Source organism: Pseudophryne corroboree, chromosome 9, assembly GCF_028390025.1.
Source record: "Pseudophryne corroboree isolate aPseCor3 chromosome 9, aPseCor3.hap2, whole genome shotgun sequence".
Taxonomy (NCBI): Eukaryota; Metazoa; Chordata; class Amphibia; order Anura; family Myobatrachidae; genus Pseudophryne; species Pseudophryne corroboree.
Window position 1 is genome coordinate 130,118,468 of NC_086452.1, and position 144,179 is coordinate 130,262,646.

Below are 144,179 nucleotides of genomic sequence, written 5' to 3' on the forward strand. Positions count from 1 at the left end.
GTTACAATGCCAGGAAGAGGTCCATACGTTTTCAAAGTTCACGGACAAACATATCATCGCACTTCACACCTACAGCCTATAAATAATGAACCACCACAGTTTGCTCAGCTGTACGTTCTTGACAGCACACAAGCGGCCACCATTCGTGAAGATAATGCGGCCAACTCTGAGTGTCGTCGAGAAATAATGGACAAAATCGACCGATTCTTTCGTCAGCACAATCGACTTGCACATAGCTATCAGCTTATTTGCGAAGTTGAAAGACGAGAAGTTCACCTGGCAGCTCAAAAAGGAGAACAAGTTCCACAAATTAGCATGGCGCTAAGACGTGATCGACAATCAGATCAACGACAATACAACAAACCAACCTCCAATGAAGTCGCAATGGTCTTCGTGAATGAAGATGGTGAGCCACCGTTCCAACGAGACATCAGAATCTACCCCAAAAATCCACATGATCCAAAACAGACATTTATCAATATTCACATTCTAAGCCCAAACATGGATCCAATGACATATGCACTTCTTTTCCCATATGGCGAAGCTGGCTGGCAAAGCAATTGGCAATGTGATTCTTACAATGAAGCCAAGCTAAATCGCGTTCGCAACTATGTGACCATGTTGCAGTACAAGGCCGCCTTAACAGCCATTCGAGATGATTTCAGTCCCATCATGGCCGCAGGCAAGTTGACTCAACAGTGGTTAGTGGATTCATATCTTCAAGTCGAGGCTAATAGATTAAACTACATTCGCCAAAATCAGCAACGCCTACGAGCAGAACAGTATCAGGGACTTGCTGATCACGTCGCAAACATGGCAGTTAATTTGAACATGCCAGCTGGTGTGTCCGTTATTCTACCTTCAAGCTTCGAAGGATCACCAAGACAGATGCGCGAACGTTGCTGTGATGCAATGTCAATATTTGCTAAGTGGGGAGCGCCAGATGTTTTCATTACATTCACCGCTAATCCAACTTGGCCTGAAATCATTGAGAACTTAAGGCCTGGCGAACAAAATTCTGATCGACCAGATTTAGTTGCACGCGTTTTAAAAATAAAGCTTAATTCTCTGATGGATGATCTCACCAAACATGGCTTATTTGGTCAGGCCAAAGCTTTTGTCTATACCATAGAGTTCCAGAAAAGAGGACTACCACATGCTCACATACTGGTCTCACTGCGAACAGAAGACAAGTTTACCACTGTCGAACAAATCAATAAATTGGTGTCAGCCGAAGTTCCAACAGAAGATAACCCTCGGTTGCGCAACATCATCACACGATGTATGATGCATGGTCCATGCGGCGCTAACAATCCACACGCACCCTGCGTGCAAGACGGAAAATGTACTAAGCAATTTCCTAAACCATTTAATGAAGAAACCATTCTAAACATTAATGCATATCATGTGTACCGTCGTCGCCCTCAAGAACAAGTACACGTTAGAGGCGTACTTCTGTCCAACCAAAATGTCATCCCATACAATCCATACTTGGCACTGAAATACAACGCTCACATAAACGTGGAAGTCTGCACATCACTTGCAGCTATTAAGTACAGCTACAAGTACATTTTCAAAGGCTTTGATTGCGCAAACGTTGCCATCACAACAAACGAACAGCCAGAGCTACGCTACAACGAAATCTCACAATTCATTGACTGCCGGTATGTCAGCCCACCAGAGGCAATTTGGCGTTTAAGAGAATCGCTAATGCACGATCATTCACACGCCGTAATAAGACCTCCTGTACATCTACCTAACCAGCAGACCATCATCTTTGAACAAGGAAATTAAAACGAAGCACTCCTTGCAGCACAAACTGGTCGCACTAAACTAGAATCATGGTTTGACCTCAACTCTAATAATCCACAAGCACAACAATGGCTGTACTCTGAAATACCACAACACTACGTTTATACGCATGGCAATTGGCAGGAACGACAGCGAGGGGGTGAAAACATTGTGGCACGCCTGTATACCGTCAGTCTCAAAAATGAAGAACGCTTCTACCTACGGATTTTGCTTCTACATGTTCACGGTGCCATCAGTTTCCAGTCATTGAGAACTGTAAATGGTGTCCTGTATGACACCTTTAAAGCAGCGGCTTTCGCTCATGGACTTCTTGAATCAGATGATGAATGGGATCACTGTCTAACAGATGCAGCCACTTACCTTATGGGCAAACAGTTACGCGAAATGTTTGCATACATCTGTTGCTTTTGTCAGCCAGCTGAACCACTTACATTATGGGAAAATCACGTAACCAATTTAACTCTCGACTTTATGCAACACAATCCAGAACACATTGCACAAAATAAATCCCTCCACGAAGTTAACACAATTCTAAAACAACATGGTTTATCCTGTGCAGTGCTTGGCTTACCAATTCCAACAGGAAATGCCCCAAAAGAAGACCAATATAATCACAATGAAGAGGCACAACATGCTAATAAACGCATTTCAATGCTTAATGAACGCCAGTTATATGCTTTCAACAGGATTGTCATGCCAGTGGATAATAAAAATGTGCCAAGCCAATGCTTTTATCTTGACGGACCCGGTGGATCCGGAAAAACATTCCTGTACACCACACTCATTGCGTACATCCGAGGACAATCAAAAATAGTACTCCCATTTGCAACAACCGGAATTGCTGCCACATTGCTAAAAGGAGGACGCACTGTTCACAGCGGATTTAAGCTTCCTGTGCCACTACTTGATACATCTGTTTCTTCCATGAGACTCACGTCACCAGAGGCAGAAGTATTACGCCAAGCTGCCCTCATCATTATTGATGAGATTACAATGCTTCCAAAACATGGACTTCGATGCATCGACAAGCTACTTCATGAGGTCATGAACATAGACACACCATTTGGAAACAAGACTGTCGTAGTAGGAGGTGATTTTAGACAAACACTTCCAGTTGTCACAAGAGGAACACAAACTGATATTCTCGAATGCTGAATCAAGGCAAGTCCACTGTGGAAAAATTTCACTCATCTCACTCTTACTACCAACATGCGTAGTGAAGGAAAAGACCAACACAACGAATGGCTTTTACAAGTTGTAATGGGCAACGTGCCAACAATTTCAGACATCTCCAAAAATAACATCATTCAAATTCCCTAAATATGGTCACCATGGACGATCTTATTACAACTATTTTTAACAATGTCCAACACATGTCAGTGGATGACCTTTCAACACGAGTCATTGTTGCGCCCACAAACGCACACACACTCGATATGAACCGCAAAATTATAGCACTAATGGCTGGAAATCCAACTATTTAGTACAGCGCAGACTCTGTTGTCAGCGAAGATCCCAACGACACTTTAAACTTCCCCCTTGAATTTCTTCACGACCAAACACCATCAGGAATGCCTCCACATGTCCTGCTCTTAAAAAAAGGCGTCATTATCATGCTTCTCCGCAACCCTTATCCAAAAAAGGGCTTGTGTAACGGTACACAATTAATTGTAGAAGACCTGGCACGTCACTTCATAAAGAGCAGAATTATATCAGAGTGCAACCAAGGCGACATTGTGTTTATTCCCCGAATTGATTTTGCTCCAAATGATACCACATTGCCATTTATCCTGCGATGTAGACAGTTTCCAGTTATTCCAGCGTACGCAATAACAATCAACAAATCCCAGGGACAAACTTTCGATCACGTTGGAATTCATCTGCCAACATCGGTGTTCTCACATGGCCAACTTTACATTGCTTTATCTAGATCACGAAAAAAAGATCAAGTCAAAGTGTGCATTACACCAAACGAACACCAAGGGCAGCTGCTTTGTGACGAACGACACTTCACTAGAAATGTTGTTTTCAAAGAAGTGTTTGATATGTAAAAAATTTAGTTTCTTGCTTTGACCCAAAATAAAGTGTAACCAAACATGGATTTTCTTCCGAAATTCTGTTCGCATAACATATTATTAACACACTATTTCATTCATCCTCCCCTGCATCCGCTCTTTACGCTGTCACAAAGGCCTACGCCCTCTTAACCATCGCACACCCTTTTCAGCTAAAATATGTAACCACTAACAACATTAGGCTTAAAGGTAATACTCCATACCGTACAAATATTTGCCAGCTAAAGGACGTACAGAGGTTGCAGGGGTGTAGCGAAGAGCGGTGTGAAGAGCGCCCGTAGGGCGCGATGAATCACCTAGTATATATATATATATATATATATGTGTCAGTATCACTGGACTGGATTTATATGCCAGTATCACTGTAATTATATGGCAGGACCACTGGATTTATATGGCAGTATTACTGTAATTATACGGCAGGGTCACTGGGGTTATACGGTAGGATCACTGGACTGGATTTATACGCCAGTACCACTGTAATTATACGGCAGGATCACTGGATTTATATGGCAGTACCACTGTAATTATATGGCAGGATCTCTGGACTTATATGGCAGTATCACTGGACTGGATTATATGCCAGTACCACTGTAATTATATGGCAAGATCACTGGATTTATACGGCAGGATCACTGGATTTATATGGCAGGATCACTAAAATTTTACGTCAGGATCACTGGATTTATACGGCAGTAATGTTAGACATATAAGGCTTTATCAACGGACATACACAGCAGAATCACTGGACTGGAATATACTCCAGTACCACTTGCATTATACGGCAATATCACTAGAATTATACCCCAATATCACTGGAATTATATGCCAGTATCACTGGAATTATACGACAGTGTCACAGTAATTATACAGCAATATCACTGGAATTATACGGCAATATCACTGGAATTATACGCCAGTATCACGGGAATTATATGCCAGTATCACAGGAATTATATGGCAATATCACTGGAATTATATGGCAATATCACAGGAATTATACACCAGTATCCCGAGAATTATACGGCAATATCACTGTAATTATACGCCAGTATCACAGGAATTATATGGAAATAGCACTGTAATTATACGGCAATATCACAGGAATTATACGCCAGGCTAAAAATCGGCACTTCTGCGCATGCATATGGTGCGCAGTGCGCATGCGCAACGTACTTTCACAAAAGCTGATGCAGATTTACACAAGCTCTAGCAACGCTTTTCAGTCGCACTGCTGGCCGCAGAGTGATTGACAGGAAGTGGGTGTTTCTGGGTGGTAACTGACCGTTTTTGGGGAGTGTGTGAAAAAACGCAGGCGTGCCAGATAAAAACGCATGAGTGGCTGGAGAAACTTAGGCATGGCTGGCCGAACGCAGGGTGTGTTTGTGACGTCAAAACAGGAACTAAAACAGACTGAAGTGATCACTAGCTAGGAGTAAGTCATGAGCTACTCTGAAACTGCACAATTTTTTTTTGTAGCAGCGCTGCGGTCCTTTCGTTCGCACTTCTGCTAAGCTAAGATACACTCCCTGAGGGCGGCGGCTTAGCGTTTGCACTGTTGCTAAAAGCAGCTAGCGAGTGATCAACTTGGAATGAGGGCCAATATGTGGTACAGGAGAACGTACCTCTACACCACACAGAGCAAACCCTGTGAAAATGATTTGGATTAAATATTAATAACCCCTTTATTTGAAGTAAATAATATACAATACAGGACAGCACCACTGAACTTATATGGCAGCACCACTGACTGGATTTATACGGCAGTACCACTGGAATTATATGGCAGTATCACTGGGATTTTACGGCAGTACTACAGGACTTATACGGCAGTACCACTGGACTGGATTTATACTAGAGATGTGCAGCTGCAGTGTCAGACAGGAGGGCAGATATATATAAAAAAGGCCCCAAACAACACATCACGCAAAGATGTAAAAGAGGTGCAATGAGGTAGCTGTATGACTGAGCTAAGTGAGACAAACAATTGGCCCATCTAGGAGTGGCATTGCAGTGTCAGACAGGAGGGCACTTTTAAAAACTACCCAAACAGCACATAATGCCAAAAAGTAAAAGAGTTCAATGAGAAAGCTGTATGAACAAGCTAAGTGACACACGTGTGCGGCACAAACAACTGTCCCATCTAGGGTTGCCACTGCAGTCCCTCTGCAATATTGGCGGATACCGGATGCATTTCTAACACCAGCATATTGTTTTGGCCTCAGTAATCCACTTTGCAACAGGGTATATATATATATATATATATATATATATATATGTCAGTATCACTGGACTGGACTTATATGACAGTACCACTGTAATTATATGGCAGGACCACTGGATTTATATGGCAGTATTACTGTAATTATACGGCAGGGTCACTGGAGTTATACGGTAGGATCACTGGACTGGATTTATAATCCAGTACCACTGTAATTATACGGCACGATCACTGGATTTATATGGCAGTACCACTGTAATTATATGGCAGGATCTCTGGACTTATATGGCAGTATCACTGGACTGGATTATATGCCAGTACCACTGTAATTATATGGCAGGATCACTGGATTTATACGGCAGGATCACTGGATTTATATGGCAGGATCACTAAAATTTTACGGCAGGATCACTGGATTTATACGGCAGTAATGTTAGACATATAAGGCTTTATCAACAGACATATACAGCAGAATCACTGGACTGGAATATACTCCAGTACCACTTGCATTATACAGCAATATCACTTGAATTATACCCCAGTTTCACTGGAATTATATGCCAGTATCACTGGAATTATACGACAGTATCACAGTAATTATACAGCAATATCACTGGAATTATACGGCAATATCACTGGAATTATACGCCAGTATCACGGGAATTATATGCCAGTATCACAGGAATTATACGGCAATATCACTGGAATTATATGGCAATATCACAGGAATTATACACCAGTTTCCCGAGAATTATATGGCAATATCACTGTAATTATATGCCAGTATCACAGGAATTGTATGGAACTAGCACTGTAATTATACGGCAATATCACAGGAATTATACGCCAGGCTAAAAATCGGCACTTCTGCGAGTGCATATGGTGCGCAGTGCGCACGCGCGGCGTACTTTCACAAAAGCTGATGCAGATGTACACAAGCTCTAGCAACGCTTTTCAATCGCACTGCTGGCCGCAGAGTGATTGACAGGAAGTGGGTGTTTCTGGGTGGTAACTGACCGTTTTTGGGGAGTGTGTGAAAAAACGCAGGCGTGCCAGATAAAAACGCATGAGTGGCTGGAGAAACTTAGGCATGGCTGGCCGAACGCAGGGTGTGTTTGTGACGTCAAAACAGGAACTAAAACAGACTGAAGTGATCACTAGCTAGGAGTAAGTCATGAGCTACTCTGAAACTGCACCATTTTTTTTTGTAGCAGCGCTGCGGTCCTTTCGTTCGCACTTCTGCTAAGCTAAGATACACTCCCTGAGGGCGGCGGCTTAGCGTTTGCACTGCTGCTAAAAGCAGCTAGCGAGTGATCAACTTGGAATGAGGGCCAATATGTGGTACAGGAGAACGTACCTCTACACCACACAGAGCAAACCCTGTGAAAATGATTTGGATTAAATATTAATAACCCCTTTATTTGAAGTAAATAATATACAATACAGGACAGCACCACTGAACTTATATGGCAGCACCACTGACTGGACTTATACGGCAGTACCACTGGAATTATATGGCAGTATCACTGGAATTATACGGCAGTACTACAGGACTTATACGGCAGTACCACTGGACTGGATTTATACTAGAGATGTGCAGCTGCAGTGTCAGAAAGGAGTGCAGATATATATAAAAAAGGCCCCAAACAACACATCACGCAAAGATGTAAAAGAGGTGCAATGAGGTAGCTGTATGACTGAGCTAAGTGAGACAAACAATTGGCCCATCTAGGAGTGGCATTGCAGTGTCAGACAGGAGGGCACTTTTAAAAACTACCCAAACAGCACATAATGCCAAAAAGTAAAAGAGTTCAATGATATAGCTGTATGAATAAGCTAAGTGACACACATGTGCGGCACAAACACCTGTCCCATCTAGGGTTGCCACTGCAGTCCCACTGCAATATTGGCGGATACCGGATGCATGTCTAACACCAGCATGATTGTTTTGGCCTCAGTAATCCGCTTTGCAACAGGGTGTATATATATATATATATATCAGTATCACTGGACTGGACTTATATGCCAGCACCACTGTAATTATATGGCAGGACCACTGGATTTATATGGCAGTATTACTGTAATTATACGGCAGGGTCACTGGAGTTATACGGTAGGATCACTGGACTGGATTTATACGCCAGTACCACTGTAATTATATGGCAGGATCACTGGATTTATATGGCAGTACCACTGTAATTATATGGCAGAATCTCTGGACTTATATGGCAGGATCACTGGATTTATATGGCAGGATCACTAAAATTTTACGGCAGGATCACTGGATTTATACGGCAGTAATGTTAGACATATAAGGCTTTATCAATGGACATATACAGCAGAATCACTGGACTGGAATATACTCCAGTACCACTGGCATTATACGGCAATATCACTAGAATTATACCCCAGTATCACTGGAATTATTGCCAGTATCACTGGAATTATACGACAGTATCACAGTAATTATACAGCAATATCACTGGAATTATACGGCAATATCACTGGAATTATACGCCAATATCACGGGAATTATATGCAAGTATCACAGGAATTATATGGCAATATCACTGGAATTATATGGCAATATCACAGGAATTATACACCAGTATCCCGAGAATTATACGGCAATATCACTGTAATTATACGCCAGTATCACAGGAATTGTATGGAAATAGCACTGTAATTATACGGCAATATCACAGGAATTATACGCCAGTATCATGAGAATTATACGGCAATATAACAGGAATTATACGCCAGTATCATGGGAATTATACAGCAGTATCACAGGAATTATACGGCAATATCACTGTAATAATACGGCAATATCACAGGAATTATATGCCAGTATCGCGGGAATTATATGGCAATATCACTGAAATTATACGCCAATATCACAGGAAGTATACGCCAGCATCCCGAGAATTATATGGCAATGTCACAGGAATTATATGTCATTATCACGGGAATTATACAGCAATATCACAGGAATTATACGCCAGTATCCCCAGAATTATATGGCAATATCACTGTAATTATATGGCAATATCAAAGGAATTATACGCCAGTATCCCAAGAATTATACGGCAATATCACTGGAATTATACACTAGTATCACGGGAATTATAGGGCAATATCACAGGAATTATACGGCAAAATCACTGTAATTATAAGGCAATATCACAGGCATTATACACTAGTATCACGGGAATTATACGCCAGTATCACTGGAATTATATGGTAATATTACTGTAATTATACGGCAATATCACAGGAATTATACGCCAGTATGCCGAGAATTATACGGCAATATCACTGTAACTTTACGCCAGCATCACAGGAATTATATGGCATTATCACTGGATATATACGGCAATATCACAGGAATTATATGGCAGTATCTTGAGAATTATACGTCAATATCACTGTAATTATACAACGGTATCACGGGAATTATACGCCAGTATCACAGGAATTATACGGCAATATCACAGGAATTATATGGCAATATCACAGGAATTATACAGCAGTATCACAGGAATTATACACCAGTATCCCGAGAATTATATGGCAATATCACTGTAATTATATGGCAATATCACAGGAATTATACGCCAGTATCCCAATAATTATACGGCAATATCACTGGAATTATACGCTAGTATCACGGGAATTATAGGGCAATATCACAGGAATTATACGGCAATATCGCTGTAATTATAAGGCAATTTCACAGGCATTATACGCCAGTATTACGGGAATTATACGCCAGCATCACTGTAATTATATGGTAATATCACTGTAATTATACGGCAATATCACAGGAATTATACGCCAGTATCCCGAGAATTATACGACAATATCACTGTAACTATACGCCAGCATCACAGGAATTATATGGCAATATCACTGGATATATACGGCAATATCACAGGAATTATATGGCAGTATCCTGAGAATTATACGTCAATATCACTGTAATTATACAACAGTTTCACGGGAATTATACAGTAATATCAATGGAAGTATACGGCAATATCACTGGAATTATACGCCAGTATCATGGGAATTATACGCCAGTATCACAGGAATTATACGCCAATATCACAGGAATTATATGGCAATATCACTATAATTATACAGCAGTATCACAGGAATTATACACCAGTATCCCGAGAATTATATGGCAATAGCACTGTAATTATATGCCAGCATCACAGGAATTATATGGCAATATCACTGGATATATACGGCAATATCACAGGAATTTTATGGCAGTATCCTAAGAATTATACGTCAATATCACTGTAATTATACAACAGTATCACGGGAATTATACAGTAATATCAATGGAATTATACGGCAATATCACTGGAATTATACACCAGTATCACGGGAATTATACGCCAGTATCACAGGAATATACGCCAATATTACAGGAATTATATGGAAATATCACTGGAATTATATGGCAATATCACAGGAATTATACACCAGTATCCCGAGAATTATATGGCAATATCACTGTAATTATACGCCAGTATCACAGGAATTATATGGCAATATCACTGTAATTATAAGGCAATATCACAGAAATTATACGCCAGTATACCAAGAACTATACGGCAATATCACAGGAATTATACGCCAGTATCACAGGAATTATACGGCATTATCACTTTAATTATACGGCAATTTCACAGGAATTATAACTCAGTATCACGGGATTTATACAGCAATATCACAGGAATTATACGACAGTATCCTGAGAATTATATGGCAATAGCACTGTAATTATATGCCAGTATCACGGGAATTATATGGCAATATCTATGTAATTATACGGCAATATCACAGAAATTATATGCCAGTATCCCGAGAATTATATGGCAAAATATCACGGGAATTATGCAGCAATATCAAAGGAATTATACGGCAATATCACTGGAATTATACGGCAATATCACAGGAATTATATGCCAGTATCCCAAGAATTTTACGGCAATATCACTGTAATTATACGGCAATATCACAGAAATTATACGCCAGTATCCCGAGAATTATACGACAAAATTTCACAGGAATTATACGCCAGTATCACGGAAATGATATGGCAATATCATTGTAATTATACGTAATATCACTATAATTATACGGCAATATCACAGGAATTATACGTCAGTATCCCAAGAATTATACGGCAATATCACTGTAATTATACTCCAGTATCATGGGACTTATATGGCAATATCACTGTAATTATACGCCAGTATCATGGGACTTATATGGCAATTATACGTAATATCACTGTAATTATACGCCAATGCTACAGAAATTATATGCCAGTGTCCCGAGAATTATACGGCAATATCACTATAATTATACGCCAGTATCACTGTAATTATATGGTAATATCACTGTAATTATACGGCAATATCACAGGAATTATACACCAGTATCCCGAGAATTATATGACAATATCACTGTAATTATACGCCAGCATCATGGGAATTATATGGCAATATCACTGGAATTATACACCAGCATCATGGGAATTATATGGCAATATCACTGGAATTATACGGCAATATCACAGGAATTATACAGCAGTATCCTGAGAATGATACGGCAATATCACTGTAATTAAACAACAGTATATTGGGAATTCTACGACAATATCATGGGAATTATACAGCAATATCACTGGTATTATATGCCAGTATCACTGGATATATGGCAGCAGAAAACACCACCACTGTGACTGGTCACTGGACAGATGCTGTACAAGAGAGACACTACCCTTGGTCTGATGCAAAACAACACAGCAAAACTGCTAGGAATTTATACAGCAACACTGGGGACATATAGCAGCAGAGGACATCACCACTTTGACTAGTCACTGGACTGATGCTGCACAAGAGAGACACTACCCCTGGTCTGATGCAAGACAACACAGCAAAACTGCAAGGGACTTATACAGCAGCCGCCAGCAGCACTGGGGACATAGCAGCAGAGGATACCAACACTGTGACTGGCTGGACTGATGCAGCATAAGACAGTGACTACACTGGACTGAGCAGCACAAGACAGCATTAGAATTGCCACCACACTTTCCCGCCCACACAGACACTGAGGACGGAGACACGTCCTCTCACTAGTGAAAATGTCTGCAAAGTGCAACTCCTTATATGAAATACAAATCCCGCGAGAATCCGACAGCGGAATGATGACGTTTTGCCTCGTTCTGGTTTCTGAGTCAGGCTAGAAAACCTGAACCGGACTCGGATCCGGGCCTGTGATGTGAAGTCCAGTAGGTTTCGGTTCTCTGAGACCCGAATCCGCTCATCTCTAATTTATACGGCAGTATCACTGAATTTATACGCCAGTACCACTGACATTATACAGCAGTATCACTGGAATTATATGGCAGAATCACTGGAATTATATGGCAGTACCACTGGATTTATACAGCAGTATCACTGGATTTATATGCCAATACCACTGGAATTATACGGCAGTATCACCGAAATTATATGGCAGCATCAATGGAATTATACGGCAGTACGAATGGATTTATACGGCAGTACCACTGGACTGGATTTATACTGCAGTATCACTGGACTTATACACCAGTACCACTGGAATTACATAGCAGTATAACTGGAATTATACGGCAGTACCACTGGATTTATACGGCAGTATCACTGGACTGGATTTATACACCAGTACCACTGGAATTATATGGCAGTATCACTGGAATTATACGGCAATACCACTGGACATATACGGCAGTATCACTGGACTGGATTTATACGACAGTACCACAGGAATTATACGTCAGTATCACTGGAATTATACGGCAGAATCACTGGAATTATACGGCAGTACCACTGGACTTATACAGCAGTATCACTGGATTTATACAGCAGTATCACTGGACTTATACGGCATGACCACTGGACATATATGGCAGTATCACTGGAATTATATGACAGTACCACTTGACATATACGGTAGTATCACTGGACTGGATTTATAAGCCAGTACCGCTGGAATTATACGCCAGTACCACTTAAATTATACGCCAGTATCACTGGAATTATACAGCAATACCACTGGAATTATATGGCAGTACCACTGGACATATATACGGCATTATCACTGGACTGTATTTATACACTAGTACCGCTGTAATTATACGGCAGTACCACTGGACATATATACGGCAGTATCACTGGACGTTTACCGCAATTTCACTAGACTGGATTTATACGCCAGTACCGCTGGAATTATACAGCAGTACCACTGGAATTATATGGCAGTACCACTGGACATATATGGCAGTATCACTGGATTTATACAGCAGTACTGCTGGACATATGTACAGCAGTATCACTGGACAAATACGGCAGTATCGCTTGACATATACAGCAGCACAGGGACACCACCGATGGCCTGATACAGGATAACACAGCACCACTGCAATTGACTGGACTTATACAGTAGCACTGGACATATGGCAGCAGAGAACACCACCATTGTAACTGGACTGATGCAGCACAAGACACTACCACTGTACTGATGCAGGACAACACAACACTACTGCAATGGACTGGACATATGACAGTAGAGAACACCACCACTATGACTGGACTGATGCAGGACAATACACCACCACTGAACTGATGCAACACAACACAGCACCACTGGACTGTACTTATACAGCAGCACTGGACATATGGCAGCAGAGGACACCACCACTGTTACTGGAATGATGCAGCACAAGACACTACCACTGAACTGATGCAGCACAACACAGCACCACTGGACTGTACTTATACAGCAGCACTGGACATATGGCAGCAGAGGACACCACCACTGTTACTGGAATGATGCAGCACAAGACACTACCACTGAACTGATGCAGGACACTGAGGATGGAGACACGTCCTCTCTCTACACTCGCCAATGCCAGAGGGAAAATGGCGGCAATGTGCAGCACCTTATATGGTATCCAAACCCCGCAAGAATCCGACAGGGGGATGATTCATTCTGGTTTCCGCGTCAGGCGGGGAAACCCGAGCTTGACTCCGATCCGGGCTTGAGTAGTGAAGTTCGGGGGGGGGGGGTGTTTGGTTCTCAGGGAACCGAACCCGCTCTTCTCTAAAAAAAAACTATATGGTTTATGACAAGAAAAATTTTATTTTCTTTATGTGACTATTCCATACTATATCGTATCAAATGAAAGGGCATTTTAAATGCAGTTGTTTTAAAATTTTGGAAGAAATACCCTAAACCCACTAAATACCTGTATACTCCTCAGGTGTCACAGAGGGACTAGTTTGTCAGTTTCTCTACTATACATTATTATACACTGCTCAAAAAAATAAAGGGAACACTAAAATAACACATCCTAGATCTGAATGAATGAAATATTCTTATTAAATACTTTGTTCTTTACATAGTTGAATGTGCTGACAACAAAATCACACAAAAATTATCAATGGAAATCAAATTTATTAACCCATGGAGGTCTGGATTTGGAGTCACACTCAAAATTAAAGTGGAAAACCACACTACAGGCTGATCCAACTTTGATGTAATGTCCTTAAAACAAGTCAAAATGAGGCTCAGTAGTGTGTGTGGCCTCCACGTGCCTATATGACCTCCCTACAACCCACACAAGTGGCTCAGGTAGTGCAGCTCATCCAGGATGGCACATCAATGCGAGCTGTGGCAGAAGGTTTGCTGTGTCTTTCAGCATAGTGTCCAGAGCATGGAGGCGCTACCAGGAGACAGGCCAGTACATCAGGAGATGTGGAGGAGGCCGTAGGAGGGCAACAACCCAGCAGCAGGACTGCTACCTCCGCCTTTGTGCAAGGAGGAACAGGAGGAGCACTGCCAGAGCCCTGCAAAATGACCTCCAGCAAGCCACAAATGCGCATGTGTCTACTCAAATGATCAGAAACAGACTCCATGAGGGTGGTATGAGGGCCCGACGTCCACAGGTGGGGGTTGTGCTTACAGCCCAACACCGTGCAGGACGTTTGGCATTTGCCAGAAAACACCAAGATTGGCAAATTTGCCACTGGTGCCCTGTGCTCTTCACAGATGAAAGCAGGTTCTCACTGTGCACATGTGACAGACGTGACAGTCTGGAGACGCCAAGGAGAACGTTCTGCTGCCTGCAACATCCTCCAGCATGACCGGTTTGGCAGTGTGTCAGTAATGGTGTGGAGTTGCATTTCTTTGGGGGGCCACACAGCCCTCCATGTGCTCGCCAGAGGTAGCCTGACTGCCATTAGGTACCGAGATGAGATCCTCAGACCCCTTGTGAGACCATATGCTGGTGCGGTTGGCACTGGGTTCCTCCTAATGCAAGACAATGCTAGCCCTCATGTGGCTGGAGTGTGTCAGCAGTTCCTGCAAGACGAAGGCATTGATGCTATGGACTGGCCCGCCCGTTCCCCAGACCTGAATCCAATTGAGCACATCTGGGACATCATGTCTCGCTCCATCCACCAATGCCACGTTGCACCATAGACTGTCCAGGAGTTGGCGGATGCTTTAGTCCAGGTCTGGGAGATGATCCCTCAGGAGACCATCCGCCACCTCGTCAGGAGCATGCCCATTGTAGGGAGGTCATACAGGCACGTGGAGGCCACACACACTACTGAGCCTCATTTTGACTTGTTTTAAGGACATTACATCAAAGTTGGATCAGCCTGTAGTGTGGTTTTCCACTTTAATTTTGAGTGTGACTCCAAATCCAGACCTCCATGGGTTAATAAATTTGATTGCCATTGATAATTTTTGTGTGATTTTGTTGTCAGCACATTCAACTATGTAAAGAACAAAGTATTTAATACGAATATTTTATTCATTCAGATCTAGGATGTGTTATTTTAGTGTTCCCTTTATTTTTTTGAGCAGTGTAAATAGCATATGTAGTACAGTGACATGTATAGACTGCATTGAGCTATACATTGTACATCGTATCTCAATAAGCTAACATTTAATAATGTTTAGGACATCATTTAGTGTCATTTGTGGCACAAATATATAGGTGTATAATTAAGATTGGGAAAAAATCTTCCTACACTTTTATCTTAAGCTGCTTAAGATACTTATATTGCACTGCATATGTATCATGATTTGTTAGAAGCATTCATTTCTATACATTTAGAACAGGTCAGCATGTGCTTCATCATATTTTCTGCATTGTAAATGTAAAACCCTATTGGGCATATTTAACAATAACAGGATTTTTTTCCCCATTAAATAACATATCTTATTACCACATATTAGCACATTCTTTGCAGTTGACTATTTGCTTGTGACTTATATTTCTGCTTTACTTGACAATGATGAAGCACTTTGCATGTAACTAGGGGGGTGAATCCGAGTTGATCGCACGTAGCAACTTTTTGCTGCTCGTGCAATCAACTTGACGCCGCCTATGTGGGAGTGTATTTTAGCATAGCGGGGCTTCGATCGCTTGTGCAGTGCTGCTATGCTAAAAAAGTTTCATGGAAAACAAGACCAGGGTATTAGTTACTTACCCTGTGCGATGGATCCAGCGACAAAGGTCCCGAAATTGATGTCAGACATCCGCCCTCCAAACTCCTGGATCCGCCTGCGTTCAACTCACCACGCCTGGAAAACGGTCAGTTGATGCCCCGGAATGCCTCCCGCCTGTCAGTCTTCTTGCGATCGCCACTTCAATCACTTTTCCCGCTGGCGGCGTCCCTGCCCAATGACGAGCGTGTGCAATGTGTCCGCCGCGCATGTGCATTTCCGACCCGTTCGCACCGCAGCAAAGAACCGCTGCATGCGAACGGGTCGGAATGACCCCCTTGGATGCTGTCAATGACTATTATGTAACATCTCATTGAATTTCTGTCCAGTAGTATAACTCAGGACACTTTGCATACAGTGCTACAGTCATTTCTTGTTAAAATTGAACTCAAAGAAATTGTGTAGGCCAGTGATTCCTAAACTTCTTTGAATCACTGCGCCCTAGAGTATCAAAATTTTTGTTATTATACCCATAGGACAAAGTTTCTTTTTGGGAAATTTAAGAAAAATAAAAATAAATAAGTAAATTGTGTTTATATGTCATACTTACTGTAGGTTTAATTATGTGGTGAGGGACAAGATTTACTTTTGTTTGTCCACATATTTATGACTGGCAAATGCCAGCACTGGTTTTGCCTATTACATTGACTATAAATAATTTGAATTGGTTCTCTATTACCAACCCGAGGCACCCATGCAAGTGTCCCGAGGAACCCCAGGGGCACACAGTTTGAGAACCACTGGTGTAGGCATCATTTACATTAGCAGACCTTTATAGCACAACTGGTTACTAACAAATATATTTTTTTCTTTATTTACTGCAGCTGACTAAACCCATTAGAGTGTCCTCTGTTTGCATCTTTGTCTGTTTTAATACAGGCTGAGTATCCCTTATCCAAAATGCTTGGGACCAGAAGTATTTTGGATACCGGATTTTTCCGTATTTTGGAATAATTGCATACAATAATGAGTTATCCTGGTGATGGGACCCAAGTCTAAGCACAGAATGAAAATAACCCAACCTTCCTGGCACTGTGATTAATCAGATAAAGTGCCGCAATTCTCAGGGGTAATTGGTCAAGCCCCTTATAATGAAATCCAAAAAAAAGAAATATGTTTTTTTTACAAAAACAATGAAAATGTGCTCCCTTAATCTGATATGATTTTTAATATTTTTATAAAACCACATACATCACATTGATACCGGCCAGTATCTTAAATCTAAAAAACAACAATTACTATACACATATACAGTGCCAGGTGTGTGTATATATATATATATATATATATATATAGTAGAGAAAGACCACCTTTCTGTCAAAGTGACAGTTGCCACATCCCCTTTCTCCTGGGTAACGCCCCCTTTAATATTAAATGATAGTGTTTGATATCGCTTTTATATAAAATTGAATATAAAATTTATAGAGTTCGATATTAAACTGTATTAAAAGATAATGGCTTGAAAAGAGTGTCACGTAACAACAGTCGCAGAATGTCATGCAACGCAGCGCGTCAAATCAAGCGGATGAAAGCTGCATATTACACAGTGTTAAAACCAGGTATTTTTAGCGGCATTGATAAATATTATGCGTCGGTTAAAAATAAATTTAAAAGATCCAACATCAGAAAGTGGTTACAAGAACAAGACGCATACACGTTGCACAAACCGGCAAGAAAAAACTATAAAAGGAACATGATTTGTGTATTGGGTGTAAACCAACAGTGGCAATGCGATTTGGTTTCGCTGATAGATCTGTCAAAATACAACGATGGTGTTAAATACATATTAACAGTCATCGAAATATTCAGTAAGAGGGTGTGGGCTGAAAGTCTGACCGCTAAGAACGCCGCAACAGTCGCTAATGCTTTTGAAAAAATATTCCAGCGGGATGCTGTGCAGATGAAGCTACAAACCGATAATGGTAAAGAGTTTCTAAACAGAAACCTAAAAAAGGTGTTAGAAAAATACGGTATAAAGCATTTCACAACCAATAACGATGTGAAAGCGGCTGTTATAGAGCGCTTTAATAGGACTTTAAAAACACGCATGTGGCGCTATTTCACGGCAAAGAATACCTACAGATATATAGACGTTTTACAAGACTTCATACGCAGCTATAATAACACATACCAGAGAACGATTAAGTGCGCTCCAAACGATATGAATGACTCTAACGCATTGAGTGTATTCAAAACAACCTACGATGATTACTTTAGAAGTAAGAAAGCCCCCGTTTGTTTAGGAATCAGTGACCACATCCGTATTTCTAAATATAAGGACATATTTCAGAAAGGTTACGAACAGAGTTTTTCTGAGGAGATATTTGTTGTACATAGTGTGAACACTAAAGGGCTTAAGCCGCTTTATAAGTTGACAGATCTGTACGGTGAAGTTATAACAGGTAGTTTTTACCCCGAAGAGCTTCAAAGCATACCAAAAAACTATAACATGGTTTACAAAGTGGAAAAGATTTTAAAAAATAAGATGGTCAGAGGCCGAAAATACGCGGTAGTCAAGTGGCGCGGGTACCGCGCAAAATTCAACAGTTGGGTCGCGGCATCGCTATCATCACTATCTAAACAAGACGAGCGATGGATGACAAGTCGTTCTACATAACCTTACCCAGCAACGCCTCGACGGTTACTTTCCCGCAAAATAAGACGACAAAGTTGGCTAAACCGATAGACATAAATGGCAAATGGAAAGTAGCACTTACTGAGATACAATATCCGCACACGTGGAATACATTGGATTTACAAGATTGTAGACTGCAATTATCATGGGATGGAACGGCGGATCAGCCGGTGGCGGGAGTCACGAGTTTGTGCATTAAACCGTGTTTTTATGAAACAATCGAAGCGTTACTGAATGTAATCAACGCTGAAATTGTACAACTGAAACTGGACATTGGATTAAGACTAACGTACGATCCGTTTGCATGCGTTGTAACATGCGACAGTAAGCTGTTGTATCAAATCCACGCCGGTTCTTAGCTGACATGGATACTGGGTTTACAGCCTAAAACTAAGATTTCTAAACCATGCGCCGACATCAAAGGCGGCCAATATACGATGTACGTGTACACAGACATTATCGAACACCAACGGGTCGGGGATAGTTATGTACCGCTACTTTGCACTGTTGAAATGAAGGGTTATAACAATGAGGTGGTCACAATATGATTTGAGAAGCCCGATTATGTACCATTGTGCAAAACACATTTTGACACGATAGCCATAGAGATAAAGAACGACCAGAACGAGAACATGGCATTTAAGTTTGGGAAAGCGATCGTGAAGCTACACTTCAGACGCCGCAAAACTGAATTTTATTAACTAAGCAGAATGGTCGCTGTTAAAAATTATGGCGATCCGGGCCTCTACGCGCAATATTATAAATCTCAAGCCGGTAATGGATTACCAGGTTTTCACGGCAGCGCGTACATGTACGGCTGCGGTTTAGGCTGTATTTTTCGAAGTCTTTTCAGAAAAGCTGTTCCTCTTTTCCGGAGAGGTTTAGAGTTAGCTAAACCGCATATGAAGACCGCGGCACGTAATATAGCGAAATATGTTATCGGGCAAGCCACAACGAACGTGGTGAATAAGATACACGAGGCGAACCAAGCAAAGCAAGACGGTTCAGGACTTATATATGCAAGAAAAGGCGTGTCTAGAAGAAAACGGAAGCGTATGATAACGCTTCCGCCTTGGGACATATCCTATTTAAATAAAAAACAGAGACGACGCAACTCAAAGAAGAAGAGAAAGCCGAAGCGCTCCGTTGGTGATATTTTTTAAACATGTCTTTCATACACCACGAGTCCGTTGAATGTGCAAAAACAGAGCTGGATCTTTTTGACGTGCCCCCGACACAAACTAGCATAGAGAAAAGTCTATACGTCGAAGTTCAACCTTTAGCGGCATTATCTGACACAGCTCTGCTTGAATTTTATATAGCAGCCAGCGGTGAACACTACTACGATCTGAACAACACGCTGTTATACGTGACGTGCAAGATCGTACGAACCGATAACACACCGATACCGCAAGGTGCGCGGGTCGCACTTATTAATTACTCAATAGCAACTTTATTCAACTAAGTGGATGTAACTTTGGGCGACAGGCTCATATCACAATCCAACAATCTTTACGCATATCGCGCGTACATTGAGACTATATTGAATTACAGCTCGGATGCATTGTCAACAAAACACACAACAGGATTATTTTACAAAGATTTGGCTTGTGAATTTAACAACATGGCGCTGGACAGTCCGAATACGGGGTTCAAAAAATGAGCAGGAGCAACAGAGCAGAGTCGCACGGTTGAATTGTTAGGACCGCTTCACTGCAACCTTTTCCATCAACATAAACTAATTTTAAACGCCGTTGATCTGAAGATTAAACTAACCAGAAACAAAGACGCATTCTGCTTAATGTCGTCTGAAGCGGATGCCTTTAAAATACAGATCACAGCGGCGTCCCTGTTCGTGAAAAGAGTGCAGGTCTCACCGGCCGTGCGGATTGGGCACGCACAGGCCCTGCTAAACGGTAACGCGAAATACGCGATTGACCGCGTTGGGATGAAAATCTACAGCGTACCAACAGGCAGTAGAGTATTTAATCTAGAAAATCTATTTTTAGGTCAAGTGCCGAAAACAGTTATAGCCTGTTTTGTGGATAACGAATCATTTTCAGGAATCCATAACCAGAATCCCCTTTGCTTTGAACATAAAAATGTAAGTTTTGCGTCCCTTTATCTGGATGGAACACCGCACCCCACCAAACCATTTCAACCCGACTTTGAACGCGGTAATGCTGTAATAGAGTATATGTCACTCATACAGATCACAAATAAACAGATATCTGACAATGGTATACTGATTGACCGCGAAGAGTACCTCAGAGGCTACACGCTATTTGCTTTTGACCTTTCACCAGAACAGGAGTGTGGAGAACACCTTTCCCTGATAAGAACAGGCAATCTACGTGCCGAATTCCGCTTTGCAGAAGCGTTGGACCGGACAGTCAATGTGATAATATATGCTCTATTTGATAACATCATCGAGATTAATCAAATGCGCGATGTGCTGTACGATTATCTATAAATGAAATAAACTAACACTACACTGCTGAAAAAATGAACACATTACAGATAAACTATATTCTGTACGCTGTGCAAAGCACACGGCATATTTTTAAAGGAACGTATCCGTGCAATATGTTACCGGTCGGTAAACTGGCGCAATACCCCGCGCGTTTGTAATCAATACGCATAGCAGCGGGCAGCTGGGTGAGCACTGGTTGGCCGCTTATTTTAATGAACAGCGTGAATGTTACTTTTTTGATTCTTACGGGTTAGCCCCTGACAGCCTCTATTCCCAAAAGCAATAATACATTTTTTAACCTTGAATTCAAAAAGTGTTTATCAGCAAAATAAGCAGTAGCAAAATTTTAACAGCACCGTTTGCGATCAATATTGCGTATACTTTATATTTTACATGTGTAGAAATACAAATATGTGGATGTACTGGCCCGTTTTAGTGATGACACAAAACGTAATGATTGTTTTGTTTTAAATTTTGTAAGACGGCTCCCAAGAAGTCATTGTCTGAGTCATTATGCAGATAGATATATACAGAATTGTGTAACTTGTAACCAACGTTGTGTGTGAAGCGTTTTATGTACAACGCTGCATAACTATGGCACGTTGTACATAAAACGTTTCACACACAATGTTGTGTGTGAAGCGTGTTACGTATAACGCTGTATTGTTTGTGTAACTTGTAATCAACATTCTGTTTTATGTACAATGTATCATATCTATGATGTTTTTCTAATAAACAACGTTGTTTATTAAACTTTATATCGCGTGCTTGAAATTTCTTCCGTTTACAGCAATAGAAACAAAGAACAAAATGTTGTTTTATAAATCATAAGCATATTTTATTGATATATATAACACGGTAAAGACACATTTAAAACATTACATAAAATATTATTGACATAAGTTAAACATTGTAGCGCAAAATGCCAACACAAAATACAGTGTATAAAAAATAGTATAAATTAGTTATATGTTATAGTTTCAGCCACTGTGAATCCTGAAATAGATTTACGGATCTTTTCCTAGGCAGTAAGTACCCGTGCGGCGTTGTTAACCCTGGGGGACTTAAAACATTTATTCGACCTTTGTTAAGGGTTTGTAGCGACATGAGCGATGTCACAGCGCCATCAGAGTCCTCCTGCTTCAAAGCTTTTAAGCGTTCTAAGCAAATTCTATTTGCCGCATTGCCTATGACGGTTGAGGGAATATTTAATTCAGACATAGCTCGCATAAATTCAGGCCAGCCGTTCGGTATATTATGGCTCGACACACCGTGGCTTTGCGTGATGCTTCTTATTAAATCTAACATGTTGGAACCTGGCACAGCGATGCCTTTGTACAGAAACTCCCCTTTACTGTTCCAGTCTGTGATGTGTCTAGAGCGTGTCATTTTACTCAATAGTATTTCACAGTTTTTTTTATACCGAGCATTAACACCGCTCAAAAGCTCATGATAAACAGCATCGGGCGCAACAGGTTGTGTCGTGTTATTTGATTCATCAACATATTTTGCAACGGGGGATAAAATAGCTACAGTTAACATTTCACTATCAGCCTTTTTACTCAACACCAGATATCTCTGCAACAACGTTGTATATCGCTTTGCTTTTTCATATTCTGATAAATCATTATTCTGTAGTATTTTCACGATCTCTACATCTAGACCGTGCGTTGCTGTTTTATGTATGTCATCGCTGTTCGGTTTGTTATGTAAACGGTCTATCTGATTCTGAGGCACCAGATACATTTTCTCAGCGTACTCCATCAGCGATTAGACAATAGTCCTGTAATTAGCGGTATAGCAAAATCAAGCAGCGAACTGATAAAACCAACCGACTGTTTAACCAACCTCTTCTTTTTTCCAATGGCACATTTCTTATTAGAAAGTGATTTTATAAGCTCTCGCTTCTTTTTAAGGTAGTTCAACTGTCGTTGAGACAGCGGTATTTTACCTTTAAGCGTGTTGAGCGCTATCTCACAAATAGCCGTGACTAAATCGTTTGAAGCGTTGGATAAAATAGCGTTTCTTTGGGTTGGTGTTGCTTTAATTAACGTTTTTATAAGCGCCCAATTACGTCTTATCCGTCCCGACATGTTCACCGTTGTTAGAATGAAAACGAATGACTAAAGATTGTACGGTTATAGCTGTATAGAACCGCGCTTCTTAATGACAAAAGTGACAGGTGTGTCTGGTGGGAATAAGCCGCTTCCTAAACGATAATCGTCAAGAGCGTTGTTTCTTAAATCAACCAGTAAATACCCATAAGGGGCCTCCGTCGTTTATTCATAGGATTCGAGAAAAAAACAATGTTTCGATGGGTACATTTGTCTAGCCAGAATGCCCACCTGCATTTTATCCCTGGGGTTTTTGAACAGGACCATATATTTTGTGTTTAAATGTATAGTCCTGCTCTTTTTACCTTGACAAAATATGTTTTGGACAAGGTACAGGATACTGAGATTACGATAGTGTACATACTTTGTGAAAGCTTTCTCAACCTCAGAATTATTACTAGCTGCATCCATCAGATCATCAATCACTGTTAAATTAATCTTATCATGGGAAAAAAGTTGATCATCGCTAAAAGACTCTGGTAAAACCTCTATAAAACGCGTACCGGGGTAATCACACAGAAGTTGGTCGTATATAGGCTGCCAACAGGTGTAAAACCAAACAACATTATCAGGTACATGAGTCATATGTGTTGCAGCGTGCTGCAACAGCGTTTTCACAAAATAACTTTTACCCGAATTGGACGGACCCGCTAAAATACATGAGAAAGGGTGCTGAAATCTGGTGTCCATCTTAATAGCCGAATGGCAGTGTTGTGAAGTTGTCCGTAAGAGACCGTTTAGTATAAACACACCTTTGCGTCTTCTGCAAAGTACGCGTCTCTATCTGCCAGCACTTTTTCACACGTACTATACCGGGTTGACGGATCACAACCTTTTTCTGGTCGTCGCCTTCGGGGTTTAAAGGATAATCTAAGATCAGTTCTTTCAGGCTGTCAAAGTTAACGTGCTGTGCATTATCAACATTGAGCGTTATACCTTTAACTTTTAAACAGGTCTTTCCGTTGTTTAGTCGATAGCCATATGACTTGGGACCGGCTGAGACAAATTCTGTTATATGGGTGCCTGTGGGTAGTTCGCTGGTCAACTCGCCTAAATAATCACCCAATGGCAGGCTCCAGTCACCGGGTCTACTGACAAAAATTACAGAATCTGTGTCGTGATAAAGACATCTATCTTGTAATCTATCCAGTAGTTTGTACAGTTCAACACGTGCATAAGCAGTTGTAAAGATGGCTATAGTTACATTTGAAATTGCACCCCTGGTGTAATGGTCTTTGGCTTACTTCCAATTTACCATAACGGTATCATCGTCAACAAAGTCCAAAGCGGACACATCATAGTACGGTAAGAACGCGTATTCAAAAAGTTTGTTGGGATCGGTCACTAGACACGTATTGGGCATGTTGCTACGTTGGCCAAATTTACCCCATAAGAAATTTAAAAACAATTTTGAAATTTGTCTTTTGGCGGGGTTGATTGCTATGTGATCGGGGTGTAAAGACACGCCTTCATATTTTTGATAGGCGTCTATATACTCTTGGCATTTCACGGCGTCTGTACACCATTCGGGATAACCAGAGGCCTCTTGTTTATCCCTGAGGTGCGTTTTAATGTAACCTGAAAACAATTTGTCAGATCTCTCATCAAAATGCCACAACTCATAGATTTTACACACCATGTACCCCATTTCTACAGCCAAGTTTAGTTCCACGGTACACCATGTACCGAAAAGTGCACGTTTTTCTGAATCATGAATGCACGGCTCAGTCTGTCCAGACTCGGCGCATGTGCGACATAATGGAAACATTAACTTGCCGCCCATTTTAACCGGCAGAACAGGAAAGTATAGACCCTGAGGCGGGTAAACTTTAACCCTGGCAAAACTGAAATACTTTGTGACATCACCAAAATCCTTATAAATGATGCGTGGGTGCTGTATAGGATACGTTTTGGTTTTGTTAACAAAAGGGTACAGGCTGGTAAAGTCAAAATAGTGATTTTTTTCATCACAACCTGTTTTGTGTTACAGCTTTATGGCGTTCTTGCGTCCGCCATAAAGAGCATCACGTGGCTCCAAGGGTTCGGGTAATTCTTTACCCTTCAGAAAAGCCTGTAGATCCGCATCAGACTCTAGCATAGACTTCCATTCACAACCCCAGATCTCACGTATCATCGTTTAAGGTAGTGCAACTTTACCTGCGTCTTGTGGTGCAATTGACCGTAGGTCGTTTTAGTCAGTTTGTTTTTATCATCGGCGTTGTAACAAGCACCACAGCCGTGATAAAAACAACCTTGGAATTCAAAAGCAGTGGGTGTGCTGTTAATCACGGCGTAACCATCCAGGCTGTATTTACCAACTTTCTTCTCGCCCCCTTGTAAAGCGTGTCTTATACTCACACCTTCTTGGTGCTCTATGTACATTAACCACTGTATGGCTGGCGTTGAGTAACGCTTCTGAGTCTTGTGATAGTTATCACCCGGTACAAGGGCCAGTGTCTTTTCCTGTAAAAATTTACAACGGTACATGGACATGCAGATGGATGCCAACGTGACTAATTGAAAAGCCTCGATGTGACGTTTAACCACAACCTTTTTTTTCCCCTTTGTTATTAGAAACTCCTGTTCTGTCATGGCTATAACAGCCGTTCTGAAAGCATCACAAGCTTTTTGTAATATTTTCACATCGTCTTTACAATATTGTACGAGCTCTTTTTGAAAGTTAAACGGTTTGTGTACACACTGTTTATACCAAGCTGTAAACTCAGATAATTCATCAGGCATCATGTATTGTGGACCAAAATACTCTATTGACGGCATAGACCCTATGTCATTTTGGTTATCGCCTTTGGTAACTTGCTAAGCCGCATGGGTAAAAAATTTAAAGAGTCAATAAATCTTATCTTTAAATCTTTTACCGTGATGCACATTATGTTGCCGCCTCTAGATAATAATTCCATCTTTAATTTCTCCTTAATCAGCTGGCGCAGCACAAAATACGCATCATAACGACCTGCATTATGGGCTATGAATGTGTAATGCGCAAATTTTGGTTTAATGAACGTCTTAACAAAGTCTTTGATACACGCAACACCCTTGAACTCCCAGTCTTTCTCCTCCGTTAATGTTAGAGCATAACAGTAGTTTGGTATGTGCACACCCGTGTCCTGCATACACTCAAAATCATAAAAGATGTATTTCTTTGTGGGCTCTTCCGGCTTGATGTTTTGTATATAGCACAAATGGTTCGAAAACCCATCAACGAACACCTTACAGATGGGACACTTTAGGCCTCGGCAGTTATGATCTGTTCGCCGGTAGAGACAACACCTGTCACAATATACATGTTCAAGACAGGATATTTTGTGATCAAGAGCTAAAGCTTTGTGTAGCTCTAAACATTCGTTTGATCGACAAAATACCCTACACACCGAACACCTTAACGCAGTCACACTGTCGTCAATACAATCCGGCCTGTGACAAGCCTTACAAAAGAAAAGACAATCGTGATTATTTCTATGATGATAAGCGCTATGACAACGGATGCAAAAATATCGGGCACCAAGAAACGCTTTGATATCGAGTATCCCATAAAAGTGACAATCGTGATATAGCACAAACAGCGTGTCTTTGTAACCGCTGTCTGTACAGTAATATTTCCAATCCCCTTGATTGTAATAGAGGAGATTGATCATGACATATAAGTAATTTTCAAAAAATGCAACATCGCTAAAGCTGACCACTTTATCAAGCGGCAGATTCAAAGCTTTATGTAGTTGGATCGCTTTCTCCTGTATTACATGGTCATTGGCATTGTTACCTTTATCCAGAAGTTTACAGACTCTAGCGGCCAAACACAGGTTATTACCGATATTTCTGAAATCATACAGGTATCTTTTACGCTTGTTAATGATTAAACTATAGGGTTAGCGGTGTAAACTTCTACCTGTCAACCCCCCTCCCGAACTGTTCATAAAAATACTGATCACAAACCTTAAACCTGTGGATAATAAGAATTCAACGTTACTTTGAAGCGCGTTTGTAATCTGGTTAAAAAAACTGGCAGCGTCTAATGTTTCTTGCGGCTTACGATGCGAATAGATGGCGTTGTGTAACCCACCCCCCTCCAATCTAAGCTGAACGCGGTCGGCAGGATCCACGCCCGCAAGGACGCCATCGAGCATGGCCTGTATAGCAGTATGAACGGCTCGAACTCCCTCTAAAATGATGTAACCCTGTCCAAATTAACAAACCGATAGTGGTTGTGGTACTCAACGGCTCTGAAATTCGGTCGTTGTCGTTCATAACTGTTAATTGCTTCTAAGTATACATGTTGCCGACCTTCGTCATTACCGGGTGACTCAACACCGCGTGCCTCATTATATATGGGGCTTGCAATGCGCTCAATATTGTCAGGCTGTGATTCGTCAATCTGTAATGCTTGGGGTGGCGATTGATCTAAATCTACATGCCTCGCGCTCTGCTCCTCGCCTTCCACATGTTCCCTGTGCCGCTTGCGCTTTCTCAATCTGGTTAATGTTGTTACAGCCTGTTTCACCTTTGCACGTCGGAATAACTGTGAGATCTTGTATGTTACACAAGGTTTAATTTGTGTTTTTTTTTTACAGGCATTTAGATTTAAAACATGTTTCAAACCATTGCCTAACATGCCTAGTCACGGCTCAGTTTCATTTATTTCTGCAAAATTATGTATGTTGGCTTTAATTAATTCAGTTGTCTTAAATGACCGATCTATGTATTTTGACATGACATTCATATACGTCTCAACAACTTCTTTAACTATGTCTTGTTTACATTTACCACCGTGGCTCAGACCTTTAATGTGTTTTAACAAATATCCGGCTTTTACGCCCATGTTCTCAATATCTTCCCGTTTCTTACCCAACAACGCGTAAAATTGTATTTCAGCGTCTTGGCCTAATTGTTCTGTATTTTTACTTCCATCAACTATGTCGGGCGCTACCCCGTGCACCAGTGCATGCGCATCTGCCGATGCGTGTACCACGGCGGCCGTTGTAAAAATATTGGGCATTGATGTTACCCAATCAACTGTTGTAGTATTACCAGGAATTCCTGCAACGGCTGATAATACTTCATCAGAACTATTCTGCGGTTCTTGTGTCGTTGACTCTACACAGGGTGTAATAAGTTCTTGCCCATTTATGTCATCAATATCTGATATCACAGGATTACCAGCTATGTGTCTTGTTTCTGTTTCAGAGCAATCCTGTGTATCAGGAATAGCGATTACATCGGATTTCAACAATTGCTTAACACTACTTCTTGAGTCAACATTTGATAACACACCAATGCCTTCTATGTGTCTTGTTTCTGTTTCAGAGCAGCCCTGTGTATCAGGAATTTTGATTACAGCTGATTGTGACAATTGCTTAACATTACTTCTTGAGAGATGCGATGCCCTCTTAACCTTTACAGTCTTTGTATTACCAGTGACATCCTGGTCTGCAGTGTTAAATGATGTGTGTTTTGATGTTACAGCACCATCGTTACTTACGCTTGATACAGTTTGTAACGCGATCCTTCTCCGTTGCGGCGTATCATTTTCGGAATACGACAATTTTCTTTTAAGTTCGGCAAATGCTGAATTATGACTTCTCTCATTTGTTCTTGGTCGAGCCGGCCTTCGTTTGTTCGGGTTGATACAGTCGTTATGCACCCCCATAACCGATGACCTAGCATGCTCCTTTAGGCTGTTATGTACAATCGACGGCGTTGCAAATTGATGGTTCTCCGTTTCAGCGGCTGTTGTGCGTTTTGTTGTTTTCCTGCTTGTACTAGGCCTGTGTATTTGCGCGACTGTATCATGACCTACTGGTATCGAAGGATCATATCGTCTTGCTATAGCATCATCTGTAATACATAGATTATAAAATAAATATAAACATTGATGCACGTAAATCAGCATTTAAATCACTGCATAACAATATACCATATAACATTGTTTGATTACACACCTGCTGTTGCGAATTGATGGTTCTCCGTTTCATCGGCGGTTGTGTGTTTTGTTGTTTTCCCGATTGTACTAGACCTGTGTATTTGCGCGACTGTATCATGACCTACTGGTATCGTAGGATCATATTATCTTGCTACAGCATCATCTGTAATACATAGATTATAAAATAAATATAAACATCGATGCACGTAAATCAGCATTTAAATCACTGCATAACAATATACCATATAACAGTGTTTGATTACACACCTGCTTTATATTCGAATGTTTGAGCCCAGCACCCTGTCGAGTGGGGAAAAAACAGTCGCTCACCAACAGCATTGCCGGTCTGTATAGCTGTGTTGTGACAATATTCAGGTTTGTTCAATATGTCTCGCAGAATACTGTCAGCCGTCGCATCATCCATTTTTGTGGAATCTTTAGCCGGTGAAAAAATGAAAAATAATTATTACATACGGTATAAAATTAGAATAACATGAAAAAGAGTTGTATTATTGAGAATATAAAGCGTGTACAGGTGACAACAAATCAGCACAACGGTACAAGGTTTATTTTTAATTCTTTAGCCGGTGGAAAAATAGAATAAAAAAAATAAAAATAAAATAATTACAGGCATTTAACATCATTTAATTTTAATTTATTTTAAAATATAAATATTTTTAATTATTATTATTATTATTATTATTATTATTATTATTATTATAATAATAAGCTATTACATGTTACTCACAGGCAGGAGCCAATTCCACAATGTTAGTGAAATCTGGTATGATGCTGAAATCTGAACCAAACGGACTTCCTCAAACATCATCGAAATTCTCTGTGTTTGTGGTATCTGTCATTTAATTGTGAGAAATAAAAAATGTAATTAATTACTTATCAACGTTGTATCCAGACTGTTGTACGTTCATACTATTTAAACTTTTAAAAATAAGTAAAAATTAACAAATTGTAGACATTGGCTTTAATTTCGTACTATTTAAACTTTTAAAAATAAATAAATACATGTCAATGGTATTTATAGACTTAGCTTTCCATGGTTCATTTGATAACTTGGAAAATCATCATCTTCGGATCCGGATGTGCACATGTCGTTATCTTTGTTCTGCATTGTCTGTCACTGAACCAATAATGAAAATGAGATACGATTAATATCAGTGTTCTTTTAAACGATGCACACATTAAATGTGTTTGCTTCAAAATATAACGTTTGTATAATATGAGACAGCCTATAACATCTGTCTTCAAACGATTTACATGAAATAATACAGCGCTGGTGCATTCCCAAAATGTGCCGCTAGATGGCACTATTACCACATATTTAAACATCCTTCAGTAAGTCACAATTATATCTAATTCACAGCCATATTTGTAAAATAAAAAATATAACGTTTGTATAATATGAGACAGCATATTGCATCTGCACTGCCTCTCTGCAACACAATCATTAGAGCCATAATAATAATAATAATAATAATAATTTTACATCCTCACAGCCCAAGCATTAGATCCATAATATATATATATATATATATATATATATATATTGAAATGCATTTTCAAAATGCTCCACTAGATGGCACTATTACCACATATTTAATCTGCATCCCTGCAACACAATCATTAGGGCCATAATGATAATAATGATAATAGTAATAATAATTTTAACCCCTCACAGCCCAAGCATTAGATCCATGTTGATAATAATAATAATAATAATAATAATAATAATAATTGTACCTCCTCACAGTCCAAGCATTAGATCCATAATGATAATAATAATATTAATAATAATAATAATAATAGTAATAATAATTACAAGGCATTGCACACACCACACCCCAGTTAGCGTAATAATAATGATAATATCCATAATGATAATAATAATAATTTTAAATCCTCACAGCCCAAGCATTAGATCCATAATAAATATATATATATATATATCCAAAGTTTTGCCCCGGCACTCCTCCTATTACCTTGCTGAGGTGCACTTCCTTGTGGACATGCTGGTCCACCCACATGCAATAGGAAAAAAGAGGTGGCACTCACAGTCTTGTAAATGATGAAAAACGATCTCCACGCCGTGGAGACTTTATTGAAACAAACAGGTGACGTTTCGGGGACGTATCCCCTTCCTCAGCAAATCTGCCTCCCTGCAACACAATCATTAGAGCCATAATGATAATAATAATAATAATAATAATAATTTTACCTCCTCACAGCCCAAGCATTAGATCCATAATAATAATAATAATAATAATAATAATAATAATAATAATAATAATTACCTCCTCACAGCCCAAGCATTAGATCCATAATAATAATAATAATAATAATAATAATTTTACCTCCTCACAGCCCAAGCATTAGATCCATAATGATAATAATAATAATAATAATAACACTTACCATGATGCCTTGCGTGTGTATAGCAATGTAACTTCAGTTGAAATTCCTTCTCAGAGCTGTGTCCCACTTCAGAGCTGTGTCCCATTCTGATAGTAATGGATGTGAGCCAAATGGCCCCCACCAACCTGTGGTATGCCGTCCCACATTTCCAAGATGCTGGGGCGGGGTTTTTAAATATATAAACTTTGGGTGTATAATTTAGTAAGTGTGATAATTCTTTTCAGTTACAATGAAAATATAATCTGTTAGCGGATTTTTAAACGTTGTACTCAGCACTTCAAAAATATACCAAATATTTATAATTTACACAGCTGTACTATGTGCAATTGCAGCACCCCAACTTCTTATGTCATGTATTCCCAACATTCATGTTGCTGATTCTATTTAAACTATTGTGCTTTTAAATAAAAAAAAAATATATATATATATATATATATATATATATATATATACTTAAACAAAGAAAAGGGATAAGGTGGTTTTAAGCGACCAGCGGTGTCTAATGCTAATCGGAGACTTACAATTTAAAAGAAAATATTTTTATTAAATCTAGTGTGCACCAATAAAAACAAATAAAATAGTAGCCTTATTACAAGGAGTCAGAAATGGTACTGAAAACTGCATATAAAATAATAAGACAATAATGATAAAAAATGGGAAAATATAAAATCAATAATACAAACTCAGAAAAGACAAGAGAAAAAAACGTCCTAAAATTACAAGATTGGACATAAGATCAGCATAAAAAGTATATAAATATGGTTCTTAGCTGATAAAGGGGGGGGTTGGTCATCATGGACCGGGAGGCATACGTCACAGAAGCAAATAGACTTTTGGGGGATAGAACCTCATACACCCCACTCCCGGGAGACCCAAAAGATGGCTTTGTGGAGGAATTAAGAACCATACTTTTGAAAGCATTCAGATGCGAGATCTTAACCAAAGAAGAGTATCAGTACCTGCTCAACTCCAACCCCACCACCCCTATATTTTATTTTCTACCAAAGGTACATAAATCCATGACGAATCCCCCAGGGAGACCCATCGTGGCCGGGATAGATTCTTTGACATCACATCTGTCCGAGTACGTGGATGTATTTCTAAGGAAACATGTGGTAAACCTGCCAGCATACTTAAAAGACACAACATCTGTTCTCAACCTGATGGATTCATTCGAATGGAAAGACACCTATCGGTGGATCACCATAGATGTCCAATCGCTCTACACCTGCATAGAACACGACAAGGGTGTAGAGGCCTGTAATGGATTTCTGAAGAAAGATGCCGAAATCACAGAGGAGCACAGAATCTTTTTATGTGAACTGATGAATTTTATTCTAAAAAGAAATTATTTTAAATTTTTAGATACCTACTTTTTACAAATCTGTGGAACCGCCATGGGGACTATCTTTGCACCGAGTTTTGCTAACCTTTTTATGGGGAATTGGGAAAATGAGTAAATTTTTAAGGACCACCCATTCCAACAAAATATTGCATTTTATAAACGCTACATAGATGACATTTTACTTGTGTGGGATGGTGATGAAGTGAGTTTTAAAGAATTTTTTACTTATTTATCCAACAACTCCATGAATCTACAACTCACTACGAATATTAGCACGGAGAAGATAGAATTCCTCGATCTGGTTTTAACACACACAGGCAATGAAGTGATTACAAAGAACTACGTTAAGGAAGTGGATATGAACAGCTATGTACATTACCGAAGCAATCACAGTCAACAATGGAAGAATAATATCCCCTTTTCACAGTTCAACAGGATTGCACGGAACTGTAAGGACACTGAAGACCGAGATCAGCAACTATAGGTATATACAGAAAGATTCAGGGAAAAAGGCTATCCGAACCATCTTCTGGAAGAAGCAAATCTGAAGGCCAAGAATTTGGAGAGTGAACAACTCCTGAAATATAAAACTAAGGAGAAACGAGATGACACGGTACGGTTTATTACCACATACAGCAGACATGAAAAGATTATTAAGAAAACCCTTAAGAAACACTGGAACATCCTCCTTATGGATCCTATCTTAAAAGACTACCTCCCCAAGGATCCCTTAGTGGTGTTTAGGAAGTCACAAAACCTCAAAGATCTGGTGGCACCTAGCATGCTGAGGAACCCGGAAGTACGATCAAACATGCCCAAATGCACTGGATGTTATAAATGTGGTCGCTGCAACGTATGCCGGTACGTACATCCTACCAGGAAAACCTTCAAAAACACTGATGGATCAAAAGAGCATAAAATCAAACAGTTCATCAACTGTAATACGGTGTCAGTGATCTACATGCTTGAGTGTTCATGTGGGATGAAGTACATAGGGAAAACGAAAAGACCCTTAAAAATCAGTATACAGGAACATATAAGAAACATTAAAAACAAAGTGCTAACACATGCGGTACCAAAACACTTTCATGCCTACCACGACTTGAATCCTGACGAACTAACCTTCAAGGGTATTGAACTGGTCTCTTTGGGCGAAAGAGGCGGGGACCTATCCAACCTTTTATCTAAACGTGAAATGTTCTGGATCTTCGAACTCAACACCATGCACCCAGATGGCTTCAATGAAGGCTATGAAATAGCCCCCTTCCTGTAACGTAAGCTGACCGCGCTAATTCTTCCAATCTGGGCACCTTGTTCTTTACCTTACCTTTTGCTATTTCCACCTTAGTCACTTTTTCTACCTTGCCGCTACTGTGATACCTCCAAAAAAATCATGCCGATGCTACAGCCATACCACACTGGGGATGCCCAACTCCGTTCGATCTTGGAAGCCAAGCAGTGTCGGGCCCAACTAGTACATAGATGGGGAACCATCATGGAAGACTGGGTGCTGTAACTTCTCTTGAACAAAGGCTAAGAGGTTATCACACTAACTTATCCACCCTGTATCACCCTTCTATGGGAACTTCGGTGCTTTTAAGTTTGAAAAAAGTTTCTCTAAAAAAATTTTTTTAAGGATCCACACATACCTGCACCCTGCTCGTTATGATGTGTGACTGCCACTATATCATTTTCCACATGGGAGTGAACTCTGGATACTCACCTCATGTCATATAGTATACTAATACTAGCACCATTGAACCTGAATAAATTATGGATATAATCAATGCCCTCCTGCTAAATACCAGCCAGACATCTAATTATACTGGCTGTTACAATTAAGTCTTTATTTGAGATTAGAATTAACAGTAGAAACGAATATGAATATGAACACCCGTTTTAAAACATGTTTTCTTCTTTTTTTCGTCTTTATACTCATTTCCATTATGAAAATCCCATCCAAAATGGCCGCCGTGACTACATGATTGTCTAACTAAATGTGTGGAGGAATGCACTCCAATAAAATGGCCGCCGCAATGGCACACACGCTCCCAGCCACTATCACTAGATGGGAGAACGGGCGCATGCGCACTAGAAGCCGGACAAGAACCCGCACTCGGCGCATGCGCAATGAAGAATGCCGGACGCCGGAAGCGGGGCGGAAATGACGTCACCCGCGATCCGGACAGGAAGTCCGGGACTTTAAACTACAGGAATGTTTTTTATGAGTTTAAATGCACAGAATAAAGTGATCTACAAAGCGGTTTTACCCAGAATTGAGACACTATGATACAGGAACATTGCCTCTGTGTTTTGAATGTTTGAACAGTATAATAGGTTTGACACCAGTTAATTGACAGGAAGTGATGTAGTTATCACTTCCTTACTAATACAGGTATATATAGATGAGCTGTCCCAGTTGTCTGCCACCCTTGATGAAGTCCAGATAGGACGAAACGCGTTGGGTGCTATGATACATATCCTCTCTAAAAGCTAAGAACCATATTTATATACTTTTTATGCTGATCTTATGTCCAATCTTGTAATTTTAGGACGTTTTTTTCTCTTGTCTTTTCTGAGTTTGTATTATTGATTTTATATTTTCCCATTTTTTATCATTATTGTCTTATTATTTTATATGCAGTTTTCAGTACCATTTCTGACTCCTTGTAATAAGGCTACTATTTTATTTGTTTTTATTGGTGCACACTAGATTTAATAAAAATATTTTCTTTTAAATTGTAAGTCTCCGATTAGCATTAGACACCACTGGTCGCTTAAAACCACCTTATCCCTTTTCTTTGTTTACACTATACATGAAGCACCTTACCAATGCTTCTTTCTTTAAGGTGGAGCTGACGCCCGACTAATATAAAGGGAGTGTCTAGAAAAAGGAGACTTTTTTGTTTATTTATTAATATCCTGGACTATATTCTAGTATAATCTGGTATCGCGGTTAAGCGCCGATAAGCTTCCCCCCATCTATATATATATACTTGACACGATTTATTACTTGGTGAGCGCGGCGCCTGGCGGCCGGGTCTAGCGGGTTGTGGATGCACCACTCTGTCAAGTGTGTGCCTGTAAATTAATCTATTGATTGTAGTGTTTCATACCTAGTAGGAGATCTATGCAGGTCACACACGGCACTTCCGGTCACTTCCGGTCCGGGACGCTTAAATAGCAGTCCCAGTGCTGTGAGTTGTGATGCAGCACAGGGACGAATTGCACCTCTCTCCACTATTGTAAGTGAAGTTTTAACTTCTTACATCTAATAGTTTGATGCTTGTGGGCTGCATTCAGATGCTTATCTATTTATTATTTTTTGCTATTGTTATCTATACAGTTCACTTTGTCCCACCGTGGCCCTGTAGCTGCACCTTAATAGCAGCGTCTGTGTGATCAGGTATGTCTAGAGTGACTTATATATGATCGTTGGTGGGTGATCTATGTGAATTGCCTTTATGACTTATTGTGCGACTTGGTTTATAGAGACGTGTCAAGTATTGGTTATATATATGACCTTCAGTCTTGGGTGTCCAGACCTGCTATCCCCATGTGTCTGTTTACATGATGATGAACTGATCCTAGGTGAGCCTTCAACACTCTATGGTGTATGGGTGGTGACTGTATTGGTGGAGGTGGTGCGTTCACCCAGAATAGTGGTTCCCGTCACTTATATCCCTGTCTGGTGATGGGTTGAGTTGGGATTGTTGCATTAATATTAAGATCTAGCTTGATGTCACATGGCCTGGGAGGCTCAGTCCCTTAATATATGTATTTGTCTTTGTTTTTCATTTTAGACACACACCATTAATTATTTGATGAATGATGTCTACCTAAATGTGTTACTGGTCTTGAGAAAGGTTCGTTAAACGGACCGAAATGTCGACCAACAAGGCTTTTTGACCACTTTAATAAAAGTCTTTTTATGGACGCACTATATTCATTTCAGCGAGAGTGCACCTTCCACCTAGTGGAAACACTGTTATATATATATATATATATATATATATATATCTTTTTTATTTAAAAGCACTGCTTAAAATTAAGATGTCATTTTGAGTCAATACATAGACCTGTAGGTAGTGCTAATGTTCTTTTGCAGAGATTAACACATTGTGTACATTAATTTTTGAAATTGTGCTGTCATGGGTAGTCCGTAGATCTAAGGCTTTTGAAATTGTGCTGTCATCATTAATCATGCAAGGTCATTAAAATCAATATGCTTTTTAAATCAGTGCCATGTGTGATGACTCCGTGCATCTAAGAAAATGGACACGGTCATTAGTCATTATGCTTTTTTTTTTTTTTTTATAAATTTCTTTATTAGACAGCCAAAGAGTCACAACATAATTTGCCAGGAATCAGTTTACAAGAATATTCAGCAGTGACAAATGCTCAAATTCAATAATGAACAGAATGCAGAAGATAGAAGGCTGTACGACTTTTTTTGTTTTTTTAGTAAGAAAGGAAGAAAGGTAGAAACATATCACATAGAGTAATACATACTCAGGTGTCTAGCAGCAATTGTAGGGGGAATGGGACACCTAGGTGTCCCATTATCCCCAACATCAAGCAACATACATAATATATAAACTAAATATCACAGCTGCTAGAGAGGAGGAGAGACAGAAAAGAAAAGTAATAGAGATATAGAGATAGAAAGTAGAGAAAAAGAAATAATACAGAGATACTATAGATAGGTGATGTACAATGCCGGGGGGGGGGGGGGGGAGTTGATCAAATATACATTTCGGATGGGGTGAGTAAATCGTGGTTTTGGGGTGAACCTTTTAGCGTGCAGTTCCATAATTTTGGAGAGTCGATTTTATAATTGGGGTCTACCCAGTAACCCTACCCTTCAAATTACAGAGAATCAAATAATAGTTCCCGCTATCCGGCTAGTCCAGTACCACGTTGTGTCACGGAATACCCTCCAAATACATTCGCGTCTAGCTGGGGGTAAATTCTCTATATAAATTCCCCATTTTTTCTGGAAGAGTATAACTCCATTTTCAATTTGGAAAGTGGCCATTCGTCTCTCACAAAATAGTACGTCTAATAAAGCGGATTCCCATTCTCCCACCGATGGGGCAGTTTTATATATCCAATGCCGCAGTATCACTTGTTTTGCCACGGTGACCATCACAGTCAGCAAAGGGATCACAGGGGTGAGGTCAAATCGCGACAGCCAGGGTGAGAAGTCAGCGAACAACAACGGGCCCACTAGTCCAGGAAGAGTTAATTTGAGTAGTCGGGATAAATATTGGAGAATCTTATACCAGAAGCGTTTAATTTTCCCACATAACCATAGATTATGTGCGAGGGATGCTCCGCTTACTCCACATTTAGGGCAGGTGCCCGATTCACCAGGACGGAAGTGTTGTCTTTGGGAGGGGGATATATACATCCTGTTTACAATCCTCAAATGTATTTCTTGTAATGTAGCGGATTTTAGAGCTTTTAGAACCACGTTTGTGTTTTTAGAAACCCCGCCCATCTCAGGAGCTTCTGGGAGTTCCCGTCTCCAAGAATCAGTAAGAGGGGACCAGGAGGGGGCTGACACCTCAATCAGGTCGTTGTAAAGATAGCGAATTTTAAATGGATTTTGTCTGCAAAACGTGAGAGTGTCGAGAATTGTTCGGGTAGAGGCCATTCTGCCTAATGGGTCACTAAGAGAGTTAATATAATGGCGCGCTTGGAGAAACATGAAAAAGTTGGAGTGGGGTAAAGAAAATTTGTCGCGTAGTTGTATGAAGGAAAGCATCTGTCCACCAGGATCAAATACATCCCTAATAGTGTTTATCCCCTTACATTTCCATGTGTAAAAATTACGATTTTCTAAAGAAGAGGGGAAATTGGGGTTACCCCATAAGGGTATGTATGGTGACTCAAAAGGGTCAGTATGAAATAGCTTATGGGTGGAGGTCCAGGCCCTATACGTATCCCAAAATAAAATATTAGTCTTAACTTCCTGGGGTAGTCTAGACCGCGGTGTGTGAAGCAGTGCTGCAGGAGAGTAAGGGGAAAACAGTGCCTCTTCCAGTTCCAGGTTCGTGAATAGATCTGACCGAAGGAGCCAATCTGAGGCAAACTTAAATAGTGCTGATCTAGCAAACATCGTCACATTGGGCATACTCAGTCCTCCTTTTCGTTTGTTAACATAAGTTCGGGCTTTGGGCATGCGAGGTCTTGAGTTTTTCCAGATAAATTTTGAAAATATGTGCGAGCAGAATAGGGAGTCTTGTTTAGTGATCGTGATGGGGAGTATTTGAAGCAAATAAGCCAGTTTTGGGAAAATAACAGCCTTTATCACCACTATCCTGCCCAACAGAGAAAGCTTGAGATCTTTCCAGGAGTCTAAGCGTGTTTTAATTTGTTGTATAATGGGTGTATAATTAAATTGATATAGCCGGGAGAGTTCTGAGGGAATATAAATACCTAAGTATTTTAGTTTGGTAGGAGTCAATGTGAACTGGGAAGAGAAGTCTGTATAGAGAAGAGGGTCCTGTATGTTAGTCAGAGGGAGTAGTTCAGATTTATGGGTATTTATCCGGTAACCAGCAAAGGTACTAAAACAGTGTATAGTGTCAAAAATAGCAGGTATCGAAATACGGGGGTTAGAAACAAATAAGATCATATCATCTGCAAATAGTCCAAGTTTAACTTCCCTCTTTCCCACTGATATCCCCGAGAAGGCCGGTAATTGTCTCAGTACTATGGCCAGGGGCTCCAAAGCTGCCGCAAAGAGCAAAGGGGATAAGGGGCAGCCCTGTCTGGTCCCCCTATGAATCGTTAAGGGTTGAGATAGGTATCGGTTAGTGAAAACTTGTGTAGATGCATTATGGTATATGGTGTGTAAAATGTCTACAAATCGGTCAGAAAATCCAAAACGTCGGAGCGTCTCAAACAGGTGGTCCCACGTTACCAAATCAAATGCCTTTTCAGCATCCAATGACAATAGGAAAGCGGGATCACCTGTCTCCACTCCCCTCAGGGACTGCAGAACTGTTAGGACTTTACGGATATTGGTCACCGAGTGTCTGCCTGAGATAAAACCGGTTTGATCACTGTGGATTATTCCAGGCAGGATAAATTTTAGTCGGTCTGCTAACAGTTTAGTAAACAATTTGTAGTCCACATTAAGTAGGGAGATAGGGCGGTAAGAAGACGGGAGGAGTGGGTCTTTGCCGGGTTTAGGTATAACCCGGATCAGGGCCGAGTTAAAATAATGTGGGATAGTAAGGTTGGAGAAAATAGAATTAAAGAAGGCTGTCAGAGGGTCCACTATTTTAGGGGAGAGCAATTTAAAGAATTCCCCAGATAAGCCATCAGGGCCTGGGGTCTTCAGCAGTTTAAGGGCTTTAATAGCCTCCGTCACTTCAGTGACAGTAACAGGGGCCGTAAGGGAGTCTGATTGATCTGGGGAAATCTGAGGTAACTGTAATGTTTCCCAGAAGGAGGTTTTGGTAGTTTGGTCGACATTGTCGTGAGAGTAGAGATCACTAAAAAAGGAATGGAAGATGTCAGCGATTGCTTTCCCATCGGATTGCACAGCTGAGGTCGAATCCCTCAAAGCTGTCACATGTTGGGGTCCCTTATCGGATTTAAGTAAATTTGAAAGCATTCGGCTCGGCTTATCTCCATATTGAAAAAATTTATATTTACCTGCAATAAGGAATCTATTATCCATATGTGTCAGAGTATGATCAAATTGGGTCTTAGCGTCTCTATATTTCTACTTGTTGGCTAACGTAGGTGAGGATTTAAAATTTTGAAATGAGGAAGTGAGTATAGATTGTGCTGCTCTATATGCGGCGTCTTGGTCCCGTCTATATTTCGCCATGAATGCAATTATATCTCCTCGTAAAACAGCTTTAGCAGTCTGCCAAAACAAGGCAGGGTCAGTCGAATGGTCAGAGTTGTTAAGAGCATAAGAGTCCCAGGAAGTCAGCAACATAGTTTTAAAGTCCGGAGAAGCCGCCATCTTGGCAGGGAATTTCCAATGTGAATTGTTACCCAACGTGAGTCTACCTTGAAGGACAAGCGATATAGGGGCATGGTCTGAGATAGTTATGGGGTTAATAGCTGCCTCAATGATCCTGGGGGACAGATCAGTGGAAACAAGAAAATAATCAATACGTGAGATGGAGTTATGGGTAGAAGAGTAGTAAGTATAGTCTAATTCTACAGGGTTATGGAGACGCCATATATCAACTAATCCCAGCTGTGCAGACATGTAATCCAGGTTAATCTTGGGTAGCCGGGCCCTCTAAGCCGGGGCACCCTTCCTGTCCAAAACCAAAGAGGACACCATATTCATATCCCCTCCAACAATGAGAGAGGTATGCGAATATGGGCGGAGAACATTCGTTACTTCCAGATAAAATGATTTATCATAGACAGCCGGGGCATAGATATTGCACAAGGTTAATCTGGTGCCCTCTAAGGTGATGTCTAAGACAATGTATCTGCCTAGAGGGTCAATAATCTGATGATGTATGTCAAACTCCACCCCCTTACGGATGAGGATAACGACCCCCCTCGCCTTAGAAGAGAATGAAGAAGACGCTACCACCTCTTGTTTAAGCATGGTTAGTTTAGCATGTTCAGGAGGGGTCAAGTGCGTCTCTTGGAGCATAGAGACGTCAGCGTTTATCTTATTTAAATAGGTAAGGATACGTCTCCGCTTGATAGGAGAATTAATACCTCTAACAATCCACGATATTATATTAAGTTGTGACATTTATAACATCAGTAGGGGAATAGAGTAGGATAGTAAGAGATCTTGTGAAGAGAAACATCCTCATGTAAATAATCCAGAGTACCATAAACATAAACAATCCCCACCCCATCCGGCCAAGCATCTGCAGGTAAAAAGTAACGGAAAGGAGAGTGAAAGAAGTCGGAAAGAAGAGAGAAAGGTAAAGACAAAGGTTAAGACAAAGACAACATATGAGAGTGTCTACATCAGCATACATCAGTATAGACTTTCAGCGTGAACCCGCTGCAATGTAGAACAATAAAAATAACAAATTAACCAACAGGCAATATGAAGGTATTAAACTTAAGTAAACGTCCTAATGACCCTTATATACAGAAAATGAAGTGTTTTCTAAACGGTCATGGTAGGAGTTAAACCTAATTCACCTCGCAATAGAGGAGAATTATGAACTATATCAACCAGTATAAGAACATGGATTAAGTCCCGGTATCAGGTTTCAATCATTATCATCAGCTCTGCTTGGGGAGGATGGATGTGAGGCCAAGGGCGACCGCGTGGGTCCTCCAAGCTCCATTACAAAGCCCTTAGCCAAGTCTACTGAAGTGAAATCTTTCGGGCCTTGTGGGGTGAAAATGCGCAGCCGCGCAGGATAGAGAAGGGCAAATCGAATACCGCTTTTCACCAGTTGAGAGCATATTGGAGACATTTCCCTTCTAGCTCTAGAGACTTCCGCGGAATAGTCTTGGAAGAGGAACAGCCATTGCCCATCCCCTTGGAGTGGGCCTTTGCTTCGAGCCGCAGACCATATCAGTTCTTTATGTCTGAAATTTAAGCATTTAAAGATGACCGGGCGGGGTCTAGATTGGTTGGAGTCACGTGGGGGGCCCAGTCTATGAGCTCGTTCAATTTCCATCGAGGAGAGTTCATCGGGAATACCCAGGAGGTCTGGCAAGTCGGAGAGGAGAAATTTCAGAAGCTCAGAGCCCTTCAGTGATTCTTTAAGGCCCACAATTCTCAGGTTGTTACGTGGCGAACGATTTTCCAGGTCGTCCATCTTCATCATCATATGTTGGCGTGCAGTTGTTAAAGATACGACTTGTTCTTTAAGATCCTCTATTTCCTTAAAGTTAACTCCAATTCTATTCTCGTTCACCGAGATTCTGTGGGTCATAGATCCGAGTTCTGATTTCAGGTCTGATACTGCGGTCATAAATTTATCTGCCTGAGCTTGCAATAAAGGTTCCACCGTTTCTTTAATCGCTTTCACTATTTCCGAATAGGAAGGTGGAGCGGGGGGAGCCTTTGGGGCCATGGTAGGTGGTGCTTCAACTGCGATGTCTAGGCAGACAGGATGGGAGGACAGTGGCGGAGAGGTGATGCTTGGTTCCCCGCGTTTACTACCACTCCTATATCTTTGGGGTTTTGGTGTAGAAGAATTTAAGAATTTGTCCATAATAAGAACTAGGAACTCATGAGGGTCGGACTGATGATATGACTTGCCGTTGGTTAGAAAAATAGGGTTATGTCTACATCACAGCTGCGGGTGGCGTGAATTCACATAGGGCTGTGAAATGTATCCATTTATGGAAAGCTGAATTCACCAAGTTGTCAGAGAGATGCAATTGTGTTTACCAGGTATTAAATTGTTATCGCCACTGTATATGGGAGAGCAGCGAAATTTAGAGAGCGTGGTAAATAATATCGCTAGTGTAGTATTTCAATTATAACGGCAATCCGGCCCGAGGCATCACCGTATAAACACGCCAGCTGAGAATTAATTAGTAGGTATGAAGATAATCTCACTCACCTCCCACACGTGGCGACGGGGAGGGGGGGAATAGTTGTTGTAATTCACTTTGTGGTAATGGACTGGAGAATTGGCATTAGTTTTAAGGATCAATCGCAGTGGAAATGAGAGTAACCAGCTTCACTGTGACATCATCCAGGAGATAGTAATCGTAAGGTACAAATATAAGCAGTAGAGTACGGGGGGAGGTATGGTTTGAAAGGACTGTGGTGTTGTTGATTGTATGTGGGAATAATATGGAAGAATACTTATCACCCCCAGTCTCATATATAGGTATAGCACCTATAGTTCCCCTCACCTTCACAGTCCCCTTCTGCCTCTCTCTGCCTCAGAGATTATTACTTCCAGGGGGAGAGGGGTGCAGGGAAGGCGCCTCCGCCGCTTGATGAGAACAGCTGCAGGGTGAGGGAGATCTGTGCCGCCGCAGCACCGGAAGTGCGGGTCCGCGGCTTCTCTCCGTCCTCGAGCGCCGGGTCCCGAATCTCGCCTCCCTGGGGTCCAGTATTGATATAGGTGGGGTCCCAGAGACTTCGTAGTAGGCTGCAGGGCTGACCAGGGGTTTTGTAGTGGCCGTGGGTAGCTTTGGCGTCAGCGCGCCTCCCGGAGCTTCTCGGCGGGTCAGTAGTGGAAATTTAGCCCGCGGCTCCGGCATCCGGTGCAGGCCACAACCCGCAGAGACCGTAAAAACGATCTCCCGGCTCCGTGACCAGGCACGCAGGCACCCCGAGCCACGAGGTGGGTTATAAGGGTAGTGTGGGGATAATATTTTCAGCAGCAGACGGTGTTTTTTATATAATGAGTAGGAGCTCTGAATCCCTGCTTCCAGCCTTCTCTCCAGTCAGGCCACGCCCCGTCATTATGCTTTTAAACCTGTACCATGTGTGACATAGTGTGATTTTTAAATAGTACCATATGAGCCATGCATGAAGTTTCAATTGCTGGAATGTGTGAACTATAACACTGTGTAATGTTTTGTTAACAAAAGTGTACAGACTGGTAAAGTCAAAATATAAATTTTTTCATCACAAGCTGATTTGTGATACAGCTTTATGGCGTATTCTGCGACTGGTGTTACGTGACACTTTTTTCAAAGCCATTATCTTTGAATACGGTTTAATATTGAACTCTATAAATTTTATATAAAAGCGATATCAAACACTATCATTTAATATTAAAGGGGGCGTTCCCCAGGAGAAAGGGGGTGTGGCAACTGTCACTTTGACAGAAAGGTGGTCTTTCTCTACTATATATATATATATTGAATTAATAAAAAATTTTCCTTAAGGAATAAAATCTGTTTAAATGAACAATGTTGAGGCAGTCCGTATATTTTTTTATTCCACTAAGCAATTCATGCATTAATGTGCACATATGGCAGTCCGTGCCCTCTCACATCTGTGAGTTTCCCATTCACATGTAATGACGTTTTTGCAGCTTTATAGTACTATTGGGCAAATAGCAGTTTTTGTTTCACTGCACCGTGTATCCAGTACACTATTATAGCTACCTTGTAGCAATGTCTCTTTGCCCGTCTTTCCTTTGGGCAATCCTCCGTTCCCCTCATGGCTAGTGCTTTTAATTTTAGCATTACCTGAAGTCCCGTGGGTACTTGGAGATAAATGCTCACCAGTTACGCCTTAGCACTGGGGTTTTCCGATGCTCTCACCGGCCGGCCGGTATACATGTGCTGTGTAACAAGCTGTGCCCCGTGTAGGAAGATCCTAACAGCTGCGCTCCGTGTACAGAGATCCTGACAGACGTGTTTCTCTGCCTACTTGCTTACGTCAGTGTACAATGATCTCACTCCTCTCTCCTTCCTGTAAATACACTCTCGTATATGGCCCGCGTGTGTATTGCATTAAGCCGCAATTACATATTAGCCTTTAATATCGGTCGTATTTTCCTATTATTTCCACCTCCTTTTTTCCTTGATTTTAGATATATATATATATATATATATATATATATATAAAACACAGTAAATAATAGTTATTAATATTATAATACAGATTATACAGCTAATCATATTCATTTACACTAGAGATGAGCGGGTTCGGTTCCTCGGAAACCGAACCCCCCCGAACTTCACCCATTTTACACGGGTCCGAGGCATACTCGGATTCTCCTGTATGGCTCGGTTAACCCGAGCGCGCCCGAACGTCATCATCCCGCTGTCGGATTCTCGCGAGATTCGGATTCTATATAAGGAGCCGCGCGTTGCCGCCATTTTTCACTCGTGCATTGTAAATGATAGTGAGAGGACGTGGCTGGCGTCCTCTCACTTTGTTTCAGGGGGCTGCATATATTTATTCTGGGGACCAGCAGTATTATAGGAGGAGTACAGTGCAGAGTTTTGCTGACCAGTGACCACCAGTATTATACGTTCTCTGCCTGAAAAATGCTCCATATCTGTGCTCAGTGTGCTGCATATATCTGTGCTCACACTGCTTTATTGTGGGGACTGGGGACCAGCAGTATTATATAGGAGGAGTACAGTGCAGAGTTTTGCTGACCAGTGACCACCAGTATTATACGTTCTCTGGCTGAAAAACGCTCCATATCTGTGCTGCATTGTAGTATATAGTAGGAGTACAGTGCATAATTTTGCTGACCACCAGTATATAATATATAGGAGTACGGTACAGAAGGCCACTGGTCTACCTACCTCTGTGTCGTCAAGTATACTATCCATCCATACCTGTGGTGCATTTCAGTTTTGAACAGTTTGCTGACCACCAGTATATAATATATAGCAGTATGGTACAGTAGGCCACTGCTCTACCTACCTCTGTGTCGTCAAGTATACTATCCATCCATACCTGTGGTGCATTTCAGTTTTGCACAGTTTGCTGACCACCAGTATATAATATATAGCAGTACGCTACAGTAGGCCACTGCTCTACCTACCTCTGTGTCGTCAAGTATACTATCCATCCATACCTGTGGTGCATTACAGTTGTGCGCAGTATATATAGTAGTAGGCCATTGCTATTGATACTGCCATATAATGCCACACATTTAAAAATGGAGAACAAAAATGTGGAGGGTAAAATAGGGAAAGATCAAGATTCACTTTCACCTCGTGCTGAAGCTGCTGCCACTAGTCATGGCCGAGACGATGAAATGCCATCAACGTCGTCTGCCAAGGCCGATGCCCAATGTCATAGTAGAGAGCATGTAAAATCCAAAAAATCCAAAAAATCAAAATAAAAAGCGTCTGAGGAGAAGCGTAAACTTGCCAATATGACATTTACGACACGGAGTGGCAAGGAACGGCTGAGGCCCTGGCCTATGTTCATGGCTAGTGGTTCAGCTTCACATGAGAATGGAAGCACTCATCCTCTCGCTAGAAAAATGAAAAGACTTAAGCTGGCAAAAGCACAGCAAAGAACTGTGCGTTCTTCTAAATCACAAATCCCCAAGGAGAGTCCAATTGTGTCGGCTGCGATGCCTGACCTTCCCAACACTGGACGGGAAGAGGTGGCACCTTCCACCATTTGCACGCCTCCTGCAAGTGCTGGAAGGAGCACCCGCAGTCCAGTTCCTGATAGTCAAATTGAAGATGTCACTGTTGAAGTACACAAGGATGAGGATATGGGTGTTGTTGGCGCTGAGGGGGAAATTGACAAGGAGGATTCTGATGGTGAGGTGGTTTGTTTAAGTTAGGCACCCGGGGAGACACCTGTTGTCCGTGGGACGAATATGGACATTGACATGCCTGGTCAAATGACAAAAAAAATCAGCTCTTCGGTGTGGAATTATTTTAACACAAATGCGGACAACAAGGTGTCAAGCCATGTGTTGCCTTTGTCAAGTTGTAATAAGTAGGGGTAAGGACGTTAACCACCTCGGAACATCCTCCCTTATACGTCACCTGCATCGCATTCATCATAAGTAAGTGACAAGTTCAAAAACTTTGGATGACAGCGGAAGCAGTCCACTGACAACTAAATCCCTTCCTCTTGTAACCAAGCTCCTGCAAACCACACCACCAACTCCCTCAGTGTCAATTTCCTCCTTACACAGGAAAGCCAATAGTCCTGCAGGCCATGTCACTGTCAAGTCTGACGAGTCCTCTCCTGCCTGAGATTCCTCCGATGCATCCTTGAGTGTAATGCCTCCTGCTGCTGGCGCTGCTGTTGTTGCTGCTGGGAGTCGATCGTCATCCCAGAGGGGAAGTCGGAAGACCACTTGTACTACTTCCAGTAAGCAATTGACTGTCCAGCAGTCCTTTGCGAGGAAGATGAAATATCACAGCAGTCATTATGCTGCAAAGCGGATAACACAGGCCTTGGCAGCCTGGGTGGTGAGAAACGTGTTTCCGTTATCCACCGTTAATTCACAGGCAACTACAGACTTGATTGACATACTGTGTCCCCGGTACCAAATACCATCTAGGTTCTATTTCTCTAGGCAGGCGATACCGAAAATGTATACAGACCTCAGAAAAAGAGTCACCAGTGTCCTAAAAAATGCAGTTGTACCCAATGTCCACTTAACCACGGACATGTGGACAAGTGGAGCAGGGCAGACTCAGGACTATATGACTGTGAGAGCCCACTGGGTAGATGTATTGCCTACCGCAGCAAGAACAGCAGCGGCGGCACCAGTAGCAGCATCTCGCAAACGCCAACTCGTTCCTAGGCAGGCTACGCTTTGTATCATCGCTTTCCAGAAGAGGCACACAGCTGACAACCTCTTACGCAAACTGAGGAACATCATTGCAGAATGGCTTACCCCAAATGGACTCTCCTGGGGATTTGTGACATCGGACAACGCCAGCAATATTGTGCGTGCATTACATCTGGGCAAATTCCAGCACGTCCCATGTTTTGCACATACATTGAATTTGGTGGTGCAGAATTATTTAAAAAATGACAGGGGCGTGCAAGAGATGCTGTCGGTGGCCCGAATAATTGCGGGCCACTTTTGGCATTCAGCCACCGCGTGCCGAAGACTGGAGCACCAGCATACAGTCCTGAACCTGCCCTGCCATCATCTGAAGCAAGAGGTGGTAATGAGGTGGAATTCAACCCTCTATATGCTTCAGAGGATGGAGCAGCAGCAAAAGGCCATTCAAGCCTATACATCTGCCTACGATATAGGCAAAGGAGGGGGAATGCACCTGACTCAAGCGCAGTGGAGAATGATTTCAACATTGTGTAAGGTTCTGCAACCCTTTGAACTTGCCACACGTGAAGTCAGTTCAGACACTGCCAGCCTGAGTAAGGTCATTCCCCTCATCAGGCTTTTGCAGAAGAAGCTGGAGACATTGAAGGAGTATCTAAAACAGAGCGATTCCGCTTGGCATGTGGGACTTGTGGATGGAGCCCTTATTTCGCTTAACCAGGATTCACGGGTGGTCAATATGTTGAAATCAGAGCACTACATTTTGGCCACCGTGCTCGATCCTAGATTTAAAACCTACGTTGTATCTCTCTTTCCGGCAGACACAAGTCTGCAGAGGTTCAAAGACCTGCTGGTGAGAAAATTGTCAAGTCAAGCGGAACGTGACCCGTCAACAGCTCCTCCTTCACATTCTTCCGCAACTGGGGGTGCGAGGAAAAGGCTAAGAATTCCGAGTCCACCCGCTGTCGGTGATGCAGGGCAGTCTGGAGCGAGTGCTGACATCTGGTCAGGACTGAAGGACCTGCCAACGATTACTGACATGTCGTCTTCTGTCACTGCATATGATTCTTTCACCATTGAAAGAATGGTGGAGGATTATATGAGTGACCGCATCCCCGCATCCAAGTAGGCATGTCAGACAGTCCGTACGTATACTGGCAGGAAAAAGAGGCAATCTGGAGGCCCTTGCAGAAACTGGCTTTCTTTTACCTAAGTTGCCCACCCTCCAGTGTGTACTCCGAAAGAGTGTTTAGTGCAGACGCTCACCTTGTCAGCAATCGGCGTACGAGGTTACTTCCAGAAAATGTGGAGAAGATGATGTTCATCAAAATGAATTATAATCAATTCCTCCGTGGAGACATTCACCAGCAATTGCCTCCAGAAAGTACACAGGGACCTGAGATGGTGGATTCCAGTGGGGACGAATTAATAATCTGTGAGGAGGGGGATGTACACAGTGAAAGGGGTGAGGAATCGGACGATGAGGAGGAGGTGGACATCTTGCCTCTGTAGAGCCAGTTTGTGCAAGGAGAGATTGATGGCTTCTTTTTTGGTGGGGGCCCAAACCAACCAGTCATTTCAGTCACAGTTGTGTGGCAGACCCTGTCGCTGAAATGATGGGTTTGTTAAAGTGTGCATGTCTTGTTTATACAACATAAGGGTGGGTGGGAGGGCCCAAGGACAATTCCATCTTGCACCTCTTTTTTCTTTCATTTTTCTTTGCATCATGTGCTGTTTGGGGACTATTTTTTTGAAGTGCCATCCTGCCTGACACTGCAGTGCCACTCCTAGATGGGACAGGTGTTTGTGTCGGCCACTTGTGTCGCTTAGCTTAGCCATCCAGTGACCTTGGTGCACCTCTTTTTTTCTTTGCATCATGTGCTGCTTGGGGACTATTTTTTTGAAGTGCCATCCTGTCTGACACTGCAATGCCACTCCTAGATGGGCCAGGTGTTTTGTCGGCCACTTGGGTTGCTTAGCTTAGTCACACAGCTACCTTATTGCGCCTCTTTTTTTCTTTGCATCATGTGCTTTTTGGGGACTATATTTTTGAAGTGCCATCCTGTCTGACACTGCAGTGCCACTACTAGATGGGCCAGGTGTTTGTGTCGGCCACTTGGGTCGCTTAGCTTAGTCACACAGCTACCTCATTGTGCCTCTTTTTTTCTTTGCATCATGTGCTGTTTGGGGACTATTTTTTTGAAGTGCCATCCTGTCTGACACTGCAGTGCCACTCCTAGATGGACCAGGTTTTTGTGTCGGCCACTTGGGTCGCTTAGCTTAGTCATCCAGCGACCTCAGTGCAAATTTTAGGACTAAAAATAATATTGTGAGGTGTGAGGTGTTCAGAATAGACTGAAAATTAGTGAAAATTATGGTTATTGAGGTTAATAATACTATGGGATCAAAATGACCTCCAAATTCTATGATTTAAGCTGTTTTTGAGGGTTTTTTGTAAAAAAACACCCGAATCCAAAACACACCCGAATCCGACAAAAAATTTTCTTGGAGGTTTTGACAAAATGCGTCCGAATCCAAAATACGGCCGCGGAACCGACTCCAAAACCAAAACACAAAACCCAAAAAATATCCGGTGCACATCACTAATTTACACCCTAATATTGATATTATTTAGGATCATAATATACCTACACACATATATATCCACATTTTCTAATTCCTATATTTCTATATTTCTATAAAGCTTGGACAGATAACTGCACCTTCATGATAACCAAATAAAATAAATTACACAAACTAAATTGTAAAAAATAAATAAAATCAGTACACCAATTTTAAACATTTTATGGTAAACTTTGCATACTCCCCTTTAGCATGAACCCTCTATTACCATTTATCCCACCCCGTTTTAACAGTAAATAACCACCTATTCTTACATGAACACAATCCCTATAACTACCCATAGATTTTATTTTTAAACGTACATATGCATTAACACTTATATACAGGAATCCTTATTCCCATCCTTCTAGTAGGTTATTCTTTACATTGTTTTTCCTTTACTTTCCTTCTCTTAAGTGCTCCCACAAATATTTGCATATATACACCAAACAGTCTTCATTCTAAACTACTTCAAATATTTTCTATCTCTTTTCCATATTAGCACTTAGTCCCCACTCTGGACTCTGCATAGTCCTTTATCTCTTGAATCCACATACGTATATACATTAACTATAAACCCCTTATTCTTAAACACCATTTAATTCCACCATGTAATTTAGGCCAGACGGGACCAATGTGTCCAGCCTAAAAATCCAATACGCCTCCCGGCTATGTAACCTATTAAATTGATCACCTTCACGGTTAGTTGTTTTTACCTGTTCTATCCCGATCATTGTCAAATTATCCAAATTGGATTTCTGACATTGCGTTACATGATCAGATAGAGGGTGCTTAGCACCTTTTTATTATATTTCTACGGTGCTCCATATAACGGAAATGCAGAGTCCTAGTTGAGCGGCCTATATATTGCTTCCCACACTTACAGGTAATCAAATATATAATATAAGTGATCATACAATTTATAAACTCCTTAATACAGAATATTTCTTTCGTCTTAAATGATTGAAAGTTAGTACTCTTTCTTGGTACATTTCACATGATTTACAATTACTTTTTCCACATTTGTGGTGACCTACTGGTCTTTCAGGTAGCCATGTATTTTTAACCCCTCCTACTTCTCTATTTTCCTTCATGAAGTGACTTGGCACCAGTTTCCTTCGTAAATTATCTGCTTTCCTAAAAATGGTACGTCCCTTTGGGTCTATATGCATCTTCAATACCTCATCCAACATTAATAATGAGGTGTTCTTTTTAATCACCTGGCTTATCTTATGTGCACAGCTACTGTACTGTGTAACGAACACTGCATTCTTCTCATTATTATCACTCAACCTATTTTTTCTAGATGACGACTTTATTTTTAATAAATCCTTTCTATCCATTACTTCCCCCTCAGAATATGCCTTCTCTAATATTTCATGTGGATAGCCCTGCTCCTGAAATGATTGCATAAGGTTTGCTGCTTGTGATTTATACATAGATTTTGAACTGCAGTTTCTACACAATCTCACCAACTGCCCTCTTGGGATGTTCTTTTTCCATACTTTTTTATGGCAACTTCTATAATTCAGATACCTATTTTGGTCTACCGGCTTAATAAATGTTTTGGTCATTAGAGTATCCTCCTCTACTGACAGCTCTATATTCAGAAAACTAATTGTGGTTAAACTATAATGTAAAGTAAATTTAAGACCATACTCATTATGATTTAAACCATTAGTGAATGACTGAAGTGATTCTAACCCACCACCCCAAATTATAAATAAATCATCTATATATCGGCCATAGTATACCAGTTCCGCCCCGAGTACACCTCCCCACACATGCTCCTTCTCAAAGGCACCCATGCATAAGTTAGCGAAACTCGGGGCGAATCTGGCACCCATGGCCGCACCCCATGTCTGTAAATAATACTGTGAATCAAATATAAAATAATTATGTGTCAATATAAATCTAATAGAATCCAGTATAAAGACACGTAGGGGGTCCGAGGTATCACCACATCTCAGATACTTCTCTATCATCATCAGGTCTTTTTCATGCGGAATATTCGAATATAATGACTCTACGTCACATGTTAATAGGTAGTAATCCGTCCTTCATTTAATCCCATTCACACTATTCAATAAATGCTGTGTATCTTTAATGTGCGACCTCAAACCCTCCACGTGTCCCTGCAAAAAGTGATCAACAAAAAATGATAAACTATTTGTGAGTGATCCCACCCCCGATATTATAGGTCTCCCAGGTGGATTAATCATAGTCTTGTGTATTTTTGGTAAATAATAGAACGTAGCAGTGACCGGGTGCGCACAAAGTAAAAAAATAAATATTTCTCTGGATATAGAGCCGTCTTCCAAAGCTGTATCCAACAAATCATTATATTGTTTCTGGAAAAGGGTGGTGGGGTTACCATCCAATCTACGGTAAAACTTTACATCTCTCAATTGTCTGTGACATTCTGTCACATAATCATCCATATTTAGGATCACCACCCCACCACCCTTGTCCGCCGGCTTTATTGTTATAGATTTATCATTTTGCAATAACTTCATAGCTTTTCGTTCTCCTGGAGTCAAATTATCCTGGTATCTTGTTATTTCTGATTTATTGCATATTTCTCTGAAGCTTGTCAGGGTAGTCCTATAGAAACTATCCACAAGAGGTCCTTTATATGACAAAGGGTAGAAATCAGACTACTTTTTAAAGGGATTTCTTTTCATATCAAATATAGGTATCTGTTTCTCTATATCCGTTTCATCTGTTGCTCCTTCGTGTCCTAAACTCTCCAAAATTTCCTTCATATACTCATCATCCTATCTAAAATCAAGGAAAAAAGGAGGTGGAAATAATAGGAAAATAAGACAGATAATAAAGGCTAATATGTAATTGCGGCTTGATCCGCAGATGCAATACACATGCGGGCCATATACGAGAGTGTATTTAAAGGAAGGAGAGAGGAGTGAGATCATTGTACACTGATGAAACCGCTGACGTAAGCAAGTAGGCGGAGAAACACGTCTGTCAGGATCTCTGTACACGGAGCGCAGCTGTTAGGATCTTCCTACATGGGGCGCAGCTTGTTACACAGCACGAGTATACCGGCCGGCTGGTGAGAGCATCGGAAAACCCCAGTGCTAAGGGGTAACTGGTGAGCATTTATCTCCAAGTACCTACGGGACTCCAGATAAGGCTAAAATTAAAAGCACTAGCCGGGAGGGGAACGGAGGATTGCCCAAAGGAAAGACGGGCATAGAGACATTGTTACAAGGTAGCTATAATAGTGTACTGGATACACGGTGCAGTGAAACAAAGACTGCTATTTGCACAAGAGTACTATAATGCTACAAAAACGTCATTACATGTGAACAGGAAACTCACAGATGTGAGAGGGCATGGACTGCCATATGTGCACATTAATGCATGAATTGCTTAATGGAATATAAAAATATATGGACTGCCTCAACATTGGTCATTTAAACAGGTTTATTCCTTAAGGAACAAATGTTATTAATTCAATATATATATATATATATATATACCTTGCACTGTATATGTGTATAGTAATTGTTGTTTTTTAGATTTAAGATACTGGCCGGTATCAATGTGATGTGTATGGTTTTATAAAAATATTAAAAATCATATCAGATTAAGGGAGCACATTCTCATTGTTTTTGTAAAAAAACATATTTCTTTTTCTAAGCACAGAATGCATGTATGTTTCATATACACCTTATACACACAGCCTGAAGGTCAGTTTAGCCAATATTTTTAATAACTTTCTGCATTAAACAAAGTTTGTGTACATTCACACAATTCATTTATGTTTCATATACACCTTATACACACAGCCTGGAGGTCATTTAATACAATACTTTTAATAACATTGTGTATTAAATAGAGATGAGCGGGTTCGGTTCCTCGGAATCCGAACCCGCCCGAACTTCAGCTTTTTTTACACGGATCCGAGCGACTCGGATCTTCCCGCCTTGCTCGGTTAACCCGAGCGCGCCCGAACGTCATCATGACGCTGTCGGATTCTCGCGAGGCTCAGATTCTATCGCGAGACTCGGATTCTATATAAGGAGCCGCGCGTCGCCGCTATTTTCACACGTGCATTGAGATTGATAGGGAGAGGACGTGGCTGGCGTCCTCTCCATTTAGATTATAAGAGAGAGAGATTTACTGGAGCTTAGGACTAGGAGGAGTACTGTAGAAGTGTAGAGAGTGCAGAGAGTTTACTAGTGAGTGACCACCAGACAGTGCAGTTTATTTAATATATCCGTTCTCTGCCTGAAAAAAGCGATACACACAGTGACTCAGTCACATACCATATCTGTGTGCACTGCTCAGGCTCAGCCCAGTGTGCTGCATCATCTATATATATTATATATCTGTCTGACTGCTCAGCTCACACAGCTTATAATTGTGGGGGAGACTGGGGAGCACTGCAGTGCCAGTTATAGGTTATAGCAGGAGCCAGGAGTACATAATATTATATAGTGAGTGACCACCAGACAGTGCAGTTTATTTAATATATCCGTTCTCTGCCTGAAAAAAGCGATACACACAGTGACTCAGTCACATACCATATCTGTGTGCACTGCTCAGGCTCAGCCCAGTGTGCTGCATCATCTATATATATTATATATCTGTCTGACTGCTCAGCTCACACAGCTTATAATTGTGGGGGAGACTGGGGAGCACTGCAGTGCCAGTTATAGGTTATAGCAGGAGCCAGGAGAACATAATATTATATTAAAATAAAACAGTGCACACTTTTGCTGCAGGAGTGCCACTGCCAGTGTGACTGACCAGTGACCTGACCACACTGACCACCAGTATAGTTAGTAGTATACTTATATTGTGATTGCCTGAAAAAGTTAAACACTCGTCGTGTGACTTCACTTGTGTGTTGTTGTTTTTTTTATTCTATAAAAATAAAACTCATTCTGCTGACAGACAGTGTCCAGCAGGTCCGTCATTATATAATATATAATATATACCTGTCCGGCTGCAGTAGTGATATATATATATTTTTTATATCATTTATCATCCAGTCGCAGCAGACACAGTACGGTAGTTCACGGCTGTGGCTACCTCTGTGTCTGCACTCGGCAGGCAGTCCGTCCATAATTGTATACCACCTAACCGTGGTTTTTTTTTCTTTCTTCTTTATACATACATAGTTACATAGACATCTCTTTATCAACCAGTCTATATTAGCAGCAGACACAGTACAGTACGGTAGTTCACGGCTGTGGCTACCTCTGTGTCTGCACTCGGCAGGCAGTCCGTCCATAATTGTATACCACCTAACCGTGTTTTTTTTTTCTTTCTTCTTTATACATACATACTACTACGACATCTCTTTATCAACCAGTCTATATTATTAGCAGCAGACACAGTACAGTACGGTAGTTCACGGCTGTGGCTACCTCTGTGTCTGCACTCGGCAGGCAGTCCGTCCATAATTGTATACCACCTAACCGTGGTTTTTTTTTCTTTCTTCTTTATACATACATAGTTACATAGACATCTCTTTATCAACCAGTCTATATTAGCAGCAGACACAGTACAGTACGGTAGTTCACGGCTGTGGCTACCTCTGTGTCTGCACTCGGCAGGCAGTCCATAATTGTATACTAGTATCCATCTCCATTGTTTACCTGAGGTGCCTTTTAGTTGTGCCTATTAAAATATGGAGAACAAAAATGTTGAGGTTCCAAAATTAGGGAAAGATCAAGATCCACTTCCACCTCGTGCTGAAGCTGCTGCCACTAATCATGGCCGAGACGATGAAATGCCAGCAACGTCGTCTGCCAAGGCCGATGCCCAATGTCATAGTACAGAGCATGTCAAATCCAAAACACCAAATATCAGAAAAAAAAGGACTCCAAAACCTAAAATAAAATTGTCGGAGGAGAAGCGTAAACTTGCCAATATGCCATTTACGACACGGAGTGGCAAGGAACGGCTGAGGCCCTGGCCTATGTTCATGGCTAGTGGTTCAGCTTCACATGAGGATGGAAGCACTCAGCCTCTCGCTAGAAAAATGAAAAGACTCAAGCTGGCAAAAGCAGCACAGCAAAGAACTGTGCATTCTTCGAAATCCCAAATCCACAAGGAGAGTCCAATTGTGTCGGTTGCGATGCCTGACCTTCCCAACACTGGACGTGAAGAGCATGCGCCTTCCACCATTTGCACGCCCCCTGCAAGTGCTGGAAGGAGCACCCGCAGTCCAGTTCCTGATAGTCAGATTGAAGATGTCAGTGTTGAAGTACACCAGGATGAGGAGGATATGGGTGTTGCTGGCGCTGGGGAGGAAATTGACCAGGAGGATTCTGATGGTGAGGTGGTTTGTTTAAGTCAGGCACCCGGGGAGACACCTGTTGTCCGTGGGAGGAATATGGCCATTGACATGCCAGGTGAAAATACCAAAAAAATCAGCTCTTCGGTGTGGAGGTATTTCACCAGAAATGCGGACAACAGGTGTCAAGCCGTGTGTTCCCTTTGTCAAGCTGTAATAAGTAGGGGTAAGGACGTTAACCACCTCGGAACATCCTCCCTTATACGTCACCTGCAGCGCATTCATAATAAGTCAGTGACAAGTTCAAAAACTTTGGGTGACAGCGGAAGCAGTCCACTGACCAGTAAATCCCTTCCTCTTGTAACCAAGCTCACGCAAACCACCCCACCAACTCCCTCAGTGTCAATTTCCTCCTTCCCCAGGAATGCCAATAGTCCTGCAGGCCATGTCACTGGCAATTCTGACGATTCCTCTCCTGCCTGGGATTCCTCCGATGCATCCTTGCGTGTAACGCCTACTGCTGCTGGCGCTGCTGTTGTTGCTGCTGGGAGTCGATGGTCATCCCAGAGGGGAAGTCGTAAGCCCACTTGTACTACTTCCAGTAAGCAATTGACTGTTCAACAGTCCTTTGCGAGGAAGATGAAATATCACAGCAGTCATCCTGCTGCAAAGCGGATAACTGAGGCCTTGACAACTATGTTGGTGTTAGACGTGCATCCGGTATCCGCTGTTAGTTCACAGGGAACTAGACAATTTATTGAGGCATTGTGCCCCCGTTACCAAATACCATCTAGGTTCCACTTCTCTAGGCAGGCGATACCGAGAATGTACACGGACGTCAGAAAAAGACTCACCAGTGTCCTAAAAAATGCAGTTGTACCCAATGTCCACTTAACCACGGACATGTGGACAAGTGGAGCAGGGCAGGGTCAGGACTATATGACTGTGACAGCCCACTGGGTAGATGTATGGACTCCCGCCGCAAGAACAGCAGCGGCGGCACCAGTAGCAGCATCTCGCAAACGCCAACTCTTTCCTAGGCAGGCTACGCTTTGTATCACCGCTTTCCAGAATACGCACACAGCTGAAAACCTCTTATGGCAACTGAGGAAGATCATCGCGGAATGGCTTACCCCAATTGGACTCTCCTGTGGATTTGTGGCATCGGACAACGCCAGCAATATTGTGTGTGCATTAAATATGGGCAAATTCCAGCACATCCCATGTTTTGCACATACCTTGAATTTGGTGGTGCAGAATTTTTTAAAAAACGACAGGGGCGTGCAAGAGATGCTGTCGGTGGCCAGAAGAATTGCGGGACACTTTCGGCGTACAGGCACCACGTACAGAAGACTGGAGCACCACCAAAAACTACTGAACCTGCCCTGCCATCATCTGAAGCAAGAAGTGGTAACGAGGTGGAATTCAACCCTCTATATGCTTCAGAGGTTGGAGGAGCAGCAAAAGGCCATTCAAGCCTATACAATTGAGTACGATATAGTAGGTGGAATGCACCTGTCTCAAGCGCAGTGGAGAATGATTTCAACGTTGTGCAAGGTTCTGATGCCCTTTGAACTTGCCACACGTGAAGTCAGTTCAGACACTGCCAGCCTGAGTCAGGTCATTCCCCTCATCAGGCTTTTGCAGAAGAAGCTGGAGACATTGAAGGAGGAGCTAACACGGAGCGATTCCGCTAGGCATGTGGGACTTGTGGATGGAGCCCTTAATTCGCTTAACAAGGATTCACGGGTGGTCAATCTGTTGAAATCAGAGCACTACATTTTGGCCACCGTGCTCGATCCTAGATTTAAAGCCTACCTTGGATCTCTCTTTCCGGCAGACACAAGTCTGCTGGGGTTGAAAGACCTGCTGGTGACAAAATTGTCAAGTCAAGCGGAACGCGACCTGTCAACATCTCCTCCTTCACATTCTCCCGCAACTGGGGGTGCGAGGAAAAGGCTCAGAATTCCGAGCCCACCCGCTGGCGGTGATGCAGGGCAGTCTGGAGCGACTGCTGATGCTGACATCTGGTCCGGACTGAAGGACCTGACAATGATTACGGACATGTCGTCTACTGTCACTGCATATGATTCTCTCCCCATTGAAAGAATGGTGGAGGATTATATGAGTGACCGCATCCAAGTAGGCACGTCACACAGTCCGTACTTATACTGGCAGGAAAAAGAGGCAATTTGGAGGCCCTTGCACAAACTGGCTTTATTCTACCTAAGTTGCCCTCCCACAAGTGTGTACTCCGAAAGAGTGTTTAGTGCCGCCGCTCACCTTGTCAGCAATCGGCGTACGAGGTTACATCCAGAAAATGTGGAGAAGATGATGTTCATTAAAATGAATTATAATCAATTCCTCCGCGGAGACATTGACCAGCAGCAATTGCCTCCACAAAGTACACAGGGAGCTGAGATGGTGGATTCCAGTGGGGACGAATTGATAATCTGTGAGGAGGGGGATGTACACGGTGATATATCGGAGGGTGATGATGAGGTGGACATCTTGCCTCTGTAGAGCCAGTTTGTGCAAGGAGAGATTAATTGCTTCTTTTTTGGGGGGGGTCCAAACCAACCCGTCATATCAGTCACAGTCGTGTGGCAGACCCTGTCACTGAAATGATGGGTTGGTTAAAGTGTGCATGTCCTGTTTTGTTTATACAACATAAGGGTGGGTGGGAGGGCCCAAGGACAATTCCATCTTGCACCTCTTTTTTCTTTTCTTTTTCTTTGCATCATGTGCTGATTGGGGAGGGTTTTTTGGAAGGGACATCCTGCGTGACACTGCAGTGCCACTCCTAAATGGGCCCGGTGTTTGTGTCGGCCACTAGGGTCGCTAATCTTACTCACACAGTCAGCTACCTCATTGCGCCTCTTTTTTTCTTTGCGTCATGTGCTGTTTGGGGAGGGTTTTTTGGAAGGGACATCCTGCGTGACACTGCAGTGCCACTCCTAGATGGGCCCGGTGTTTGTGTCGGCCACTAGGGTCGCTAATCTTACTCACACAGCTACCTCATTGCGCCTCTTTTTTTCTTTGCGTCATGTGCTGTTTGGGGAGGGTTTTTTGGAAGGGACATCCTGCGTGACACTGCAGTGCCACTCCTAGATGGGCCCGGTGTTTGTGTCGGCCACTAGGGTCGATAATCTTACTCACACAGCTACCTCATTGCGCCTCTTTTTTTCTTTGCGTCATGTGCTGTTTGGGGAGGGTTTTTTGGAAGGGCCATCCTGCGTGACACTGCAGTGCCACTCCTAGATGGGCCCGGTGTTTGTGTCGGCCACTAGGGTCGCTAATCTTACTCACACAGCTACCTCATTGCGCCTCTTTTTTTCTTTGCGTCATGTGCTGTTTGGGGAGGGTTTTTTGGAAGGGACATCCTGCGTGACACTGCAGTGCCACTCCTAGATGGGCCCGGTGTTTGTGTCGGCCACTAGGGTCGCTTATCTTACTCACACAGCGACCTCGGTGCAAATTTTAGGACTAAAAATAATATTGTGAGGTGTGAGGTATTCAGAATAGACTGAAAATGAGTGTAAATTATGGTTTTTGAGGTTAATAATACTTTGGGATCAAAATGACCCCCAAATTCTATGATTTAAGCTGTTTTTTAGTGTTTTTTGAAAAAAACACCCGAATCCAAAACACACCCGAATCCGACAAAAAAAATTCGGTGAGGTTTTGCCAAAACGCGTTCGAACCCAAAACACGGCCGTGGAACCGAACCCAAAACCAAAACACAAAACCCGAAAAATTTCAGGCGCTCATCTCTAGTATTAAACAAAGTTTGTGTACATTGAGTCATTAGAAAACAAAGGTTTCACTAACTCACTCAAAAAAATCTGTTTTTCGGAATATTCCGTATTTTGGAATATTTGGATATGGGATACTCAACCTATACATAAAGCTATCTATATTATTCCTTTGAAGCGTTAACTAATGACAATACACATTTTATTACATTGCAAGAAATTTATTGATTAAAGAAATCATTCAGGAAATAAAGCAACAATCAAGACTTCTCAAAAACATGAGCAAGCCACTGAGATTGAGAATTTCAGAAAATTATTAATATTGGTTTATAAAGATTTGGATTAATATTGGTTTATAAAGATTTGGAATCAGTTTTCTCCTTTGGAAGCAGATGTACTTCTGATGGAATCATGTTACTCTGCAAAATAATATGTAACAATATAAATACATGTAAAAACATAGAACCATGATCTTAGAATGAATGCACCAATCAGTTACCACATGTGATGAACATATAACAGATATGTAAGTGAAGCAGCTTAGTTTTCTCTATACATTGGAACACATTGAATTTTCTAGCTGTGTCTGAAATATAAATAGATATTCACACTCCCAGGATGCAATGTGTTTGTGAGCCATTATACAGAATACTGCAAGATGCTCTGTGATTGAGCGTGGCTGCATCGCAGGTGGCAGTGAGCGGCATGCCCAGGCGTGTCTGTGGCTTGGCATGCCATAGTCAAACAGAGACGCTCCCATTCACTTTGAATGGGGCACGTGTGCATCTATGATTCTCTGAGCATTCTAATGCTCCTCTATACTGCATCACATCTTTGCTATAATGTGTGGACTGTGTCATTGTAGGACAGTTACACAGCTAATGTTTGTGAAGTCTGGAGCAGATTCCAATATCACTGGGGAACATTTAGTAGAGCTCCTGTTCTGGTAAATAAAAGGAAAGAATCCTGAACACAAAATACACCATATGTATGAATACAGTTGTACTTCTTCCTTCTCTGTCATTAGTGCAGCGTTTTGCAGATTCTGTAAGTAAAAGTGGGTGTGGCTTTTACGGGATCAAATGGAAACAAGTGAGAAATCTATCAAAGCTTTTCCATTTGAGGTCTGGCTGTATTATTCTGGCGCACCTGCGGATTCTATCTAGTCATAGCTGCTCTTAGAGTTATTAATTTATTAATTCATGTTGTATTGACAGAGCAAGAAGTCGCACCATCCTGTACAGTAATAACTGAGCAAATTAATAAACCCATAGTTTACTCACAATTTTAACTTTTTTTTTGCACAGGTGTTGAAAACATCAATATAACAGTGATGCTGCATACAATACTAACTTAGTATATAGATAAACACACATTTCTCATTTTTGTGTATGAAAGGATCAGACTATGGACCTGGAACAGAAACATATCATCATATTACAATGTTACACATTTGTTTAACGTTTGCTTTTTAGAAATCAATGTACTGGCTTTAAGATATTGGCCCTCATTCCGAGTTGTTCGCTCGCTAGCTGCTTTTAGCAACTTTGCAAATGCTAGGCCGCCACCCTCTGGGAGTGTATTTTAGCTTAGCAGAATAGCGAACGAAAGATTAACAGAACTGCTACTAAATAATTCCTTGCAGTTTCTGAGTAACTCCAGACCTAGTCCTAGATTGCGATCACCTCAGTCTGTTTAGTTCCTGCTTTGACGTCACAAACGAGCCCTGCGTTCGGCCAGCCACTCCCCCGTTTTTCCAGCCACTCCTGCGTTTTTTCCTGGAACGCCTGTGTTTTTTAGCACACTCCCTGAAAACGCCAAGTTGCCGCCCAGAAACACCCACTTCCTGTCAATCACACTACGATCACTCGAGCGTTGAAAAAACGTCGCTCGAGCTTGTGTAAATCTTCAAAGTTTTGTGTTAAATTACTTAGCGCATGCGCAGGGCCGTCTTAACAGTAGTGTAGGCCCTTGGGCACAGCAATTCACTGGGCCCCCTACCCATCCTCCAGCAGTAGGGGTGGAGGGTGCTATTGCGACAGCTTTGATGTCCCGTGGGCCGTAGGGGAGTTCTATCTTCCGCTCAGCATGTTGGACCTGGAGCAGTAATTTCTGCTAATTATTCCTTTACTACACAGATGGGGCAGGAGGGAGAACACTAAACTGTAGAAGGGGGCATTGGGCTGAATGAAGGGACCCTGGTACATGACTTCCAGAGTGCTATGGGGTGTTTAATACGTAGGGTAGGGTAGGATAGTGGAGTGGGCTTAATATTTATCATTTTCTGGTGGGAGGGCATCTTGCTTGACTGCAGACTCATCTCAAGTTCCTGGAAATTGATTTCGTAGCTTTGAATGGGATAAAAAAAAAAGCTATAGAGCTCCCCTTTCAGGAGGTACAGGGGACTTGGGGATCAGAGTTCAGGAGCCAGAGCAATCCACCAATAAAAATATAAAACTGCATACCAGGCGTGTGGATCTGGGGCAGTGTCCACCTGCTTGATGGCTGATATCTCTGGTTCTGGGCATAGTAGAGACAAGCTGCCAGTGTCCACTGAAATAGGAGAGCCCCAACTTTTCAGAAACACTCTAAGTTAGACAGAACCTGAGATATCTGGCTGGGAAGAGCAATTAACAGGCTTGGATGGGGTCCACTGCTTTGAAGTCAAATATCTCCGGTTCCCCAGGGCCGATTTTCAAAAATCTGGTACCCCTGGAAAGAGGGGACCCTCAGCTATAAGCCTAGGGCCCTTATACTCCTGGGGCCCTTGGGCAAGAGCCCATTGAGCCCATACGAAAAGACGGCCCTGCGCATGCGCGCTGCGTACCATGCGCATGCACATTTTCCACCTAATCGCTGCTTTGTGAAAAACGGCAACAAGCGAACAACTCGGAATGACCACCATTGTGTATTTCTATTGTTTGCTTCCTAAGTATATTACGCTAGGGTAAGGGTGCCCATAGTAAGTACTTTGCAGTTAGAGTTGTGCTTGCTCTTTTATAGTCTAAGTTCAGGGGTACAAGTTTGTCAGCATAACAAATGGCGCTGACAAATAAAAGGAAGTTCAAAGAGGTGTGTTGGCTTTTGATGTATTGTAACAGGATGAATGGACTCCTGAAAAACCAATTAAGAAGCTATTATCTATCTTAAAGCATCATTAATTTATTGTTTAACTTTTCATTTTTATGAATTGTAATGGACATATTTATCAACAGGACCTTATTACTAGCAAACTGGGAATTTCACTTGGCAATTGGGCATTGACTAAAATACAAAAGGGTTAGTGTCAGTGATAGCATTGTTCTACTGGAGATAAACTCACATCTGCATGGGGAAGCCCATGTAACACATATTCATACTAGAGATGTGTTGGTTTGGATTTACTCAGATCTTAATGTCAGAATTAACGCAAGTTCGGATTTATTTGGATTTTTCTAATTGGCCGTCCAAAACACATGACATTTGAGAGCCAATAAGATGCTGTTTTGAGATCCGTGTAAATCCAAGTAAATCCTGGTAAATCGGAAACCGCACATCTCTAATTCATACCTGTTCTGTTTTCCCCATAATAGATTGTCTATAACATAATGGTATTTTTTTTTTATCTGGCTCTAAGCTGACACATACTAGAGCACAACTACAGGCCAGCCATTACTGTAAGCTAACCCTTATCACTATGGGCCAGTAGTGTCACAAGTAGTATTGCCTAGCGGCCCTGGGGATGTTTTGGTAAAATTGCATTTATAAAATAAATAAATAAAAGCTATGCGATCACGACAAATAAAGAGTTCCCAAGTGTTTAATTATCTCAGTGTTCCAGCAGTGAATGGAACATGTTCATACATGCATCCCATTATATATATATATATATATATATATATATATATACATATATATATATATATATATATATATATAAAACTAAAACTCATTATACACCAGGAACTACGGAGATCAATGTCTGCCAGGAATTATACCTGTCATTCCACCAGGTACACCAGTTCCTCCAATACCACTGCCCAGCTGAAATTAAATAAATATGATAGCATTATAGGCAACTTAAAAATTGACACAATTGTATCTCAAAGTGTTTTTGAATCTTATCAGGTTAAATAGAGAGGATGCATCATTACAGATTGTAACATTATTATTTTGGATTTTTTTAGATCCTTAGCTAAAGATAAAGGACAATTACAAATTGGGACTAAGAATATCTTTACATGTAGTAAAATACCAGTCCGAGGAGTAAGCAACAATTGTAATAGTCTTTTGCTATATGCAACAACTGGACACTAAGGCATGCAGCCGCTAAAACATATATAACCAGCAGTCAGCTATGGAGTTGCAACTGTCAGATTACCCTTAAATGATCAGATTCATGTGTAGCCAACACCATAGGGGAACAGAGGTCTCTGATGGCAATTAAGGATACATTGTGTTTGTGCAGATCTAGTCTTACATATGGGCAGACTAGTGAGCCGTAACGGGGCGGAACTGCGTTCCGTTTGTTCCATTTGGAGCCAGAAAGCAGTTCCACCCTCTATGGCTCACCTAACCCAGGGAGAAGTCGGACACCCACTGAGATTTTGTTACCAGTGGGCACCTGTCTTCTTCCTCTCAGTGGCCGCCAGACGCTGGAGCTCACTCCTAAGCTCCAGCTTCCAGCTCAGGCAGTGTGTGCATGCAGCGCTATGGGAGAGATGTCATAATGTCTCCCCCATATATTTGAACAGCGTGTGGCCAGGCAGAGGGCAGCCGTGGTCCGGAAGCAGGAGCGGGGCTAGTGAGTATTGTGTTTTTTTTTTTTTGTATGTGTGTAAGTGGCTCTACTAGGGGACATATCTACTGGGGGCACAATGGCTGGGGGCACATCTATTGGGGCATAATGGCTGGGGGCACATCTGCTGGGAGCAAAACTACTGGGGGCACATATACTGGGGGCACCATTGCTGTCGGCACAACTACTGGGGGCACATCTGCTGGGGTTATATCTGCTGGGGGCACAACTGCTGGGGGCACAACTAATGGGGACACATCTACTGGGGGCATAACTTCTGACTGGGGGCACATCTGCTGTGGGCACAACTGCTGGGCTACAACTACAGAGGGCATAACTGCTGGGGGCATAACATCTTACTGGGTGCATATCTACTGGGTGCATAACTACAGGGGGCATAACTATAGGGGGCATAACTACTAGGGGCATATTTACTGACTGGGGACATAACTACTGACAGGGGCATTACTACTGGGGGAAATCTACTGGGACATAAATACAGGGGGGCATATCTACTGGGACATAACTACTGACTGGGGGCTTAACTACTGACTGGGGGCATAACTACAGGAGACATAACTACTGGGAAAAAATCTATGGGGCATAACTGCAGGGGGCATAAGTACTGACTGGGGGCATTACTACTGCAGGCAACACTACATGGGGCATTACCACTGGGGGAATTTCTACTGGGGGCACTACTAATGAGGGCATTGCATAGGGGGCACTTTATAAGGTGCATCACTCCTGTGGACATAAGGGGCACTAATACTGAGGGCAATGTATAACGGGCACTATTGCTGTGGGCATTATGTGTATTTGTGTTATGCACACCAGTGCCTGCAGGAATGTACTGGTGTTTGAACTGTTATGCAAAACAAATGGACTCACAGACAAACTGGGGAATATGACATAACGTACACAGAAGGTGATAGGGTAACAAAATACACACACAGTGAACAGAGAAGCCCAGAGGCTAAGGAACTGGGTATCTCCCTTGTATTAGAACTGCTCAGATGTAAAAAGCAAGATGTTGTGTTTTAATACGTAGAGAACCCGAAATGCTGTTGCTAAGGGCAACAGCAAAACCCTAAAGGGTTACCAACGGGTGTGGCAGTAAACTCCTTGGTCAGAGATGGAATGATAGACACAAGGAGAGCCTCCACAATCCTGATTCTCACTTGCAGTGCACAGGTTTAAGCTTACTGCCACTAAACTGACCCCTGACACCTAGCACAGTGAGACAGGATTAGACAGGCAAGTGTTAGAATACAGCCGCAAACTTGCTAAGTTCACAGAGTGATAACAGAACCCCAGCAAGCTAAACGACTGACTCCAGTCTTACTGCTAGGTCTGGATTGGCAGAGTGTAATACCAAATCCCCAGGCCTATTTGCAGTAAGCAACAAACAAATACAAAGCTACACAGTACTGGCTAACTTTCATGAACTGACTAACCAACAGAGATTCAGCAGCATCTGCTTACCCTGAAAAGAGGCCTTATAAAGCAGGTGCTGTCCACGCCCCACTCAGACCTCACAGACTGTGAGCACAAAAACCAGCACCGGATCCCCTGCCGTGCACAGAGCCTATAACCACTGCACAGCAAAAGACCCGAACCGGAGTATCAGCTGCGCTCAGGTTACTCCACTAGCACTTGTCTCCCGGTTGCCATGACGACGTGGCAGCACAGGGCAGGAGACCCTAACAATTTGGAATGCTACTACTGTGGGCTTTGTGTATAAGGGGCACTAATGTGTTGTGTAATGTTAATAAGATTGTGCTACCATGCGGCATATTTGGGGATACTATTGGGTGACCACGCCCCTTTCTTTTTGAAACCTTGCCCCTTTTTGCGGCCGCTCAATCCCTTTATTTTACGGTCGTGGTGGAGGGGGTGTGTGATTTCCACCACCTCTCTAGGACCACTTTAAGCACTGCATATCAGGATCAGATGACACTTTTTTCTGATATGATTATCAGTAATTTACATTTTCACTACTATTTGGGACATTTCCAAAACCACTTTATATTAGTAGCACATTTTATTTTGTTAGTCAGAGATTTCTGTCTGTAGATTGGTTACTGCTACTCACATTACATGTTTAACATCACTAGCAATTATTTGAAAATGTTTTTAGTATTTCACACTTACCACTTTACAAAGACCTCCATTTGTAAGATTGTCTACAAGGCTTCCTGCAGCTCTTACCGCTGAAGACTGAAATAAAATAATCCTACAGTATAAGTTGTACTGCAAAATACACTGTGCAAAACAAAGCACCTGTATAAACTAACTTAACCACATCATTATTCCAAAATAGTAATCTGTCATTTCTCCAATATATGTGTTATGGAAGAAAATCTGTGTCCTCATTCACATACAATTCAAGATCATTCATTGACTATTGATTTTTGTTTACTTTTAGGAGGAGGGGCTGGTGGGTGTCCATTTACAAAAGCATTCATTGGCAATTACATATTACAGTATGTAACTTATGGATAGATAGATATTCCATTTATGGACAGATAAGCTCTATATGTTTTTAATTCTTGTACGTGTGTTATTCAGCCATTCTTATGTTATTTTATTAAATTTATGTTTTTAAATCTTTCACTGCTGTGGCTAAGAAGTGTTCACTAGTGGGAATATGCTAATTCCCTAATGATGCCACTTTGATTCAGACAGTGTTATGTGATTTGTTTATGAATTGTACACACTATGTTTTGCTGTTTCTCTATTTCCATGTACTGAATCCAAATGATGATTGAAAGATCACTGCCTTTCTAAACCAGATAAGTGATCCAACCTAACTCACCATCATATGTATTTGCTTTCACCTTTTCATACAATTTTAAACACATTTTGGCGCTTGTGTTCTCCATTTCCTATATATATATATATATATATATATATATACACACATACATACACACATAATTGTGAAGGTGAGAATCATTTTAGCCTAATGTATTATAGATATTTAATCACATCTTTGATGTGTTTTTTACATGTCTGCAATTTATTGTTTTGGGGCTTAATATTTTTATACTATACATCAGGGGTGGCCAAACAGTCGATCGCAATCGACTGGTCAATCGCGGACATGCGACCAGTCGATCGCGATCTGCTGCCCATCCACCTGAAGACGCGCCTCTCCTGCCTGCCGTCCTGAACCTCAGTCTGGTCTCCGGCAGTGACGGCAGAGTGTATAGCTCAAATCAGGCGCCGGTTCGTTAGTCAATCAGAGCTCACGAACCGGCGCCTGATTTGAGCCATACACGCTGCCGTCACCGCCGGAGACCAGACTGAGGGGCAGAACGGCAGGCAGGAGAAGCGCACGCTGCTCTCTCCACACAGCACGGTGAGCACTATGGGGGCATATCTGGCAATGTGGGGCATATGTGGCACTGTGGGGGCATATCTGGCACTGCGGGCACAGTGGCGGCATATGTGGCAATGTGGGGCATATGTGGCACTGTGGGGTCATATCTGGCACTGTGGGGGCATCTCTGGCACTGCGGGCACATGGCACTGTGGGGGCATATCTGTAATCTGGCACTGTGGGGGCATATCTGGCACGGTGGGCACATGGCACTGTGAGGGCATATCTGTAATCTGGCACTGTGGGGGCATATCTGGCACTGGGGGCATATCTGCAACTGCAGCCACATGGCACTGTGGGGGTATATCTGTAATCTGGCACTGTGGGGGCATATCTGGCACTATGGGGGCATATCTGGCACTGCGGGCACATGGCACTGTGGGGGCATATCTGTAATCTGGCACTGTGGGGGCATATCTAGCAGTGTGGGCACATGGCATTGTGGGGGCATATCTGTATCCGGCACTGTGGGGGCATATCTGGCACGGGGGGCATATCTGGAACTGCGGCCACATGGCACTGTGGGGGTATATCTGTAATCTGGCACTGTGGGGGCATATCTGGCACTATGGGGGCATATCTGGCACTGCAGGCACATGGCACTGTGGGGGCATATCTGTAATCTGGCACTGTGGGGACATATCTAGCAGTGTGGGCACATGGCACTGTGGGGGCATATCTGTATCTGGCACTGTGGGGGCATATCTGGCACTGTGGGGGCATATCTAGCACTGTGGGCACATGGCACTGTGGGGGCATATCTGTATATGGCACTGTGGGGGCATATCTGGCACTGTGGGCACATGGCACTGTGAGGGCATATCTGTAATCTGGCACTGTGGGGGCATATCTGGCACTGGGGGCATATCTGCAACTGCAGCCACATGGCACCGTGGGGGTATATCTGTTATCTGGCACTGTGGGGGCATATCTGGCACTATGGGGGCATATCTGGCACTGCAGGCACATGGCACTGTGGGGGCATATCTGTAATCTGGCACTGTGGGGGCATATCTAGCAGTGTGGGCACATGGCATTGTGGGGGCATATCTGTATCCGGCACTGTGGGGGCATATCTGGCACGGGGGGCATATCTGAAACTGCAGCCACATGGCACTGTGGGGGTATATCTGTAATCTGGCACTGTGGGGGCATATATGGCACTATGGGGGCATATCTGGCACTGCAGGCACATGGCACTGTGGGGGCATATCTGTAATCTGGCACTGTGGGGACATATCTAGCAGTGTGGGCACATGGCACTGTGGGGGCATATCTGTATCTGGCACTGTGGGGGCATATCTGGCACTGTGGGGGCATATCTAGCACTGCGGGCACATGGCACTGTGGGGGCATATCTGTATATGGCACTGTGGGGGCATATCTGGCACCGTGGGCACATGGCACTGTGGGGGCACATCTGTATCTGGCACTGTGGGGGCATATCTGGCACTGCGGGCACATATGTGTATCTGGCACTGTGGGGGCATATGTGTTTGAGGTTTTTACCTGTGGGGGCCAATGTGTTATTTCGTGCGAGACAGTCATTACACTCTGTGCAGCAAGGCTACGTCCCATTTTTTGTTATACCATGCCCACTTTTTGTTATACCACGCCCACTTTTTTGTTATACCACACCCACTTTTTTGTTATACCGAGCCCCTTTTTTGCGCGCGCGCCTGCGGCGCACGCTATTATTCCTCCTAGGTAGATCACAAAAGCTTTTTAGCTTTCACAGTAGATCGCCGACTCCAAAAGTCTGGCCGCCCCTGCTATACATGAAGTGTATGGAAAATTGGAAATGATCCCATCTCTGACACAATCTGTAACAATTGTCTTTATGCAGAGGCATAGCATGGAGCCACGGCTCCCGGAGCAAGCTTACGTCACGGCACCCCCCCATCCCATATACACACAAACACATAGTTCCCGACAGGGAAAAAAGTATTGAATCCCATGGGGAAAAACAAACACCACAATAGCCTCCACAGGGGGGAAAAGAAAAGCACTCAGACAATGTACCATACAGGAAAAAAACACACCAATATACTGGTCTATGGCTGCAGTGTAATATGTATGAAAGTAGTAAGCTGGGTGTTTTGTGAGGTGCGATGATATACCAGCCGACGGGATGCCGGCTGTCAGTATACTGGCAGCTAGTGCGCTCGCCAAGCTTCGGACCTAGCGGGAGTTACAGGCGGTTTTGGATTTCGACCAACAATAAAATGTTGGCTGTCAAGATTCCGGCGTCGGTTTCCTGATCGCTGGGATCCTGACAGCTGGCATTATAACTGCATCCCGTCCTGTGAATGTGGGACACTACAGACCTCTCAGCTAACTGTGCTGCAGCCTGCCTCTAATATTGCCAATCCCCCATCTCCTCTTCCAGGTGGTGTATGTGAAAGGAGAAGTATCACCGCAGCCAGGTCTCTGCCTCCTCCCAACTGTCATACTGTATTGCCTGCCTCTCCTATGGAGCCGGAGCCTCCTCCTTTGCAGCTGCCTGGGTGACTGGAGCTAAGCAGGTACAGACAGTCAGAACCCTGCTGTGCGTACTGCTCTGTCTTACTGCTGCTGCGATCACAGGCAGCGTCTTGGAAGAGACAGTTCTGGCTGGGTTGGGCAAGGCTACAAAGGATGTGCGGCGTGCATAGGCATGCTCAGCACATTTTATTAGGGGATGCACCATCGTAGATGTGTGTCTAGCACCGCCTGTTGGCATTCCTGTCTATTCCATATGCACCTTACCTATATGGTGGTTTCTCACAATGAGGAACCGCTGAAGAAATGTGCTTGGACAGACAGTGTCTTCAGTCAGTATTCACCAGCTACTTGCAGTGAGTAAATGGCTCAGTAGTCACTGGCTAGAACCAGAGCCAGATTCACAAACAATATATGAGCCAAAGGATACATGTGGGCATTATACACAGGCGCAGCAGTATACACTGCTGGAATTTGGTGAGTATTGATCAGAGATGTAAGGATAAGATAGGCTTTCTACTCCAGAGTTTTGACTATAAAAAGGCAGGGGTGACAGGGAAATAGTAGGTAACTGGGGAGGCAGGGGTGACAAGGAGTTAATGGGCGACTAGTGAGGCAGGGGTGACATGGAGATAGTAAGGGACTGTCATTCCTAGCCGTGTGACCCCCTTCTTCCTCCCTGGCTCTGTCCGCTCCGAGTACGGCAATTTCTGTCCGACTCGTGCTGCATGGACGCAGCGCCCTCACCAGTTTGGCTCCCACTGGGGGGTGAAAAAGAGAAGGGTAATGGCAGCTTTGGCAAGTGTATGGATGGAGGGGGCAGGGTAGAGATCCCTCAATCTGGCATGTGCGTGGCCAATATACTAGTAGTATATAAAAGAATAACTATGTACTGTATAATAGCAGTAACTCTGTGACTACTACTACCAATAATTACAACAACAGTGATAGTGCTGACAGCTACTACTATTATTATGCACAGTGCCATGCAGGCTTCAGAGTAACAACATGTAATTGTGCTTTATACTTTGTGCACCCCTTCCTCCCCTCCCACCTTCTCACCTCCTGGGTGCCCACTCACCCAGCACCAGTTGAACCACACCGGACGGGAGTAGCAAGGTGGCACCATTTAGCTGACACCCAGACAGTGGCGCACCCAGGGGGGGTTTCCAAGCACCCAGAAACCCCCCTCCACTAAAATATATATATATATATATTTATTTATTTTTTAGCTGCATGAGTATTATTAATGGCTGTCTAGCGTCCTCTGCAGACTGCTGTCTTCCTGGTGGCACTTGTAAGTGCAATAAAAGTTTACTTTATTTTAATTATAGTACATATATATCCATGTGCATACATATATACACATGTATATATATATACATACATACATATAAACACACACACACACACACACACACACATATGATATATATAAATGTGTATATATAGTTACGTGTACTGTATGTGTGTGTGTGTATGTATATATATATATATGTTTAATATGCTATGTATATGTGTGTATGTGTGTGTGTGTGTGTATATATATATATATATATATATATAATACACACACTGTATATATATGGGGTGGTCTTCAGTATGCCGACTGACGGGATCCCGGCACACAGTATACCGGCGCCGGGATCCCGACAGCCGGCATACCGACAATTGTTCTCCCTCGTGGGGATCCACGACCCCCCTGGAGGGAGAATAAAATAGCGTGGCGCGCATAGCGCGCCACCGTGCCCGTAGCGTGGCGAGCGCAGCGAGGCCGCAAGGGGCTCATTTGCGCTCGCCACACTGTCGGTAAGCCGGCAGTCGGGCTCCCGGCGCCGGTATGCTGGTCGCCGGGAGCCTGTCCGCCAGCATACCATAGTGAACCCTATATATGTGTAGATATGTATATATATATTCAATAGACAAAAAACCTTACGGTTTCACATGTCCCATTAAGGCTTCTTAGACATGATCGAAATTTCAGAAACCTGTTGTAACTCTTCCACTCAAACTCCAAAAAGCAATGAAATTCCGATCATTAAGGCTGACGCCTTAATGGACGTGTTCCTTGTGCAATACAGATATGGTATGCCATCACAGCCTGTGGGTAAGTGCAGATTCAGCACTCTCACAGAGTGAGATTGCTGTCACTCACACAATGGTGGAGCTGCTAATTCACAGATTTGTGTGCTCATTGGAATACACACATGTAAGGTGCTGCATGTGTATGTGTGTGTCTGATGGTGTGCGTGTATATGTATGTGTCAGGTGCTGCATGTTTATTTTATTGTGTCTGATGCTACGTGTGTGTGTCAGGTGCCGCACGTGTATATGTGTGTGTGTCAGGTGTTGCGCGTGTATGTGTGGGTCAGGTGCTGCATGTTTATTTTATTGTGTCTGATGCTACGTGTGTGTGTGTCAGGTGCCGCACGTGTATGTGTGTGTGTGTCAGGTGTTGCGCGTGTATGTGTATGTCAAGTGCCGTTCCCCTTCTTCCCATCCCAGCTCTCTCTGTAGAATACAGCTCTACCAAGAGAGAGGGAAAGACCAGAGGGGTGATCACTGCACTGCTCACTTTTTGGTCATGAGTTCGGCCTCCTGTTTCTTCCAGTGCTGTGTTCCTGCAGCCCAGCCCTCCCTGTTGTGCCAGAGAATCAGCCCTTCCTTCCCCCGCCAGAGAGTGAGAGCCCGAGGCAGAGACACTCTTCCCGTAGCTGGCTTACCCCCAGTACTTCAGCACTGGCCATGCGGCAGTCAACAAAGGAGACCAGCAGGGGGTTCTGGCAGCATCAGCTGTGGCCGTAGCTGGATCGGGGAGGCCTGTAGTGTCTGAGGTGGGCAGCACTTCCTCCGCCGCTGTCACCTTCCCCTGCCGGAGAGAAAGCCAGAGACATGCCCTTCCCGCAGCTGGGCTACCCCTAGTACCTCAGTGCTGGCCAGGCGGAAGTCTATGGAGGGGACCGGCAGGGGTTTCAGGCCGCAGCAGCAGCGGCCGCAGCCAGATCACGGAGGCCTGCAGGGTCAGAGCTGGGCAGCACTTCCACCAACACTGTCACCTCTGTGCTGGGCATGTACACCAGTCCGTAAGGACGGAGGTTTCCACAACAGGCAGCAGTATAATGAGTCAGACAAACTCATTAAATGCTGCCCACTGCTACGCCGCATGCCCTCGATGAAGGAAGCCTAGATGCGGTCCCGAGCGGCAGCAAGGGAGAAGGGTGATCACATCACCCTTCAACCCGGCACCTCACAATCAGCTGGGGATCTGCAGTAGCTTCATCTCTCTCTTCCTCTCCCTCTCTGACAGCACAGCAGCCCTTCTGGGTCCCATGTAGCTCTGCCCTCCTGCTCACAGTTCACTCGGCCTCTCCTGATTAAAAAGAAAATAAGAGCCTGACCTGCTGCTCAGATGCGAGGAGGGGACGGGCGGTAGGTCCTCTGTGAGTACACTACACAGTCAAAATTAACTCTGACTCCTCACAACAGTGTGGACTGCGGGCGACGTCAGACGCCAATTTGGGTGTGCTTGCCGCACTACCTGCCCATCAAGCCCAACGTGGTGCCATGGTGCCCACTATACGGATTCCATTTTGTATTAGGAACCCTAACAGCATTCCGACATCCCTCCCTATGACGCTGCCATCCATACACTACCGCTCTCATACATCCGTACACCGCCACTCTCATACATCCGCACACTGCCACTCTCACACAACTGTACACTGCTGCTCTCATACATCCATACACTGCCGCTCTCATACATCCGTACAACCCCGCTCTCATACATCCGCACACTGCCGCACTCTTACAGCCGCACACTGCCGCACTCTTACAGCCGCACACCATCGCACTCTTACAGCCGCACACTATCGCACTCTTACAGCCGCACACCATCGCACTCTTACAGCCGCACACCATCGCACTCTTACAGCCGCACACCATCGCACTCATACAGCCGCACACCATCGCACTCTTACAGCCGCACACCATCGCACTCTTACAGCCGCACACCATCGCACTCATACAGCCGCACACCGACGCAGTTATACAGCCGTACATTGCCGCTCTCATACATCCGCACACTGCCGCTCTCATACATCCGCACACTGCCGCTCACATCTATACAAACATAGCCTCCATACATCTACACATCCAATCCCCGTGCAAGGGAACACTGAAATCACTATCACTTTTGCCCGGGGTGTGACCATAGCCAGCCACTACTCCGGCCACCTTCTTGTGACACCAAAATGCATCTTACCTATCATCAGGGTGGTGCTGCTGCTGGGGGTGGGTTGCTGCCTCAGTCTCCAGGTTGGTGCTGCGATTGGAGGGGGTACTGCTTCCCTGTGCTGCCACTGTCTCCCGGATCATCGTGCCGCTGGCTGAATTGCAGCTTGACGCTACTGCTGCCGGGAGTAACAGCATCCTGGCTGTTGTTGCTGGTGGCTGCCTACTGCTCATTGCCGCCGGAACACTGACCGGCTCGGCAGTGATGCTGGCGGAGGAGTAGTGGCGGTGGGGTGGGGTGGGGGGGGGGTGCCTGCTCCCTTCCCTCGAGCATGCCGCAGTGTAAAAAAATAAATAATAAATAGAGAGCATACCAGGGTGAGAGTCTGTATGGATCACAGTGATTACACGGGGCACAGCATAAGGACACCTTGCTGTGAGGGGCTCTGCCCACACAGATTGCTGCACCCTCTCTGATGTCAGCCGCTGCCCTCTCGTTCTCTGGGCGGCCAGTTCCAGTGTGAGGTAGGAGAGGAAGAGAACACACAGGAGAGCAGCCCTGATAAATAACAGAGGTGGAAGTTCTATAGGCAGCAGAGACGGAGACCAGCCAGCCAGTCTCCCAGTGCCCTGATCACTACACGCCGCCAGCACAGCATTACAGGAGGGTCCTATAGTGCTGCCCTGAGCTAACAGGTGTGTGTACCAAGTGTACCCCGTACAGTGTGCTGCGCCCTGGTGTCTCTGAGAGGGGTGAGGTCACCGTGCCACTTTAGTATATGGCTTTTCCTTAGTACTGTACGTTACAGCCCTGCACTAGTAGTGGCAACTCTGCCCTATGTGAACCTGTGAGGTTATTTTCCTATTAACAGAATAACCGGGGAGAAGGCGGCCATATTGCGGCTCTCAAGTGAAGGCACTCTAGTACACCCCCTGCTGGCGGCCACTGTGCAGACGCAACAAATTGAAATGACCGATCTCTATAATGGGGCATATTTCTCTTAATTAAAAAAACCCTGTAACTTTCTGAAAAACCACAACCCCAAAAGGCACTTCACTGGGACATGCTCTATCTAATAAAACAAACCCCAAGTCATATACATATATATATATATATATATATATACACACACACACACACACTCATGTTATATACATGTATACACAAGTACCCGTATGTACATGTTTATGTATGTATAATACATTGATACAGTACATTATATTTATGAATTAATTGCTTCCCGATTCTGCAGCAGCATCATCAGCACCACCAGTGTTACTCACAGTCAATTCACACTGACTGCTGCAATACACATCACTTAATTTCCGGGCCGCCCGCCACCTGGTGAAGAGACATGGGAGATGAAGGACCAGCAGTGCCACGTTGAGTGGAAGTATTGTGAATTAGTTACCCACACACTCCTTGTGACACCTGCTCCCCGTCTGCCCTCCCACCCGCCGCCTGCCATCCGGAACCCGCCCTGACAAGTAAGTCTCAGCAGAATGTGTCTGCCGGCGGCTCCCAGTCCCCAGTGGTGTGGCGGCCGCGGCACACTAGGACTGAGAGACCGCAGCGGGAGGAAAGCACAGGTGGGCGGGAGGAGAGCATGGGCGGACATCACCGCGTCACATTGCAAGGTGACGCCAGTCCCCCCTGTGAGGCCGCCGACAAATGCACTCAGCATAGTATTAGCAGCAGGCAGAGGGGGGGCGGGTGCACCGGTGGTGGGAGGTACGGAAATGAGCTGCAGTCTAGGCTCCACCGATCACACACTCAGCGATCACTGTGCTACAGCAAGCGTGGCGTGCAGCGGTGCTGGACATTAGGGAGTGCCTGTGCGCACCAGGCACCCCCTGTACGCACGCCTATGCGCTACCACCCCCCATATGCCACACTACATCACTATGCTATAGCCCTCCCATATGCTGCACTTCATAATTACACTATACCCCCTATACAACATACTACATCACCACACTACACTACTCACAATAAAATTAAAACATCCCAGTTCCTCATTCTTAATGAGCTCACGTGAGTTCTCTCCCCAACGGAGCTCCAGACCAAGTAACAATGAAGACACCAGCAGCGTGTAGGGGGCAGGCCTGGTCCACTTGTCAGGAGAGAGCAGTCACTGGAGGGTAAGAAGGGGGCGGGGCCTAGTCCTACAGACGGGAGAGAGCACAGACAGGAGAGAGCAAGGTACAGGGGTAGAAGGGGACGGCTGATGTGAAGGGGGCGGGCCTATTCTTACAGGCTTTCAAAATTTGATTTTTTTTAAAAATTCGACATTTGAAAAATTCGACTTTTCTGCAATGGTACAAATGCGGCAATTCGACAAAAGTATATTCAATTGAAGTTTGTAAATTTGACAACAGTGCTTTTAAACAGTAAATTCGTCATTTTCAATCCGCCACACTTTGCAGGCGGAATCTAATAAATAAAAGAGTTTTTTTTTGGTAATAGCATATCTATATTAGAAGGGATTAGGTACTTGGTTTGTCTTTTTTGGAGGCACATGTATTATTTATATATTTTTTAAAAGATGATTATTTTTTTTTAAATGGAATGTAAAAAACCCGGAAAAAAAAAATTGCGTGGGGTCCCCCCTCCAAAGCATAACCAGCCTCGGGCTCTTCGAGCCGGTCCTGGTTCTAAAAATCCGGGGAAGAAACAGACAGGGGATCCCCCGTATTTTTAAAACCAGCACCGGGCTCTGCGCCTGGTGCTGGTGCAAAAAATACGGGGGACAAAAAGAGTAGGGGTCCCCCATATTTTTTACATCAGCATCGGGCTCTACTAGCTGGACAGATAATGCCACAGCCGGGGGTCACTTTTATACAGTGCCCTGCGGCCGTGGCATTAAATATCCAACTAGTCACCCCTGGCCGGGGTACCCTGGGGGAGTGGGGACCCCTTCAATCAAGGGGTCCCCCCCCAGCCACCCAAGGGCCAGGGGTGAAGCCTGAGGCTGTCCCCCCCATCCAAGGGCTGCGGATGGGAGGCTGATAGCCTTGAGAAAATTGAAAGAATATTTTTTTTCCAGTAGTACTACAAGTCCCAGCAAGCCTCCCCCGCAAGCTGGTACTTGGAGAACCACAAGTACCAGCATGCGGGAGAAAAACGGGCCCGCTGGTACCTGTAGTTCTTCTGAAAAAAAATACCCAAATAAAAACAGGACACAGACACCGTGAAAGTATAACTTTATTTCACACCTGCCGACACACACATACTTACCTATGATGACACGAAGCAGTCGGTTCTCTTCTCCAAGTAGAATCCACGGGTACCTGAAAATAAAAGATAATTATACTCACCTGATCCAGGTTCCAGATTAAATCCACGTACTTGGCAAAACAACAAACCGAACACCCGGACCAGACGGACTGAAAGAGGTCCCATGTTTACACATGGGACCCCTTTCCCTGAATGCAGACATCCGAATCTCGTGAGAATCCGACAGCGGGATGATGACGTTCGGGCGCGCTCGGGTTAGCCGAGCAAGGCGGGAAGGTTCGAACCTGCCTCGTGTAAAATGGGTGAAGTTCGGGGGATCCGGATTCCGACGAACCGAACCCACTCATCACTAGTATGTGCGTGTGTGTGTCAGGCGCTGCGTGTGCGTGTCAGGCGCTGCGTGTGCGTGTCAGGCGCTGCGTGTGAGTGCGTGTCAGGCGCTGCGTGTTAGTGCGTGTGCGTGTCAGTGCGTGTCAGGCGCTGCGTGTCAGTGCGTGTGCGTGTCAGGCGCTGCGTGTGAGTGCGTGTGTGTGTCAGGCGCTGCGTGTGAGTGCGTGTGCGCGTCAGGCGCTGCGTGGGAGTGCGTGTCAGAATCAGGCGCTGCGTGGGAGTGCGTGTCAGCGTCAGGCGCTGCGTGGGAGTGCGTGTCAGCGTCAGGCGCTGCGCGTGAGTGCGTGTGAGCGTGTCTGTCAGGCGCTGCGTGTCTATCAGGCGCTGCGTGTCTGTCAGGCGCTGCGTGTCTGTCAGGCGCTGCGTGTCTGTGTGTGTCAGGCACTGCGTGTCTGTGTGTGTCAGGCGCTGCGTGTCTGTGTGTGTCAGGTGCTGCGTGTCTGTGTGTCAGGCGCTGCGCGTCTGTGTGTGTCAGGCGCTGCGCGTCTGTGTGTGTGTGTCAGGTGCTGCGTGTCTGTGTGTGTCAGGCGCTGCGCGTCTGTGTGTGTGTGTCAGGTGCTGCGTGTGTGTGTGTCAGGTGCTGCGTGTGTGTGTGTGTCAGGTGCTGCGTGTGAGTGTGTGCGTGTGTGTCAGGTCCGTGTGAGTGTCAGGTGCTGCGTCTGTGTGTGTGTGTCAGGTGCTGTGTGTGTGTATGTGTGTGTGTGTGTGTCAGGTGCTCCATGTCTGTATGTGTGTGGGTGTGTCAGGTGCTGCATATCTGCGTGTGTCTGTCAGGCGCTGCATGTCTGCGTGTGTGTGTCAGGCGCTGCATGTCTGCGTGTCAGGTGCTGTGTGTGTGTGTCAGGTGCTGTGTGTGTGTGTGTCAGGTGCTGTGTGTGTGTGTGTCAAGTGCTGCGTGTCTGCGTGTGTCAGGTGCTGCGTGTCTGCGTGTGTCAGGTGCTGCGTGTCTGCGTGTGTCAGGTGCTGCGTGTGTCAGGTGCTGCGTGTGTGTGTCAGGTGCTGCATGTGTGTGTGTGTGTCAGGTGCTGCGTGTCTGCGTCAGGTGCTGCGTGTCTGTGTGTGTCAGGCGCTGCGCGTCTGTGTGTGTCAGGCGCTGCGCGTCTGTGTGTGTCAGGCGCTGCGCGTCTGTGTGTGTGTGTCAGGTGCTGCGTGTCTGTGTGTGTCAGGCGCTGCACGTCTGTGTGTGTGTCAGGTGCTGCGTGTCTGTGTGTCAGGTGCTGCGTGTGTGTGTGTGTGTGTGTGTCAGGTGCTGCGTGTGAGTGTGTGCGTGTGTGTCAGGTCCGTGTGAGTGTCAGGTGCTGCGTCTGTGTGTGTGTGTCAGGTGCTGCGTGTGTGTGTGTGTGTATGTGTGTGTGTGTGTGTGTGTGTCAGGTGCTGCATGTCTGTATGTGTGTGGGTGTGTCAGGTGCTGCATATCTGCATGTGTCTGTCAGGCGCTGCATGTCTGCGTGTGTGTGTCAGGCGCTGCATGTCTGCGTGTCAGGTGCTGTGTGTGTGTGTGTCAGGTGCTGTGTGTGTGTGTGTCAAGTGCTGCGTGTCTGCGTGTGTCAGGTGCTGCGTGTGTCAGGTGCTGCGTGTCTGCGTGTGTCAGGTGCTGCGTGTCTGCGTGTGTCAGGTGCTGTGTGTGTCAGGTGCTGCGTGTGTGTGTCAGGTGCTGCATGTGTGTGTGTGTGAGTCAGGTGCTGCGTGTCTGCGTCAGGTGCTGCGTGTCTGCGTGTGTGTCAGGTGCTGCGTGTGAGTGCATGTGTCAGGTGCGTGAGTGTGTGTGTCAGGTGCTGCGTGTGTGTGTCAGGTGCTGCGTGTGTGTGTGTCAGGTGCTGCGTGTGTGTGTCAGGTGCGTGTGAGTGTGTGTGTCAGGTGCTGCGTGTGTGTCAGGTGCGTGTGAGTGTGTGTCAGGTGCGTGTGAGTGTGTGTCAGGTGCGTGTGAGTGTGTGTGTCAGGTGCTGCGTGTGTGTCAGGTGCTGCGTGTGTCAGGCGCTGCGTGTGTGTCAGGTGCTGCATGTCTGTGTGTGTCAGGCGCTGTGTGTGTGTCAGGTGCTGCGTGTCTGTGTGTGTCAGGCGCTGCGTGTCTGTGTGTGTCAGGCGCTGCGCGTCTGTGTGTGTCAGGCGCTGCGCGTCTGTGTGTGTGTGTCAGGTGCTGCGTGTCTGTGTGTCAGGTGCTGCGTGAGAGTGTGTGCGTGTGTGTCAGGTCCGTGTGAGTGTCAGGTGCTGCGTCTGGGGACGGCGGGGGGGGATGGAGGGACACACGGCGGGGAGGGCGGGGGGGGATGGACGGACACACGGCGGGGAGGGCGGGGGGGGATGAACGGATACACGGCGGGGAGGGCGGGGGGGATGAACGGACACACGGCGGGGAGGGCGGGGAGGGCGGGGGGAATGGACGGACACACGGCGGGGAGGGCGGGGGGGGATGGACGGACACACGGCGGGGAGGGGATGGACGGACACACGGCGGGGAGGGCGGGGGGGATGGACGGACACACGGCGGGGAGGGCGGGGGGGGATGGACGGACACACAGCAGGGAGGGCGGGGGGATGGACGGACACAGCAGGGAGGGCAGGATGGACGGACACAGCAGGGAGGGCGGGGGGGGAGGGACGGACACAGCAGGGAGGGCGGGGGGGGTGGATGGACGGACACAGCAGGGAGGGCGAGGGGGGGATGGAAAGACACACGGCAGGGAGGGCGGGGGGGGATGGACGGACACAGCAGGGAGGGCGGGGGGGAATGGATGGACGGACACAGCAGGGAGGGCGGGGGGGATGGACGGACACAGCAGGGAGGGCGGGGGGGATGGACGGACACAGCAGGGAGGGCGGGGGGGATGGACGGACACAGCAGGGAGGGCGGGGGGGATGGATGGACGGACACAGCAGGGAGGGCGGGGTGGATGGATGGACGGACACAGCAGGGAGGGCGGGGGGGGGTGGACGGACACAGCAGGGAGGGCGGGGGGGATGGACAGACACAGCAGGGAGGGCGGGGGGGATGGACGGACACAGCAGGGAGGGCGGGGGGGATGGACGGACACAGCAGGGAGGGCGGGGGGGATGGACGGACACAGCAGGGAGGGCGGGGGGGGGATGGACGGTCACAGCAGGGAGGGCGGGGGGGGGATGGATGGACACAGCAGGGAGGGCGGGGGGGATGGACGGACACAGCAGGGAGGGCAGGATGGACGGACACAGCAGGGAGGGCGGGGGGGGAGGGACGGACACAGCATGGAGGGCAGGATGGACGGACACAGCAGGGAGGGCGGGGTGGGACGGACACACACAGCAGGGAGGGCGGGGGGGATGGACGGACACAGCAGGGAGGGTGGGGGGATGGACGGACACAGCAGGGAGGGAGGGGGGGGGGTGGACGGACACAGCAGGGAGGGTGGGGGAGGGATGGACGGACACAGCAGGGAGGGCGGGGGGGGATGGACGGACACAGCAGGGAGGGCGGGGGGGATGGACGGACACAGCAGGGAGGGCGGGGGGGATGGACGGACACAGCAGGGAGGGCGGGGGGGATGGACGGACACAGCAGGGAGGGCGGGGGGGATGGACGGACACAGCAGGGAGGGCGGGGGGATGGACGGACACAGCAGGGAGGGCGGGGGGGGATGGACGGACACAGCAGGGAGGGTGGGGGGGGGTGGACGGACACAGCAGGGAGGGCGGGGGGGATGGACGGACACACGGCGGGGAGGGCGGGGGGGGATGGACGGACACAGCAGGGAGGGCGGGGGGATGGACGGACACAGCAGGGAGGGCGGGGGGGATGGACGGACACAGCAGGGAGGGCGGGGGGGATGGACGGACACAGCAGGGAGGGCGGGGGGGATGGACGGACACAGCAGGGAGGGCGGGGGGGATGGACGGACACAGCAGGGAGGGCGGGGGGGATGGACGGACACAGCAGGTAGGGCGGGGGGGGGATGGACGGACACAGCAGGGAGGGCGGGGGGGATGGACGGACACAGCAGGGAGGGCGGGGGGGATGGACGGACACAGCAGGGAGGGTGGGGGGGGTGGACGGACACAGCAGGGAGGGTGGGGGGGGATGGACGGACACAGCAGGGAGGGCGGGGGGGATGGACGGACACAGCAGGGAGGGCGGGGGGGATGGACGTACACAGCAGGGAGGGCGGGGGGGGATGGACGGACACAGCAGGGAGGGCGGGGGGGATGGACGGACACAGCAGGGAGGGCGGGGGGGATGGACGGACACAGCAGGGAGGGCAGGATGGACGGACACAGCAGGGAGGGCGGGGGGGAGGGACGGACACAGCAGGGAGGGCAGGATGAACGGACACAGCTGGGAGGGTGGGGGGGGGATGGACGGACACAGCAGGGAGGGCGGGGGGGATGGACGGACACAGCAGGGAGGGCGGGGGGGATGGACGGACACAGCAGGGAGGGCGGGGAGGATGGACGGACACAGCAGGGAGGGCGGGGGGGATGGGCGGACACAGCAGGGAGGGCGGGGGGGATGGACGGACACAGCAGGGAGGGCGGGGGGGATGGACGGACACAGCAGGGAGGGCGGGGGGGGATGGACGGACACAGCAGTTAGGGCGGGGGGGATGGACGGACACAGCAGGGAGGGCAGGATGGATGGACGGACACAGCAGGGAGGGCAGGATGGACGGACACAGCAGGGAGGGCGGGGGGGGGAGGGACGGACACAGCAGGGAGGGCAGGATGAACGGACACAGCTGGGAGGGTGGGGGGGGGGTGGACGGACACAGCAGGGAGGGCGGGGGGGATGGACGGACACAGCAGGGAGGGCGGGGGGGATGGACGGACACAGCAGGGAGGGCGGGGGGGATGGACGGACACAGCAGGGAGGGCGGGGGGGATGGGCGGACACAGCAGGGAGGGCGGGGGGGATGGACGGACACAGCAGGGAGGGCGGGGGGGATGGACGGACACAGCAGGGAGGGCGGGGGGGTGGACGGACACAGCAGGGAGGGCGGGGGGGATGGACGGACACAGCAGGGAGGGCGGGGGGATGGGCGGACACAGCAGGGAGGGCGGGGGGGATGGACGGACACAGCAGGGAGGGCGGGGGGGATGGATGGACACAGCAGGGAGGGCGGGGGGGATGGACGGACACAGCAGGGAGGGCGGGGGGGATGGACGGACACAGCAGGGAGGGCGGGGGGGATGGATGGACACAGCAGGGAGTGCGGGGGGGGGGATGGATGGACGGACACAGCAGGGAGGGCGGGGGGGGGGGATGGACGGACACAGCAGGGAGGGCGGGGGGGATGGACGGACACAGCAGGGAGGGCGGGAGAAATAGAAGAAAAATAAGAAATGATGGCATATATCCTGCCGACGCTCTCGCTGAGGTAAGTGGACCTGCGGCTATCTCCTCCCGCTGACACTCCTGAAGGGGACCCGGCTTCCTCCGGCTTCTTCCGGTGTGACTGCTCCGTCATTCTCCTCCCCCAGTAAGTCTCCCTCCGTCACTCACGTCCCGCGATCTCCTCCAGATCTTGTAGACGCTCCCTCCTTCTCGTCCTCCCGCCGCCTGCAGCTGTCCTCGTCATGCACGAGACACAGCTTCCCGCTCGCTCCTCGTGCCCAACTGCCAGTACAAGCCAGTGAAGCTCATCTGTGTTCATCCCCTGCTGGCGGCCACTGCGCAGCCGCAACAAATTGAAAAGCCCTATCTTTATAATGGGGCATATTTTACTTAATTAAAAAAAAATTATAACTTTCTGAAAAACCACAACCCCAAAAGGCACTACACTGGGGCAAGATCTATCTAATAAAACAAACCCCAAGTCTTAATTTGTCCTCTATCCTGAGTTATGCCTTCCCAAAAAAATTCTGATTCACTCTATGGGAAAACGTTGTCAAAAAGCCACAGAGGAAATCGCAGAAAAAAACTGACAGTTGGAACTTTAGGTTACTCCCAATTCCTCACTTTTTATTATTTTGCCCTGAAATTTGGCATGCAGCTCCGGGTGACGATTCTACGCGCCCATGCCAAATTTCAGCTCAGTACGTCCAGTCACTTTTGAGTTGTAGCCCCTCAAACACCATGCCCCCATCTCAGAAATTCCCTATGGGAGAATTCCGTTTGTTCGATTCAGCCTTAATATAAGGGCACGACCGTGCCCTTATAATATATATATATATACAAACACACACACACAGACACACACAGACACACACACACACACACACACTAGTTTTACGGACCCAGCATATACTGGGTCACCTCAGTCCCCACCCCCGTGATTGGCTCCACCCAGTACTGGAAACCCCCCCATGCAAATCCTGCGTTTGCCACTGCCAGATTCCTGCACACTCAGCACCAGTCCGAGATTGTAATGCTTCCCCAGCGGACTCTGTACTGCAGTTTCCACCAGGGGACAGGAGGCTCTCATTGCACCTCAAACTCCCTCCATGTCACTGTATCCAGGTCCCAGCAGCATACACGTTACTGCAAAGGAACCTGGCTACTCATCGCCGCGGCTCAGGCTTGAGTTTGGCAGCGGTAACCAAGGAAACATGGGGGCCTGGCCCGCCAGCACACAATTCCGGAGTCCCGCAGACCAAACTGCCCCTGCAATCGAGCAGTACATTGAGGTGGGTTAAAAGGCAGTGGGGTTCTGTGATTAACCTGGGCGTCCACTGGTCGGGCAGTTATTGCAGTCCTGACCGGCAGCCGTGGTGGGGGCGGGGGTAGGGGAGAAATCAGCAGTCGGCGTGTGTCAGTAGGGTGTGCCTGTGTGCACCAGGCACCCCCTGTGTGTGTGCACGCCAATGGAGGCGTGGGTAACGGCCCCTGCAGCACTGCCAGGTGCCTTCTGAAGTTTCTGGTGCCTGTAGCTTGAGCTCCACTGGAACCGCCCTCCCTATGCCCCTGTCTTTATGTACCAATTCAAATTCACATATAAATCCTAATGCAAGTAAATGTTAGTCCGTTTTTAATCATTATGAGATATTATTATATTATTATGAGATATTATTAGCTATGACATAAATTATAATACAATACATACTAACGATGACTATTGTATCAAATAGAAAATTAAAAAACCGTCCTACATAAAAAATTCTGTTTATTAAATTGCCTGGTTACTAAATAGTAACATCCAGAGAAAACATTTCTATTGCTAATGTGGTATTCACAATGATAGTGTAACTAAGGCATTAGCAACCTGTGGTTCTCCAGCTGCTGTGGAACTACACTTCCCAGCATGCTCTGCCACTGTTTTGATGTTAGGACATGCTGGGATGTGTAGCTGAAGTGCAAGAGGTTGCTATTCCTGGTGTACACATGTAATCAATGTGATGCTGAACGGTCACTGACTGATCTGTAAGTATAACTGTAATTGGCTCAACTGACAAATATTGTTCTCAATCAGTACATATAACCATAAGGAAGGTATTAGACTGCAGCAGGCTTTGGTACTCCAAATTTAACAAAAGAAAGCAAAAAATATATATATATTCTAAAAATTGGTGCATCTGGCACCTTATTCAGACATGTTGAAATGGAATAAATTTGGATGTATAGATGTTAATGACTTCTAAGATTGAATTTCTCAGTGTGACAGCAGCAGTCTCAGACCCATCATTAGAGATCCGTCATGGATATTACAAATATGGTAATAAAGAATTTATATATTTGAGCTACAGTAAGTAGAGTTTTGAGATCTTAACTAAAAAGTGTTAAGACAGTAACATCAGATTGCATTTATATGTGATAATACAAAAATATGATGTAATTAAATCTTTGTAGTGTATCAGTGTAGCACCAAGACATGATGTACTTTATTAACATTTATATGTAACACACACATATTCAGGAGTACTTACCAACCCAGATGACATAGAACTTTTCATTAAGCTTATAATTGCTCCTTTATCTGTATCACTTAGAGGATCCTGAAAGATGATAATGTTTCAGTTATACAGTGCAGCAAATCATATTGCAGACACAACATAAATAGAATCTTGTAAATATAAAATATGTTCCACAAACATCTTAGGTTTTTCAATAATGTGTGAAAACTATGATATTTCTATACATTATGTCTGACTTTAAAGGGCTCAGAAGATATAAAATTAAATTCATTAGTGTTGTACATCAGGGTTATTTGCAAGAAAAAAAACAGAATAGGATTGTCTGATTCATGAACACTGTGGATGTATACGTCTCTTATTGTGTCTCTTATTGTGTCTGCACTGACTAAGGTGCCTATAAAGGACATTTCTAATTTCATACATGGGGGTCTATGTACCAAGCCTTAGAGAGGGATAAAGTGGTTGGAGATAATTTACCAAACAACCAGCTCCTGTCATTTTTCAAACACATCCTGTAACATGACAGGTGGGAGCTGATTGGCTGGTACTATATCTCCATCCACGTTATCTCTTTCAATGGAATATTACAGAGACACCATATATATATTAATGTGCCTGTATCTGTATAGTGAGGTTGCTTCCTGGGATGAACTAAATTACTATATTGAGGTTTTCGGATTTTAGATGGTAAAATTATATGGTGAGTGTGACGCATGTGGGCATGGCCCAACAGTATGCCCCAGGGTAAGTAGTTTGGCATGTCAGTCTGCATCTGTGGATAAGAGTACTGTGTATATACTCCTTGCACAGAAAGAGAGGGACCAGGACAGGTTACCTCACTGTACAGTTACGTAATGTGGGTAATATATATATATATATATATATATATATATATATATTATCATTTTTATTAGAAGAAGTACACATTGTCATACAGGCAATACAAATACAAAGAACAACATTTTGTTGAGATTACATAACATTCATGGAAGTTTGAGAAAAGCAATTTTATTACACTTATAAATTATATATTTCTTCCAGATGGAATGGAGATCCCAGCATAACGAAAGGGATTTTGAGTCAAAGGGGTATATTTACTAAGGTCCCGATTTTGACCGAGATGCCGTTTTTTCTTCAAAGTGTCATTTCGGTAATTTACTAAGCAAAAATCTCGGCAGTGATGAGGGCATTCGTAATATTTTGGAAGTCCTAGGAAAAAATCACGAATCAATACACCATCAGTGAAATACGCCTGCAATTTGGTACAAATCGGTAATTTACTAAAAAGTGCAAATCACAAACACTGCCGACAATAGCCAAACACTGCCGTGCAGAAATACAATTCGTGAAAAAGTGCTAAAAAAAAACAGACCTGCTTTTTTATCCCGTGTTTGGATAGGCATGCAGGGATCCATGAGATCCGTGCATGTTTATCAGTGGGAAGGGGATGGGAAAGTGTTTAATTTTTGGAAAAAAATTGCGTGGGGTCCCCCTTCCTAAGCAAAACCAACCTCGGGCTCTTTGAGCCGGTCCTTGATGCAAAAATATGGGGGAAAAAATGATAGAAGTTCCCCCATATTTAAACAACCAGCACCGGGCTCTGCGCCTGGTCCTGGTTCCAAATATACGGGGGACAAAAAGCGTAGGGGTCCCCCGTATTTCTGAAACCAGCACCGGGCTCCACTAGCCAGATACATAATGCCACAGCCGGGGGACACTTTTATATAGCTCCCGGCGGCCCTGGCATTACATAACCAACTAGTCACCCCTGGCCGGGGTACCCTGGAGGAGTGGGGACCCCTTCAATCAAGGGGTGTAATGTCCACCCACAAACAAACACATGACATTTACGGTGCCGAAAACTTGAACTAAATTGTGGGGTGCTAGTGTGAATCAGGTTCGGGTGATCAGAGCGGCAGACCTGCTTTACCTCTCAGACACAATGACAACACAAACATAATATAGTATCCAACTCCATTTTATTATCCTAACAAAATTTACAAGAGGCAGGTAAACCGGGAACTGGCGCACAATTGAAGCAGGCTGGTTATGGCTTCTAAATAACAGTCTCAGGTAACCAGCGTTAGCAATACAGGTAGCAGGTAAGCAAGTAACTGGTGCACAATTGAAGCAGGCTGGTTATGGCTTCTAAATAATAGTCTCAGGTAACCAGCGTCAGAAATACAGGTAGCAGGTAAGCAGGAACTTGTGCACGATTAAAGCAGGCTGGTTATGGCTATTAAACGACAGTCTCAGGTAACCAGCGTTAGCAATACAGGTAGCAGGTAAGCAGGAACTTGTGCACGATTAAAGCAGGCTGGTTATGGCTATTAAACGACAGTCTCAGGTAACCAGCGTTAGCAATACAAGTAGCAGGTAAGCAGGAACTTGTGCACGATTAAAGCAGGCTGGTTATGGCTATTAAACGACAGTCTCAGGTAACCAGCGTTAGCAATACAAGTAGCAGGTCAGCAGGTAACTTGTGCACAATTAAAGCAGGCTGGTTATGGCTACTAAACAACAGTCTCAGGTAACCAGCGTCAGCAATACAGGTAGCAGGTAAGCAGGAACTTGTGCACGATTAAAGCAGGCTGGTTATGGCTATTAAACGACAGTCTCAGGTAACCAGCGTTAGCAATACAAGTAGCAGGTAAGCAGGTAACTTGTGCACAATTAAAGCAGGCTGGTTATGGCTACTAAACAACAGTCTCAGGTAACCAGCGTCAGCAATACAGGTAGCAGGTAAGCAGGAACTTGTGCACGATTAAAGCAGGCTGGTTATGGCTATTAAACGACAGTCTCAGGTAACCAGCGTTAGCAATACAAGTAGCAGGTAAGCAGGAACTTGTGCACGATTAAAGCAGGCTGGTTATGGCTATTAAACGACAGTCTCAGGTAACCAGCGTCAGCAATACAGGTAGCAGGTAAGCAGGAACTTGTGCACGATTAAAGCAGGCTGGTTATGGCTATTAAACGACAGTCTCAGGTAACCAGCGTTATCAATACAAGTAGCAGGTAAGCAGGTAACTTGTGCACAATTAAAGCAGGCTGGTTATGGCTTGTAAACAACAGTCTCAGGTAACCAGCGTTCCTTAGTAGCGGATAAATGCATTAACATTAGCTTTCACACTGCTGGGCGGAGCTTGCATAAAAAAGAACTATCAGTACCAGCATTCCTTAATAGCAGATAAATGCATTAACATTAGCTTTCACACTGCTGGGCGGAGCTTGCATAAAAAGAACTATCAGTACCAGCATTCCTTAATAGCAGATAAATGCATTAACATTAGCTTTCACACTGCTGGGCGGAACTTGCAATAAAAGAACTATCAGTACCAGCATTCCTTAATAGCAGATAAATGCATTAACATTAGCTTTCACACTGCTGGGCGGAGCTTGCATAAAAAAGAACTATCAGTACCAGCATTCCTTAATAGCAGACAAATGCATTAACATTAGCTTTCACACTGCTGGGCGGAGCTTGCATAAAAAGAACTATCAGTACCAGCATTCCTTAATAGCAGATAAATGCATTAACATTAGCTTTCACACTGCTGGGCGGAGCTTGCATAAAAAGAACTATCAGTACCAGCATTCCTTAATAGCAGATAAATGCATTAACATTAGCTTTCACACTGCTGGGCGGAGCTTGCATAAAAAGAACTATCAGTACCAGCATTCCTTAATAGCAGATAAATGCATTAACATTAGCTTTCACACTGCTGGGCGGAACTTGCATAAAAAGAACTATCAGTACCAGCATTCCTTAATAGCAGATAAATACATTCACAAATATATAAGGGCAGTCTACCCCCTTTTACAACATTCCAAAACAAATATGCGGGGCACAGCACTAGTGGGGAGCCTCTTCCCCTGGAATACAATATATTGCCCCCAGATTACAGAGTCTTTGCAGCAGAAGGGGTTAAGCCGGGCACATACAAATGAGGGGAGCGCAACTCCTAATTATCTAAACTTGCGGGGGTACTGTGATGAGGGGAGCCCACCCCTTTTATTATTAATTGTCTCACCGGGGCACTCATGAAGGGCAACCTACCCACTTAGTAAATATGTTCCCCAAATGCAGAGTTCATGCAGCGGAAGGGGTTAAATACCGGACACAGGGGATCTTAGGGGTGTCTACACCTTTTTTCAAATACTATGTCCCCTATTAGCAGAGTTTTTGCAGCGGAGGGCACAACAGGGGCAGAGTTTCTGGCAGCGGAAGGGTTGTTTGCAAGTTCTCACCCATCGCTGCGGCGCTTCTGCCACCTCCGATCCTCCGCATCTTCAGCGTGGCTGTCTGGAGTCTCCCTCCTCAGTCTCCGGTCCGGTCTACTCCTCTTCAGCTGCCGCCGCGCCGTCTCCGGGTCTTCACTCCTCTTGTGCAGCAGACTTCGGTCCGCGCCGTCATCTCTACGCTGGGGTCTTCTCGGGTCCTCGCCGTACTCCAGCCGCCAGGGGTCCTCGCTGGGGTCTTCTTCCCGGGGTCGTCCTTCGCGGTGCCTGCGCGCTTCTCATCTGCCGCTCCTTGGAATCCAGGGGACGGATGTCATCACTGCTCTGCTGGACGGGCTGCGGTTCCTCCGGCCCAGCGCTCCAGTCTCTCAGCAGCGGCGGCTCTTCTCCGCACTCCATCCCCGCTGGCACTGACGCGGCCAGCTCTTCTCCTCAGGCAGGGTCTCCGGCATTCTTCTGGCACTGGTGCTCCGGTCGCTGGTTCTCCCCTCGGCTTCTTCTCTGCGCAGACGGTCCTCACACACTGGCAGGCGGCTCCTGGGGCTACATGGCGACACCTTCCCCAGGTAATCTTCCCATTCCTCCAGGGCTCCTCTGGCAGCGATCCTCCCAGCGCTGCATACTCCAGTCTTCAGGCTCTGGACACTACATGGCTCCACTTCCCCAGGTACATATTCCCATTCCTCCAGGTCTCCTCTGGCAGCGATCCTCCCAGCGCTGCATACTCCAGTCTTCAGGCTCTGGACACTACATGGCTCCACTTCCCCAGGTACATATTCCCATTCCTCCAGGTCTCCTCTGGCAGCGATCCTCCCAGCGCTGCATACTCCAGTCTTCAGGCTCTGGACACTACATGGCTCCACTTCCCCAGGTACATATTCCCATTCCTCCAGGTCTCCTCTGGCAGCGATCCTCCCAGCGCTGCATACTCCAGTCTTCAGGCTCTGGACACTACATGGCTCCACTTCCCCAGGTACATATTCCCATTCCTCCAGGTCTCCTCTGGCAGCGATCCTCCCAGCGCTGCATACTCCAGTCTTCAGGCTCTGGACACTACATGGCTCCACTTCCCCAGGTACATATTCCCATTCCTCCAGGTCTCACTCTCCTCTGCTGTGAGGCTTCTTTTAAGGGTCCTGGTGCTCCTCCACCTCCCCTCTCCTCTATGATGACTGGCTCCCGGGCCCCAGCAACAGACCACCCCCTGGTCACTCTGCCCTACAACCCAGGGGACCCAATCAGCTGGGGACATGTTTCCCAGACTTTTTATGTTGCTGGGTAAGAAGTGACAGGACCAGAGAATTGGCGGCAAAATCCCTGTCCCAATCTGACAGGGTCACATAAAGTTCAGCCCACGATCTACTCTGGGACTTGTAGTTCCACAATGTAAACAAAAAAAAAATCACAAGGGGATCTCCATGGTGCAATAGCTTCAGGGTATTACATTCTTCCCCCCTAAAATTATACGTGTCCTCACGTATACACCTTAACACTATACATCGGTTAACATAAGCCTTGAACTGGGTACAGCTCTGTTGGCAAACAAGTCATTGTGTCTGGAGCACAGGCCCGCCTGCGATTCTCTGATCCTGTTCGTGACGCCAAAATTTTATGTAATGTCCACCCACAAACAAACACATGACATTTACGGTGCCGAAAACTTGAACTAAATTGTGGGGTGCTAGTGTGAATCAGGTTCGGGTGATCAGAGCGGCAGACCTGCTTTACCTCTCAGACACAATGACAACACAAACATAATATAGTATCCAACTCCATTTTATTATCCTAACAAAATTTACAAGAGGCAGGTAAACCGGGAACTGGCGCACAATTGAAGCAGGCTGGTTATGGCTTCTAAATAACAGTCTCAGGTAACCAGCGTTAGCAATACAGGTAGCAGGTAAGCAAGTAACTGGTGCACAATTGAAGCAGGCTGGTTATGGCTTCTAAATAATAGTCTCAGGTAACCAGCGTCAGAAATACAGGTAGCAGGTAAGCAGGAACTTGTGCACGATTAAAGCAGGCTGGTTATGGCTATTAAACGACAGTCTCAGGTAACCAGCGTTAGCAATACAGGTAGCAGGTAAGCAGGAACTTGTGCACGATTAAAGCAGGCTGGTTATGGCTATTAAACGACAGTCTCAGGTAACCAGCGTTAACAATACAAGTAGCAGGTAAGCAGGAACTTGTGCACGATTAAAGCAGGCTGGTTATGGCTATTAAACGACAGTCTCAGGTAACCAGCGTTAGCAATACAAGTAGCAGGTCAGCAGGTAACTTGTGCACAATTAAAGCAGGCTGGTTATGGCTACTAAACAACAGTCTCAGGTAACCAGCGTCAGCAATACAGGTAGCAGGTAAGCAGGAACTTGTGCACGATTAAAGCAGGCTGGTTATGGCTATTAAACGACAGTCTCAGGTAACCAGCGTTAGCAATACAAGTAGCAGGTAAGCAGGTAACTTGTGCACAATTAAAGCAGGCTGGTTATGGCTACTAAACAACAGTCTCAGGTAACCAGCGTCAGCAATACAGGTAGCAGGTAAGCAGGAACTTGTGCACGATTAAAGCAGGCTGGTTATGGCTATTAAACGACAGTCTCAGGTAACCAGCGTTAGCAATACAAGTAGCAGGTAAGCAGGAACTTGTGCACGATTAAAGCAGGCTGGTTATGGCTATTAAACGACAGTCTCAGGTAACCAGCGTCAGCAATACAGGTAGCAGGTAAGCAGGAACTTGTGCACGATTAAAGCAGGCTGGTTATGGCTATTAAACGACAGTCTCAGGTAACCAGCGTTATCAATACAAGTAGCAGGTAAGCAGGTAACTTGTGCACAATTAAAGCAGGCTGGTTATGGCTTGTAAACAACAGTCTCAGGTAACCAGCGTTCCTTAGTAGCGGATAAATGCATTAACATTAGCTTTCACACTGCTGGGCGGAGCTTGCATAAAAAAGAACTATCAGTACCAGCATTCCTTAATAGCAGATAAATGCATTAACATTAGCTTTCACACTGCTGGGCGGAGCTTGCAATAAAAGAACTATCAGTACCAGCATTCCTTAATAGCAGATAAATGCATTAACATTAGCTTTCACACTGCTGGGCGGAGCTTGCATAAAAAAGAACTATCAGTACCAGCATTCCTTAATAGCAGACAAATGCATTAACATTAGCTTTCACACTGCTGGGCGGAGCTTGCATAAAAAGAACTATCAGTACCAGCATTCCTTAATAGCAGATAAATGCATTAACATTAGCTTTCACACTGCTGGGCGGAGCTTGCAATAAAAGAACTATCAGTACCAGCATTCCTTAATAGCAGATAAATGCATTAACATTAGCTTTCACACTGCTGGGCGGAGCTTGCATAAAAAGAACTATCAGTACCAGCATTCCTTAAAAGCAGATAAATGCATTAACATTAGCTTTCACACTGCTGGGCGGAGCTTGCATAAAAAGAACTATCAGTACCAGCATTCCTTAATAGCAGATAAATGCATTAACATTAGCTTTCACACTGCTGGGCGGAACTTGCATAAAAAGAACTATCAGTACCAGCATTCCTTAATAGCAGATAAATACATTCACAAATATATAAGGGCAGTCTACCCCCTTTTACAACATTCCAAAACAAATATGCGGGGCACAGCACTAGTGGGGAGCCTCTTCCCCTGGAATACAATATATTGCCCCCAGATTACAGAGTCTTTGCAGCAGAAGGGGTTAAGCCGGGCACATACAAATGAGGGGAGCGCAACTCCTAATTATCTAAACTTGCGGGGGTACTGTGATGAGGGGAGCCCACCCCTTTTATTATTAATTGTCTCACCGGGGCACTCATGAAGGGCAACCTACCCACTTAGTAAATATGTTCCCCAAATGCAGAGTTCATGCAGCGGAAGGGGTTAAATACCGGACACAGGGGATCTTAGGGGTGTCTACACCTTTTTTCAAATACTATGTCCCCTATTAGCAGAGTTTTTGCAGCGGAGGGCACAACAGGGGCAGAGTTTCTGGCAGCGGAAGGGTTGTTTGCAAGTTCTCACCCATCGCTGCGGCGCTTCTGCCACCTCCGATCCTCCGCATCTTCAGCGTGGCTGTCTGGAGTCTCCCTCCTCAGTCTCCGGTCCGGTCTACTCCTCTTCAGCTGCCGCCGCGCCGTCTCCGGGTCTTCACTCCTCTTGTGCAGCAGACTTCGGTCCGCGCCGTCATCTCTACGCTGGGGTCTTCTCGGGTCCTCGCCGTACTCCAGCCGCCAGGGGTCCTCGCTGGGGTCTTCTTCCCGGGGTCGTCCTTCGCGGTGCCTGCGCGCTTCTCATCTGCCGCTCCTTGGAATCCAGGGGACGGATGTCATCACTGCTCTGCTGGACGGGCTGCGGTTCCTCCGGCCCAGCGCTCCAGTCTCTCAGCAGCGGCTGCTCTTCTCCGCACTCCATCCCCGCTGGCACTGACGCGGCCAGCTCTTCTCCTCAGGCAGGGTCTCCGGCATTCTTCTGGCACTGGTGCTCCGGTCGCTGGTTCTCCCCTCGGCTTCTTCTCTGCGCAGACGGTCCTCACACACTGGCAGGCGGCTCCTGGGGCTACATGGCGACACCTTCCCCAGGTAATCTTCCCATTCCTCCAGGGCTCCTCTGGCAGTGATCCTCCCAGCGCTGCATACTCCAGTCTTCAGGCTCTGGACACTACATGGCTCCACTTCCCCAGGTACATATTCCCATTCCTCCAGGTCTCCTCTGGCAGCGATCCTCCCAGCGCTGCATACTCCAGTCTTCAGGCTCTGGACACTACATGGCTCCACTTCCCCAGGTACATATTCCCATTCCTCCAGGTCTCCTCTGGCAGCGATCCTCCCAGCGCTGCATACTCCAGTCTTCAGGCTCTGGACACTACATGGCTCCACTTCCCCAGGTACATATTCCCATTCCTCCAGGTCTCCTCTGGCAGCGATCCTCCCAGCGCTGCATACTCCAGTCTTCAGGCTCTGGACACTACATGGCTCCACTTCCCCAGGTACATATTCCCATTCCTCCAGGTCTCACTCTCCTCTGCTGTGAGGCTTCTTTTAAGGGTCCTGGTGCTCCTCCACCTCCCCTCTCCTCTATGATGACTGGCTCCCGGGGCCCCAGCAACAGACCACCCCCTGGTCACTCTGCCCTACAACCCAGGGGACCCAATCAGCTGGGGACATGTTTCCCAGACTTTTTATGTTGCTGGGTAAGAAGTGACAGGACCAGAGAATTGGCGGCAAAATCCCTGTCCCAATCTGACAGGGTCACATAAAGTTCAGCCCACGATCTACTCTGGGACTTGTAGTTCCACAATGTAAAAAAAAAAAAATCACAAGGGGATCTCCATGGTGCAATAGCTTCAGGGTATTACAAGGGGTCCCCCCCTCCAGCCACCCAAGGACCAGGGGTGAAGCCCGAGGCTGTCCCCCCCATCCAAGGGCTGCGGATGGGAGGCTGATAGCCATTGTGTAAAAAAATGAATATTGTTTTTAGTAGCAGTACTACAAGTCCCAGCAAGCCTCCCCCGCAAGCTGGTACTTGGAGAACTACAAGTACCAGCATGCGGAGGAAAACTGGGCCCGCTGGTACCTGTAGTACTACTACTAAAAAAATACCCCAATAAAAACATAAGACACACACCTTGAAAGTATAACTTTAATGCATACATACACACCTCCATATACACATACTTACCTTATGTTCACACGAGGGTCGGTCCTCTTCTCCATGTAGAATCCATGGGATACCTGTGGGAAAAATGATACTCACAAAATCCAGGGTAGAAGGCTCTTCTCCTTGTAATCCATTTGTAATCCAGGTACTTGTCAAAATAAAAAAACGGACACCCGACCTCGCACTGAAAGGGGCCCCATGTTTTCACATGGGACCCCTTTCCCCGAATGCCAGGAACCCCCTCTGACTTAAGTCTAAGAGGGTTCCATCAGCCAATCAGGGAGCGCCACGTTGTGGCACCCTCCTGATTGGCTGTGTGCTCCTGTACTGTATGACAGGCGGCACACGGCAGTGTTACAATGTAGCGCCTATGCGCTCCATTGTAACCAATGGTGGGAATTTTGTGGTCAGCCATTGACCGAAAGTAACCTCACCGCTGACCACAAAGTTCCCACCATTGGTTACCCCTTGATTGAAGGGGTCCCCACTCCTCCAGGGTACCCCGGCCAGGGGTGACTAGTTGGTTATGTAATTCCAGGGCCGCCGGGAGCTATATAAAAGTGTCCCCTGGCTGTGGCATTATGTATCTGGCTAGTGGAGCCCGGTGCTGGTTTCAGAAATACGGGGGACCCCTACGCTTTTTGTCCTCCGTATTTTTGGAACCAGGACCAGGCGCAGAGCCCGGTGCTGGTTGTTTAAATATGGGAGAACCTCTTTCATTTTTTCCCCCATATTTTTGCAACCAGGGCCGGCTCAAAGAGCCCGAGGCTGGTTTTGCTTAGGAGGGGGGACCCCACGCAATTTTTTTTTAAAATTTTAACCATGTTTTGTTTTTTTTACAAGGTGTACAATGAAGCCCAGCACGGATCTCTCAGATCCGGCCGAGATTCATTGTATTAAAGTCGGCAGTGTTTTACAAGTCACTCACGTAAAACACTGCCTAAAAAAATGAATGACATCGGTAAAACCGAAAATGCAGAATACGGCAGCTTAGTAAATTAGTCGTACTAAATTCAAAAAGTTGCATATTTACACTTTCGATGTCATTCGTGTTTGAACTTTGACCTCAAACGGGATAATACGAACTTTAGTAAATATACCCCATAGTCTAAGCAACTTTATGGGATCAATAAAATATAACAAAGTAGTCTTCCTATTTTTGTATTTTTTTCTCATATAGAAACTGTAAACGTTATGCATTAATAAAGAATATCTTAACAAATGCGTTTTCATAAGCTTAAGAACCTTTCATTCAAGTAGCTTATGTAAATAATTGCAGATAACAAAAAGAAGAAGAGACATATAAGGAAGAAAGGAAAGGGAAGTAAGAAGTAGGCAAGCGAAGAAAGGGGAAGGGGGGGCATGGGTGGCAATGAATTCAGTGACGAGGCATCTCAGGGGTTAATTCTGTGAAAAGGGGCCCTGGAAATATTTCTTAACCTGTAAGTTAGTTTCCATCGCGAGAGACTCAATATATTTTCCCCATAATTAAAAAAATGTTGTTACTTTTTGTGTAGTGCGGTTTCCAGCTAGTCCATCTTCAAAATAAAGAACATCTTTTCCTTAAACATGTTAATGTTACTGGGCGAAGAGGATAACCATTGTTGTAGAATACATTTACGACCTACCGCAGAGATGATAGTAAGGAGTTTCTTTGTGGGTAATATATTTTGATAAGTAATTGTCTGAAATTAATTTAGGAGATGCATTAATACTGTATATATTGTCACGCTCGGCGAAGATTGGGGTTCCAACAACCGAGATTGGGCTGGGTGGATAGCTGACTGTGTAGGAAGTAGACAAGGTGGTTGAATGTAGCTCTTCCTCATGAGGTGGAGGCCTAGTAGGTGTAGAGTTGGCTGGTGAGCAGAAGAAAGAGTGAGGACTCTGTAGGAGGTTAACTGTATCTTTAATGAAGAAACAACTGTACACCGATACTTGAAGAATTGGAAGACATGGGAAAAGAACTGGAGTAGGGGATGAAGCAGACCAGGTTGCAATCTTTTTGGGCTTTTATGTTGAGCGTACTTTGGACAGGCAGCTATGAATTCCAAAACATCTGTCTTCAGATGAGGCCACCATTAGGAGCATTGGATGAATATGAGTATTGAGGCTACCCGCATGTCCCATACAAGGTGAGGTATGAGCCCACGTGAGCAGTCTTTTTCAAAGTTCCGGTTCAACTAAGGTTCTTCCTGGAGGAGGAAGTGGAGCAGTATGGGTTGCTGCAAAAGAGGCAGGACCCAAGATGAATTGTCTGTCCGGAAGATTTGTGTACTCATCTGAATTTAATAAACGAGAAAGTGCATCTGCTTTCCGATTGAGAAATACCAGTTGATAACTGAGCTTGAAAGAAAAATAGGAGAAGAAGCATGCCCATCTAGCTTGCCATGGGTTTAAACATCGGGCGGTTTGAAGATATAAAAGATTTTTGTGGTCTGTGGTTACAGAGATTAGGTGCTGAGCTCCTTCTAGCAAGTACCTCCACTCCTCAAAGACAAGTTTTATAGCCAGCAATTCTTGTTCCCCAATAGCGTAGTTTTGTTCCACCGGAGAGAATCTTTGGGAAAAATAAGCACAGGGATGAGCTTTCTGATCCTCAAAGTACTGGGATAAGACGGCACCCACTCCTACTGAAGAAGCATCCACCTCCACCTGAAAGGGATGACTGAGATCTGGTTGTCAAAGGATAGGAGCAGACATGAATGCCTCTTTAAGAAATGGAAAAGCTGCTGGGTTAGCCCCTTTTCTCGTTAGTGCTGTATTAGGAGCAATGTTGGAAGAATAATCTTTAATTAATTTTCTATAGAAATTGGCAAAGCCCAAAAAATGCTGGATTCCCTTCAGAGTGACAGGAAGGGTCAAATCTCGGATTGCTTGGACTTTTGCAGGGTCCATCTGTAATTCCCTCCTGGAGATGATGTAACCTAAAAAGTAGATGGAGGTAACCTCAAACGTGCATTTCTCCAGTTTACAAAAGAGTTGATTCATCTCAAGACTTCTTTGATCTGTTCTCAATGGACGTTCAGATCTTTGGAAAATATCAGGATATCATCCAGATACACAACCAGGCACTGATAGCGGAGATCCCGAAATAACTCATTGACATAATTCTGGAAGACTGCTGGAGCATTGCACAGGCCAAAGGGCATCACCAGATATTCATAATTCCCATTGTGGGTATTGAACACAGTCTTCCACTTGTCTCCCGTGCAAATGTGTATAAGGTTATAAGCTGCACGCAGGTCCAATTTTGTGAAAATGGTAGCTCCCTTTACTCAGTCAAACAGTTTGGGGATCAGGGGCAAGGGGTATCTGTTCTTGATTGTAACTTCATTAAGGCCCCAGTAGTCGATGCAAGGTCACAGTCCCCCATCTTTTTTTATGAAAAAAATAAACCTTCCCCAGCTGGAGAAGGAGAGGGATGAAGAAATACTTTGGCCAAATTCTCCTGTATGTCCTTGACATCCCTTGGGTTTCTGGGAGGGATAATGGGTAAATTCAGCCTCTGGGAGATGTTTTACCAGGCAATATATCAATAGGACACTCCCAACTGCGATGGGGACACAGAGTTTCTGCCCCCTGCTTACTTAAGACATCTGAGAAAGGTTGATAAGTGTCAGGAAGACTGGAAGCATGTAGAGAACAAAGTGGCTTGACAGTAGACAGGCAAATTTGGGTAAATGACTTCCCCCAGGCGAGCACATCCATAGTTCGCCAATCCAAACAGGGGTTGTGCTTCTGTAACCACGGGAATCCAAGGATTATATTTTTCTCTGACGTCCTAGTGGATGCTGGGTACTCCGTAAGGACCATGGGGGATAGACGGGCTCCGCAGGAGACTGGGCACTCTTAAAAGAAAGATTAGGTACTATATCTGGTGTGCACTGGCTCCTCCCTCTATGCCCCTCCTCCAGACCTCGGTTAGAATGTGTGCCCGGCCAGAGCTGGATGCACCTAGTGGGCTCTCCTGAGCTTACTAGAAAAGAAAGTATTTGTTAGGTTTTTTATTTTCAGTGAGATCTGCTGGCAACAGACTCACTGCTACGAGGGACCGAGGGGAGAGAAGCAAACCTACCTGCTTGCAGCTAGCTTGTGCTTCTAAGGCTACTGGACACCATTAGCTCCAGAGGGATCGAACACAGGGCCCGACCTCGATCGTCCGTTCCCGGAGCCGCGCCGCCGTCCCCCTTGCAGAGCCAGAAGACGGAAGAACCAGGAGAAAATCGGCGGCTGAAGACTCCGGTCTTCAATAAGGTAGCACACAGCACTGCAGCTGTGCGCCATTGCTCCCACAGCACACCACACGCTCCGGTCACTGGTGGGTGCAGGGCGCTGGGGGGGGGGGGGGCTGGGCTGCAATAAGTTTACCTTTTGGCACAAAAAGCACATAATACAGTGTATAACACTGTATATGTGCAAAAAAACCCGCAATTAACATTATAAAAAGCGGGAGAAGCCCGCCGCTGAAGGGGCGGGGCTATCTCCCTCAGCACACCGGCGCCATTTTCTCTTCACAGCTCCGCTGGAAGGACGCTCCCCAGGCTCTCCCCTGCAGTATACACTACAAGAAGGGTAAAAAAGAGAGGGGGGGCACATAAATTTAGGCGCAAAAGGTGATATAAGCAGCTATTGGGGGAAAATTCACTTTGTGTTAGTGTAAATCCCTCTGTTATATAGCGCTCTGGTGTGTGCTGGCATACTCTCTCTCTGTCTCCCCAAAGGACTTTGTGGGGTCCTGTCCTCAGTCAAAGCATTCCCTGTGTGTGTGTGTGTGGTGTGTCGGTACGGCTGTGTCGACATGTTTGATGAGGACGCTTACGTGGAGGCGGAGCAGGAGCCGATAAGTGTGATGTCGCCCCCTGCGGGGCCGACACCAGAGTGGATGGATATGTGGAAGGTATTAACCGACAGTGTCAACTCCTTGCATAAAAAGTTCGATGACGTAACAGCTTTGGGACAGCCGGCATCTCAGCCCGCGCCTGCCCAGGCGTCTCAGAGGCCATCAGGGGCTCAAAAACGCCTGCTACCTCAGATGGCAGACACAGATGTCGACACGGAGTCTGACTCCAGTGTAGACGAGGATGAGACAAATGTACAGTCCACAAGGGCCATCCGATGCATGATTACGGCAATGAAAAATGTGTTGCACATTTCTGACATTAACCCGGTTACCACTAAAAAGGGTATTATGTTTGGGGAGAAAAAGCAGCCAGTGACTTATCCGCATCTGATGAGTTAAATGAATTGTGTGAAGAAGCGTGGTGTTCCCCAGATAAGAAATTAGTGATTTCTAAGAGGTTACTAATGGCGTACCCTTTCCCGCTAACGGACAGGTTACGTTGGGAAACATCCCCTAGGGTGGACAAGGCGCTCACACGCTTATCAAAAAAGGTGGCACTGCCGTCTCAGGATACGGCCGCCTTAAAGGAGCCTGCAGACAGAAAGCAGGAGGCTATCCTGAAGTCTGTGTATACACACTCAGGTACTATACTGAGACCTGCAATTGCTTCAGCATGGATGTGTAGTGCTGCAGCTGCTTGGTCTGATACCCTGTCAGATAACATTGATTCCCTTGACAGGGATACTATTCTGCTAACCATAGAGCATATTAAAGACGTCGTCTTATATATGAGGGATGCACAGAGGGACATTTGCGGCTGGCATCTAGAATTAATGCAATGTCCATTTCTGCCAGGAGAGTATTATGGAATCGGCAGTGGACAGGTGATGCTGATTCTAAAAGGCACATGGAGGTTTTGCCTTATAAGGGTGAGGAATTGTTTGGGGACGGTCTCTCGGACCTCGTATCCACTGCAACAGCTGGGAAGTCAACTTTTTTACCTCAGGTTCCCTCACAGCCTAAGAAAGCACCGTATTATCAAGTACAGTCCTTTCGGCCTCAGAAAGGCAAGCGGGTCAGAGGCACATCCTTTCTGCCCAGAGGCAGGGGTAGAGGGAAAAAGCTGCACCAGACAGCCAGTTCCCAGGAACAAAAATCCTCCCCTGCTTCCACTAAGTCCACCGCATGACGCTGGGGCTCCACAGGTGGAGCCAGGTGCGGTGTGGGCGCATCTCCGGAACTTCAGCGACCAGTGGGTTCGCTCACAGGTGGATCTCTGGGTTCTACAAGTGGTATCTCAGGGATACAAGCTGGAGTTCGAGGCATCTCCCCCTCGCCGTTACCTCAAATCAGCCTTGCCAGCTGCTCCCAAGGAAAGGGAGGTAGTACTGGCGACAATTCACAAGCTGTACCTTCAGCAGGTGATAATCAAAGTTCCCCTCCTTCAACAGGGACGGGGTTACTATTCCACAATGTTTGTGGTACCGAAACCAGACGGTTCGGTGAGACCCATTCTAAATTTGAAATCCTTGAACACTTATATAAGGAAGTTCAAGTTCAAAATGGAATCGCTCAGGGCGGTTATCGCAAGCCTGGAAGAGGGGGATTTTATGGTGTCACTGGACATCAAGGATGCTTACCTACATGTCCCCATTTACCCGCCTCACGAGGAGTACCTCAGGTTTGTGGTACAGGACTGTCATTACCAATTCCAGACGTTGCCGTTTGGTCTGTCCACGGCACCGAGGGTATTTACCAAGGTAATGGCCGAAATGATGATACTCCTTCGAAAGAAGGGAGTTATAATTATCCCGTACTTGGACGATCTCCTTATAAAGGCAAGGTCCAAGGAGCAGTTGTTAGTCGGAGTAGTACTATCTCGGGAAGTGCTACAACAGCACGGCTGGATTCTGAATATCCCAAAGTCGCAGCTGATTCCTACGACGCGTCTGCTGTTCTTGGGCATGATTCTGGACACAGAACAGAAGAAGGTGTTTCTCCCGGAGGAGAAGGCTCATGAATTGTCATCTCTGGTCAGGGACCTCCTGAAACCAAAACAGGTGTTGGTGCATCACTGCATGCGAGTCCTGGGAAAGATGGTAGCTTCTTACGAAGCAATTCCCTTCGGCAGGTTCCATGCAAGGATCTTTCAGTGGGATCTGTTAGACAAGTGGTCCGGATCGCATCTTCAGATGCATCGGTTGATCATCCTGTCCCAGAGGGCCAGGGTGTCTCTGCTGTGGTGGTTTCAGAGTGCTCATCTTCTCGAGGGCCGCAGATTCGGCATTCAGGACTGGGTCCTGGTGACCACGGATGCAAGCCTCTGAGGTTGGGGGGCAGTCACTCAGGGAAGAAACTTCCAAGGACAGTGGTCGAGTCAGGAGACTTCCCTACACATAAATATTCTGGAACTAAGGGCCATTTACAATGCCCTGAGTTAAGCAGAACCCCTGCTTCAAAACCAACCGGTGCTGATTCAGTCAGACAACATCACGGCGGTCGCCCATGTAAACCGACAGGGCGGCACAAGAAGCAGGATGGCGATGGCAGAAGCCACAAGGATTCTTCGATGGGTGGAGAATCACGTGCTAGCACTGTCAGCAGTGTTAATTCCGGGAGTGGACAACTGGGAAGCAGACTTCCTCAGCAGGCACGACCTCCACCCGGGAGAGTGGGGACTTCATCCAGAAGTCTTCAAGCTGATTGTAAATCGGTGGGAAAGGCCACAGGTGGACATGATGGCGTCCCGCCTCAACAAAAAGCTAAAAAGATATTGCGCCAGGTCAAGGGACCCTCAGGCGATAGCTGTGGACGCTCTAGTGACACCGTGGGTGTACCAGTCGATTTATGTGTTCCCTCCTCTTCCTCTCATACCAAAAGTACTGAGGATAATAAGAAAGAGAGGAGTAAGAACTATACTCATCGTTCCGGATTGGCCAAGAAGAACTTGGTACCCGGAACTACAAGAAATGATCTCAGAGGACCCTTGGCCTCTGCCGCTCCGACAGGACCTGCTACAGCAGGGGCCCTGTCTGTTCCAAGACTTACCGCGGCTGCGTTTGATGGCATGGCGGTTGAACGCCGGATCCTAATGGAAAAGGGCATTCCAGATGAAGTCATTCCTACGCTGATTAAAGCTAGGAAGGATGTGACAGCAAAACATTATCACCGCATATGGCGAAAATATGTTGCTTGCTGTGAGGCCAGGAAGGCCCCAACAGAGGAATTTCAGCTGGGTCTATTTCTGCACTTCCTACAGTCAGGAGTGACTATGGGCCTAAAATTGGGATCCAATAAAGTCCAGATTTCTGCCCTGTCTATTTTCTTTCAAAAAGAACTGGCTTCACTGCCTGAAGTTCAGACGTTTGTTAAGGGAGTGCTGCATATTCAGCCCCCTTTTGTGCCTCCAGTGGCATCTTGGGATCTCAACGTTGTGTTGGATTTCCTAAAATCACATTGGTTTGAGCCACTTCAGACCGTGGAGTTGAAGTATCTCACGTGGAAGGTAGTCATGCTGTTGGCCTTGGCCTCAGCTAGGCGTGTGTCAGAATTGGCGGCTTTGTCCTGTAAAAGCCCATATCTGATTTTCCATATGGACAGGGCAGAATTGAGGACTCGTCCCCAATTTCTCCCAAAGGTGGTATCAGCATTTCATTTGAACCAACCTATAGTGGTGCCTGCGGCTACTCGGGACTTGGAGGATTCCAAGTTGCTGGACGTAGTCCGGGCCCTGAAAATCTATGTTTCCAGGACGGCTAGAGTCAGAAAAACTGACTCGCTGTTTATCCTGCATGCACCCAACAAGCTGGGTGCTCCTGCTTCAAAGCAGACTATTGCTCGCTGGATCCGTAGCACGATTCAACTTGCACATTCTGCGGCTGGACTGCCGCATCCTAAATCTGTAAAAGCCCATTTCACAAGGAAGGTGGGCTCTTCTTGGGCGGCTGCCCGAGGGGTCTCGGCTTTTCAACTTTGCCGAGCTGCTACTTGGTCGGGATCAAACACTTTTGCAAAATTCTACAAGTTTGATACCCTGGCTGAGGAGGATTTTGGGTTTGCTCATTCTGTGCTGCAGAGTCATCCGCACTCTCCCGCCCGTTTGGGAGCTTTGGTATAATCCCCATGGTCCTTACGGAGTACCCAGCATCCACTAGGACGTCAGAGAAAATAAGAATTTACTCACCGGTAATTCTATTTCTCGTAGTCCGTAGTGGATGCTGGGAGCCCGTCCCAAGTGCGGACTTTCTGCAATACATGTATATAGTTATTGCTTAACTAAAGGGTTATTGTTATGAGCCATCTGTTGAATGAGGCTCAGTTGTTGTTCATACTGTTAACTGGGTATAGTTATCACAAGTTGTACGGTGTGATTGGTGTGGCTGGTATGAGTCTTACCCTGGATTCAAAATCCTTTCCTAGTAATGTCAGCTCTTCCGGGCACAGTTTCCTTAACTGAGGTCTGGAGGAGGGGCATAGAGGGAGGAGCCAGTGCACACAAGATATAGTACCTAATCTTTCTTTTAAGAGTGCCCAGTCTCCTGCGGAGTCCGTCTATCCCCCACGGTCCTTACGGAGTACCCAGCATCCACTATGGACTACGAGAAATAGAATTACCGGTGAGTAAATTCTTATTTTGAGAGGCTTTGGGAATTACCAGAAAGGAGATGGCTTCAGAATGGAGAATTCCAACTTTCATCTTCAGTTCAACAGTACGGAGGGTGATGATCCCTTCGGAAATGTAACTTCCATCTACTGCAGTGATAGAGAAAGCCTACTCTAAACGAACGGTCGGTATGAATGTTGAACGAAGTTAGAAGTAATGAAACTTTCAGCAGCTCCTGAATCCAAAAGTGCTGTAACATGAAGAGAAGAGGAAGGAAGCTCCAGACAGATAAACAAAGACTATTTTCTGGTAGGTTGTTCGGGGAATACTCCTAGCTTAACCTCTCCTGCGTAAGCTAGGAGCAGGAGTTTCCCGGCCATTGAAAGCAAGATTTAACAAAGTGGTCGTCCGCACGACAATACATACAAAGGTTGACCAGTCTGCGTCTTTGATGTTCCTCGTTAGTGAGCCAGGAACGGTTGACAAGCATGGGTTCTTCTGTAGATGGCGAAGATGGTCTTGGAGTGGGGCTAGCCCATGGTTTTGTCCGTTCAAACCTTGTACGTTGAAGACAACGCTCTTTGGGTGGAATTCAAATGTTTGAAAAGTTGGTTGGGTGTCTGTTTTTTCCTATCTAATAGATGGGGAAAAACAGACACCCAACCGACATTTCAAATATTTGAATCTCCCCCTTTATGTCTCAAATCCAATTTATTAAACAAAGAGATTAACTTGTCAAGTTTAGTTGGCACGTCTTGGCCAGGTCTTGGCCAGGTCATCCTTAATCCTGTCGGAGAGACCATTCCAAAAGGTAACAATGAGAGGTTCCTCGTTCGAGCTCAGTTCAGAAGAAAGAGTATGGAATTGGATCACGTACTGGGCTATGGAGCGGGTTCCCTGACGTAGACGCAGGATCTCCAGGGAAGCAGAGGTGGTCCGGCCTTGCTCATCAAAGATTCTACGAAAAGCTACCCCCGAAATCTAGGTAGTTCAAGAGTAAGGGATCAGATCTCTCCCATAATGGCGAAGCCCAGTCCAGAGCTTGCCCGGTTAAAAGGGAAATGATGTATGTAATCTTTGCTCGATCAGATGGAAAATTGGCCGGCTGTAACTCAAACTGAATTTCACATTAGACTGGCATCAAATTTACTGGGTGGTGGTAATTATAAATGCGGAACCGGCATGGATACTGGAGGATTGGAAGCTGGAGGGATTTGAGCCGGAGTCTGAGATGTGGATATGGCGGCATGAAGAGAGTCTAAACGGGAGGACATATTCTGCATGAACTGAACAAACTGTGCCTGCAAGGCCTCCTGTTTGTTTAATCGAGACAGGATGCCAGCAGAGGCATGGCCCCCGGTAGCCTGCTCATTCGTCGGATCCATAGGGCCAGTGCTTACTGTCATGCTTGGCAAGATTGGGATTCCGATAACCAAGCTTGGGCAGGGAGGAAAGCTGACTGTGTAGGAAGTAGATGAGGTGGTTGAATGTAGCTCTTCATCATGAGGTGGAGGCCTAGTAGGTGTAGAGTTGGCAGGTGAGCAGAAGAAAGAGTGAGGACTCTGTAGGAGGTTAACTATATCTTTAATGAATAAACACCTTTACACCGATACTTGAAGAATTGAAAGACACAGAAAAAGAACTGGAGTAAATGATTAAAAGGTTTGAGGAATGGAGCTGAAGATCACCGGAATTTGAGGCACTGAAAAACTGTGGTTTATGATTGGTAGAACAGGCAGAAGGAGGCTGGGTTTAAAGAACTGAAAGACTGTGGCCTGAGCTTGGAAAGCGAAGCTGAAGAACTCAGATTCTGAAGAAACGAATACTGTGGTTTGGGCTAGCAAGATGCCTGCAGGAACCACTGTTTAGCACCCGAAGCCCCTTAATGACTGGGAGCTCGTGAGCACCTCCACGAGTGGCGACGGGTTAAACGGCAGGACTACAGCAGTGATAGGTCACGAACTGATGATAGCAACCGAAACCGGGGAACCAGGAGCAGCCTGGGAGCACTGGAGCACCTTTCACAGGAAAGCAACTTGAAGCACTGCCACTCTCTCCCTGAGCCAGCCCCCTTTTATAAGGGAAGACTGCACCAGATTGGCTGGAAGCAGTGTGTGAATTCAATTGGCAGATCAATGGTCTCCAACATGGCCACCCCAGCACTGGAGACATTCTCAGCTGCAGCACTTTAGTTAACCCAGCTCCAGGCCCAACTTCCTGAAAAAGAGTCACTGCCAGAGGGCTCTGATGCAGCAACTACCCACCACAGTGCGCGGCTCACCAGACCCCAGTCCCCAACCTCCGGAAGCCGCAGTCGCGCCCATGGAACCACTGCAAGCAGCTCCCCGCTTTTGCAGCCGTGTCAACCATCAGGATGACAACCCCCGGGAGACCGCACCGGAGGCAAGGCTCCGGATACTGACATATATGTTATGATCTGTGCATAGGGCCTAATTCAGACCTGGTCACACGCAGGCCATTTTTTACACTGCTGTGACCAGGTAATCGCCACCTACAGGGGAGGGGGTAAGGGCTGTGCAGGGGAGCAATCGCTTGTACAGAGAGCTGCAAAAACAAAAAGTTTGTGCAGTCTCTGCACAGCTCAGGACTTACTCACCCGCTGTGATGATCCAGGAAGCAGCTGACATCAGGGTCCTTCCACTGCAATGGCCGGACACACCTGTGTTTCTTTCAACACTCCTAGAAATCTTCTTGCAATCGCCCCATCAATCGCTTTCTTCATAGAAGCCGTCACTCTCCGGCGACCGCTTTCACCGGGCAATGATGCACCTGTGCATTGTGGTCCACACACATGTGCAGTTCAGACCTGTTCGCATGGCTGTGAGAAAATGCAGCGTGTGAATGGGTCTGAATGACCCCTGTAGTGTTATCAGTATCTAATCAGTGACATGTACTTCTTTCCTAGTGTCCTCTGGTTGGAAGCATAAATATATGTGACAGTAAAATATCAAAGAGATTCAGCTCATACAAGGTTTAAACAATTAATCTTCAGTTGTATAAGAAATACAGAGATGCTATTCACTATACATACACCTATAAGCCAAATCAGGGGAACAAAGAAGCCCAGAGAAGTATTATTTTATATTTGAACTTACATAAAATGTCTATCGTAGACTATCCTTCATTCACACTCATACTCAAGACATACTCTAAAGAAATAACTGACACCGACAACAGGAATAATTTTTGCCAAATAAAAATGTCAGCTTTATTATTAAACAAATGTTATTGTGGCCAGGAGGGACGGCCTATTTAAATCAAGTCCCTATTTATTCTAAATTTTAACCCTTTTTATTGTGGCTGACCCAAACAATATCTAAGTTTCAAACCACAAGAAAAGGCAAGGGCCCAATTTCTGCCCAGCCTTCATCACATCACCAGGGGCAATATGGGGCCATTTGCCACCAATTGTGTTGATTAATCTTTACCGGGGATACCGTGGCCAACTATCTTCTCAAGGTATTCCCCCAACTCCAAACCAAAAGGTGCTCAGGTGTCTACCCACTCCACCGGAGACCGAAGCCCACCTGGTCTGATGGTACTCCGGCCACGTAATGAATCAAACTCCACCACCATCTCATCTCCTGGGCACCTTTAAACTCATTTCAACTACAGACACAGTTTAAGGCAGTCCCAACCCCGCCACCATACCTCAAACCTTAAAACACTCCGCTTACTCCTTCACTTAAAAATTCATCTACCTAACTAATAAAATTCCCAACTATAGACTGAGGACAGAAGGTCCTCCAGAAAAATTTCCATAACACTCAAATTTAAAGGGACACCATTGGCCATGTAGAACCAAGGGGTAGAAACGGAAATGGATGGATGCAGGACCACAAACCCCCAGTTCTCACTCACAGGCTGGCCCACCACAGAATTGATCCGGAGTCGGACCAACTCTATGGCAGCCGGTATCTCTGCATCTGTCCACACTAACCATGGAACAATGTCAGACCATCCCACACTTAGGAAGGGTAACCTGTTTTGTAGGCTAACTTGGTCCCTAACCATGGTTTTCCAGAGGTCCAGACCCGACCTTCTGGTCAAGTCATTTCCCCCGGCATGGAACACCACTCTCAATGGGCATCCCAACCTCTGCATCTGCTGCCAAAATAGGGGTATGACTTGCTTCCAGCGTAGGCCCCTCACACGATCCACCTGATCAGCTCTGGTTCAGGAGACTAAAGGTACTCCAACCCATACCTTTCACCATGAAAGACATAGTGCTCCACAATCCATATCGGACACTCATCCAAATGACAATCTGAAGATATAAAAAGAATATTCACACAACCTTTATACTACAAAAATTCAAAGCAATAACCTAAAAAACACCCTTTCTTTCAATACAAAGAAACCCCCAACTATCCCCATTATGACCTTTCTAAATTGGTATTTTTAATCATTAAACTATTTTTAATTCATACTCTAAGATGACATATTTTAAAGGTAGGGTGGTGAAAGTTGGAGGGAATATGAAGAATCAGACTTGACGAGAGGTGAAAAACACACCTGTCAAGCGGGTGTAAACCGCATGGCTTAAGGCACCTGACAAGATAAAAAATTCCTCAAGACCCCCAAATATGGCGAGTGGCTGAAACCTCAAGTCTGATTTTGTTACCCCAGGTCAAAACCTGATATATTTCCAAAATACATCAGACTTCCACCTACCATTGGCTCTAATTTGCCCGTTCGAGCAGCCTTCAGCGGCCTCTGTTGTCACTGCACCTATACGGAATGAATGGGTACCGTATTTTGATACTGGTAAACCCATCGTGAAAATACAATGTTCCATCACCCATCTAAATTAGAATTGAGTAACTGGTATACCATCCATATGCTGCAACCATGGACCTGGCATATCAGTCCTTGCTCTCAAATATTCCTTTGCAAGTGAAACTGGGCAAATCTCAATATTCTCAACACACCTCAAGGCCACCCAACACTCTTTGCCTAATTGATCAGTTTTGGAATGCTGCACTTTGCACCATAAGCATCCATTTTCCAGTGACACATGCTCAAGAAGCATAGGTGACATCACTGTTTTTGATGCTGCCGCCAATTCACTGACTCTTAAAGCCCTGAAGAAGGCCATCACAAAACACAATCTAAATAAAAGTGCTTCGTAATAAGACAGACAGACCTCTTGCAAAATGACCGCCATGCGCCGCAATAGTGAAATGGTTATTGGTCTTCGTGTGTCCTGTACAGGGGGCATTGCTCACACCCACCCTTTCAGTACTCTCGCTAAAAATAAATATTTAGTGAAATCATGCTGGCCTTCACATCTCAAGAAATAAGATAGAGCAGACAGTAAGCATGATACAAATCCTCTTGACTTGCCTTTGCTAAAACATTCCCAAACATAATCCAACAACATGGTTTAATAGATTTTACCTTGGTCTCGACGCATGTGGACATATCTCTCCCACTCTTTCATTGCTGTTCTGTACCCCCGAAAAGTGGAAGGCGCCAAAGACCTTAGCGCTAGGCCCTCCAATCCGGGCATATCACCTGCCAGGCATAAGACGGGCAAGTGTCACCAAATACATTTGCATCTGGTGCTAGCACCCTGAACCTGTGCCACTCAAAACGTGATAGAGCATCTGCAATGCCATTTTCAATGCCTGGAACATGCCTGGCACAAAAAATAATATTCCATTGTAGGCAACGCAGGACAATCTGATCCAATTAACGCAATACAGATAGACCAGCAACTTTTTGTCTGTTAATTGCCTGAACTACCCCCAAATTATCACATCAAAAAACTACTGAAACATTGGCCCATACCTCGTGCCATTACTCCAATGCCACCATGATTGGGAATAACTCTAACAACAACAGATTCCCTGTAAGGCCTTCATCAAACCATGCTTTGGGTCAGGGGTACACACACCACCTGCCCTCCAGGTACGCTCCAAAACCCAAAGAGCCAGAAGCATCAGTGAATAACTGCAACTCAACACTGGATCTGTGTTCAGACTGCCAAATTCGAACACCATTAAAATTTGACAAAAACTCTTCCCAGATATGTAAATCCGTATGAATTTCTTTAGATAAGCGTATAAAATGACCTGGCCTCTTAACACCAGCTGTCGCTCTTTCCAACTTCCTGCTAAAGACCTTACCCATTGGAATAACCCTGCAAGCTAAATTAAGCGACCCCAACAATGATTGAGCCTGCTTCAACATCATGTCAATGCCACCATTTTATCATCCCTCAACTTTACTACTTTTTCATGGGCAAACGACAGCAACCCTCAATCGTATCAATTTCAATACCAAAGAAGGTCAACACCGATTTAGGACCCACAGTCTTTTCATCAGCCACCGGAACACCAAAATCAGTAAACAATTACAATGCATTCAATAAAATATTACCACAAATAACGGACTCAGCGGGGCCCATAAACAAACAATCATCTACATAATTAACAATTCCAGACTTGCCTGAATATTCTGAAATGCACCAATGCAAAAAAATACTAAACTTTTCAAAATACGAACAAGATATAGAACAACCCATAGGAAGACATCTATCAACATAGAAACCATCTGCCAGGTGAAAACCAAAATATCGAAAAAATTCCGTAGCAATGGGCAAAAGGCGAAAAGCTGACTTTATGTCAATTTTACTCATCAACGTTCCCCTACCAAATGATCTAACCTTTGCCAGCGCATCTTCCGAGAAAGTTGATAAACTACCATGGTCAAGAACTCCAGAATGGCATCATTAACAGAAGACCCCTTTGGACATGATAAATGCTGAATTAATCTAAACTTTCCTGGGGTCTTCTTAGGAACAACACCCACCGGGGACAAAATTAAATCCAGAACTGGCGGAGAACTAAAAGGCTTTATCAATCTTTCCAAAGCAACCTCTTTATCAACTTTTTCTTTCAAAATTTCCAGAAACTGCTCAGCCGAGCATAAATTACGAACCTCGCCAGAACAAACTTGGCCCTTAATAGGCAAAGGGAAATCTCTGGAAAAACCCAACCTTAACAAATCAGTGTCTTCCCTGTTTGGGTAATATTCTAACCAAGAAGACAATTTATCCAATCTCACAGGAGTAGGGGCCCTATTTAGCATTGGAAACCACAGGAGCACGGTTGTGCTGTCTGTTAAAACCTCCTCTACCACCTGAGGGACACGAGCAGTCTCTAATGGCATGCAACCCCCCACAGCGGATACAAACGTGCCAAAAATGACAACTAGACGCTAGGGTACATTGGCCATTATTAAAAAAAGCATAGAACCTACCATGACTGTTCTTCCCTGCTGTCCATCTACTAATTTTACTACCATGTTTCTCACTAATCGCTTCAGAACCACTCTTCTGTGGTTGTGTAACGTCTACAAAAATCTTCACATCTTTCTTACCAAAATCAATTACAGTTCTGCCATGCTGTTTCCTCTAAGTTGTCCCACGCCCTGATCTCGCTAATTCATGTAACAAATACATATATTTGATTACGTTCAAATGCTCGCGGTCTTGTCTCTAAATAACAGGCTGCAAAGACCAGCATACCTTTTTGCCAATTAGATTATGATTTATACGCCTCTTCACCTATAACCATTTTCTTTCTGGCTGCAGCAAATGCCTTCTTTGCTTTGTTAGTTAACGCAAACATGTTAACATATCTGCCCTCTTATATATGATCTCTAATTCTGGGCCATATGCCTCTTAAAACAGCTGTTTTAGCACATTGCAGAGAATCCTCAGGACCCTGCTCTGAGTACTTACTAGAACTGCTGTGTTTGTGATTTATTTTGTGCTTTCTCTTGCAACCACTGCAATTACTATCCTCTGAATCTGAGGACTCAGAGGAAGATGTGGATGAACCACTCTCCTTCCTGCGCCTGCGCCTACGTTTTCACTTATCTACAGCTTTTTACTTACATGTTTTCTCCTAATCTGCTCTTATTTCCCAATCTGGCTACCGCACCCTCCTGACTCGCTTCAAGGTCAAAATAAGATTCACCATAAAACCTAACGCCATCGTCCAGAGCAGATTCGACCACAGCTGCCGAATCCCCTGAATACTCCTGTAGTTCAGGGACAATCAAAGATTCTGCAGGAGAATTTCAAGGGGAAATATCCAATAGACACTCATCATGTATCTCATTATGTCCCTAGTGCGTGAACCTGCAGCCGCTGGTTCACGTACACTGCACTCATTAATCATGGAGGGCTTCTGCCCCCTAAAAACTCTCCCCTCAGCCTGACCCATAGTAAGAACAGGGACCAGTGCTGATATTACTGAAGTTCATATAGACGCCACCTTAGACGAATTCCAGCCAGCACCTTTGCGCCCTAAACGAACTGCGTCTGCAAACTGCAAATGAACGCCGAGGAACCGAGTTCCTGGATTGATTTATCTCAGACGCCACACTTCTGCCCCTCATATTCAAGTTAACCAGCGCGATTCTCTGTTGCAAGCCAGTATTTGCTAGGCTTGAAGCACCCGCGTGCTGACCCACTCCCTCTGTGATTACATAGGCACCCTGTAAACTGACCCACTCCCTGTTAGCACCTCTATTGGTTGCTCCCAATCCTTGCACCAACAATTGTTTACTTGTGCCCCTTCCAGATGGCTCACCTCTGGAAAGTCCCATTCTGTAACAAACGCCTCTGCCTGCCACAGTCCCCTGCGGGCCCACGGGGTGACCGCAGCGCACCTCTGTAAAATGCAATTCTGAGGTAACCCCTCTCAATGTTACCACACTCTGCATCACCTTACTCAGTGATTCCAACGGGGCACCCACACTCCAAGACATCGTACCTTCGGTTTGCCATTCCAAAGCAGTAGCACTTACCCCACTAAGTACGCCACCAGTGCGTGACACCAACGAGCTGGTCACCCGGCCTCTGCGTGATGCAACTCTGCCTGCAACAGCTCTCCCCTGGCGGCAGTATTACCACCCACATTAACTAGAGATGAGCGGGTTCGGTTTCTCTGAATCCGAACCCGCCAGAACTTCATGTTTTTTTTCACGGGTCCGAGCGACTCGGATCTTCCCGCCTTGCTCGGTTAACCCGAGCGCGCCCGAACGTCATCATGACGCTGTCGGATTCTCGCGAGGCTCGGATTCTATCGCGAGACTCGGATTCTATATAAGGAGCCGCGCGTCGCCGCCATTTTCACACGTGCATTGAGATTGATAGGGAGAGGACGTGGCTGGCGTCCTCTCCATTTAGATTATAAGAGACTGAGAGAGATTTACTGGAGCTGACTAGGAGGAGTACTGTTACTGTAGAAGTGTAGAGACTGAGTGGAGAGAGTTTACTAGTGAGGACAGTGCAGTTTACTTTATAATCCGTTCTCTGCCTGAAAAAAGCGATACACAGCACACAGTGACTCAGTCACATACCATATCTGTGTGCACTGCTCAGGCTCAGGCCAGTGTGCTGCATCATCTATTATCTATATATAATATTATATATATCTGTCTGACTGCTCAGCTCACACAGCTTATAATTGTGGGGGAGACTGGGGAGCACTACTGCAGTGCCAGTTATAGGTTATAGCAGGAGCCAGGAGTACATAATATATTATATAGTGAGTGACCACCAGACACACAGTGCAGTTTATTTAATATATCCGTTCTCTGCCTGAAAAAAGCGATACACACAGTGACTCAGTCAGTCACATACCATATCTGTGTGCACTGCTCAGGCTCAGGCCAGTGTGCTGCATCATCTATATATATTATATATCTGTCTGACTGCTCAGCTCACACAGCTTATAATTGTGGGGGAGACTGGGGAGCACTACTGCAGTGCCAGTTATAGGTTATAGCAGGAGCCAGGAGTACATAATATTATATTAAAATTAAACAGTGCACACTTTTGCTGCAGGAGTGCCACTGCCAGTGTGACTAGTGACCAGTGACCTGACCACCAGTATATATAATATTAGTAGTATACTATCTCTTTATCAACCAGTCTATATTAGCAGCAGACACAGTACAGTGCGGTAGTTCACGGCTGTGGCTACCTCTGTGTCGGCACTCGGCAGCCCGTCCATAATTGTATATACCACCTAACCGTGGTTTTTTTTTCTTTCTTTATAGTCATACTAGTTACGAGTATACTATCTCTTTATCAACCAGTCTATATTAGCAGCAGATACAGTACAGTGCGGTAGTTCACGGCTGTGGCTACCTCTGTGTCGGCACTCGGCAGCCCGTCCATAATTGTATATACCACCTAACCGTGGTTTTTTTTTCTTTCTTTATAGTCATACTAGTTACGAGTATACTATCTCTTTATCAACCAGTCTATATTAGCAGCAGACACAGTACAGTGCGGTAGTTCACGGCTGTGGCTACCTCTGTGTCGGCACTCGGCAGCCCGTCCATAATTGTATATACCACCTAACCGTGTTTTTTTTTTCTTTCTTTATACATACATACTAGTTACGAGTATACTATCTCTTTATCAACCAGTCTATATTAGCAGCAGACACAGTACAGTGCGGTAGTTCACGGCTGTGGCTACCTCTGTGTCGGCACTCGGCAGCCCGTCCATAATTGTATATACCACCTAACCGTGGTTTTTTTTTCTTTCTTTATACATACATACTAGTTACGAGTATACTATCTCTTTATCAACCAGTCTATATATTAGCAGCAGACACAGTACAGTGCGGTAGTTCACGGCTGTGGCTACCTCTGTGTCGGCACTCGGCAGCCCGTCCATAATTGTATATACCACCTAACCGTGGTTTTTTTTTCTTTCTTTATACATACATACTAGTTACGAGTATACTATCTCTTTATCAACCAGTCTATATTAGCAGCAGACACAGTACAGTGCGGTAGTTCACGGCTGTGGCTACCTCTGTGTCGGCACTCGGCAGCCCGTCCATAATTGTATATACCACCTAACCGTGGTTTTTTTTTCTTTCTTTATACATACATACTAGTTACGAGTATACTATCTCTTTATCAACCAGTCTATATATTAGCAGCAGACACAGTACAGTGCGGTAGTTCACGGCTGTGGCTACCTCTGTGTCGGCACTCGGCAGCCCGTCCATAATTGTATATACCACCTAACCGTGGTTTTTTTTTCTTTCTTTATAGTCATACTAGTTACGAGTATACTATCTCTTTATCAACCAGTCTATATTAGCAGCAGACACAGTACAGTGCGGTAGTTCACGGCTGTGGCTACCTCTGTGTCAGCACTCGGCAGCCCGTCCATAATTGTATATACCACCTAACCGTGGTTTTTTTTTCTTTCTTTATACATACATACTAGTTACGAGTATACTATCTCTTTATTAACCAGTCTATATATTAGCAGCAAACACAGTACAGTGCGGTAGTTCACGGCTGTGGCTACCTCTGTGTCGGCACTCGGCAGCCCGTCCATAATTGTATATACCACCTAACCGTGGTTTTTTTTTCTTTCTTTATACATACATACTAGTTACGAGTATACTATCTCTTTATCAACCAGTCTATATATTAGCAGCAGACACAGTACAGTGCGGTAGTTCACGGCTGTGGCTACCTCTGTGTCGGCACTCGGCAGCCCGTCCATAATTGTATATACCACCTAACCGTGGTTTTTTTTTCTTTCTTTATACATACATACTAGTTACGAGTATACTATCTCTTTATCAACCAGTCTATATATTAGCAGCAGACACAGTACAGTGCGGTAGTTCACGGCTGTGGCTACCTCTGTGTCGGCACTCGGCAGCCCGTCCATAATTGTATACTAGTATCCAATCCATCCATCTCCATTGTTTACCTGAGGTGCCTTTTAGTTGTGCCTATTAAAATATGGAGAACAAAAATGTTGAGGTTCCAAAATTAGGGAAAGATCAAGATCCACTTCCACCTCGTGCTGAAGCTGCTGCCACTAGTCATGGCCGAGACGATGAAATGCCAGCAACGTCGTCTGCCAAGGCCGATGCCCAATGTCATAGTACAGAGCATGTCAAATCCAAAACACCAAATATCAGTAAAAAAAGGACTCCAAAACCTAAAATAAAATTGTCGGAGGAGAAGCGTAAACTTGCCAATATGCCATTTACCACACGGAGTGGCAAGGAACGGCTGAGGCCCTGGCCTATGTTCATGGCTAGTGGTTCAGCTTCACATGAGGATGGAAGCACTCAGCCTCTCGCTAGAAAAATTAAAAGACTCAAGCTGGCAAAAGCAGCACAGCAAAGAACTGTGCATTCTTCGAAATCCCAAATCCACAAGGAGAGTCCAATTGTGTCGGTTGCGATGCCTGACCTTCCCAACACTGGACGTGAAGAGCATACGCCTTCCACCATTTGCACGCCCCCTGCAAGTGCTGGAAGGAGCACCCGCAGTCCAGTTCCTGATAGTCAGATTGAAGATGTCAGTGTTGAAGTACACCAGGATGAGGAGGATATGGGTGTTGCTGGCGCTGGGGAGGAAATTGACCAGGAGGATTCTGATGGTGAGGTGGTTTGTTTAAGTCAGGCACCCGGGGAGACACCTGTTGTCCGTGGGAGGAATATGGCCGTTGACATGCCAGGTGAAAATACCAAAAAAATCAGCTCTTCGGTGTGGAGGTATTTCACCAGAAATGCGGACAACAGGTGTCAAGCCGTGTGTTCCCTTTGTCAAGCTGTAATAAGTAGGGGTAAGGACGTTAACCACCTCGGAACATCCTCCCTTATACGTCACCTGCAGCGCATTCATAATAAGTCAGTGACAAGTTCAAAAACTTTGGGTGACAGCGGAAGCAGTCCACTGACCAGTAAAGCCCTTCCTCTTGTAACCAAGCTCACGCAAACCACCCCACCAACTCCCTCAGTGTCAATTTCCTCCTTCCCCAGGAATGCCAATAGTCCTGCAGGCCATGTCACTGGCAATTCTGACGAGTCCTCTCCTGCCTGGGATTCCTCCGATGCATCCTTGCGTGTAACGCCTACTGCTGCTGGCGCTGCTGTTGTTGCCGCTGGGAGTCGATGGTCATCCCAGAGGGGAAGTCGTAAGCCCACTTGTACTACTTCCAGTAAGCAATTGACTGTTCAACAGTCCTTTGCGAGGAAGATGAAATATCACAGCAGTCATCCTACTGCAAAGCGGATAACTGAGGCCTTGGCATCCTGGGTGGTGAGAAACGTGGTTCCGGTATCCATTATTACTGCAGAGCCAACTAGAGACTTGTTGGAGGTACTGTGTCCCCGGTACCAAATACCATCTAGGTTCCATTTCTCTAGGCAGGCGATACCGAAAATGTACACAGACCTCAGAAAAAGAGTCACCAGTGTCCTAAAAAATGCAGCTGTACCCAATGTCCACTTAACCACGGACATGTGGACAAGTGGAGCAGGGCAGGGTCAGGACTATATGACTGTGACAGCCCACTGGGTAGATGTATGGACTCCCGCCGCAAGAACAGCAGCGGCGGCACCAGTAGCAGCATCTCGCAAACGCCAACTCTTTCCTAGGCAGGCTACGCTTTGTATCACCGGTTTCCAGAATACGCACACAGCTGAAAACCTCTTACGGCAACTGAGGAAGATCATCGCGGAATGGCTTACCCCAATTGGACTCTCCTGTGGATTTGTGGCATCGGACAACGCCAGCAATATTGTGTGTGCATTAAATATGGGCAAATTCCAGCACGTCCCATGTTTTGCACATACCTTGAATTTGGTGGTGCAGAATTTTTTAAAAAACGACAGGGGCGTGCAAGAGATGCTGTCGGTGGCCAGAAAAATTGCGGGACACTTTCGGCGTACAGGCACCACGTACAGAAGACTGGAGCACCACCAAAAACTACTGAACCTGCCCTGCCATCATCTGAAGCAAGAAGTGGTAACGAGGTGGAATTCAACCCTCTATATGCTTCAGAGGTTGGAGGAGCAGCAAAAGGCCATTCAAGCCTATACAATTGAGCACGATATAGGAGGTGGAATGCACCTGTCTCAAGTGCAGTGGAGAATGATTTCAACGTTGTGCAAGGTTCTGATGCCCTTTGAAGTTGCCACACGTGAAGTCAGTTCAGACACTGCCAGCCTGAGTCAGGTCATTCCCCTCATCAGGCTTTTGCAGAAGAAGCTGGAGGCATTGAAGAAGGAGCTAAAAGGGAGCGATTCCGCTAGGCATGTGGGACTTGTGGATGCAGCCCTTAATTCGCTTAACAAGGATTCACGGGTGGTCAATCTGTTGAAATCAGAGCACTACATTTTGGCCACCGTGCTCGATCCTAGATTTAAAGCCTACCTTGGATCTCTCTTTCCGGCAGACACAAGTCTGCTGGGGTGCAAAGACCTGCTGGTGACAAAATTGTCAAGTCAAGCGGAACGCGACCTGTCAACATCTCCTCCTTCACATTCTCCCGCAACTGGGGGTGCGAGGAAAAGGCTCAGAATTCCGAGCCCACCCGCTGGCGGTGATGCAGGGCAGTCTGGAGCGACTGCTGATGCTGACATCTGGTCCGGACTGAAGGACCTGACAACGATTACGGACATGTCGTCTACTGTCACTGCATATGATTCTCTCAACATTGATAGAATGGTGGAGGATTATATGAGTGACCGCATCCAAGTAGGCACGTCACACAGTCCGTACTTATACTGGCAGGAAAAAGAGGCAATTTGGAGGCCCTTGCACAAACTGGCTTTATTCTACCTAAGTTGCCCTCCCACAAGTGTGTACTCCGAAAGAGTGTTTAGTGCCGCCGCTCACCTTGTCAGCAATCGGCGTACGAGGTTACATCCAGAAAATGTGGAGAAGATGATGTTCATTAAAATGAATTATAATCAATTCCTCCGCGGAGACATTGACCAGCAGCAATTGCCTCCACAAAGTACACAGGGAGCTGAGATGGTGGATTCCAGTGGGGACGAATTGATAATCTGTGAGGAGGGGGATGTACACGGTGATATATCGGAGGGTGAAGATGAGGTGGACATCTTGCCTCTGTAGAGCCAGTTTGTGCAAGGAGAGATTAATTGCTTCTTTTTTGGGGGGGGTCCAAACCAACCCGTCATATCAGTCACAGTCGTGTGGCAGACCCTGTCACTGAAATGATGGGTTGGTTAAAGTGTGCATGTCCTGTTTTGTTTATACAACATAAGGGTGGGTGGGAGGGCCCAAGGACAATTCCATCTTGCACCTCTTTTTTCTTTTCTTTTTCTTTGCATCATGTGCTGATTGGGGAGGGTTTTTTGGTAGGGACATCCTGCGTGACACTGCAGTGCCACTCCTAGATGGGCCCGGTGTTTGTGTCGGCCACTAGGGTCGCTAATCTTACTCACACAGTCAGCTACCTCATTGCGCCTCTTTTTTTCTTTGCGTCATGTGCTGTTTGGGGAGGGTTTTTTGGAAGGGACATCCTGCGTGACACTGCAGTGCCACTCCTAGATGGGCCCGGTGTTTGTGTCGGCCACTAGGGTCGCTAATCTTACTCACACAGCTACCTCATTGCGCCTCTTTTTTTATTTGCGTCATGTGCTGTTTGGGGAGGGTTTTTTGGAAGGGCCATCCTGCGTGACACTGCAGTGCCACTCCTAGATGGGCCCGGTGTTTGTGTCGGCCACTAGGGTCGCTAATCTTACTCACACAGCTACCTCATTGCGCCTCTTTTTTTCTTTGCGTCATGTGCTGTTTGGGGAGGGTTTTTTGGAAGGGACATCCTGCGTGACACTGCAGTGCCACTCCTAGATGGGCCCGGTGTTTGTGTCGGCCACTAGGGTCGCTTATCTTACTCACACAGCGACCTCGGTGCAAATTTTAGGACTAAAAATAATATTGTGAGGCGTGAGGTATTCAGAATAGACTGAAAATTAGTGTAAATTATGGTTTTTGAGGTTAATAATACTTTGGGATCAAAATGACCCCCAAATTCTATGATTTAAGCTGTTTTTTAGTGTTTATTGAAAAAAACACCCGAATCCAAAACACACCCGAATCCGACAAAAAAAATTCGGTGAGGTTTTGCCAAAACGCGTTCGAACCCAAAACACGGCCGCGGAACCGAACCCAAAACCAAAACACAAAACCCGAAAAATTTCAGGCGCTCATCTCTAACATTAACTACACCCTGCCATCTTCCCTGTGCTGTAATTTCCTGTCCCCCACTTAACACAGACTCAGCAGTACCCCTTCCACCGCTTTCAATAAAACAGATAGGGGGACCCGCAGCACGACTGGGCCTTGACATGTTAAAGGAAAGAATAGTTAGATAAAGGAAAAATTACAGAAAAAAGGGGGAGAAAAATAATAAGTAGTAAAGACTGAAAGGAAATGGAGAAGAAAATACAACAAATTCACAGTTATAAACAGTTCAGTACAACAGAGACGCAGAGCACTTCACTGTTCAATTTTTCCTGAGGAAAAGAGGGAGAAATTAATCAATCCTCCCATCATAAGGGCTAAGCCATTCCCATCACCTGATTCCTCAGCAACCTCATAGGTCAAGCAGTTACCATGGACACACATCCACCTGTCCTTGCTGCTTCTCTCAGTTTACTACTCAGAATTTTATGTCACTATAGACATATGAAATGTCCACTGTTCTCTTTACATAATACCATTAAAAACAAACTATTAAGCTTTAAATTGTCCTTATATCAGCCAGGTAGAGAAACTCATTTCCAAAGAGCACTGGATGTAGAGCATGAAACATATGGGGCGTGTCCAGTGCACAGCAAGGTGTACACCTACACTCCACTCTTAGGAGATGCCTAGAAGTATAACTAGCCTTAAAGGGACCTGTTTTGCTAGTGATAATTGAATAAACATTTTAAATTGGTTTATTCTGCTTCCTAAATAGAGGTGAGTTTCCTGTTATCTTTACTACCACAATTAACCCCTCCAGTAAGAATGACGAGTGGAATTAGTCATTTATATATATATATATATATATATATATATATGCCAAAAAAAGCAAATAACAGTATGTATAGAGCAACTTTTTATCAAACTAATTGATTTTGACACGTCGAAACGCCCCTTTTTAACACCTCTTGGTTCCAATCCTTTTTCATTATGTTTAATATAAAACTGATATCAAATGATAATTGATTTCAGTTTAATAGATATTTGTGCTTCAGCAATGGCTTGGCATATATTGTAAAAGCTGATTATGTATAATTGTAGCTGTTATTACAAATAGTGAAAGGTTGCTTTTTATTCTAAAGAAAAGAACAAATATGAACAGATTGTACTGCAAATGGTGTTAGGTCCTGAGGCTATCTGAGAATTTTTAAATAGACAGACACCTACTTAGTGAAGTAATCTATCCATCTTTGTGAAATTTATACCATAAAGCTCTCATTGGGGTATATTTACTAAGCTCCCGATTTTGACCGAGATGGTGTTTTTTCTTCAAAGTGTCATCTCGGGAATTTACTAAACTCAAATCTCGGCAGTGATGAGGGCATTCGTATTTTTTTGGAAGTCAAAGAAAAAAAATACGAATGAATACACCATCGGTCAAATACGACTGTTTTTTGATACAACTCGGTAATTTACTAAAAAGTGTATTTCACGAACACTGCCGGCAATATCCAAACACTGCCGTGAAAAAATACAAATCGTAAAAAAAAAAGCAGATTTAAAACAGACCTGCTTTTTTTTACCGTGTTCTGATAGGCATGCACGGATCCATGAGATCCGTGCATGTTTATCAGTGGGAAGGGGTGGGAAAGTGTTACATTTTCAGGAAAAAAATGCGTGGGGCCCCCCTCCTAAGCAAAACCAGCCTCGGGCTCTTTGAGCCGGACCTGGTTGAAAAAATATGGGGGGAAAAATGTCAGGGGTTCCCCCATATTTAATCAACTAGCACCGAGCTCTGTGCCTGGTCCTGGATCCAAAAATACAGGGGACAAAAAGCGTAGGGGTCCCCCATATTTTTTAAACCTAGCCAGGTACATAATGCCACAGACGGGGGAAAATTTTAACTAGGTCCCTGCGGCCCTGGCATTACATACCCAACTAGTCACCCCTGGTCGGGGTATCCTGGAGGAATGGGAACCCCTTATATCAAGGGGTCCCCCCCTCCAGCCACCCAAGGGCAAGGGGTGAAGCCCAAGGCTGTCCCCCCATCCAAGGGTGGCGGATGGGGGGCTGATAGCCTTTTGAAAAAATGTGAATATTGTTTTTAGTAGCAGTACTACAAGTCCCAGCAATCCTCCCCCGCAAGCTGGTACTTGGAGAACCACAAGTACCAGCATGCAGTGGAAAACCGGGTCCGCTGGTACCTGTAGTACTACTACTAAAAAAATACCCCCAAAAAAACAGGACACACACACCGTGACAGTATAAGTTTATTACATACATGCACGCCTCCAAACATACATACTTACATATGTTCACACGTGGCTCGGTCCTCTTCTCCATGTAGAATCCTAGGGGTACCTGTGAAAAAAATTATACTCACATAATCCAGTGTACCTTCTGTTCTTTGTATAATCCACGTACTTGGCAAAACAAAAAAACAGAAACCCGACCACGCACTGAAAGGGGTCCCATGTTTACACATGGGACCCCTTTCCCCGACTGCCAGGACCCCCCTGACTACTGTCAAAGAGGGTCCCTTCTGCCAATCAGGGAGCGCCACGTCGTGGCACCCTCCTAATTGGCTGTGTGCTCCTGTAGTGTCAGTCAGGCAGCACACGGCAGAGATACAATGTTGCGCCTATGCGCTCCATTGTATCCAATGGTGGAAACTTTGTGGTCAGGTGAGGTTACTTTCGGTCAACCGCTGACCGCAAAGTTTCCACCATTGGATACAATGGAGCGCATAGGCGCTACATTGTATCTCTGACGTGTGCTGCCTCACAGGGGGTATTTTTTTAGTAGTAGTACTACAGGTACCAGCGGGCCCGGTTTTCCACCGCATGCTGGTACTTGTGGTTCCCCATGTACAAGCTTGCGGGGCAGTCTTGCTGGTACTTGTAGTACTGCTACAAAAAACAATATTAACATTTTTTTCAAAAGGCCATCTGCCGCCCTTGGATGGGGGGAACAGCCTCGGGCTTCACCCCTGGCCCTTGGGTGGCTGGAGGGGGGGACCCTTGATTTAAGGGGTTCCCACTCCTCCAGGGTACCCCGGCCAGGGGTGACTAGTTTAGTATGTAAGGCCAGGGCCGCAGGGACCAGTATAAAAGTGTCCCCCGGCTGTGGCATTATGTACCTAGCTAGTGGAGCCCGGTGCTGGTATAAAAAATACGGGGGACCCCTACGCTTTCTGTCCCCCGTATTTTTGGAACCAGGACCAGGCGCAGAGCCCTGTGCTGGTTTATGAAATATGGGGGAACCCCTGTCATTTTTCCCCCCCATATTTTGTCAACCAGGACTGGTTCAAAGAGCCCGAGGCTGGTTTTGCTTAGTGGGGGGGGCCCACGCATTTTTTTTTTTTAGATTTGTAACAATGTTATTTTTTTTTACGAAAGGTGCACAATGAAGCCCTGCATGGATCTCACAGATCCGGCCGAGATTCATTGTGTTAATGTCGGCAGTGTTTTACTATTCACTCCCGTAAAACACTGCCAAAAAATACGAATGACATCGACATCGGAAAACACGAAAATGCAGAATACGACAGCTTAGTAAATTAGTCGTAATAAATTCAAAAAGTTGCAAATTTACACTTTCGATATCGTTCATGTTTGAACTTTAACCTCATTCTGAAAAATACGAATTTTAGTAAATATACCCCATTGTGTGAAACCACATGTAGTTTTTTAAGAAGTATGTAGTATATTGCCACTGCACTGGTTTTATTTTACACTAAAATTTCTTCAGAGGAAATTTACAGGCAAGATGCACCCTCATTGGTACCGACAGGTTAAGGGGAGCAATGCACGTAATTGTATTGGGACTTCAAAAACATTTTCTATGTAGGGGTAGAAAATCCCTTTAGCCAGCAGTGGAGTCTCCTAATAACCTGCAGGTTGGTTGAAAAGTTACACAAAACTCAGAATGTTTGAAAGCCATCATGATATTACGCTGACAGATTCCCCATCATCCCCCCACCCACTTTTATATGCCAATAAATGTATGGCCAAGCCAAAGTCTAAACAATCATGTAACAAGTTTTTAATTACTATAAATGAGGTCATTAATTCCTAGATAATGGAAAGGCTGTATTTGTATCACTGCCGTAAGCAGCCAAAAGGTACATTTTAATAATAAAGATAATACTGTATAATAAACTTTTAAAAAAAACACCAAGTTTGCAAGAAAATATCTTGCCAATACTCTGGCTTTAAAACTCATTAAAAAATATCCCCAATCATGGAACGAAGATTAAATTTAACCAAAACATTTTGCTAAAGCAGAGCGGCGACACTAGCTCTGAGAGTGGAACTAAAAGTCAACATTTCTGTTTAACTAATGTGGGGGGAAAAAAAAATGTAAAGTAAAAAATAGATAACATTTAATTGAAACAACCAATGTAATAAGCAATGCTTTATTCTAGAATGAAGCATGTTTTTGTTGCATTTTAAGATCAAACAAGTGCAGCTTGACATTTGAACATGAAAATTATGTGTGAGAATGCAAAAAAAGTACAACTTGTTTTGTACATATATATCTATGTATATATATATATATATATATATACATATAGGAAACATGTCTAAACATTACCTTATTTTAAGCATGTCATTTGTGATTTTACGCATGAGAATGTAAATAAGTTCAACTTGTTTTGTTATTACATAGGTTTACATATATGAAACATGCTGTTTAATTTGTAATAAAATCAAAATATCTATATAGTTTTGTTATTCATTTTCCAATTCTCAGATGCAAGTATATATATATATATATATATATATAATGTATGTGTATACACAGCGTGTATGGCAATATACAACCTGTGGGAACCTTTGGCCCTCTGGCTGTTTTTTAACTACACATACCACTATGCCCTGCAACAGTTTTGCTTCATTGTTTGTGTATAAATTTTGGTATGTACTCACTAAGCAGGGATAACCCTGTTCAACCTAATTTGCCAAAAGGGTTACAGCCGAGAAACCCTCTAAATTATATATTTTAATTGTAATAAACAATAACTAATATTCGGCCGATCAATTTGTTAACTAGTTATGCCACAGATGCATGTAGTGCCTCATGGCTCATTGAGGTTATTAGTTCTTAAATAATCTTTAAAACATGGGCTGGGGAACCTTCATACTTCCATTTGTTGTTAAACTACACATACCAGCATGCTCTGCAATAGTTTTGTTTAATTGTTGGTGTAAGCATTTTGGTAAATATACACTAAGCAGGGATAACCCTGTTTAACCCAATTTACCTAAAGGGTTATAGCAGAGAAACCCTCTAAATGATATGTTTTAATTTTAATAAACAGTAACTAACATTTGCCCATCAATTTATTAACTAGTTATGCCACAGAGGCATGTAGTGCCTCATGGCTCTTGAAACCATAATTGTTATCTGTTAGTTAAACTTTTGTAGAAAAGTCAAACAATAATTTTATAATTTTCATAATATATACATTATATTTTTCATTATACACACAGAATGATAGCAAAAAGAGAAAAAAAAACACATATTGGACTTGAAAATGTAAAAACACAGTTTTGTTTTGCACCTCATGTATTGGTATGAACTAGAAAAAAAATATAAGAACCATATTTTAATCAAATTACACGTTTTATAAAAAACTATACTTCATACTTCTAAAAAACATACATGTGGTTTCACACAATGAGAGCTTTGTGGTATCAATTTCACAAACACTGATAGATTGCTACGCTAATTAGGTGTCTGTCTATTTTAAAATTCTCAGATAGCCTCAGGCCTTAACCCGTGAAACTGACCCTTGCCCATTTGCAGTACAATCTGTTCATATATTTTCTTATCTACAGAAAAAAAGCAACCTTTCACTATTTGTAATTACACCTACAATTACATGTAATTGGCTATTACAACATATGCCAAGCCACTGTTGAAGCACAAATAACTATTTTCTCTTCAGAAAAGCTCAAATCAATTATCATTTGATATCAGTTTTATGTCAAAGAAAATGAAAAATGGGCTGAACTAAAAAGTGTCAAAAAGGGGCATGTCCACCTGTCAAAATCAATTAGTTTCTCTATACCTACTAGTAGCAACTTATTTTTCATACTACAGCTCCACACACAAAAGAAACCTCAGCACAGGTTGGAGCCGTGAAATAGTTTTTGGTTACATCATAACTTTTAAATTCTGCAATGTATAACATAAATACACACTGCTTTCATTCCTTTAAAAAAATATTATGACTAAACAAGGCTGTGACATGTAACCGTAAGAGCTATTATACAAATATCTCTCAATATAAATTACCAAAGTAATTTTCTAGCCACTATTCAACTAGTTTTCTATATATTTCAAATGGTGTCTACACCACACACTAGGCGATTAGCTCCAGGAGCAATTTCACTTAGAGCATCCTCTTGCCGACAATGTGCATACACACTATACGATATCCCTACTGATATCACACAGTGGCATCAATGAGTGGATTTACTTTGGCCTACACATAACAATTTAAGTTGTGTTCCCTTGAATGTTTGTAAAATACTTAAAAACAATTGTTGGCCAGATACAACAACATATGATAAGGGTGATTTTACCATCAATGCACAGAATCTCAGACTGGTAATTCAATAAAATAAAGTAAAAATTGTATTTTTTCTTTATTCTACAGCTCAAAACATTACAAATCAGAAGCTAGGAAAAGGGTGTTGTATCTACACACTTAAAATTTCTCTAAAAGAAGTGAGGTGATTCACAACACTTGAAAGAAAGGGCCCCTATTATAATATATTTTAAATCTTTATCATTATTGGGGGTGCTACCAAATACAGCAGGTAATCAATATAATGACTACAATTCTATTATAGGAGAGCTACCAATTACAGCAGGAAATCAATATACTGACTACAATCCTTTTATGTGAGAGATTTCCTTTGTTTCTGTATTTCTGCTGCACCAATATACTCTATGTGAACATGCTTATGATCCCCGTTTTTGGATCACACTAATAGCATTAATACTGAAACTGTGGTTGACCATATTATATACATAAAAAAACAGTTGCATTATAGGCATATACGAGTTATATTGAATAACTATAACCTGACCAACTATTAACAATAAAGTAATATTTAATACAAATGGAATCAAGTGCTCTCCTTATAGCTTAAAACATTGTAAATGTTGTAACCCTGCTTGAGATACAATATTATTACGTACAACTAGTTACAAAAATTAAGTGATACATATAGATATATATATATATATATATACTGTAATATAAGCAAATTGTATCAATTATGTTACAAATATCCTGAGAAGTCAACAGAATCCTCCAGAGGATAAAAGCAATCTTTGTGACACAGTCACTAACCAGTACAATTCTAAACATTAGAGGAAATTATTGTAGTATATGAATACACTGCATACTCAAACCTGAGATCAATGTATTGTGAAAATGCACAGTGCTGATTTAAACAGCATATAATAACTGTCTGTATATTGTGATTATTAGTCAACACTGTGTCCTAAAGACACCTCAAATTAATGATGCATCAAAGATGTAATTGAAGTAATTATTAACTTCCTTACGTCTTTTCATCAGAAGGATAAATTACATCAATCGTGATATACTACAATGTACATTATGATTAATTAATAAAGCCTGTATTCAGATAGAAGGAAACACATGGATATCTTTAATGTGATGCATATTTGATTGGTATGACATGCAACTGTTTTGATATAAAAGTGCGGTACAGATAGAAATACATTCTCCCTCACAATTACACTGAATGACGTATTTGGGCACACTAGTTTGTGTCTAAAACCGACAAATATGAAGAGACCTTCATTCTAGGGTATATTTTATGAAAATCAAACGTATATAGGTGACCCACAATCTATAAATCTCTGGTGTGAGAAGGGACTTAAGAGAGAAATATCACTCCTCATTGACAATAATTGTTGGTTCTAGACCTAGTGCATCCAGGAATATCAATATAAATTATCACTAACAAGTGGCAAGAACAAATTCTTAGGTCTAAACAGTATTACCCTCTAGATCAGGGCTGGCCAAACCGGTCCTCGAGATCTACCAACAGTTCATGTTTTCCAGGCCTCCTGGAGATCTGTAGAATTGTCAGTTAGGAATGAATGCAGCACATCTTAATTAGTAATGACTACACCTGTGCACCTTCTAGGTGGTCTGGAAAATGTGTACTGTTGGTAGATCTCGAGGACTGGTTTGGCCAGCCCTGCTCTAGATGATAAATAGTCTAATATAATAGTGTACAATATTCAGACATAAACCACACATGGGCACAATTTTTTAATCTTTAAATATACATTTATTATCTTTCATTGCACATTAATATATGTTTTGTCTTTGTCATTTTAACCTCTATGTTTTGCTGTGGTCGATGATCAACATATATATTTTAATGTGAACAAAATTAAAAGTTAATTTTTAATACTCTTTCTTTGTGCACCAAAAAATACTGCTCTTTCTTTGTTTCGAACAATTCAGAAGCTACAACGTTTTTTTTTGTAAAACACATGTATTGTAATGAGTTGGACTGATAAAATTATATAGCCTTATACCTTTTTTTTAACTTCATTGAAATCCCAAACATGCCACTATATACCCTCAACATTCATTTATTGGGATCATTCATGCATTAACCCTTTAGGGATTTGTCTCTTTATGCTGGGGTAAGAAATACCATGTTCTAGAGTACAGTATTACTAAATTGAAATGAAGTGTGTGTCAGGACTGGGTATTTTTCTGTACCCGAACTGGGGCTTACAGTTGGTATGGATTGTGGGCCAAGTTTAAAAAACTGGGAGGCTTTATTAGGCTTCTGCACATGGAGTTGGCAATAGAGTGTACTAGCGCTGGATAGGGAAGTCAAGATGAGAGATTTGAGAATCAACATGATAGGTTCTAGTATTAGGTAACTGACCAAGAACTGATAATGCATAATAGGAACCAAGCTGGAAAAGACAATGAGTGAGGAAACTGTGCTGGAAATGATAGTGTAGCTAGTAGGAAGGAACCAGTAATGCATCTGATACCAGGCTGGGGCCAGTATTGCATTAGATAACTGGCCTGGAATTGTTATTGCTTTAGATAACCAGGCTAGAACCAGTGATGTGTGACAGAGATACTGCACGTGACTATACAGGGCCCTGATGGACTAGGATGGAGTCTGACGATATCATATTGAACTGACAGCTGGCCGGTGCTCCAGGAAGGGTTTGCTAGTTGCTGATTGGTTGCCAGAGCTAGCTGAAGCTGAGAAGTATTTATTTTAGACATCTGACCAAATTTAACATGGCAGTGCCCATGCACTAGAGCTGGAAGGAGTTCAGTGTAGAGGGAGCCACCATGTCATGAAGCAGCATCGGACTTGGATGCTGGAGGAGAGCAGCAGGGACTAAGATTTCACCATGCGCTGGAAGGAACAGCGCAGAGGTAAGTATTAGGCTTTACCTGGAGCGTGACAATGTGATTGGATCAAGGCATTTGTAACTGGGTCAGGGAAGACTCAGTCAATTACAAAGGGTGACAGCATGTTCTAATGGTAAATTAATTTTACATTTGAAAACAAAGATCTATTACAATAGCTTACCTCATCGATGGTAATGCCACAGAGAGAGTCCTTCAAAATAGAAAACACAATTAATTGAAACCTTTAACATTTTACATGTATTTATGTTGTTATGCTAAAAGTTTCAAAGATTACATACGGTGTATGCAGAAGCATTGTTACAGCAGATTTACTAATGATGTTACACCCAGACTGAATGCCATGGGATGGAGTATATTTGTTGATGATAAATAGTGCAATACAAAGCTGTTAGCCCCAACACTTCAGAGATTACTTTAATTAGAAGAAATGGATTCCATTTGTAATTCATAATCAGTTCCCAGACTGTCAATAGCCCCCAAAAAATGGAAAATGGAAAACTGTTGTGTAGTTATTGAATAATACAGTAGCAGCACAGTGTCTGTGACCTTGGATCAAACATTCATTTTAATTATCAATTGTGGAATATATTTTTTAAACTTTGATTTGTGAACCTAAGATAACTGCCATTTCTAGTTATTTAAGGAGGAATGTATTAAATTTAAAATATTTTTTTTACAAAATTCCTCTTCCTTTGCCCCTAACAGATCTTACATTAATTTGTGTGTACCTTTAGTAAATGAAAATAAAAGAGCAGCAACATCACCATCAAATATTGCACTATGAAAATGTGCCACATCAGCTGAACCGACTGGTGAATTTATTTGGAATTAAATATATCCAACTTACTGTAAATGTATGTTATGTATCAGCAGCAATATGAAAAGAAATGTATAAAAAAGAATACACTTCTGATACATTTTTATCTGTACACAGTAAGGTCAGTTATTATCATGTTATACATTTATGCAGAATTATTGGTCTACATCACAGCGTCCAAGCTGTGGCCACTGAGCTACATTTACCTGATTTTTGCCTAATGACAATTGTCTTTTGCAACTAATATTGGGCTGACTCTGAGATAGACACTACTACGCTGTGGCGTCTTTGGATGCAGCAGCAATGTGAAAATGTGCTAATGGCACAAGAGGCAGCTGAAACAAAAATACCCTTCTGCTGGCATCACAGATTCAAGTGCTCCATCCAAAGATGCAGCATCATATCACTGTTGGGACTTTTGGTCGCTATGGTTGCAGTCATTGCCCATCTGAGTATGTCTAAGCTTACATAGAAAGTGCGATAAAGCTCCTCTGCAAAGGCCAGGAAATCTGCAACGGAGGATGGAGAACCCGCCTACGGCACACCTAAAAATGGGTCACCACACCCTCATTTTGAAAAATGGTCCCATCACTGCCCCCAACTCCACCCCCCAAATGTCTATCATGCTGCTACTTTGTGGCACTGTGGGTGATCACACAGAGATCACAAAAAGATTGACACATGCGCTTATCGGTAAACATCATTGGGTTTACATACAACTCGGTATCAGACCTTTAGTCAACAAATGCTACTATTTACCTACAAATTAATCTATATCGTTATAGTTTTTAAAACAAAAATAGTCAAAATCAAAATTGCATTTCTGTATTAGAATACATAGTGGCGTTTACTAGCGGTTGCATACGTATGCACTTTGCATATTTAGGTGCTTTGCGGATCACCGCACACCACACATTACGGTACAATATGAAATCCCTGAGAAAAGTCATAATGTTACACATAAATACATTCTTACATATCACATAGACTACACATAGTCACTACACGTCCAGAGCACTGTTTTCATTTATAGCAACATTAGTAATAAACCAGTAAACCAGCATTACACATACCACAGGGTTAAAATGACATTATTGTCCCATATTTAGTTTCATACTGATCAGCATGTTATTAGCAGTAACCCAGTCATTTCCAACATACTGTCGCACACAGCGATCGGATGATATGAACAATATTTGATATAGACATATAAATGTGGAGAGCAATGTGTGTAAATTAGCCAGATTAAGCCACTTTCACAGCGGGATCCTGAGGGCAAACATGTGTGTCTCCTTCAAGGAACAAAGCCTTCTCCCTCCTGTGGACTGACCTATGGGCCGTCGAGTTACTGTATAGAGATGCCTCACCCCTGGACCAATGCTAAAAAACTTTGCTTGATGTATTGTTTGCCTTTGGTGTATTGTCAGTCTTCAGCAAGAGGACTTCTGAGATATAAGATCTGCCCTCTGTCTCCAGGGGCTCAGTATTTATTTCAGAAGTCCTCTTGCTGAATACTGATTACCTGGATCCAGGGGGATGCATGCATATATATATATATATATATATATATAATTTAATATCGTCATCAGGATAACACATAAATACAATGAACACAATAAATACCGACTCACCCCACCTCGTGCAGACCCTCACCGCGGACGCCGGGTCCTCTGACGACACCCCCTTGCGTCACGCACTTCCTGTGCGCCCGGCGGCTCCTGCGGTATCCTAGCAACCAAAAAAACATTGTTACTCACTAAGCATCAGAGACGGCACAATCTCCCGCAGGAGAATACTGTGGTTACTATGGAGCTGAGAGCAGGATAAATTACAGAGAAAGGAACAGACAATAAGTTTAGATAGTACATTGCAATCCATCCTATATAGCAATAAGCGCTCTGATAATCTAAAGCTGCATTATAGCATGAGAATATTGTGCTGTAACACATGTCTTTCTAAGCTAAATAAGAACCCCAGGTAGGTGATTTCCGGACACGGTGCCAATATAGTCATCAAGACACCAACACAACTATAAATTTAGATAACTAAAAGAATATACATAGTACCCAGATTTGAAGATAGTCAACACTAACCCTGATGGACACCCACTCCAGGTAACAAAGTCGCCAGGAGTGATTGCCAAACTGTGGGTCCTAATTAATGAAAGACAACAAAACTCTTATAAAAAACAATTCAAGGGGAGATATTCATTAAGTCCTTTGGGTGCAATCGTGTTCAGGCAGTGTATCCAACGTGTTTCTCTCTGAAGGAGGGCTTTGCCTCTATCACCCCCTCTGAGCCGTTTGGGCTCGGAGTCGATGATTTTGTACCTGAGTGTCGCCAGGCCATGATTGAGGAGTTTAAAGTGTCAGGTGACTGGATGGTTGAGACCACCTCTACCACCCTCCAGAGCACTACGAATGGCAGACCTGTGTAGCGCCATACGCTCTTTAAACTGCCTGATGACTATATTAAATTATCGAAACGTTGACTTTTAAAGCAGAGACACTTTGATCCATCTGCGAACAACGAATCTGCCGAGCAATTATATACACAGCTACTAAGATTGTCCAAAAAGGAAATTGACTTCCATTTGCACGGAGTCATCTTATCCGATTACCACCGGAGTGGTCAAATCCCCAGGGGATTTCGGATCAGAAACACACCGACAATAGGGAAGTTTAATACAGAGTTCTGCCGGAGGTGGGCTGCCATCTTAAACAAGTGCAGTTTGGATCTTATACTGTTGGTAATTGCTGAAGCATCAAGGGAACTAAAAGAGATCAAGCTCAAAAAAGCAGAATTTTAAACAATACATCTTCCGACTTTGAAACAGGACTCCAGTACAGACTGGCTGACCAAGTTGAGCACGCAGGTTGAGTCATATCGCCGAGATCTTATCAAATTTAAGCAGAATAAACTGACATTAGTCCAAAAGGACTACGCAGAAGGCAAAGTATACCCGTGGGCAGCATTCCCTGGGCATAAGAGGGACTACAGACCGAGACAACGGCGGTTCAGGAAATTCGCAGGTGATACTGAGACGTCGAGTGGAGGGCAGTCGTCACAGAGCGAGGGAGAGACATCAAACAGATCCAATACTGGCAAGCCCCCTTTAGGGGTAAGCACTCGCGCACAGCGAGAGGCCACAGGAGACCTTTTACCAGAAGAGGACGACAGTGGCAAAGGCTCCTCAAAGCGCAAAAAGAAAACTACAGTGAAGAAATGATCTTCAATCTATCCAGCAGGTCCCTCACCATTGAGGAAAAGAGCCTGCTTAGCAAAGGCCTCACCTTTATACCTACCGCTACACTTGACGACTTCCAGTGGAAACTAGACTCCTACCGCTTCAACAGGAAACTAAGATTGCGAGAACACTTTGGGGAGACGGAGGAAACTACCCCGAATCAAGGCAATCCATTACAAAAAATTAAGAACAGATCGACTTTCGATCCCATCAGTATGAACCCCTCACTACGATGTTTCAACCGGTCTTTGGATAAGGCCGCTAAAGGGGTGGTCCAGTCATTGAAACCATCTAGATCCAACATGTCCAAGTCCGAATGGGCCATTCTGAAAAGCCTGAGCTGTGATGATAGTATTGTTATCCGCCCCGCAGATAAAGGGGGCGGGATCGTCATACAAGATCTCCAGATGTACAGAAATGAAATATACCGACAACTCGAGGATACCACAGTTTACATGGAATTAATAGCTGATCCTACAATAAGATTCAACCAGGAACTCAAAGTGGTCCTGCAAAAAGCAGCTGCAGATGGAGTTATCACAAGCTCTCTCATGCATTCACTGATTCAAGAAAACCCTGTGGCCCCAGTTCTATACACTCTGCCCAAAATACACAAACACCCATTGGTCCCGCCCGGTCGTCCAATCATCTCGGCTAGAGACTCCATCTATTACAAAGTCTCGCAGTACTTGGATACATTTCTTCAACCAGTTGTTCAGGCACAGAGTACTTACTTAAAAGACACCACTACACTGATTACTCTATTGCAGAATTTACCAGTACTCCCCAAAGATGCCTTTCTGTGTACTCTGAACATTGTCAGCCTATACACCAATATCCCCCATTCAGGTGGTCTGGAAGCGGTGTTTCGGCTTTTGTCAGCCAGTTCCATCTATACAGGTCCAGATTTGACATTCTTCCTGAAACTACTAGAATTGACCCTGAAAAGAAACTATTTTCTTTTTGACTCACGTTGGTTTGTCCAACAACAAGGCTGCGCCATGGGATCTTGCGTGGCGCCAGCATTCGCAAATACGTATATGTTCGAGGTGGAACAACAGGCATTTTTTAGCGACAGCAATGTGGCTAAAAAGATTTTGTACTTCATGCGCTATATCGACGACCTGTTACTGATTTGGACAGGAACCGAAACAGAATTTTCCGACTTGATGGCAGGGGTCAATTCCATGGAAGGCACCATCCGATTTACTTACTAGATGAGTACACAATCTGTGAATTACCTGGATGTCCGGATTTCTCTTTCGAATGGTAGAATATGTACGGGACTATACAAAAAGGACACAGATAGGAACACCATCTTACATGGAAGTAGTCAGCATCCATCTGCCACAAAAAAGGGACTTCCGTTCTCCCAGTTCTTAAGAATTCACCGTATCTCTGACGATTTGTCCGAGACTAATAAAGAAATTGATATCATGATCAAACAGTTTGTCACAAGAGGATATGACTACAATAATTTGATCGAAGCAAAGAGGAAGGTATTGGCTATTCCTCGTGCAGAAACCCTGGCTCCGTCAGCAGCAAAGCAGAAACAGCGTAAGGACATTATGCCTTTTGTACAACGCTTCAACTCTGCTAGTCCCGCAATTGCCAAGTTGACTAAGAGTCTATGGCCGGTAGTCACTTCAGATCCTGACCTTCCGATGTTGGGTAACACCAAAATAATGGCAAATAATACTAGGAACCGCAATTTAAAGGACTGGCTAGTTAAGAATGACATTTCAGGAAGAAAAGACAGCGGTCCCAGCACGTTTCTCTCTAGGAAGGCGGGGTGCTATCGGTGTACCGGGTGTACCACATGTAGTAACATAAAACAAGGCAGCTCATTCTCCCATCCGCACTCGGGGGAACGGATTGCCATCAGACAGATGTTAACGTGTAGCAGCACACATGTGATATACATCATTCGCTGTCCGTGTGGTCTTCTCTATGTTGGGAAGACCACCAGGCAGTTTAAAGAGCGCATGGCGCTACACAGGTCTGCCATTCGTAGTGCTCTGGAGGGTGGTAGAGGTGGTCTCAACCAACCAATCGCCAGACACTTTAAACTCATCAATCATGGCCGGGCGACACTCAGGTACAAAATCATCGATTTCGAGCCCAAACGGCTCAGAGGGGGTGATAGAGGCAAAGCCCTCCTTCAGAGAGAAACACGTTGGATACACCGCCTGAACACGATTGCACCCAAAGGAATTAATGAATATCTCCCCTTGAATTGTTTATATAAAAGAGTTTTGTTGTCTTTCATTAATTAGGACCCACAGTTTGGCAATCACTCCCGGCGACTTTGTTACCTGGAGTGGGTGTCCATCAGGGTTAGTGTTGACTATCATCAAATCTGGGTACTATGTATATTCTTTTAGTTATCTAAATTTATAGTTGTGTTGGTGTCTTGATGTATACTACCTGACTATATTGGCACCGTGTCCGGAAATCACCTACCTGAGGTTCTTATTTAGCTTAGAAAGACATGTGTTACAGCACAATATTCTCATGCTATAATGCAGCTTTAGATTATCAGAGCGCTTATTGCTATATAGGATGGATTGCAATGTACTATCTAAACTTATTGTCTGTTCGTTTCTCTGTAATTTATCCTGCTCTCAGCTCCATAGTAACCACAGTTTTCTCCTGAGGGAAATTGTGCCGTCTCTGATGCTTAGTGTGTCACAATGTTTTTTTTGGTTGCTAGGATACCGCAGGAGCCGCCGGGTGCACAGGAAGTGCGTGACGCAAGGGGGTGTCATCAGAGGACCCGGCGTCCGCGGTGAGGGTCTGCACGAGGTGGGGTGAGTAGGTATATATTGTGTTCATTGTATTTATGTGTTATCCTGATGACGATATTAAATTATCGAAACGTTGACATTTAAAGCAGAGACCGCTGTGTCCTGTGTGTAGTTTTTTACAAAGCCTGAGAGTGCCACTGCTTCTTGGAAATTGCATTAAGTCGTGAGACTTACTCTGGAGGCACCTGGGTAGCTTGTTGTTTTTTGGAGAGAGTGCCAGCCTCTACATCTATATAAATATATATATATATATATATATATATATATTGGCTGTAACTGTAAGTCTCTCAAGGTGTGTTGTTACTTGCATTTGTCTGTTGCCTGTTATTGCAAATTAATACTTTTACTTGCTATATTAAAACTGATAGTGGGTTGTAATACAATTCAACAGTATACTATCGTACTCTATATTATTAAGGTATTAATGTGCGTGGAACCGCACCAGGGGTGCGTTATGCAAACAGACGCAGCTTTCATCTGCAGCAAACTATTTTGTATTGTTTTAAAATTAAATGACTTTTACAGTTTGGGGGCTCGAGCCAGGCACTACACACTTAAAAATTGACAAAACTACACTAACTTTGGATTGTTATCAAAGGGTGTAGACGCATCACATATCTATATAAGGTACAGAACTATTTTTTTTTCATCTAATGCTGACAAACCATGTCCGTTTTTGTGTAATCTGTAAGGTGCTAGTGTGAAGCCAGGGACGAAAAAGAAAGCTATTTTTTTGTCTTGACTGTGTACGATTAACAAGTCTATCTTTTAAATACTATTTTTCTTTTGTGGGTTTATTGTATTGTTGCCATAGGTTTAAGTAAATCATATAGTGTCTGATTCAGGTTGGATTGTTTATTTGCTAATAATTTGAGAAAATGTTCTAGTTGCGCGAACGTTTAAAATTGCATAGTGCAGACACAGGCCTGAAATCGTAATCAAGCCCTGCTCGCATTTAATCACGGGGTCTGGCGGAGCTTGATTAGCAAACAGTGAGTGTTTTATAAATTAAATACTTAGTGCTTAGTGCTAAAGTAAACTGGGAGCATTCATGCCATAACAGGAGCATGCTTTTACACTCCAGCCTCTGACGCATGATATAGGGACTGGTCTAGCTGAACGTGGATAGGTTCTGAGTAATGCAAGTCCTTTGTTTATAAGGTATTAGTGGTGCTTAGGGTCTGTATAAAACATTGGCTAACTACGCGAATAGATGCATAAGTGTATAATAGAGATAAGTGAGTGTATGAAAAGCACATTGTGTAATTATCGCAAAGGTGGGAAATAAGGAGCCTCAAGTGAATTATGGACAAAGATATATAGTTACTATTGAATGTGGTGCAAGATAGCTATCCAACCTGAAAGGGGCCGTTAATATTGCATATATTGCTAGAGAATGATAAGACCTCTGGGATATTACTGTCAGTTCTGGGAAGTGACTTTTTCTGTATAGAAAATATATATATATATACATGAACAGTGTGGATTTTGAAAGCAAACTTGTGAGTGCATGAACCAGTAAAGGGTATACCGATGTGATCGCTGGTTAAAGAGAGAGCCAGCGGCATATGGTACGCTACCGTTTGTTAATTTGATTGTAACATAGCCTACAGACAAGGTCAAAAGAACCACAGCAGGTGAGGGGGTGAAAGAGCCTATACCATCCATAATTCAAATGATACTTTGCAGGTGTAAGACTGATAGATGAGGTTTTGAGAGGCGTACCTTAATCAAACATCTCCATAATCATAGGGTGCACAGATAACAAGTACCTGTGTGCTGTGTGATCTGACTGTATGCCTGTGTATTATACGCATTGTGTATCATACGCAGACATGATTTGTGTAAGGAAACAGGTCAAAAGAACCAGACAAGATGGGGGGGTGAAAGAGCCTCTACCACCTCTATACAAATGATACTTAACTGGTGTGAGACTTGTAGGAAATTTGTTGCTTCTCTCAGTGGAAAGTACTGGTCTGATAGCTTCTACTAAGCAGTCGAGATAAGGAGTGCTAATAACGGAGGTGAAAGAGCCTATACCACCTCTAATTCAAACAATCTATCTCCATACTCCTGGTGGTAAGTGGCATGGTAGGACCTCACTGGATACGTTTGCTGCTTAATTGTCAATACGTGGTATCACACAGGAGAAGAAGTGTGTGGGAGCAGCTTATGTAAATCTCCCACCGGCGTCTCTAGGTAGAACATTTAGTGTTTGCAGAAATCCGCAATGGGAGCTAAATATTTGTGTGAGATGACCATTGCAACTAAGGTTCAAGTTACAGAGGGACCAAAAGGGTCCGCAGGACATATATAATGCATAAGAAATAAGGTAAGTACGCAATGGCTTTCATGGATGACTGGTAGCATATGACTGATGAAGTTAAAATATAATTTCCCACCGTTGGTAGCTTTGACCCAGAGGTATTGCACACTGTAAGCAATAGAATATGTCTTATAAAATCCTGTAAACTCAGGATAAGACATAATGATTGTATAAACCTATAGCAGCGAGAAGGTGAGGCACAGAGAGAAATGGGGTACGCAGCAAATGCAAGTATTGTTAAACAAGTAAAAGCAACACCACCACCGCCGCCATATATAGATTGGGAGACAGTTACTGCCAATATAAAAAAAAAAAAAAAACATGTTACTTGTATCCCATTTTAAATAACGTTAAAGGTATTAGCACGGAAGAAGATGATGAACCTACCCTGATTTCAACCATTTCCCATGCAATCAGCATCCAAGAAGGGAAAAAAATAATAATCAACAAGGCAAGGGAGGGCTTCTGAAAAGGCAAGGGAAGTGGTTGAAACCAGCTAAGCTGATACAAAATATACTTAATCGCTCTCTACACAAGATTATTTTTCAGCACTACTAAGATTCTTCAGGCTAAGGATTCACACTGAAGAAATGCACCAAGCAAGTATGGTTGTAATTATAACTTCTATTTGTTACATCAAATCCAGTTATGCAGTTGTTAAAAATTAAAATCACACTGCTATATGCTGTAAAATATAAGTGTGTTGCTGTGCAAATAACATTACACTGGCCCTGTATGTTGCAAAAATTCAGGGGTGCAGTTATTAAGAATTAAAATCACACTGCTGTATGCTGTAAAATATAGGGATGTTGCTGTGCAAATAACATTACACTGGCCCTGTATGTTGTAAAAATCAGGGGTGCAGTTGTTAAAAATTAAAATCACACTGCTGTATGCTGTAAAATCTAAGGTTGTTGCTGTGCAAATAACATTACATTGGCCCTGTATGTTGTAAAAATTCAGGGGTGCAGTTGTTAAAAATTAAAATCACACTGCTGTTGGCTGTAAAATATAGGGGTGCTGCTTTTCAAAAAACATTACACTGGCCCTGTATATTGTAAAAATTCAGGGGTGTAATTGTTAAAAATTAAAATCACACTGCTGTATGCTGTAAAATATAGGGGTATTGTTGTTCAAAAAACATTACACTGGCCCTGTGTGCTGTAAAAATTAATTAGGGGTGTAATTGTTGAAAATTAAAATCACACTGCTGTATGCTGTAAAATATAGGGGTATTGTTGTTCAAAAACATTACACTGGCCCTGTATGCTGTAAAAATTCATTAGGGGTGCAGTTGTTAAAAATTAAAATCACACTGCTGTATGCTGTAAAATAGGGTGTTGCTGTTCAAATTACATTACACTGGCGCTGTAAGTTATAAAAATTCAGGGGTGCAGTTGTTAAAAATTAAAAGCACACTGCTGTATGCTGTAAAATATATGGGTGCATAAAATATATGGGTAAACTGATGGTGAGAAAATTGTCAACTCATGCAAAAAAGGGACCTATCAACAGCTTCTCCTTCATTTTTCCCCCCAACTGGGGCTGCGAGGAAAAGGATAACATTTCTGAGCCCACCTGAAGGCAATGATGCAGGGCAGTAAGGAGCAAGTTTTGACATATGGTCCGGACTGAAAGAGCTGCCAACTATTTCTGACATGTCTGCTGTCACTGCATTTGATGCTGTCCCCATTGAAAGAATGGTGGAGGATTATTTGGGTGACAGCATCCAAGTAGGCATGTCAGACAGTCCGTATGTATACTGGCAGGAAAAAGAGGCAATTTGGAGGCCCTTGCACAAATTGGCTTTCTTTTACCTAAGTTGCCAACATCACCCCCCTCCAGTGTGTACTCCGAAAGTGTTTACTGCAGTGGATAACCTTTTCAGCAATTGGTGTAGGTGGTTACTTCCACAAAATGTGGAGAAGATGATGTTCATCAAAATGAATTATAAATTCCTCCAGGAAGACCTTTACCAGCAATTGCCTCCAGAAAGTATATGATGGTGGATTCCAGTGGGGACGCATAAATACTCTGTGAGGACAAGGATGTACACACTGTAAGGGGTGAGGAATCGTAGGATGAGGCTGACATCTTGCCTCTGTAGAGCCAGTTTGTGCAAGGAGCGATTAATTGATTCTTTTTGGTGGGGGGATTAATTGCTTCTTTTTTTGTGTGGGGTCCCAAACAAACCAATCATTTCAGCCACAGTCATGTGGCAGACCTTGTTGCTGAAATTATTGGTTTGTTAAAGTGTGCATGACCTGTTTATACAACATAAGGGTGGGTGGGACAAAGGACAATTCCATCTTGCACCTTTTTTATTCCTTGCATTATGTGCTATTTGGTGCATAGTTTTTAAAACT

General features: G+C 44.4%; 1 pseudogene; it reads left to right on the forward strand.

The window, feature by feature from the left end:
* Window positions 1-35,021: 35,021 nt before the first annotated feature.
* LOC134964984 (5S ribosomal RNA) lies at window positions 35,022-35,140 on the forward strand (annotated as a pseudogene).
* Window positions 35,141-144,179: the final 109,039 nt, after the last annotated feature.